This window comes from Podarcis muralis, chromosome 7 (assembly GCF_964188315.1).
Source record: "Podarcis muralis chromosome 7, rPodMur119.hap1.1, whole genome shotgun sequence".
NCBI lineage: Eukaryota > Metazoa > Chordata > Lepidosauria > Squamata > Lacertidae > Podarcis > Podarcis muralis.
The window spans coordinates 82783385-82924871 of NC_135661.1; the positions used below are offsets into that span (position 1 = coordinate 82783385).

The window sequence follows — 141487 nt, forward strand, 5'->3', positions numbered from 1 at the left end:
TGAATAATTATTAATATTTTTCTAATTATAGCTTAAATATCCACAAAGTCCCCTGCAGACATTAATCGAAACAAGTCCAGGTTTTAGGGCACTGTTTTGTGAAGTATTATCTGCTCTTGTACAGCTACAGTTAGAACTGGATATGGAACAACTGATTGGTTCAAAATTGGGAAAGGAGTACGACAAGGCTGTATTTTGTCTCCCTGCTTATTTAATTTATATGCAGAATACATCATGCGAAAGGCTGGGCTGGATGAATCCCAAGCTGGAATTAAGATTGCCGGAAGAAATATCAACAACCTCAGATATGCAGATGACACAACCTTGATGGCAGAAAGTGAGGAGGAATTAAAGAACCTTTTAATGAGGGTGAAAGAGGAGAGCGCAAAATATGGTCTGAGGCTCAACATCAAAAAAACGAAGATCATGGCCACTGGTCCCATCACCTCCTGGCAAATAGATGGGGAAGAAATGGAGGCAGTGAGAGATTTTACTTTCTTGGGCGCCATGATCACTGGAGATGGTGACAGCAGCCATGAAATTAAAAGACGCCTGCTTCTTGGGAGAAGGGCAATGACAGGCCTAGACAGCATCTTGAGAAGTAGAGATGTCACCTTGCCAACAAAGGTCCGTATAGTTAAAGCCATGGTCTTCCCAGTAGTGATGTATGGAAGTGAGAGCTGGACCATAAAGAAGGCTGATCGCCGAAGAATTGATGCTTTTGAATTATGGTGCTGGAGAAGACTCTTGAGAGTCCCATGGACGGCAAGAAGATCAAATGCATCCATTCTTAAGGAAATCAGACCTGAGTGCTCACTGGAAGGACAGATCGTGAAGCTGAGGCTCCAGTACTTTGGCCACCTCATGAGAAGAGAAGACTCCCTGGAGAAGACACTGAAGCTGGGAAAGATGGAGGGCACAAGGAGAAGGGGGCGACAGAGGACGAGATGGTTGGATAGCGTTTTTGAGGTTACCAGTATGAGTTTGACCAAACTGCGGGAGGTAGTGGAGGACAGAGGTGCCTGGCGTGCTCTGGTCCATGGGGTCACGAAGAGTCGGACACGACTAAACGACTAAACAACAACAACAACATCTGCTCTTGTCTAGTGTGATCTCTAATTGCCTCTGTTAATCTAACCAGTTCAATAAACTCTAACAGTTTGTTTTGCCATTCCTTTTTTGTTGGCACAATTTCTTTTTTCCAGTTTTTAGCAGTTAGGATCCTTGCCGCTCCTGTGGCATAGAGGAATATTTTCTGATCTTCTCTAGCTATACCTGTGTCCGTTATCCCTAGTAGAAAAGCTTCTGTATTTTTCATAAACACAAACAGTTGTGATACAAAAAGAAAATGGAACGTGGCGGGAAGAAAAGCACTGCAGCAGCTGCATCTACACTGGCTGATGGATGGGGCCAGGTTGGTCTCCCCATTGTCATTATGCTCTTCCTGGGAGGCAGGGGATGCAACCCCTCAGTGGTACCCAACCAGTACAGTACCAGAACAGTAGGCTATGATTTCAATAAATAGTTTTGCAAGCATTTAACAAATGTGCAGTTAGAAGGATCCCCCTGAAGAGATGGTGCGCTCACAATTCCTAGCAATTTACTATCCACAGCCCCCTCTGCAAGGCTGGGTGGTGATAGGAGGGGAAACCAAAAAGGTCCCAAAGGATAACTCAGGAATGTAGAACATCGGACTGTTTTTTTGCCGAGAGGAGGGAGCAAAGATGCTTGTCTTTTTCCGACTTAAACAGAATTAGGCCTCTCTTGCAACTTCTGCCACCACCCAGCACACAAATTAAATTAATTAAAAACCAATGAATTGGAAATCCAGCAACAACACCTAAAATCAAACAGTTACAGCAGCAGGAGGTCCCTATTTTCCAGGGACGTCCCTGATTTAGAGAAGACATCCCGGTTTCTGATTTGATCCCAGAATGTCCCGCTTTTCCTCAGGACGTCCCTATTTTCATTGGAGAAATGTTGGAGGGTATGGAGTTTTCCGACCTCTGAGCCGTCTGAAGGCAATCCTGTACAGGGAAGGTTTTTTTTAACGTTAAATGTTTTATTTTGTTATTATATATGTTGGAAGCTGCCCAGTGCCTGGGGCAACACAGTAAGATGTGTGGGGTATAAGGAGTAAAATTATCATTCTTCTTCTTTATGGAATGGGATGTCCCTGTTTTCATCAGGGAAACGTTGGAGGGTATGCCGATGTTATTGATCAGATCACAACCATCATTATGGGATGCCTGGAATGATAAGTATGGGGTGGGCCACGACCTTTGAATGGCTGTTATCTAATGGGAATAAAGGGAAGGATTGTGGAAAATGGCCAGGTGAAGGAAATCAGATGCAACAGTGGCAATTGTTATTGCTGGGAAAGTTAAATTGCCTGTCCAAATACCACCCCACTAATTCTGATAAGAAAAGCCTGCCTTCCCCAATAACTGAGCAGAAGGTCTTTTCCTGCAAGAAGAATGCAAACTGCATTGGCAGTGGCTCTAGGGCAGCCTGATCATGGCTGACCAGCGGAATTTTATTTATTAATCTCGTTTTATGCTGTCCTGGTCAATGTAATCTGAAGCACCAGCATTTTAATTTTTATTTTTTGTTCTTAAGCGAAGTGTTGCATCCTTATCTGCTCCTGAAATAACCTTGGCAAGATAAGCTTTGCCAGAGGTCAGCTGCCAAGCAGAAATACTTTCTGTAAAGAAAGCTTGCAGGACTCAAAACCTGGCAGAGGCCTCTGCTGTGAAATGGGCTGGTTGTCTGAATTGAGGAGAAAGTCCATTACAGAGAGAGGAGGGGGAGAGGGGGGGATTATGTAGGACCTTCACATGTTTCAGGGCTTGAACTTTGACTTTCAAAACAAGTATTGAGAATAAGCTCAGTTTTATCTCTGGCTCCTTTTCAGCTGAGATTAGACTTATGAAATACCTATGCTGTGCAGTTTAGAAGCCAGGTCCCCAAATGAGCATATTGAAATATTGGCTGGAATCAGTGATTTCAATTTCAGCATGGTTGTAAATGATTATTGTTGTGTTTCGTTTATTTTATTTCTATTAAACAGCCTAGAACCTTCACCTTGCTGTTGTTCCCATTGTGCAGATAAGGCAACTGAGGCAGGCATGCCACGGCTCGCCAAAGCCCTTGTTCGTTTTGTGATTGACAGGTAAGGCCTTTGAATCCCAGGCCTTTCTGAAATTGTCTGGTGAAGAGTGCAAAGAAACGCCATGGACATCTGCAGCAGCGCAACCGGACGCCTTCCTCTGCCCCAGCTTTAACAAAACATGTCTCTCCTGCATTAGTCTCTATAGCCACAGCAGGCGCTGTAACTCTCCAATGGTTTGACTTCACCCCTGAAAGCGCACTCCTCCATTGTCTCCCAAGGCGGACGGAGGCCACCAAGTATCTACCGTACTACAAAATTATTGCAATTGACTAATATGGCTGCTACTCTGGAAATTAATGTTGATATTAACTGCTGCCTCAGACCCTCACCTCAGACAAGTGGATGGCACCACTACAAGGCCGGATTTAGATTTGATGAGGCCCTCAGCTACTGAAGGCAATGGGGCCCTTTATATGTCCAGCTGTCCTTTGTCAATAACAAATTGTCACTGTTTTTCGTGTTGAATATATGCTATATGGTAATTTATGGACCCAATAGGTATCCAAAGCCATTTGCACATGCAGAATGTAAGCACCCTATATATAGAAATGAGCAAACCAGTGATATTTTAGGGAGCAGGCTAGCAGGCTTACATCATAGGAGCCCACACAACACAAAACATTGTTGCTGTATGTAGGTTTAATTTTATTTTATTTTTTATCTTATATTTTGGAAATGTACATCCAGGTTTTTTTTCCTTTAATTTTTTTTGGGGGGCCCCCAAGAGAGTGGGGCCCTAAGCTGTAGCTTGTTCAGTTTATAGGTAAATCCGCAATGCCTCAGTAGCAAAAATTGTCTAGTGTGGGGCTAGGGAACACTTTTCACACTCAGGGCCACATTTTCTTGTGGGCAATCCCTTGGGGGCCGTGTTGTAAACAAAATCTGCCTTTTTCCCCTTATGGGGTATCCAAGAGCCCGTATAGAGTCCTTAAGTGGGTTCCCTATCAGCAGGAGAAAATAACAGAGGCCAACCAGAGAATATTGAGAAGCAAAGCAGCTAGTAAGCCTGATCTTTATTAAAGCTGTTGCAACAGGGTGCTCCCCTCTCACACAGGAGGATGGAGGAGGACCCAGAACAAAGGTGTGCCCACCCTTATGTTTTAAATTGCCCACCCTGGAGTCCAAGACCACCCCCAGGAACATCATACCTACATCATAAAAAAGGCGGTTTACAACAGAAATCTGAGTGTGTTGTTTATCTCCTGTCTGGCAGATTACCTGTTAATGGTCACTTGATTGGATTACCTGGGGAGCCTGCCCAGTCTTTTGTAATGATAAATACTTAAGTTCCTGAGCCAGGTCACAGGCTCACCCTATTCGTACACAGACATACCCTTAAGACAGGAAGGAAAAGACAATGGGGAGGCTTTTCCATTTTCCTTCGACCTTGCAGAGAAACATTTGAGGTCAATTTGGGAGGGACAAAATGGTTTCAGGACTTTTTCTGTGGGGTTTCAAACATGTGGTTTACATATGCAGTTATGAACATTTATCTTTTATATATATGTGACCTTAAAATTCTTATTAACACCCGCATGCAAGAGGTGGGCAGGCCCAGAGGCAACTGAGCCATTGCCAGGTGTGTGTGGGGTTGTGTTTTTTTTGAACCCTGGTCTCCCAATTTCAAGTCCAGCCCTCTAACCACTGCACCATATTGAGGTTGTGTGTGTGTGTGTTTGTGTGTGTGTTCTGATCTGGTTTTTCACCTCAGCCATCGAAATGTCTTAGGGCTGGCATTGTTTTAGGGGGACGGCTGGAAAAGTCTAATAACTTTTGTGGAATTCTTACTTGCGAGGCTACGTGAAGGACTCAACCTTCGCACAGAAACTAAACAATCGGGCGCATGACGTCTTTGGGAACAGCTTGAGAAGACACAGCAGTCGGCCTGACATGCACAGAGCAAGTAAAAATTAACTAGCTACATCTTTCTGCAGATTGTGGGGCCTGTGGATAAGGTCGCCGCTTTCCCCCCAAAATCAGGCCAACAGCAGAAATTCACCCGGTGACGCTTCTCCTTGCATGGAAATAGTGACTGCATTTCTAGGTGTCTCGGCTTCTCTGAAAAACCCAAGAGTATTTTAAGAACAGCCTGTCAGGCAGCTATGAGGCAGGTGAAGTTTCTCCAGTTTCATCACCGCCCCAGGGAAAATATTTACCTGCCTGATTTCTGCCCATCAGACTGCAGGTCAAAGGCACAGCTCTCTTTGCTAGGGAGAGTGTATAAATTTTGCAAGGGGATGTGGGGATTTGGCCAGAGAATTCCTCCCCCCCCCCCCCACACACTTTCCCCAATTCAAGCCTGACAGAGAGTTTCGGAGAGTTGCAGAAATATTGCCCTAATATGGCTTTTGGAACGGGCAATCTTTACATTCTGCATAATAGCCGTGACTCTTTTTCCTTAGCCTGGAGGTCTGAACACAGCCGCTTATCAGATCTCCCACCAGCCCAGCTCCCCAGAGCTGTGGGTAATGGTTAACTCTGCAATCTCGCACTGGGACCGCCCCCCACATCCCCCAAAGAAACAAACAATGGGGCTGAAATACACTCGGAGTCCTAACAGGAGCGTTTTAAAGTGGCTTATCTTGCATCTTTAGTTTATTAGCCAAACACACCTGGGGGGGGGTGTGGCTTGCACAGCAGCTAGAGAAAGTTTGGGGGGGACCTGCAGGGCTGACCTGAAGTCTCCAGGTTTTCCTGGCCCCTTCCAGGTGACTTATTAGGGGGGGGAATTGAATCTCCAGGAAGGCGAGAGCGACTATATAAAAAAATGTTTCATGCCACCCCAAGTGGTGAGAGAATCCAGGGGTATGAGGCGTTTACGCAGGTTCAGTCTCCTTGGAAGGAAGGTCAATGGAGACTGTGGTGTTTTGGTGTGTTTTTTTACACATACACAACTTGATGCCACCAAGTATCTACGGTACTACAAAATTCTTGCATGTCACTAATACGGCTGCTACTCTGGAAATTAATATTGATATTCACTGCTGCATCAGACCCTCACCTCAGACGAGTGGATGGCACCAGTACAAGGCCGGATTTAGATTTGATGAGGCCCTCAGCTACTGAAGGCAATGGGCCCTTTATATGTCCAGCTTTCCTTTGTCAACAACAAATTGTCGCTGTTTTTTGTGTTGAATATATGCTATGTGGTAATTTATGGATCTAATAGGTATCTAACCAGTGATATTTTAGGGAGCAGGCTAGCAGGCGGGGCCCATGACTTACATCCTAGGAGCCTAAGGTAAAGGTAAAGGTACCCCTGCCCGTACGGGCCAGTCTTGACAGACTCTAGGGTTGTGCGCCCATCTCACTCTAGAGGCGGGGGGCCAGCGCTGTCCGGAGACACTTCTGGGTCACGTGGCCAGCGTGACAAGCTGCATCTGGCGAGCCAGCGCAGCACACGGAACGCCGTTTACCTTCCCGCTGGTAAGCGGTCCCTATTTATCTACTTGCACCCAGGGGTGCTTTCGAACTGCTAGGTTGGCAGGCGCTGGGACCGAGCGACGGGAGCGCACCCCGCCGTGGGGATTCGAACCGCTGACCTTTCGATCGGCAAGTCCTAGGGGCTGAGGCTTTGACCCACAGTGCCACCCGTGTCCCATGGGTGGGGCCCATGACTTACATCCTAGGAGCCTACACAACACAAAACACTGTTGCTGTATGTAGGTTTAATTTTATTTGTTTTTTATCTTATAGTTTGGAAATGTACATCCGGGTTTTATTCCCTTTCATTTTTTGCCGGCCCCCAAGAGAGTGGGGCCCTAAGCTATAGCTTGCTTAGCTTATACTGTACGTAAATCCGGCACTGGGCTCACGGCATTAACACCCCCAGATCTCGGTTCTCCATTAGTCGCCACTTTGGAATCCAGCACAGAGCCCGCAGCTCTCTGTGTCTCCAGCTTCCAGGACCCACCGGGTTGAAAACTGACAACCTGGTTACAGGAATTCGCAATCTGGGATTCAGAGTCTCATGCTCTACCGACCGCGCATAAGGCCGAGCAATAAGGTAGGGACAGTGAAGCTCTGGCGCTCAAGATGTGGTTGGACTACAACTCCCATCATCCCCAGCCGTTGGCCATGTTGGCTGGGGCAATTGGGACTTGGCACCCAGCAATGCCTGGGTTCCTCATCCCTGGGATAAAGTGTGCTCAAATCAGGGAAGACATACTCAGAGCAGGAACTCCTACAGAGACACAGCAGATGCATCCCTCTGAGGGTGGATGTTCTTAGCCAGGATAGTTCTGTTGGTTAGGGTGTGGTGCTGATCATGCCAAGGTTGCAGGTTCGATCCCTGTAAGAAGTGGGTCCTAAGACCCTTAATCTCGCGCCTTAAAATACAACCTAGGCTCTGTGGTTTAGATCACAGTATCCTGAAGCACAAGGGACGTGGGTAGTGCTGTGGGTTAAACCACAAAGCCCCGCGACGGGGTGAGCTCCCATTGCTCGGTCCCTGCTCCTGCCAACCTGCAGTTCGAAAGCACGTCAAAGTGCAAGTAGATAAATAGGTACCACTCTGGCGGGAAGGTAAACGGTGTTTCCGTGCGCTGTTCTGGTTCACCAGAAGCGGCTTAGTCATGCTGGCCACATGACCCGGAAGCCGTACGCCGGCTCCCTCTGCCAATAAAGCGAGATGAGCGCCGCAACCCCAGAGTCGGCCACGACTGGACCTAATGGTCAGGAGTCCCTTTAGCTTTTTATCCTGAAGCACAGGTTCCCTCCCTTGCCTCCCCATTGGCTCGGTACTACAAGGTTTACAGCCTATCACGACTACCTACTAACATTCCCCTTATTTGGTCTACTTTCCTATGCTGTTACTTGCTAAGCCAAGCAAAAATACGACATCTTGACCACACGTTCTAAACATCCCCAGTTATGAGCAGTGGGTTGACCTAGACTGCAGGTGTCTGTCTGGCATCCTGTCCACATGCTCCATACTTCTCTAGTTATCAGGTGTGAATTGATCTGAACTGTAAACATCTGCCTGACTTGTTGCATTTGTGGCTGGGAGAAAGCAACATCCTCATTCTTCGCAATCTCCAAATGGGACAGCTGCATCGCAGGGGGTTGGACTAGATGACCCTCGGGTCCCCTTCCAATGCCACAATTCTATGATTCTATCCACTCTGTGGAAAGTGCCGCAGGTGTTGGAGTAAGGTCTTTAGTTTCCATTGAGACCCATGCATAACTTAGCTGTCCAAAAGCACAGCACACCAGCCTTTAAGGTGCCCCAGGACTTGAACTTGGAAAAAGGGGTAAAAGAATATTGGGAAATGATAGATAATGAATTGGGGAAAAAATGTTTCAAAAACAAACAAACAACCGAAGTCCTTTTTGTTGGGAATAATTCAGAGGGAAATTCCCAGGTGTCAAAAACAACTATTTATGTATGCTGCTACTGAGGCCCATGTTTTGTTAGCCCAAAAATGGAAAACGAGCGAGGTCCCAACCAAAGAAGAATGGCAACTTAAACTGATGGAATACGTGCAGCTTGCAGATTTAACATATAGAATAAGAGAACAAGAAGAATGTACGTTTAAAGAAGACTGGAAAATGTTTACCGAATATATGGGGGGGAATTGTGTTTATTTAAAAACACTGGTAGCATTAAGATAAATTCAACAGTATCAATAAGTTTTGGTGGATGTAGCAATGGATTACTGAATGGTTGTAAAATGTGCAGGGGTGTACGCGGGTGGCGCTGTGGTCTAAACCACAGAGCCTAGGACTTGCCGATCAGAAGGTCGGCAGTTGGAATCCCCGCGATGGGGTGAGCTCCGATTGCTCAGCCCCTGCTCCTGCCAACCTAGCAGTTCGAAAGCTCATCAAAGTGCAAGTAGATAAATAGGTACCACTCCGGTGGGAAGGTAAACGGTGTTTCCGTGCGCTGCTCTGGTTCACCAGAAGCGGCTTAGTCATGCTGGCCACATGACCTGGAAGCTGTACGCCAGCTCCCTCAGCCAATAAAGCGAGATGAGCGCCGCAACCCGAGTTGGCCATGACTGGACCTAATGGTCAGGGGTCCCTTTACCTTTACCTTACGGTATGTAAAATGAACCATGGGAAGAGGAGAAGGGAAGTCATTGATTTAAGGTTGTTGAAATGAATGTTTTGAAATGTAATTTAGCAAATTTTATAAAAATTATACATATGTATAGTTTTCATTGAGACCCATGCATATCTTAGCTGTCCAAAAGTACAGCACATCAGCCTTTAAGGTGCCCCAGGACTCTTCCTCCCTCCTTAACCATTAGGAACAACAGCTATGCTTCTGGGATGAGTTCTCACAAGTTTGGAAAACTTACTCTGCAGTCAAGCCTTGGGATGGCTTTGTCTAGGGTCAGCACTGTCCAGTTCCACCTTGCCAATCTCTGTGCAGACTGCACCCATATTTTCTCGCTTCCTCTTTATTTATTTTTAAATTTTTGGAATGTGGGTGCTTGTAACTTTAAGAAAAGTCTTTTTCTCTCCCTCCCTCTCTCTCTCTCTCTTCTGTTCCTCTCCTCCCATTAACCCTGCTTGGGCTGGAAGGAATGTTCACACACCCTTCCCTATTTCTCTCTTACCCCCCTCCTTCCCTTTCAACTTGCTAATCTATCAAGCCTCTCTTCTTCTCCCAAACAATTTTTCAGCAGTGTGTAGGAGTGGGTGAGTCAGGAACAGAGCAAAAGAGAGAGAAAAAGGGGAAGGGACTTTTCCCCACATCTTCCACTGCCTTAGCTTTTCTGTTATATACTTTTTTTTGGAGAAGTCAGCTTTTTTGGAAAGCGGGAAGCGCTTTGGAGAAGTTAAGCGGGCAAGTTTTGTTATGATAGCCCTTGCTTATAGATGTAGGCATCATCAGTTTTGCTTAGAAGCCAGAGCAGAAAGAGCTTGGCAAAGCATGGAAAGGGGGGAAGATCAGGTGCAAGTTTTGAAAAGCTGCTGAGACGCAAGAGAGTAGGAAATCAGCGCTCGGAGTGGCAAGTGAAGCCAAACTTAAGCTTGGAAATTCGAAGGAAAGAACATTTTATTGGCACTCTCTTATTTTTGTGATACGGACAAATGTTTTGAACTGGGAAATTATTCTGAATTTCCACAAGGAGTTTTTGTTTTTTTTAATAGAAAAGTTTGGATCCAGTCGTTCTCCTGGGTACTGACTTCACCGAAGATTTCGTCACTTGTTTTTGGGATTCGGCTCCAGCGACAACCTTCTCCTTCGCCTCTTTTGAAACTTCTCAGTGAACTTGGGAGATACTTGAGAGAGAAGCTGCCCCTGCCTCTTCCTGGGCTCCTCTGCCTCTGCCAATGATCCCCTAGAGTGTTTTGGGGAGCTGGGATTTGTTGTGGGGACTTCAGTTTTGGAAAATGGGTCAACTTGGCCGATCGTTCTTCTCCTGCCTGCTGGCTTTGTGGATGAGTATCGGCAACGCACAGGAAGGTAAGTGAATATTTGTGTGTTTCAGGGTGAAACTAGCAACACAACATGGGCATCTGGTCAGGGGCGAGCGACAGATTTAGAGTACCAAGAGTGATGTGATGGGTAAATGGTTCGGACCAGGGAGAGACTGGTCCGAATGCCCACTGGGCAGCAAAGCTGACTGAGAGCCAAGTGGACATAACTCAGCCTCGACTTACACCGCAGGGTTGTTGTCAGGGTGAAAAAAAGGCCGGATCCCTCTATAGCAGCGGTTCTCAACTTGTGGGTCCCCAGATGTTGTCGGACTACAACTCCCATCATCCCTGAGCTCTGGCCTTGCTAGCTAGGGGTGATGGGAGTTGTAGTTCAACAACATCTGGGGACCCACAGGTTGAGAAAGGCTGCTCTATAGACATGATGCTCACGAAATGTTTCTTGGGCCAAGTGGCTGACTCTCAACTTGACCTGAACTCTCCTTCCTCGGAGGTCCTTAAAGAGAGGTTGGATGGCCATCTGTCATAGATGCTTCAGTTGAGATTCCTGCACTGTAGTGGGTTGGACTAGATGACCCATGGGGTCCCTTCCAACGCTACGATTTTACGATTCCTAGGGTGGCTGTGAGCATCAAACGCTATATCCGCGCGGTGCGACCACCTGAAATCATGGGAGGAAAGACGAGATGATAAATATTTACTATTAAGCCGGTTTGTGTAAATGAGAAGCCCCCCCCCCCCCCAATTTTCCCCACAACAGCCCTGTGAGGTAAATTGGGCCCAGGGCCACCCTTGTGGGCATTTGTGGCCAACTGAGAACAGGATTTGAACCCGCTGTCTCCGCAACAGCCGGCTGCCCCTCAGAACAGAGAGAGACAGAGGCACAATGGGATTTCTTCAAAACAGGCGGTCTCCCTTTCATCCCCGAGTCTGGTGACTGTGTGGGCTGGTGATTCAGTCATCCATCCTGCGCCAACTTTCTGAAGGGCCTCAGCCTCCAGGAATGTCTCCCTTCTCCAGGTGTCCCCAGCTGGGCCACATCAGTCACCGCTTCTCCCTGGAGTCGCCTCTTGAGTTTAGAGAGGAAAGCTGATTCTTTTTGGACTCTAACGCAAGCAAAAACAGCTATTGTAACTAGAGCTGGGGTAGGACTTTGATGCTGTCAGGTGGGTCCCTGGAGAAGGCCTCTCTGATTGTGTGGATGGATCCGTGGTTTTAGGGTCAGCACTAAGCTCCAGCCCCGACCCCACAAATCGCTTGCTGTTATTACACTGATTTTCATATTCCAGAGCGGTAGTTGTCTTACTCTCTCTTGCGGCAAAAACATCAGAGAGCCCCGTGGCACCCACAAATTTATGATGGCATAAGCTTTCGCGGACTATGGTCTGCTTCATCAGTTGCAACTCAGAATAACGCTCCGTGCGTCTCGTGAAGTGGACTGTGGTTTATCGGAGCTTATGCTACCCTAAATTTGTCAGGCTTTAAGGTGCTTCAAAGACTTATTGTTATATTGATGTTGGTAGCATTTGCAGAGTCCATAAGCAAAATCAATAGGTCTCTGCCCCAAGGGGTCCTCCTCAAGAGTGGCGTAGCGTGGGTTGTCAGCACCAGGGGCAAGGCAAGTAATTTGCGCCCCCTAACCCATGGATTTGCGCCCCCTAACCCGTGGATTTGCGCCCCCTAACCTGTGGATTTGCCCTAACCCCAGATGTTGCTCCCGGTGCGGCCGGCCCCCCCTGCACCCCCCACGCTACGCCACTGCTCCTCAAGTTACATTTTGACCAGGTTTGGTGAGGGGGTGTATGGTGGGGGGGTGGAATGGGCAATAAGAAATGAAATGAGCAAACGCAGGTCCCTATACCTAGAATGAATTTCCATTGGGAATGAGAATGGAATGCTTAATCTAAAGACTTCATGGGGAAAGGTAACATTCTGATGAAGGATTTGAAGGGAAATCATGAGAAGTGGGACTGCTTGGGTCTTCGGAGAGGCTGTATTGAAAGTGACTCGGAAACTACAGCTACTCCAGAATGTGGCAGCTAGACTGGTGACTGGGAACGGCAGCCGGGACCATATAATACCAGTCCTAAAAGACAGGAGTGCTTGGCGTGCTCTGGTCCATGGGGTCACGAAGAGTCGGACATGACTAAACGACTAAACAACAACAACAAAAGAGCTACATTGGCTCCCAGTACATTTTTGAGCACAATTCACAGTGTTGGTGCTGACTTTTGAAGCACTAAACGGCCTCAAAGGCCCAGTATACATGAAGGAGCATCTCCACCCCCATTGTCCAGCCCGGACACTGAGGTCCAGCACTGAGGACCTTCTGGTGGTTCCCTCACTGCGAGAAGCCAAGTTACAGGGAACCAGGCAGAGGGCCTTATTGGCAGTGGCACCCACTCTTCCATCAGATGTCAAGGAGATAAATGACTTTATGGCTTTTAGAAGACATATGAAGGCAGCCCTGTACAGGGAGGTTTTTTTAATGCCTGAGGGGTTTTTTAATGTTAGTACAGTGGTACCTCAGGTTAAGTACTTAATTCATTCCGGAGGTCCGTTCTTAACCTGAAACTGCTCTTAACCTGAAGCACCACTTTAGCTAATGGGGCCTCCTGCTGCTGCCACGGCGCCGGAGCACGATTTCTGTTCTCATCCTGAAGCAAAGTTCTTAACCCGAGGTACTATTTCTGGGTTAGCGGAGTCTGTAACCTGAAGTGTATGTAACCTGAGGTACCACTGTATTTTGATGGAAGTTGCCCAAAGTGGTTGAGGTAACCCAGTCAGATGGGCGGCATGTAAATAATCAGTGGTGATATATAAATATCCGTGATAATATATTGAGAGAATATGCTCAAGATACCTGAAGGAGCGTCTCCACCCCCATCGTTCTGCCCGGACACTGAGGTCCAGCACCGAGGGCCTTCTGGCGGTTCCCTCACTGCGAGAAGCCAAGTTACAGGGAACCAGGCAGAGGGCCTTCTCGGTAGTGGCGCCTTCCCTGTGGAACACCCTCCCACCAGATGTCAAAGAGAACAACAACTACCAGGCTTTTAGAAGACATCTGAAGGCAGCCCTGTTTCAGGAAGCTTTTAATGTCTGATGTATTATAGTATTTTAATATTCTTTTGGAAGCCGCCCAGAGTGGCTGGGGAAGCCCAGCCAGATGGGCGGGGTATAAATAATAAATAATAATTATTATTATTATTACTATTATTATTATCATCATCATCATCATCATCTCTTAACACAGACAGACAGTTGGATCAGTCCAAGGGGGTCCAGTCTAGTCCAGCATCCTGTTCTCTCAGTGGCCAATGAGAACCCCAAAAAGCAGGGCCTGAACACAACATCCCTCTCCCAATTTGTGATTCCCTGCGTTCTGCCTCTGACAGTTGAGGGAGAACATAGCCTTTGTGGTTTCTATCAATTGGTTGTACCTGTAACCCACATTCCTTTTTAAGAGAGGGTTGTCAACGGGCTTAAAGGGGATTTCCTTCCCCTCGCTGGATGATGCATATTTTCCAATTTATGTCTGAGATTGGGATTCGTACCAGAAAGAATGCTCATGACTCGCGTTATTACTCAGAACCAAATGGGCGTGGTCTTGTTTTCTCCGTTAAAGGAGCATTAGATTCCGAATGGTGAAATGGAAGTGTCAGACTGGAGGGGTCAAGGCTGCTGTCGTTGCACCCCACTTCTCTGCAAAACAGCTGTATCAAACAAACCACCTAGAATCTTTTGTCGGGCAAAACAACACAACGATTTGCTACACAGGGTGGGCTGCCTGCAGCCTTTCTCTGCCGCCACCCATGTCTTTGTACTCCCTGCTGAATAAAATCTGGGGAAACTACACCTTCTTGGGCCTATATAAATAATTGCTAGCATAGCTTATGTTCTTCACTCCACCCATGAGACTTCGCCAAAAGAGCGGGAGGAATTTCACTGTTCTTTTGCAACCCTAGTTTTGTACCTTAGGTTGGTCAAAGCGGAACGAATTGGTGCCTTTGAGTTCGTGCCTCTGGGAGGAGGGTGCAAAACTGGATCACCTGAAATATTTGCTGGGAAATGGGTGCGTTTGGCAGAACATATCAGGTTCCAGGAGAATGAGGAGCCAAGTCGCTTTCATTGTGTTTAGCCAAAGGGTATAGCAAGATGAAACTGTTGGCCGGCCTCACCTAGAAGTGACAGGGGTTGTGATTAACTGAACCGTACCCTGCCCAGCTTTGGACCAAGGAGCCACCTGTACAATTAACGGCCAACATTTCGCCTGTTTTCCTCTACCGCTGTCTCAGAAAGCACCGCTCTGTGGGTGGTATATTAATCTCAGCGAGTTAATCTCCCAACATATATAAGTTCTTTCAAACAATATAGCAGGCAGCGCTATTGTTCTAGAAAAAGAGGTTGCTGGAACTCACAATGAACACACCTCTCTTGTTCTCTTATAAGGCAGGAACTGAGTTCTTGTGAGCTCTGGCTGGAAAAAAGCCCTGGCCTCGGGTCACCCTCTCTGCTGCTGTTATTTCTTACCTATGTCATTTTAAACTGTGATATTATTGCTTTATTCTTAGTTTTAGATTTTGATTTATGTGGGAATTGTTTCCCATTTGGTTGTGTGTTTTTTTGATGTGGTTTGTTTATTGTTTATGACTTTTGTAATTTTGTAAATCTTGTTATGCTGTAAGCCGCCTTGAGCATTGTTTTCTTAACTGTGGAAAGGAGGCATACAAATAAAAAATGATGATGATGATGATGATGATGATGTAAGCACAAAGGGTAGGGTGAAAATGTCCCTGTGTGGTAGTCCATCATTCAAAGGGTGCTGAAGCTCATAGCTCTGTGCACTACAGTTCACAACAGTACTTCAGCAGCTTGGCTGATGCCACAGATTCTGAATAATTTGATGATAGTCTTGGTTTCCCCCAAATAATTCTGGGAGCTGTAGCTTGCGAAGGGTGCTGAGAGTTATTCGGGAAACTGCTATTCCCCTCCCAGAGCTACAACTTGTCTGGGATGAATATGTATGGGGTGAATATGGCCCCAGTCTTCCTTACCCAGGTTTGTGGAGGGGACGGATTTGAAACTTGAAAAGTTCCCGGAAATACTGGGGGCAAGCCTTCCTGAACTTCTTGCCCTCTCGGTGTTCTGGATTACAAACCCCTGACCATTGGCCGCAGGAGTAGCAGTCTACCAAATTCAAAGTGTTGGTGCTGACCTTTAAAGCCCTAACCGGCCTCGGCCCAGTATACCTGAAGGAGCGTCTCCACCCCCATCGTTCTGCCCGGACACTGAGGTCCAGCGCCGAGGGCCTTCTGGCGGTTCCCTCCCTGCGAGAAGCCACGTTACAGGGAACCAGGCAGAGGGCCTTCTCGGTAGTGGCGCCCACCCTGTGGAACGCCCTCCCACCAGATGTCAAAGAGAAAAATAACTACCAAACTTTTAGAAGACATCTGAAGGCAGCCCTGTTTAGGGAAGCTTTTAATGTTTAATAGGTTATTGTATTTTAGTGTTTTGTTGGAAGCCGCCCAGAGTGGCTGGGGAAACCAAGCCAGATGGGTGGGGTATAAATAATAAATTATTATTATACCAGCAATTGAAGGGGGGCAACCAGGTTGGGGAAGACTGATCATGACAAGCGTGCAGCTGCAATCGAATCTGGATCCGTGTTCACATCTGTCAGCCAGCTTGCAAACGTTAAGCTTAAAAACTAGCTCCTTTGGGGACGAGGAATGTGTCGGCATCACAGAGGAGTGCCAGGCTCTCCGTAAGCCGGAGTGTTTCAGGAATAGATTTTGAGGAGGCGCCAAAATGCTCTGGAAATCGGAAACAATTGTGTGTCGGATTTGTTGCAACCCAGTCAAGTGGGGCAGTGATTGCGAAGGCCTGCCTCTTTCCTCCTATGTGGGGAGGATACCTGAGTTTACCCCAGCCACTCCCCTTATGCACATTCCTTCGGTGGAATGAAATCCTGTAGACTGGAATTTTAATGTGCAGGGCAAGGGAAGGGAAGACAACTGGCTGTATCATACGTAGCCTGCAATAGTACTAGCTTAAAGGTAAAGGGACCCCTGACCGTTAGGTCCAGTCGCGGACGACTCTGGGGTTGCGGCGCTCATCTCGCTTTATTGGCTGAGGGAGCCGGCGTACAGCTTCCGGGTCATGTGGCCAGCATGACTAAGCCGCTTCTGGCGAACTAGAGCAGCGCACGGAAACGCCATTTACCTTCCTGCTGGAGCGGTATCTATTTATCTACTTGCACTTTGATGTGCTTTCGAACTGCTAGGTTGGCAGGAGCAGGGACCGAGCAACGGGAGCTCACCCTGTCGCGGGGATTCGAACCGCTGACCTTCTGATCGGCAAGCCCTAGACTCTGTGGCTTAGACCACAGTGCCACCCGTGTTCCATCTAGCTTAGATGGCTTAAAAAAAAAAAAAAAACCACCACAATTAGATGTTCAAGGAGGAATACCAGCAGCAATTAGCCGTGAGATCTCAGTGGAACCTCCATGAACGCAAGCAGGCTATCTCTGAACAGCAGGAGCTGGGAGCCAGCAGCAAGGGGAGGCCGTGGCAACTTGGTTCTGCCTACCAAGTTGCCAGGAGCAACATTCTGGCAGAAATGCGGGGCTAGGTGGCCTTTTGGAGTGATGTGGCAGGGCCAGTTGCATGCCTGCAATTTAACAGGCCCAACCTGTGGCCTGATTTGGGAGGAGTTACAGGGTGCTGCCCTCATACAAGAGGGGAAGAAAGCCACATGTTTGAGCCTACTAATCTCAGATGCATCTACGGAGGCTAATACTGTACGGGCTGCTGAGAACAACGCAGTGGTTCCTTTGCACATGCCCAGAGACACTCTGCTGTTCACTGTGGCCTTATATGTTCAAGGACTGAGAAGGATTAGGCCCTGGGAAAGAGGTTTTATCTCCCTCCTTAGGCTGCCACCTTTTTCTGGATAAAGCCGCTGTCCTTTAACTATTTGGCTGCCTGTTCATTGAAATATATGTGAGCCTCATTTGCTCTGTTGCCTCACTGAGGCTGGGTTTAGGGTTGCCAACTAACCTGGACAAAACTAGCAGCCTGTAGACCAGGCTGTTGTTGAAGGCGCAGGAGCCAGGCCTGCAAAGGGACTTTGGCAACCCTATCCATGATAGAGGCCAGTAGGGGCAGGGAAGATTTGAGCTAACTGGGAGGACCTGCCTTCCTCTGCTCCACTCTCCCAATTAACTTCCATCTCCAGGGGCTGCCCTGTGACACCATCAGGGCCCCACTCCTAGGTCTCAGGTTTGGGGCTTGAAATTTCAAGATCTGGGCTGCTCTTGACCTGGCAAGCCTAGCTATGACTGTTAGCGCTGCCTGATGGGAGTTGTAGTCCAAAACCTCCAGTGGGTACCACTGGGGCAATCTTTGGGGCTTGGAACCAGATTTGGGGGGGGGGGGCAGGACAGGGGCTGCTGCTGGTGCCAGAGGGAGCAGTGATAGAGCGAGCCCGCGTCTCCACAACCACAACAGAGGTTTCAGTTCTCGCTGCCGTACTTGGCTCAAAAGGGAGGTGGATGGTCTCCAACCCAGGCGTCGTGTGCCAACTTTTCCCCCCCTGGGGCTGGGAGAGGCGGGCTTGTTTACATCATTCACTCAGTGAGGTCATAGAGTTGAAAGGGCCATGCAGTCCGCCCTTGTGTGGCTCCACTAGGGCTCTCTTCCCTGTTCCGACAAGTCGGAGCAGGGCTTTTTAGTGTGAACACCCCCGTTCTGTGGAACAGCTTCCCTGTTGAAATGCAGCGGGCGCCCACAATTTCCACTTTCCGGAAACAATTGCAGCCGTTCTTGTTTGGACAAGCTTTTCCAGCTAAACAAAAAGGTCTCTGCCTAAACTGTTTATTTTGTATTATTAAAAAAACGTATACTGCACACTGGTACCTCGGGTTACAGACGCTTCAGGTTACATTCAGGTTAAGAATGGACCTCCAGAACGAATTAAGTTCTTAACCTGAGGTACCACTGTATTTACTTTATCGTACACTTTTGAAGGGACGCGGGTGGCGCTGTGGTTAAAAGCCTCAGCGCCTAGGGCTTGCCGATCGAAAGGTCGGCGGTTCGAATCCCCGCGGCGGGGTGCGCTACCGTTGCTCAGTCCCAGCGCCAGCCAACCTAGCAGTTCGAAAGCACTCCCGGGTGCAAGTAGATAAATAGGGACCGCTTACCAGCGGGAAGGTGAACGGCGTTCCGTGTGCTGCGCTGGCTCGTATTTCAATAAGGGGCAGTATTTCAATAAGAGTAGGAAAATGAGATTACCCCTAAACTTTTTTTAGAAAAAAAAGCACTAATGTTGATGATGATGATATGCTTCGTCCAAATGCCTCCAGTAAGGGCTGTCAGATGCCAACCCCAATATAGTGCCATTGACACAGTCGGCGCTTTTGAGAATAATCCGAAAAGACAGGTCTCTGCCCCAACATACTTACAATCAATCTTGGAAAAAAGAAAGAAAACCCGACCAGGATGAGGGACATGGGCGTAGCCAGAATTTCACTGCATGCTTCTCTGTTGGACCAGGAGCCAATTTGGGTCTCTTGGCATAGAAGAAGATTCCCCCCCACTCCCTTCCCCATCCTTCCTAGAGAAAGCAGCCTGAGACTCAAGAGTGAGGCCTGGGTTTCTTCCAAGTACGCAACTTTTGTTTCTCAGGCCCTGGAATGTGTCCCTCATTCCTCAAGGGTTAACGGCGGCTGCAGGGCAGGATATTCTCAGACTGGATTTATGCGCCGGCTGCTCCACCTCCTCTGTTCCGCACACATTATGCATCATCTAGTGGCGTATATTTTATGTCCCATGTGCCGCTCTCGCTCTTTGACCTCGAAGCGCCACAGAGATTCTACACCCTTGCTTTGCAGCCGAGGGAGATCGGCCCTTCTGAAATTAGAATATGTTCTCGCTTGGTTAGCGTGGAAGTTTGACCCAATCGGTTTATGGAGGAACATTTTATCCAGTGCTTTTTTTCTGGGGGGACACAGGTGTATGCATACCCCTAAACATTTTGTGAATCTAAGTTTGACATCATTGAGGGGGCAGTATTTCAATATGAGTAGGAAAATGAGAGTACCCCTAAACATTTTTTTAGGGAAAAGAGCACTTGTTTTATCTATGAAGTTTATGGTGGTCTGTGGACGACATTTGGGGATCCCTGCTCTATTGTGCTGTCTCACATTTAGCAGAGTTTATGTCTGATACTCTTGTCTTCATCCCTGGAATTGGGGTGTGTGATGCTGCTTTGGGGGGGTTGTTTATATGGCTGGAGGAAGGGTGAAGCAGGACCCCCCCCTCTTCTCCACGGACCATTCTTCATCCCAGTTTGGCATCCACCAGCAAAACAGGCTTGCAGGTGTTGCAGGAATTTATGTATAGGTTTTTTGGGGGGTTGCCCCTCCAGCAGATATCATGCACATGCAGCCCACTACCAAAATCAGCACAATCGCTTTTGCAACTTTTGTGATTTGTCCCCACAAAACACTTCATCACAGTTTCTTCCCATCTATTCAAAGGGCCTTTGCTGCACGACACCAAATGTAAGAATTCACTGATAAATGTATCTATGTACTGGCTCACTGGGAAAACTTCACAGGAAAATCCTGGAAGGAAGAAAACCAAAAGAGTCTTGGACAAAGGGGTCAGCCTCTTTTCTTTGGCCTTAGCCCCACCCCTGGCTGGCCAGCCATTGTCCTTCCTGGCCAAGGGTGGGTCAAAGGCTGGCCCAAGCAGGTGGGAGACACCCGCCCAGGTGAGCCCCCTGGTGCTGGAAACCCCGCCCACCTGTGGGGAAGGGAGAGCGGAAACTCATATAGACATGTGAGCTCAGCTACTCAGCAGCCCCTCTGCCTGAGTGATAATCCCTGGCATCCTGATACCTGAGTGCCAGACAGGTAGCCATTCCAGAAATAACAAACCCAGATGAAGACAAAAGGGTGTGATTAACTTGGCTGGGAAACAGGGAAATGTAAATATCTCTTTTGCTTCACTTGATGGGTGTTTGGTGGAGGGCAAGGGGAACCATGGGGCAGGGTCCAGGATGCTCAGATTACTGCCACTAGACCTCCCCTTTCATGATGTAACCATGATGTATTAGTGATGTAGTTTGGGGGGGTGTAACATGGGGATTAGCAGCTAATAAAAGTTTGGGTTCTCTCTTGTTCAGGGCTTCCATCTTGTTTCACCTGGTGGCAGGTTGGAGTCCTGTCGCGACAGTCTTCAACAAAGACCAAGCCTACTGGGTGCTGTTTTGCTCTGGTATTCCTGGCTGGTGTCCTTGTTTTTTGGCCAAGGGAGCCCACAGATTTCTCCGTTAACAGGGGAAAACCTGTTTTTGCCATGGTAACATCCGGTTTAGGCCTTGCTGAAGCAAATCCCTCTTTGCCTAACCTGACACTGCAAAAATTGGTGTGGGTTGGCCCCATGTATTCATACCCCGCAAATGTCTCAGAAAAAAACACACAGGACATGCCGCTTTGTCCTCCACAACAACCATTTGGGGCGCTGTGATCTCACACGATTGCATTTTGGGGCACCGTGGAAGCATGTTTTTTGGGGGTTCCGTGATCTCACATGGGGAGCATGCTTGGGAAAACGTGCATCCTGGTTTTGGGACTCAGAGGATATATATATATGCCGGTATCCTCAGAGGGGGACGTGGGTGGCGCTGTGGGTTAAACCACAGAGCCTACGACTTGCCGATCAGAAGGTCGGCGGTTCGAATCCCCGCGACGGGGTGAGCTCCCGCTGCTCGGTCCCTGCTCCTGCCAACCTAGCAGTTCGAAAGCATGTCAAAGTGCAAGTAGATAAATAGGTACTGCTCCGGCGGGAAGGTAAACGGGGTTTCTGTGCGCTGCTCTAGTTTGCCAGAAGCGGCTTAGTCATGCTGGCCACATGACCCGGAAGCTGTACGCCGGCTCCCTCGGCCAATAAAGCGAGATGAGCGCCGCAACCCCAGAGTCGGCCGCGACTAGACCTAATGGTCTGGAGTCCCTTTATCCTCAGGAATGGTGGGAGAAATGGAATAGAAACAAGAGATTAAAGATGGTGTCCTTGCTGCCCAGAAACTCCAAAGGGCTCTTGACCTGGAGATTGCAACTGTCATTGAAATGGCTGGCAGAGTGATTTCCCCTCCTTTCACTTCCCAGACAGTGAGGGAAAAGGAGGCAGTGAAACTGGAATTGGATGAGGGAGTCCTGCCCCCCACCATTCAAGGCTCCCACAATGTTAGTTGTTGCTTCACGATAGAGAAAAATATAAGAGTTTTTCCTGGCATCGACAGGATTGCTGCCCCATAAATCTGTTTATTTGCAGCATTCCTCTCGGTGCATAGTATTGGTTCAGTTCGGCTGCATGTGGGTGGCTTAGCTCTCCCCGCGCCAGTTTAATCAAACTGTGGGCAGAGTGAATTCGTTTTATTCCGGCAAATCTTTGATTTTTTTGTGTGCTTGGTTTCAACTGCTGACCCTTAGCCAATGTGCTTTATTGTCGCTGTGTCTCTGAAATCGCCATTTGAAATGCTGCACGCTCCCCTGGGAGGGGTTTTTTTTTGCGCTAGAAGGGTGGGGTAGAAATGTTTTAATTTAAAAAAAAACCCATGTATTTCTGCCAACAAGAAACGTATCTGGTTTACTTTATGGGTTTGGGGGGATAATAAAGGCCTAAAAAATATATAACCACAACAAATAGATAACTGGGGTGGTCCTAGGCAAGGGAAGGGTAAGTTTTCTACAACTTTAATATTTATGGAGGGGATTTCAACAGGTATAGCTTGTCAGGCAAGTTATAGCACACCTGCTGAAATCGCCTACACAAATATTAAAGGTGTAGGAGCGCTATTCTTCCCCCGCCCTTTCCTTTTTTTCCATGCAGCTGCCTTTGTATATCCAGGAGATTTGAAAGTAATCAGGGAGTTTAAATCTGTTCTGTTGAATTGACTGGAGATTTGGGAAGAGAAGCTTCACCTGTTGAATTTCTGCCGCTATGGCAGAAGTCCAACCGGTGAAGCTTTACTGTAAAAAGCTAATAAGGGGTTTTAGCAGACTGCTACTAAGACCAGAAGAACTCCTACCCTCCAGGCCTCTAAGCTTGCAGAGTGTTTGCGGCTCTACCCTGGCCCACACTAGGGCTTGGGTGGGTATTTTTCGATGGACCGGGGAATTATAAGAACCGTCATTAAGCGGGTGGGGCTGGTGCAGCTGCTATCCCTTGGCAGCTGGTGACGGAGAGGCGAGGAGAGTCATCGTCCGCAGCCGGCCTGGCCAGCCAGATCTGAACGTCACCGTTCCCTCCCGCTGCCCCAAATTGGCACATTACAGAAGACAAGATTTGCAAAAAGGAAAAAAAGAAGAAGGAAAGTGATGCTAAAGGGTTGCCAACTTTTAAAACCAGCTGCTCCTGCTCCTTGAAGCAGTCAAATGATCTGCCACAGACAATAGCGGGTGGCAAATTGATAAGAGTTTAAAAATATTTAGCGAGATATGTATGTGTGTTAGTTAATCAATCAATCAATCAATCTTTGTCTCCAGGCTTAACAACCTTTCTTGTTGATTCCTGCAACCCAGACTCATGCTACTGGCAGTAGAGCTGGCTTGAGTTCTCAATTTTTTCCTGGTCAGTGGCCATCCCTTTAAATAATATTCATAGCCTAATTTGACCCAGAGCTCGGACCCCACTGAACCGTTCTGCGATGCCAAAGCACAGCCATTGGAATATACAGTGGTACCTCGGGTTAAGTACTTAATTCGTTCCAGAGGTCCGTTCGTAACCTGAAACTGTTCTTAACCTGAAGCACCACTTTAGCTAATGGGGCCTCCTTCTGCCGCCGCGCCGCCGGAGCACGATTTCTGTTCTTCTCCTGAAGCAAAGTTCTTAACCTGAAGCACTATTTCTGGATTAGCGGAGTCTGTAACCTGAAGCGTATGTAACCCGAGGTACCACTGTATTGTAATAAGAGAGTGAGGCATCTTGTGGGTCTCTGAGCATGCGCAGTGCATTTTTCCCTTCACGCAACCGGACTCCTGGAATGTGACGATGAGAGCCATGCTTTCCAAGTCGGAAGTTGTTCATTCTCAGGCCTACCGCAGCCCGAGCGCCCTTCCCTTGTAGCAGGACTCATTTTTATTTATGTAAAATTGCAGACGCCCCCAGGAGAGGTGGGCAGACAACGGCAAGGTTAAACGAGTTTAAAACCTGGTTTCAGTGAATAGAGGTTCTGGATATGGGCTAATACCTGGGAATTGGAAAAGGGGACAATCATCATCATCATCATCATCATCACAGTCAAAGAATTGAAGAGTTGGAAGGGACCCTAGGGATCATCTAGCCCAGTGTTTCCCAACCGGTGTTCCGCGGCACACTAGTGTGCCGCGAGACGTTGCCTGGTGTGCCGCGGGAAAAATTAAAAAAATCGAAAGATATCCGGAGAGGCGGCCTTCAGGCGAGTTTTAATTTTAATTTTCCTTCTCCCACTTAATGCCCCACGCTCGCCCGAGCAGCTTGCAGTCCTCGGTAACCACGGCGACCCGAGGGAGGGGAGGGAACAGGGAAGTCGAGGGCAGCGGCGAGCCGCGATGACGTCAGTGGGCCGCGCCGCCTCACCCTGGCACGGTGTGAGAGCCCCGGCTAGTGGCGCGAGCTTCAGAATAAGTGGGATCCGCGTGCGCGAGACCGAGATCGCGGGTAAGGAGCTCAGCCCTGGGCAGGAGGAAGCGGGGCCGCGCGTGCGGGCCACATCCCCACAGAGAGCGAGCCTCCCCCGGCCCACCACTCCGGGCAGGTCCACTCGCATGAGGGGGCGGCGATGGCGACGGCCGGCAGCTTGCCTGCAATGCCATCCCTCGAGCAGGCGAGGAGCCCGGAGGCTACCAGATGCGAGTCCTCTTTCCCACCCTGCTCGGGAGTCCAGAGCACTTGGTCGCATTCAGGATCTAGAGTGGGGAAGCGGGGCTTGTGTCTGGGCTGGACACAGTGGGCTGCCTGTGCCGCTCGACCTGCGGGGAGAAATCAGGGTGGGAGTCATGACCGTGAGGCAGGGCTGCCAAGTGTGGCAGAAGAGGACACGGCCGTCGCACCTGTCCTTAGGTAGGAGCTTCTTCCGTGTCGACCTGCTGCCCTAAAGTCTTGGCTTTTTTCTTGGCTTTTTGGCGGTTGGCACAGAAGGAAGGCAAGGGGGAGGGAAAAAAATTGAAACTTACACTTTCGTGCGTCCCTCCCGGCGTGACGCTGCGCACTGACATCACAGGGCTGTAATGGTGGTGTGCCTCGAGATTTTTTTCATGAAACAAGTGTGCTTTTGCCCAAAAAAGGTTGGGAAACACTGATTTAGCCCACCCCCTGTAAGGCAGCTGTTCCATACGGGGTTCGCACCTGCAACCGTGGTGTTATATCAGCACCACTCTGTATCCAATATTATTCTTATTTTAATTTCTTACTTGCCCTTCACCACATGGTCTGGGGGCAATTTTAAAACATTCAGAGGAGCCAGTGTCACATAGTGGTTAGAGTGTTGGACTCAGACCTGGAGACCAGGGTTCAAATCCCCACTTGGCCATGGAACTTACTGGGTGGCCTTGGGCCAGCCATCGCCTCTCAGCTTAGCCTACTTCACAGGCTTGTTGTGAGGATGAAATGGGGTGCAGGAAAGCTTTGGGGCGCCATAAATGCCTCTTCGATCTCCTTAGGGCAGGCATGGCCTAACTTGGCCCTCCAGCTGTTTGGGGACTACAACTCCCATCATCCCTAGCTAACAGGAACCAATGGTCAGGGATGATGGGGATTGTAGTCCCAAAACAGCTGGAGGGCCAAGTTTGGCCATGCCTGCCTTAGGGGAAAGCTGGGCTATCAATGTGAAAGGCCGGCAGATGGTAGATAAATAGCTATGAAAATCAGGTTGAAACAGTGCTGAAGGGTGGGTCTTAAAATATATATACAGTGGTACCTCAGGTTAAGTACTTAATTCATTCCGGAGGTCTGTACTTAACCTGAAACTGTTCTTAACCTGAAGCACCACTTTAGCTAATGGGGCCTCCTGCTGCTGCCACGCCGCCAGAGCCCGATTTCTGTTCTCAACCTGAAGCAAAGTTCTTAACCTGAAGCACTATTTCTGGGTTAGTGGGGTCTGTAACCTGAAGCGTATGAAACCTGAAGCGTATGTAACCTGAGGTACCACTGTACATCTCAGGTGTCAGGTACAGTGGATGCTCGAATTGCGGACGTGATCCATGCGGGATGCATGTTCGCAACCTGCAGTGGCACGTCTGCGCACGCACGGATTCTGATTCGGCATTTATGCGCATGTGCAAAGCGCGATTTAGCGTTCCTGCGCATGCGTGACCGCCGAAACTCGGAAGTAACCCATTCTGGTACTTCCAGTTTTCAGCGCATCCGTAACCTGAAAAAACACAACCTGAAGCGTCTGTAACCCAAGGTACAGTGGTGCCCCGCAAGACGAATGCCTCGCAAGACGGAAAACCCGCTAGACGAAAGGGTTTTCTGTTTTGGAGGTGCTTCGCAAAACGAATTTCCTATGGGCTTGCTTCGCAAGACGAAAATGTCTTGCGAGTTCCTGCAGGTTTTTTTTCCATTTCCCCCCCTTTTCCCAAGCCACTAAGCCGCTAAACAGCCGATCTGCTAAGCCGCTTAACAGCTGATCCGCTAAGCCGCTTAACAGCTGATCCGCCAAGCCGCTTAACAGCTGATTCGCTAAGCCGCTTATCAGCTAAGCCGCTAAGCCGCTTATCAGCTGATCCGCTAAGCCCACTAAGCCGCTAATAGCACTAATCTGCTAAGCCGCTAATGGGCTTACTTCGCAAGACGAAAAGACTCGCGGAACGTATGACTGTATATACTTAATAAAGAGGCATGTATTCAGTGTGCAGCAGTAACTGCACAACGCAGGTAGACTCCCTTCGCTGTTTCTATCCTAGACCCATCCCTATGTCTCATTTTCTTTCTGCACGATGCTATTCAGGTGCTCCAACACAATCTCTTTCTCTCCTCCAGCCGTGTTCTTCCAAGAGAGCCCTTCGAACCTGACATCTTCCTTGGGCAAGGACATCAAGCTTTCCTGCTCCGCCCTTTCCCTTGGCGAGCCGCCTGAGATCACTTGGCTGCGGGACGGAGCCGCCCTGGACTTGGCCGACAGTAACCAGATGCAGTTTCCCTTGGATGATGAAGAATGGATGACCACCAGTGAATTGAGGTGAGCACCTTACATGTCCAAAGCCACAGTTGGTGGGCTGGCGGGCTCAGCGTTGGAAAGATCTAGCGGTCTTAGTGGACGGCAAGCTCAGCACGAGTCATCATCATCATCATCATCATTTTTAACTTGTATACCGTCTTTCTATCTTACGATACTCAAGGCGGTTTACAAGCTGAAGAAACAAAAAATGTACATCTTATAACAATCTAATGCAATACAAAAATGTTGTAAACATATGTTGTAAAACATAACTTTGAAATAGGCAACCTACATCAAAAAAGTAACATTCAACAATCATTAAGGTAAAGGTACCCCTGCCTGTTCGGGCCAGTCTTGCCAGACTCTAGGGTTGTGCGCTCATCTCACTCTATAGGCCGGGAGCCAGCGCTGTCTGCAGACACTTCCAGGTCACGTGGCCAGCGTGACAAGCTGCATCTGGCGAGCCAGCGCAGCACACGGAACGCCGTTTACCTTCCCGCTGGTAAGCGGTCCCTATTTATCTACTTGCACCCGGAGGTGCTTTCAAACTGCTAGGTTGGCAGGTGCTGGTACCGAACGACGGGAGCGAACCCTGCCGCGGGGATTCAAACTGCCGACCATGCGATCGGCAAGTCCTAGGCACTGAGGTTTTACCCACAGCGCCACCCGCGTCCCTTGCAACAATCATTAGAACAGTATAAAATAATAATATCAACATATAAAAGTTAAACAGAAATCCACTCAACAGTTACAATAAATAATATCCAAAGTATAATCAATAAAACAGCGGCAAACCACAGTACATAAAACAATACAGTGATACCTCGGGTTAAGTACTTAATTCGTTCCGGAGGTCTGTTCTTAACCTGAAACTGTTCTTAACCTGAAGCACCACTTTAGCTAATGGGGCCTCCCGCTGCCGAACGACGGGACCGAACGATGGGAGGTCACCCCATCGCGGGGATTCGAACCACCGACCTTCTGATCGGCAAACCCTAGGCTCTGTGGTTTAACTCACTATACAATACACATTGAGAAGCTGTTGACACATTGAGTCAACAGTGTGATGCAGCAGCAAAAAAAGAGAAGCCAGTGCTGTTCTAGGCTGCATCAACAGAAGTCTAGTGATCAAGAGAAGTCATAGTCCCGCTCTGTTCTTCCTTGGTCAGGCCACGCTTGGAGTCCTGTGTCCAGTCCTGGGCACCACAATTTAAGAAGGATGCTGACAAGCTAGAAGGTGGGCAGAGGAGGGTGACCAAGATGGCCAAGGGTCTGGAAACCAAGCCTTATGAGGAACGGTTGAGGGAGTTGGGTGTGTTTAGCCTGGAGAAGAGGAGACTGAAAGGAGATATGAGAGCCATCTTCAAATGTCTAAACTAAGGGGCTGTCACATGGAAGATGGAAACTACAGTGGTACCTCTGGATGCGAACAGGATCCGTTCCCGAGCCCGTTTGCATCCAGAAGCGAACACAACCCACGTCCGCGCATCTGCAGGTCATGATTTGCTGCTTCCGCGCATGCGTGTGATGTCATTTTGACCATCTGAGCATGCGCAAGCGGTGGAACCCGGAAGTAATGCACTCTGTTACTTCCGGGTCGCCGCAGCGCGCAGCAACTTCAACCAGAGGTATGACTGTAGCTTGTTTGCTCCTGCTCTGGAGGGTAGGACTCGAACCGATGGATTCAAGTTACAAGCCGACTAAACATCAGGAAAAACTTTCTGACAGTAAGAGCGGTTTGGCAGGGGGACGGACTCTCTCGGGAGGTTTTTAAGCAGAGGTTGGATGGCCACCTTTCACGGATGCCAGGCATAATTGCTTGAACTTCCACCCTGTCGCCTCTCCCTCGCCTTTTCTCTAAAATGTCCCAAACCTTTCCCCACATGTAAGTTGCCTTGACCGTTTGGCTAGCCCTTTTCTGACCGTATTCCGATATCCTTTCTGACGTGAGGCAACCAAAACTGCGCTCTACAGCCAGTCAGCCAGTTGCGCAACAGGAGGAAACCGTGCCACGGGGGAGCGGAGGAAAGTTGAAGCGGTATGGGTGCTGCCTGTTTGACTTAAACCACCATCCCTGCTTTCCTCCATGTGAACAGCCGAGCCATCTTCCTTCTGGAGAGATGGGGAGCTGGCTGGCTCTCTCTGAGGGGTGTGTGTGTGAGAGAGAGACACATTGGGAAATATTTCCAGTTGCTCAACCCCAAAGCAGCATAACTTGGTGAGGAGGAGAGGGGCTGGCAGCTTTCCTCTCCTGCCCTCGCATGACGCTTTTCTCCTCTGCTTCTTTCATTGCCCTTTCCGCTGGCAGGCCAGGCAAAGTAGGAACTGAATGGGGATGAAAGGAGCAGGGGCAGTTTCCAGGACCGTGGCCCAAACTGTATGTCTGAAGTCCTGGATTATCCAAGAGGCAGGCTAAGGGCTTATTCACCCTCCTGCTGCTTCTCTGCTCCGCCTCCGTCCCCCCCCAATAGCCCGGGGAAAAGGGCTCTTTAGCCCACAATTCCGGTTTTCGCCGGATTAGCATTTGCTCCAATTTATTATTATTTTTTATAATAATATTTATTAGTTTTCCAACAAATTGAACACAACAGTACAAAAAACCAAAAAAGAAAAAACATACAATAATAGCATACATTACAAAAAAAACAACACTGCAAAACACTGACATACAACTAACAAAACAAAACAAAAACCATTTAAAACACAGTCCAATTTCAATATTTTATCCTTCTTTCACTAATTTCCACTACCTCCTCACACCTCCCTTTTTGTATTCCACTTCTATTAATTATTTCAGCAATTCCTTTCCATCTTCCTAGCATTTGCTCCAATTTAGCACTAAAGAGTGGGTTTTCCCTGGGAAAGGAGCACAACCGGAGGAAACAGCTTGCACCCGTGTCTTCTAAGCACATGAAGGATAGCTCAGTCAGTAGAGCATGAGACTGACCTTGGAGTCAGTCACCATCTCTTAGCCCATGGGTAGGCAAACTGAGGCCTGGGGTCCGGATCCGGCCCAGTCGCCTTCTAAATCCGGCCCATAGATGGTCCGGGAATCAGCGTGTTTTTACATGAGTAGAATGTGTGCTTTTATTTAAAACGCATCTCTGGGTTATTTGTGGGGCATAGGAATTCGTTCATTTCCCCCCCCCCAAAAAAAATATAGTCTGGCCCCCCACAAGGTCTGAGGGACAGTGGACTGGCCCCCTGCTGAAAAGGTTTGCTGACCCCTGTCTTAGCCTAACCTACCTCACAGGGTTGTCGTGAGGGCGAAAATGGGGGGGGGGGAGGAGAACCACCTGCACCACCTGGATCCTTGGAAGATAAAGGGGGTATATCAATGTAATAAATAGTCGTAGTAATAATGGTTCCTTTTCTGGTGGTCCACTCCCCAACCCAACGCTCCATCTCACAAAATGGTAATGATAATCCATTACTGGATTATACTGAATAAAGTCCCTATTTTTTCCCTGGGGGAAGCAGGCCTCTTGTGCAACAGCGCCAAATTCGCTGTTATTGTGCGAATTGAATTTGCCCATACGCGATGGAATTCCACCCGCAAAATAGCAACAGTCTGGAATCTCCAAGGGTTCCCACGGTTTTTATATATTTTTTACTCTGCCTTTGTTTCGTTAGCTGCGTGGGCTCTTTAAACTTGTTTCTTTCCTTTCCTAAAAAGCTTATACATTCATCTCGAGTTTGATAAACAGCAAAAGACACAATGCTCAGCTGGAACAAACAGAAGGGTTTAAAGAACTCTGTAGAATAAACACACACACACACACACACAACTAGCACAAGAGTAAGATGCTTTGTTTTGTCTGCTGCTGCTGCTTGTGATGTCCAGGAGGAAACTGGCAGCTGGTCTTCTGGATTCAGGAGTCTGAGGGTGGAAGGGGGAAGAATCATGACCCATAAACAAACAGAGAGGTTGTCGGCCTTTCTGCAGTGACACAAACAACTCCTAACCAGCGATAAACACTAACCCGGAGGGGTAGGGGCCCCAATATTTAAAATCAGAAATATTGGGCCCCTGTACAATTTGCCACAGCATACCCTCCAACATTTCTCCAATGGAAATAGGGACATCCTAAGGGAAAGCAGGGCATTCTGAAATCAAATCAGAAACCGAGGCGGCTTTTGTAAACCCTGGAAAATGGGGACATTTGAAAGGTCTGCCTGAGTTGAAAATGTTGGTTGTGTATGCCCAAATTCTCTTATAACAAATATCTCAAACGTCGTAAGAGGTTTTTGGTGCATATGGGACTCAAGTTTACAGTGGTGCCCCGCAAGACGAATGCCTCGCAAGACGAAAAACTCGCTAGACGAAAGGGTTTTCCGTTTTTTGAGTCGTTCCGCAAGACAAATTTCCCTATGGGCTTGCTTCGCAAGACGAAACGTCTTGCGAGTTCTTGCGAGTTTGTTTCCTTTTTCTTAAAGCCGCTAAGCCGTTAATAGCCGCTAAGCCGCTAATAGCCATGCTTCGCAAGACGAAAAAACTGCAAGACGAAGAGACTCACAGAACGGATTAATTTCGTCTTGTGAGGCACCACTGTATATCCGTGGATTTTAATGGTATTACTCATAGTGTGTTTTGTATCCTGATGTTTAATGGAAATGGGGGGGTTTGGACACACACCCTGTGCTTAGCCTCCTGGAGTGAGGCACCCTAGAAGAGAAGGGGTGTCTCAGGAGTGAGTGGTCTAGATTAAGGTTACCAGATTTTTTTCAAAGAAAAGGACACTTTAAAAAAAAGAGAGAGAGAGAGAGAAAAGTTATTAAAGAAAAAGCTATTTTAAAAAATAATAATGAAGAAGTAATATATTCTCTTCTGTGGTCTCCTCGGCCTTCCTCTGGACCCTGGCCTGCTCTCTTGGAGAGCTAGCCGCCATGGAGTAGGCTCAGGTCAGGCCTGGGCTTGGCCTTGTGTCCTTGCCCTCCTGGTGCTCTCCTACTTCTCCTTTTCAGCGGCGTGGCAAGGTTGAAGCTCCCCTCTTTTTTTCTTCTTCCTCTTTCTCTCTCTTCCTTCTCCTTCTCCTCTCCCCCTTCTCTCTGTGTCAGCTCTGGGGTTTTCCTGGCCCCGGAGTGCCATTGGGCAGTCGGCCGGGTGGCCAGGCGCTCTCGCTCCTGGCTCAATTTGGGTTGCGGGGGTGGGGTGTCATTGGTTCCCCCAGTTGACACGCTGGGCGTCCCCAGTTCCCCCTTGGTAGTGGCAGTGGCAGTCTCAGCAGCCGGGAGCCAGCCTGATAGCGTTGTTGGCTCTGGATGGCTTCAGGAACTACTCACTGCCCGCCATTTTGCCTCGCCAGAAGTCCCCATATGATGTGTCTTGTGCTGTTGAATCAATCGCGCAACATTTATTCCCTACTGATAAATCTACAACACTTAAAATAAAAATCCGGGGATGGATTTTGTCCAGGGACAGATTTGTGAATCCGGGGACTGTCCCCGGGAAACGGGGACGTCTGGTAACCTTAGTCTAGGTGAACTTTCAGACTGATCCTGAGGGGAAGGCAGAACATTTTTTGCATGCAGATGGTCCCAGGTTCAATCCTGATGTCTCCAGGTCGGGTTGAAACCCTGGAGAGCCACTCCCAGTCCATCCAGACAAGGCAGATGGACCAATGGTCAGACCTGGTATAAGGCAACTTCCTGTGTTCTTACCCAGCAGGGCTCTTTTCATGTTCTCATGAACAAGCCTGGAGCCTAGCCTGGTAGTATTCACCTGAGCAAGTGGTCCAGATCAGGAGTAGAGGTTGTTGGCATCTGACTGGCGTGAGCCTTTGGGGGTGAAGTCAAACTGTGGGACCTGCTGTGGGTGTAGAGACCGATACGAGTGAGACATGTTTTGTTGCAGCCGGTGCAGATGAAGGCGTCCGATTGATGCACCAACACGTTTCTTCTCTCTGAGCTCCTCCCGGCGGTCATTCCTCCTCTGGTCACTGCTAGAGATACTCTTGTTTAAGGAGGGATCCCACAACCCTGCTCTCTCTCCTCAGATCAGGAGTGAATTTTAAGGCACTGAGAAGCCAAGTTAACTCCCTGTGTTGCTGTTCTCCTCTTCCCTGACAGCATCCCTTCTGTTCAGCTCTCGGACATGGGGAACTACCAGTGCGCGGCTTCGGTGAACGGATCTGAAGTCCTCTCTGATGAAGCCTACCTGAAGCTGGAAGGTAAACGCTGTTTGTCTGCGCGTGAGGTGCACACACCAGATCACACCGAGAGGATCTTACACAAGTGTTCATCACAGAGTCGAAGAAGGAGGGTGGTGACAGAGAAAAGAGGCGCTGGAGCCCAAACTGGCTTTGCAGCCAGCTTCTCTTTCTTTCAGAACTTTCCCAACGTGAAAGCTTTGAAGAACGCAGATGCAACAAGTACTGTAAATATAAATGGAAGATGTTTTGTCTAGGGTGAGACCTTGGTTCCTTAGCCATAGATGATGACCTTGTGCGAGTGTTTGGGTGACCTGTGTGGGGTTTCTACTGCGGTTGGAGGAGCCCTAGATAAGACTGGGTTTGAGCGTCACAGCGGAAGCCTGCCAGTGCTGTAGTTTGTGGATTGTTGGGATCTGTGATTGCTGAGAGGGAGGGAGCCTGTGGCTGTGCCTGATTGTAGACTGAATATGTCCCAAGCCGCCAATTAGTTTCTGGGCCCAATTCAAAATGCTGGTGGTGCCCCGCAAGACGAATGCCTCGCAAGATGGAAAACCCGCTAGACGAAAGGGTTTTCCGTTTTGGAGGTGCTTCGCAAAACGAATTTCCTATGGGCTTGCTTCGCAAGACGAAAATGTCTTGCGAGTTCCTGCAGGGTTTTTTTCCTCCCCCCCCCCTTCCCAAACCACTAAGCCGCTTATCAGCTGATCAGCTAAGCCGCTTAACAGCTGATCCGCTAAGCCTCTAAGCCGCTTATCAGCTGATCGCTAAGCCTCTAAGCCGCTTAACAGCTGATCGCTAAGCCGCTTATCAGCTGATCCGCTAAGCCGCTTAACAGCTGATACGCTAAGCCACTTATCAGCTGATCCGCTAAGCCCGCTAAGCCGCTAATAGCGCTAATCCGCTAAGCCGCTAATGGGCTCGCTTCGCAAGACGAAAAAACCGCAAGACGAAGAGACTCGCGGAACGGATTCTTTTCGTCTTGCGAGGCACCACTGTAAAGCCTTAAATGGCTCAGGACCACAATACCTCAATATACACCAACCCGGACAATGCACTCATCAACTGAGGCCCTTCTTTGTGTGCCTCCTCCACGAGAGGTCCAGAGGGCAGCAACACAAGAACGGGGCCTTTTCCGGGGTGGCTCCCTGTCTGTAGATTGCTCTCCCCAGGGAGGCTCACCTGGCACTTTCATTATATGCCTGTAGGCACCCGGCAAAAGCATTCCTTTTCAACCAGGCCTTTGGCTGATTAATATTCCACAGCCTTTTATATGTGTTTGTGGGAGGGGGGGGTATTGTTTTGTTGTTTTGGTTTCAGCTATTTACTTGTGTTTTTTTTAACCTTGTGTTTTTACCCTGTGAATCCTCTTCATATCTTTGGATGAAGAGCAGTATATAAAACTAATAAATCAAAATAAATAACACAGGTGTGTTAGCAGACATGGAATCTTGAGCGAATGATATTGAGTGAGCAGAATCCTGTTTAATAGATTTTGATGTACCTGTATTACTTTATAGACAGTATTTAATTTTGTTCGATTTCCTTTCTGAAACACTTTGAAACATAAGTATATATAAAAAACCCACTTGAGATAATGGTAATAACTTGTACGTAAAATAACAAAAATAAAAATTACAGCTCCATCAGGGACGAAAACCCACTCTTCAAAGCTGAATTGGCACAAACAGCAATCTGGGGGAAACCCAAACTGACGTTTGCTTCGATTCCACTTTGAAGAACCTCGCATTTACGCATCACAAGGGAGCCTTCTGTGTCCGCTTGCTGAGTCTATTCCTTATTGCCCCCCTTTTGTGTCCAGGTCTCCCCTTTTTCACTGAAGAGCCCCAGGATCTGGAGGTCACAGTCAACACCCCCTTCAACCTCAGCTGCAGGGCTCAGGGCCCTCCAGAACCAGTGCGGGTGATCTGGCTGCAAGACAGCGCCCCCCTCAACTCCTTGAACGACCCGCAGGCCCGGACGCCTTCCACACTGGCCTTGAGAGGTGAGTCGCACAGTGGATCACGTCTGGTTCCTCTGCTCAGAAAACTACCATTACAAAAAGAAGTCACGTGATCACATCCGTCCCATACGTCCAAAGCAAAATAAATCCTGGGAACTGTAGTTTGTTGAGGATGCTGGGTGTGGTAGTTCCATGGGGCAAACTACAGTTCGCAGAACTTTTCAGGGGAAGCCCTGTGCTGTCTGGGAGGTCAACTGTCCAGAGAAATACACATTGGGTGTTTGGGACTGGTCCCCTCTCAATCTCCTCCATGGGACCAGAGCTTTCAAAACCCATCTGTGGCTTTCTTCCTTCTCGACCCATGGCTTTGTTTTGTGGCTTTGCCTTTCCAAGGTGCTGGAATCTTCTTGGTGCTGGAAGCCCTAATTCCCGACATCTGTGTCGCTCTCTATGTGAAGAAGCATACTCTGCACAGGCTCCATAGCTCCTTCCTCGCCTTCCCTGGCTCTGGACCAAGGTGTTGAAAACAGTTTCAGGGCCTAGCTGATGAGGCTCCGATCGAGCTTTTGTTTGCTTCTCCTTTTTCTGCATCTGGGTGGCTGAGCCAAAAAATCCCCCGTCCTTTATTTTTCTCTCCGTTCCGCTGGCTGCAAAGAGAGAGCCCTGGTCCCCCTGCAAGCCAGTCCCTCTCTGGCGTTATTGAAGAGCAGGGGGCAGGAGGGAAGGGCAGTGAATGCAGGAGGGGGACCCCTATTCTCGCCCTCCATTCAGCCTTGCCTTCGTGAGCGTGCCCCTTTCCCCCCTTCCCTCACGTCCTTGTTCATTGTCTCGGGTGTCCCCCTCTCTCAAAGCCCCTCTTGTCCCCAGCCTCCAGCTTCTTTTGTTCCCTTTTCTATGCGAGTGGCTGGTTCCCGATGGCTCGGCTGGGGAGGGGGTTTTCCTCCAAGCGTGGGAACGGGCCCTGCAAGCCTTGCCAAATGCCAATTGGGCAGTGTGCGTGCGTGCATGTGCAAGTGTGTCTGCGTCGCTTGCCGCTCACGAAAACAACGCCGACCTGTTTCAAGGGTCCAGAGTGCTTCACCTTCATTCTCTCGGTAACCCTTACAACACCCCTGTAAGGTAGGCCAAGCGGTAGGGTGGCCAGACGCATCTCAGCAGGTGTCGCTTGTGCGAGAAGCTATAGCACTTGGTGAAATGCCCTCCTCTGCAAAGAGGCAAGAGCGCTTGTCCTGCTTTTAATACAGTGGTACCTCGGGTACAGTGGTACCTAGAGACGCGGGTGGCGCTGTGAGTTAAACCACAGAGCCTAGGACTTGCTGATCAGAAGGTCGGCAGTTCGAATCCCCTCGATGGGGTGAGCTCCCGTTGCTCAGTCCCTGCTCCTGCCAACCTAGCAGTTCGAAAGCACAAAGTGCAAGTACAGTGGTGCCCCGCAAGACGAATGCCTCGCAAGACGAAAAACTCGCTAGACGAAAGGGTTTTCCGTTTTTTGAGTCGTTCCGCAAGACGAATTTCCCTATGGGCTTGCTTCGCAAGACGAAACGTCTTGCGAGTTCTTGCGAGTTTGTTTCCTTTTTCTTAAAGCCGCTAAGCCGTTAATAGCCGCTAAGCCGCTAATAGCCGCTAAGCCGCTAATAGCCGCTAAGCCGCTAATAGCCGTGCTTCGCAAGATGAAAAAACCGCAAGACGAAGAGACTCGCGGAACGGATTAATTTCGTCTTGCGAGGCACCACTGTAGATAAATAGGTACCACTCTGGCAGGAAGGTAAACGGCGTTTCTGTTCGCTGCTCTGGTTTGCCAGAAGCGGCTTAGTCATGCTGGCCACATGACCCAGAAGCTGTATGCTGGCTCCCTCGGCCAATAAAGCGAGATGAGCGCCACAACCCCAGAGTCGGTCACAACTGGACCTAATGGTCATGGGTCCCTTTACCTTTACCTTGGGTTACATATGCTTCAGGTTACAGCCTCCGCTAATCCAGAAATAGTACCTCAGGTTAAGAACTTTGCTTCAGGATGAGAACAGAAATCGTGCTCCGGCAGCGCAGCAGCAGCAGCAGCAGCAGCGGGAGGCCCCATTAGCTAAAGTGGTGCTTCAGGTTAAGAACCGTTTCAGGTTAAGAACGGACCTCCGGAACGAATTAAGTACTTAACCCAGGTACCACTGTAATAGTATTAATAATTTTATTATTTCCACCCTGCCCATCTGACTGGGTTTGCCCCAGGCACTCTGGGCGGCTTTCAACGAGTATAAAAACATAATAAACATCAAACATTACAAACATTCCTATACAAGGCTGCCTTCAGATGTCTTCTATAAGTCGTATAGTTATTTATCTCCTTGACATCTGACGGGAGGGCGTTCCACAGGGCGGGCGCCACTACCAAGAAGGCCCTCTGCCTGCTTCCCTGTAGCTTCACTTTTTGCAGTGGAAATGGGTGGGCCATGTGGAGATCGGTTAAGCATTTCGGGAGAGGGGATGTTTGGAAGGTCCCTTTGTTCTTTGGCACCACAGATGACGGCCAGTACTGCAAGCCACTCAGAGCCGTGGAGGGTGAACTAAGAAAGGACCACAGCTCAGCCCTTTGAGCATTTGCCTTGCAGGTCACAGGTTCAATCGCCCAATGACATCTTTGTCGGTCTATTTAGCATAATATTGTGAACACTGGACTCCTCCAGGCTATCTATTTATTAAGCATTTGTTCTGATTTGCGTGGGACATGGGTCGCACTGTGGGTTAAACCACAGAGCCTAGAGCTTGCCGATCAGAAGGTCAGCGGTTCGAATCCCCGCGATGGGGTGAGCGTCCATTGTTCAGTCCCAGCTCCTGCCAACCTAGCATTTCAAAAGCACGTCAAAGTGCAAGTACAGTGGTGCCCCGCAAGACGAACGCCTCGCAAGACGGAAAACCCGCTAGACGAAAGGGTTTTCCGTTTTGGAGGCGCTTCGCAAAACGAATTTCCCTATGGGGTTGCTTCGCAAGACGAAAAAATCTTGCGCGTCCCCGCGGGTTTTTTCCGCTCCCCCCCCCCTTTTCCTAAGCCGCTAAGCTGCCTATCAGCTGTTCCGCTGATAACCCGCTTAACAGCTGATCGCGAAAAGCCGCTAGACCGCTGTAGCGCTAATCCGCTAAGCTGTCAATGGGCTTGCTTCGCAAGACGAAAAAACCGCTAGACGAAGAGAATCGCGGAAAGGATTCTTTTCGTCTAGCGAGGCACCACTGTAGATAAATAGGTACCCCTCTGGTGGGAAGGTAAACGGCGTTTCCGTGCGCTGCTCTGGTTCGCCAGAAGCGGCTTAGTCATGCTGGCCACATGACCCAGAAGCTGTACACCAGCTCCCTCGGCCAATAAAGCGAGATGAGCGCCGCAACCCCAGAGTCGGTCACACTGGACCTAACGGTCAGGGGTCCCTTTACCTGATTTGCTTGCACAAATCTTATGTGGAGATTGTATGACATCCTGTCTTTAGGGAGCATTCATTCTTTAAAAAAAATGGCAATAAACATTTGTCCCCTGTTTGCTCTGGTTTGCTTGTTGGGCGTTTATACAGTTTCCTGTTTCTCATTTGTTCACCCCACACTTCTCACTGCATTTTCCTAGCCTCAGGAAGTCTCAGGAAGTGGATTTGTAGTGTTGAGGTAACAAGAGTGTTTTAACCCTGGCGGGCCTAAATTTCCCAGCATGCATTTGAATCCCTCCTGAAAATGCTGACGGGAGCCTCTGCTGAGAGTCTTTCCTATCCTCTCTGGGCCACCTGGAGCTCCTGCCCTGCCCTGCTGGCCGATGGCCTACTCTGTTTGCCCCAGCACAGTTTGGAGGGCTTCCCAGAATCCTTGCCACTGGGCTTTTCTGCCGAAGGCCACCGGCTGATTAGCTGAATCCAGCCACAGCTATTTTCCTTTTCTTGCTTTTTTCTTTTGCTGATTTGGCAGTTGCGTGGGGTTGCGAGCCTCAAACCAGACGCCTGGGTAAGAGGAAGTGGGTGTGAAGGGCTTCTTTGGCCAAAGGGCATCTCTTGCTGCTCCTCGAATAGAAACCAAAATCTTGGCAGCAAGAATCTCCTTGTGGCCATAGCCCTAAGCACAGGGGATGCTGGAGGCAACCCCCCTTGAGCCCAGTGGGACTTCCATGCGTAGGACGGAGATTTCCGCCAGAATCTGTTCTTGCCTGGGAGTGTAGTCTGTGCCATGCAGCTTATTCAGACGCAGGGTGGGTTGGAGGCAAAGGAGTGGTGCAAACGGCAAGATGCAGCTCCCACATGTCTTTGCCGTATTATTGCGTGGAAGAGCTTGGGGAAAATACCCGCAAGACAGGAAGGGTTTGGGAACCTGAGGCTGGTGCAATAGACCCTCCTTGCGGGGGCCTCTGATGGTCGTTTTAGAGAGAAGGACACATGCTTTGAATGCAGAAGGTCCTAGGTGGAAGGCAGCCCTGTTTAGGGAAGCTTTTAATGTTTGATGCATTACTGTACAGTGGTACCTTGGGTTAAGCACTTAATTCGTTCCAGAGGTCTGTACTTAACCTGAAACTGTTCTTAACCTGAAGCACCACTTTAGCCAATAGGGCCTCCTGCTGCTGCCGCGCCGCTGGAGCACGATTTCTGTTCTCATCCTGAAGCAAAGTTCTTAACCTGAAGCACTGTTTCTGGGTTAGCGGAGTCTGTAACCTGAAGCATATGTAACCCGAGGTACCACTGTATTTTAATATTTGGTTGGAAGCCGGCCAGAGTGGCTGAGGAAGCCCAGCCAGATGGCTGGGGTATTAATAATAATAATAATAATAATAATAATAATAATAATAATAATATGCCTGGCTTCTGCAACACCCAAGCTGTAACTCACTGCCCTGAAAATCCACCTACCGTCGTCTTGCTTCTGGCTGCAGGCTTTCCCCTCTTTTTCGCATTAGCTTGGACCTGACTCTTGAAAGGATGTCAGCCAAACGCCTCCTGTAATAAAAGGGGGGGAAAAGGGAGGGGGATTGTTGTGCTCCCTTTGGGGTTCAAATAACAAAACAAAACCCTGATCTGCAGCTCGTGTTTCTTGTTTCTCTTCTCATCCCGGTTTTTAAAATGGTGTTGCTCCACGATCCATATCTATCCTGTGGCTGCCCGTTCATAGAATCATAGACTTGTACATTTGGAAGGGACCCCGAGGGTCATCTAGTCCAACCCCCTGCAATGCAGGAATCTCAGCTAAAGCATCCATGACAGATGGCCATCCAAACTCTGCTTAGAAACCACCAAGGAAGGAGAGTCCACAACCTCCTGAGGGAGAACCGTTCCACTGTCAAACATCTCTTGCTGCCAGGAAGTCCTTCCTGATGTTTGGTCGGAATCGCCTTCCTTTTAACTTGAAGCCATGGATTCGAGTCCTACCCCCTAAAGCTTGAAATGCTTCATTTGGACGTCTCTCCCCCCCCTTATGGACGCTCCACCAGCTTCAATCCATATTTAGAAAAGGAGTGGTCGAGTGGTCATTTTAAGGAGGTTGTGTGGACAAGGCCCAAGCCAGCAGCAGGCGAAGCGTTTCCCCTGAAACATCTGGAGGGTATTAGTGGCCGTGCAAAACATTTGGGGGGGGGGAGGTGACAGATTAGCAGCAGCTATGCACACATTTCTTTTGCCCTGTTGTGGTTACCTGGGGTCAAAATTGTTCTGCTGGGTTTTGAAAAGAGAACAAGAGGAGGGGGTTTGCCCCTCTGGCCTGTTTGACCAGAGGCAACAATGGCACGAAAACCCCCTGTTTCCGCTCCCTGTGGGAAGATAGATGCATTGTGTCTCCCCAAGCACTTTCAGTTCTCTTAAAAACAGTTGCCCTCCGATGTTCACACACCACCCTTTGTCGTGCTCTTCCCTTCTTCCTCTCTCCTCAGAGCTGAGGTAAAAACCAGCCATTCCAGTGTCTTGAATAGTGTTCCTATATCCCGCGCGTGTTTTGCCTCGCCCCACATACCTGCCGTGCCTCTTATTTCTCTTATTGCTCATTTGGCCTAGCCGTGGCACGCAGTGAGTCAGGGGAGGGGAATTCTGGGCAGGAGGTGACATGCATCTGAGTCACGAGCCAGGATCCGGATGCCGCTGCAGGAAGCCGGCCAGGGGAGCATTTGGACGAGGGGCCTTGAATGGGCAGAAGTGGGGCCCAGGCAGTGACTGAAAGATAGCTGGAAAAGGATGAAGGCTTCGATACCTCTGATTTAGCCCACTGGTATTCAAGAGCCTGGCAAATGGCCCTTTCTGAGGAGATTTCTCATGGATAAAAAATATCCAGTGGGCCTAGTGACCGATTTTTTGCAATGGTGCGATTGTCTTTCGCTTACCGGTGAAGAAGCACGTGGCCGGATTGGTCCCTGTCGGCTTACAGCACCGTTTGGGTCATGTCAGAAACACAACCACTGCCATCTGCAATTAATTTTTTTAGAGGGACAAATGGGAGATGAAAGCTCAGGGAGACACCGTTTTATTTATTTGGCGAGCCTGCGCACTTGTACCTGTCTTTCCTTTTGAGCTTAATTATTTTGATGAGGAAATATTGCAGCTCTTTTCTTCCCCCGCTTGTGATAACGCTGCATAGATTATTTCTTTCTTCCCAGAAGTCCTGTCCTCACCAAAGGGACATGCGTCCACCAGACTGTGCATCCTTCCCAAATCTGGGTGGTTGGGTGACCTTTCATGTGGCAATGAGGGATGTTCCTGGAGAGGAGGTTTGCCATAAGTTGTTGCGTGCAAAAGAGAGGGGAGTGATGCAAAAGGTTGAGAAATGTGCAGGCAAAGGAAGTGTGACCCGGGGAATGGAGGAAGTTGGGTGAGGCAGGGGTGGTTGTCCGTGTCAGAGGTGAGTGCCTGTCCGTGAAACGAAAGATGCATTTGCGGGGTAGCCCAGGGTAGAGGAGCATTTAAGCAGATGCTGCTTTTATCTCTTCGGTGTGGAATGAAAGTGATGTTAAAGGCACAAGGCCAGGGTTATTTCTGAGCATGTGGTAGGCCCACCTGAATACACAGCTTCGAAAATGTGCTCTTTGATTGTGCAGAATGGCTCACTTGAGGGTTCTTGTACTGCCCAGCACTTGGTGGTATTTGGGTCATACCCTGCCAGGACAGACAGACAGACGGACGTTATTGCCGTTTGAAATGTGGGCAGATGAGAGGGAGGAAAAGAGTCTCAGTGCAGACCTCTCTGGGAGGTGAAATGGCGTGAGAGTCATCGAATTTTAGAGTCGGAAGGGATTCCGAGGGTCATCTAGCCCAACCCCTGCATTGCAGGAATCTTAACTAAGCAGAGATATAGACTCTGTGGCCCTCCCGATGCAACCACTACTGCTCCAATCATCCCTAACCATTGGTCATGCTGGCTGGGAATGATGGGAGTTGGAGTCCACCAGAATCTGGAAGGTGCCACGTTGGCTACCTCTGTGCATTCTTCCCCAAGCCTTTGGGGAAATGCTAGTGAACCGCACATTTCCCAACTATAGGCTGTTCCCCATTGTTGCAGTTGGTGATAAATTGCATTCTTGATAGGCATGGGACCATCTTTCTCTGATTCCAGAGAGGAAGGGAGGGTTTCTCAAATGTAGGAAGGCCGCACATTATCACATTTGTTCAAGAAATGTTGGTCAGAAATAGAAGCGGCCTGCATAATCTCAGGGTTAAAGAAGTAGTTGTGCACCAGCTTCTCACGAGAGTTTGGGTTTTGTGGTGTTGCTTTTGCTGTTTGGACAGAGGAAAAGGGGAAACAGGCCATTAAAAGCTGCAGATTCGCTCTGTTACTTGCTGAAGGAGAATGTGGATTCCATCTGTGGGAATCCCGTGACAAATCTAGTGATTAGCTGTAGGAAAAAGAGATACAGTGCAACCGAAACACATCTTTTATGTAGGTAAAGTAAAGGTAAAGGTAAAGAACCCCTGGACGGTTAAGTCTAGTCAAAGGCGTCTATGGGGTTGTGGCGCTCATCTCGCTTTCAGGCTGAGAGAGCCGGCGTTTGTCCACAGACAGCTTTCCTGGTCATGTTTTGAAACCAGAGCATCTTTTATGTAAACCAGTCTGGCTGGCCTAGCGAAGAGCAAATCTGTTAACACGACAAAAGGTGCTGCTGATGATGGTGATGAAGAAGATTTTGGATTTGATATCCCTCTTTATCACTACCCTAAGGAGTCTCAAAGCGGCTAACATTCTCCTTTCCCTTCCTCCCTCACAACGAACACTCTGTGAGGTGACTGAGGCTGAGAGATTTCAAAGAGTGTGACTAGCCCAAGATCACCCAGCAGCTGCATGTGGAGGAGCAGAGATGCGAACCCGGTTCAACAGATTACAAGTCTACCGCTCTTAACCACTACACCACACTGGCTCTCTGATGGGCCATCTGAGAGGAATCCTTGGGCCTGGGAAGATGGATGTTGCCAAGGTGATGGGGTGTGTATTTGAAGTGACAGGAGAAGAGAGATTTTGAGCAAGGTGTTCTGAAAAGAAGAAGGAAGACTGGGGTCCATCTTGGGCAGGCTGGCTGCAGGCTGGCTGGGAGAGATGCCTTGGACTGCATGGCTGCAGTCCTGTGAGGGACAAGCCCCTCTTGAAAGGATCATCCTGTAAGTTTTGGACTCCCTCCATGCAGACTGAAGGTGTGAATAAACCATATTTCTCAAACAGTCTCCGCCATGTCTCAATTCTCCAAAGGAACACAGGCTGGGGGTGAATGCCTGGAGCCCCTGGGCTCTTGCCACCGTTCGGCAGAGAGAGGAACCCAGCTTTTGTAACAGTACACATCCAAACATATTGGGCAGTTGCGCTAATGTTGTCTGGGGAGTAGCCTTTCCTGCTCGCTTCCTTGCTCAGCCTGCAATTTGTCAATAGTCTCTCCAGAATGATGTCTGTGGTCTCTCTGCAGAAGGAAGCTACTGCAATAAAAGGATGCCCAAGAACTATAAAAGTGGAGGTCACAAGGCAAGAGGGAGGCACATGGCATGTGCAAGAACAAAACCGCACAATGCACTTCTCCAAAAGAGTGCGGTCCTCTTGCTTCAGCGCTGCCACATCAATCCTAGGAGTCCACCTGCAAAGAACTATGAGAGAGAGAGAAGAGGAAGCGTCTCTCTCCACCCACGTTTGCAATTACAGTATGCATGCTGTTTCATGTCCTTGTCTGGCATTCAAGGAGGACCTTGGAGGCAGGTGGGCTGTGGACAGGCCGGGAAGAGCCTGGCTGGAAACCAGAAAATCCGAAAGCTCAGAGGAAGTAATTGCCACAATGGCTAGATCTGTTGTCCCATGCACAGGGATGGCATCCCTCTGTATAACAGGTGCTGGGGACAGACAGTAAACAACCCTCCTACATGCTTTTCTTGAAAAATTCCTGGGCTATGGATTCATTAGTGGCTTAAAACACCACAAGGTTGCCTCGGCCCCAAGTAAAAGGTAAAGGGACCCCTAACCATTAGGTCCAGTCGTGGCCGACTCCGGGGTTGCGGCGCTCATCTCGCTTTACTGGCCGAGGGAGCCGGCGTACAGCTTCCGGCCAGCATGACTAAGCCGCTTCTGGCGAACCAGAGCAGCGCACGGAAATGCTGTTTACCTTCCTGCTGGAGCGGTACCTATTTATCTACTTGCACTTTGATGTGCTTTCGAACTGCTAGGTTGGCAGGAGCAGGGACCGAGCAATGGGAGCTCACCCAGTCGCGGGGATTCGAACCACCAACCTTCTGATCGGCAAGTCCTAGGCTCTGTGGTTTAATCCACAGCACCACCCGCGTCCCTCGGCCCCAAGTACCAGGGTTCAAATCCTTGCTCAGCCATGGGATGCCTGATTATCCTCTTCCAAAGCAACTACTCTATTCCGAACTTTAAAATGGTAAGCGTAATGCTGGTGGTCAACAAAAGAGGTTTAAAGACTCTTTCAAGGCAAATCTTTTAAAAAAGTAGTATAAACACAGACAACAGGGAAACACTGGCCTGCGAGCGCTCCAGTTGGAGAACAGCCTTCACCAAAGGAGTCATAGATTTTGAAATATATTTTAAAAAATAAAAAAAATGTCCAGTAGCACCTTAGAGACCAACTAAGTTTGTTCTTGGTATAAGCTTTCGTGTGCATGCACACTTTTTCAGATAGATTTTGAAGACGCTCGAACTCAGGACGACAGGGAGAAACGTGCGAAGAGGAAGGCACGCTTGGCAAACCCTCACTGTAATCACTTCCCCCCCAAAACCTATGTCCCAGCTGGAAGGATGTGTGGATCCAGAATTGGCCTCCACAGTCACATGGACTCACTGTTAAAACTATGTTCATGGAAGACAATCTTACTTGGCCACGAAGGATCGCCAAAGAAGAAGAAGAGAGAGAGCCATGAAACTCACTTTGGGTCAGTCGCCGCCTCTCAGCCCAACACACCTCGCAGGGTTGTTGTAACAATTAAAGAAGGAGAGCAGGGAGACGACCACGTACACTGTGGTTGAGCTCCTTGGAGGAGGAAAAAGTAGGATATAAATGCAATAAATAAAGCAATAACCAACTGCAGAGGGCACCAAGCTGGAGGGAAGGATTTCCTCACCAGACCCTTCTCACGGCAGCGAAGGGACAGAAATAGTTAAATCATTTAGTCAAATCATCTTGAAAAGAAACTGCTGGGTGGAAATAAAACAAGGCCAAATGTGACGTCCTAGAAAGGGAGTGAGCGAGCTACGTTGCAGATAAGAAAGCGTTTGGAGACATCCGGAGATGGAGGATGCAGCAAATCTTGCTGTAGGAGTTTCAGAGACAATTGCAGATTAAGCACTTGGGCGGGAGACCATGGAAGAGAGAATTTTGGGGGGTGAAGTCGAACTGTTGGAAGGCTGTAGCACCTGCTGCGGCCGTAGAGACCGATGCAGGAGGGATGTGTTTGGTTGCAGCCGGGGCAGATGAAGGCGTCCGGTTATGCTGCTGCAGATTCACCGTGGCGTTTCTTCTCTCTGCGCTCCTCCTAGGAGATGGGAGGATGCGGCAAATTATGCTGCAGAAGCTTCGGAGAGAATGATGGATTAAGCACTTGTGCCTTATGATGTAAAATGGGATAGCGACAAAAGGGACTGATTGCACGCTAATTGTCCAAAGCTGTGAACCGCTACCGTATTTTTTGCTCTATAAGACTCACTTTTTCCCTCCTAAAAAGTAAGGGGAAATGTGTGCGTGTCTTATGGAGCGAATGCAGGCTGAGCAGCTATCACAGAAGCCAGAACAGCAAGAGGGATTGCTGCTTTCACTGCGCAGCGATCCCTCTTGCTGTTCTGGCTTCTGAGATTCAGAATATTTTTTTCCTTGTTTTCCTCCTCCAAAAACTAGGTGCGTCTTGTGGTCTGGTGCGTCTTATAGAGCAAAAAATACAGTAATTTAAGAAGGATATTGATAAACTAGAATATGTACAGAGGAGGGCAACCAAGGTGATCGAGGGTCTGGAAACCAAGCCTTATGAGGAACAGTCGAGGGAGTTGGGTGTGTTTAGCCTGGAGAAGAGGAGACTGAGAGGAGCTAGAATAGCCGTCTTCCACTAGCTAAAGGGTTTTCACACGGACGATGGAGCAAGCTTGTTTTCTCTTTCTCCAGAGGGTAGTCCCCAAACAACAGCTTCATGTTACAAGAAAGTAGATTCCAACTAAACATCGGAAAAAGCTTCCTGACGGGAAGAGCTGTTCAATAGTGGAAGTTTGTGGTCTCTCCTTCCTTGGAGGATTTTAAGCAGAGGTTGGGTGGCTATCTGTCAGGGATGCTTTAGCTGAGATTCCTGCCTTGCAGGGGGTTGGACTAGATGACCCTCGGGGTCCCTTCCAACACTACAACTCTATGATTCTGTATTTGAATCCTCCGTAGTGACTTCCACATCGGGGTTGCTACCTTGTGCGTACGAATAAATGCATTTGATTCGTTACCTGGTTATTACTGGCCTCCGGTAAGGGAACCTAGGTACAGTCGTACAAGCTTGGAAGTCAAACAGAATCCGTTCCGGAAGTCCTTTCGACTTCCAAAACGTTCGAAAACCAAATTGCACCTCCTGATTGGCTGCAGGAAGCTCCTGCAGCCAATCGGAAGCCCCGTTGGAGGTTCAGGTTCCGAAAGAACATTCACAAACCGGAACAATCACTTCTGGGTTTGCGGCGTTCGGAAGCCAAAATGTCCGAGTTCCAAGGCGTTCAGGATCCAAAGCGCTTGGGATCCCCTCCAACAGCGGCAAAGGGGCAAGCTTGTTCTCTGATTCCTGGTTGTCTCTGTGAACTCCACAGAGTTTCTCGCCTGTGTGCCTTTGCGTTAATGTGGAACGGAGTGGGTGCTTCCGTGCAGATCTTGCTGGCTGCTCCTTTCCTGCCAACGCCATCTGTTTATGCAGTTGCCCACTGGCTGACTCAGCCCTTGCAGGAATGATGTGGTCGGAGAGCAGCAGCAACCACCGTGAGGGGGCTGGCCGTTGTTCACCCGCGCTCTCTTTGCCTCTTGTCTGCGGTACTTGGCCCTTAGCCTTCGCCTCTCCACAGGGATGTCAGGACCGCCAAGCAGGTGGTCTGCCTGCATTGGATTATTACATCTTCCCTCCCCCCTCTAAATGCCATCAGTTGGCCCAGGTGACAGCTTCCGGGTGCCCACCGGCTGACTCAGTCCTTACAGGAATGGTGCGGTCAGAAAATAGCACCTGTTGTTGCGTGGGAGAGAGGGTTAAATCTGGGCCCTTCGCCAAATCTCAGTAACAATGGTGTGTTCAAAGTGCAGTGACTCTTGGTTGCCGTCGGGGATACGAAAGCTTTCATTCAGCCAGTGAATTTCATCCTCCGTGGGGTTTGTGTGCGCGCGTCATGTTCGCTCGCCATAATACTTCACAAAAATGCAATGGGACGCACACACATCACTGCTTTGATGGAGCTTGCGGCATGGAATGCTGTTGCAAAAGAGGCAGAGGCACCTATTGGCTAGTGACTGTGTCATCGCTAGTGACAAACTCCTCCTCTTTGCATCATGCTTGTACCTTTATGTGCTTTGAAAGAAACACACACATACAGTGGTGCCCCGCAAGACGAATGCCTCGCAAGACGAAAAACCCGCTAGACGAAAGGGTTTTCCATTTTTCGATGCGCTTTGCAAGACGATTTTCCCTATTGACTTGCTTCGCAAGACGGAAACGTCTTGCGAGTCTTGCAATTTTTTTCGCTTCCCCCCCTTTTTTCTAAGCCGCTAAGCCGCTAATAGCCTTTTAGCCGCTAAGCTGCTAAGCCTTTAATAGCCGCTAAGCCGCTAATAGCCTTTTAGCCGCTAAGCCGCTAAGCCTTTAATAGCCGCTAAGCCGCTAATAGCCTTTTAGCTGCTAAGCCGCTAAGCCTTTAATAGCCGCTAAGCCGCTAAACCGCTAATAGCACTAATTCGCTAAGCCGCTAATAGGGTTGCTTCGCAAGACGGAAAAACCGCTAGACGAAGAGACTCACGGAACGGATTATTTTCATCTTGCGAGGCACCACTGTATTTTTAAAACAATCTTTAGAACCGGGGTCCCCAATGTGGTTCCCATGGAAACTATGTCACCCTCAGGCAATGCCCTTAGCACTTACCAAGGCCTCCCACTCCTTCCATTTTTTTTAAAAAAATAGCTTGGAATTTGTTTTGGATTTTTTCTTATTTAGTTGTGGGTTGCCTGCTTATTATGCCTGTGTTTTATTTATTTGTGGGGGGTGGGGAGAGAGGGAGAGAGAGATAGGTGCCAACTCCCTGCGGCCCTGGGTGCCCAAGCACCCACAAAATTATCCATGAAGGGGCTGGACACACTGCATGGCACCCACAGCCCTGAGCACCCACAGTTGCGAGGCCAAGCTGGCACTCTGCTGTGTGTGTGTGTGTGTTGCCTGCTTTCTTTACAGAGGGAGCGTTGCCAGTTTTTCTTCTGTGAATTTGTTGTTTTGTGGTTTCTTGCCAAAGTTACTTAGATTCCCAAATGGGATCCCAGGCCCAAAAAGGGTGGTGAGAGATCCTTGCTTTAAAGACTGAGCATTTCCCCAACTCCTCTGAAAATGACAGTGTTGGACTAGGACCCAAGAGACCAGGATTCAAATCCCCGATCTCGCTGGGTGACCTTGGGCCAGTCACGGCCTCTCAGCCTGGCCTACCTCTCAGGGTTGTTGTGAGGAGAAAATGGGGAGGAAGAGAACCAATGTGTGCCGCCATGAGATCCTTGGAGGAGAAGGTGGGAGATAAATGTGATTTTTTAAAAAATAAATCTTTCCTTAATGAATGTATGAATGACTATAGCCCTTTAAACACAACCAAAAACTGCAGCAGCATCACCATAATTTCACTTTTGGACAAAATATTACTTTAGACCTGTGCACTCTTTGGTTTTGATTGCTTCTTTACATTTTTTTAAAAAAAATATATATGCCTTTTACTGTTACAAATCTCTAAGGGATTTACAAGTGGAATTATTGAGAAAAGCAGTTGAAAACAAGCGATTTAAAATGTCTAAAAAGGAACGAAACCAGCGATAAACTAACAAGAGGAGCTTAGTTGTAAAGGAGCTTACAGGGAGTTTGATAGTAAGGCAAATCGAAGCTGTGAAGGCCAATTAAACACAGTTAGCATGTGCATAGATACTGGCCTCATTCGCATATTTGTTTTGGCATCTGTCTGTCTCGAGAGACAGGTGGGTGTGAAGCCAAACCACTGCGTTAGCAGTACCAAAGCAGCCTCCCAGGGGCGCAATCCTGGGCAATGCGCGTGGAGGTCCTGGGCTGCCCCAACGACAAGACCCCCTTTCTCGGCCTCACTGATGTGGTCCAAAGGAAAACAGAACAAGATGTTTGGCACCAGCTGGGCTGCAGGAGCTGCCCAAAGGAGGCATACAAGACACCATCCAACCGCCTTAGGGACTCCACTCCACATTTGTGTAGGGTTTACTCCATAGACTTTTTCTTCTCCCAAAGATTTCCCGCAAGGCAGCGGATGTTTAGGACCCGGAGTTTTGCTCCTAGATGGGCCACCTTTCCAAGTAGCTCACCTTACCCTCACTTCCCTCTACGACACGTGCGGAGGAGGAAACCATTCCATTGCAGGGAGAGAAAACCTTTCTCCAATGGAAGGTTTTCCTCAGCCCAACTGTTATGTAGTGAGTTGAATAGGACCCACAAGGCAGCAGTCTGATTGGTCCTAGAACAATAGGATTCAGAATGCAGCAGTCTGATTGGTCCTAGAACAATAGGATTCAGAATGCAGCAGTCTGATTGGTCCTAGAACAATAGGATTCAGAATGCAGCAGTCTGATTGGTCCTAGAACAATAGGATTCAGAATGCAGCAGTCTGATTGGTCCACTGGAGCCACCCAATCCAACTCCAGGTGGAAGGGAATCCGCAACCGGATTGGCCTACAGGAGAATCCCGGAATTAGCCAATCACATGGGGCCCATTGTGTAAATAATGTATATAAGGCAGACATTCTGAGGGAACTTCCATTTCTCCTCACCACTATGAGCTGAATAAAGAGCATGAAATCCACACTTGACTCCGAGTATATTTCACCAACCCACAGTGACCTGTGTGTGCCAGCTTAATCTGCTGCCCCTGGGCTGTTGGAGGGAAGCTCCTCTCAGTTCTTATCCCTGCTGCCTCTCAGTTCTTATCCTTTTTTAATCTTTAAACCAGAACTGGATCAAGCAGACCTTTATCCGGAGGGCTCCCTGTGGCCGTCCTGATGGCAACTGAAGCCAGCCCCTGTTTCTTGCAGTAGCGCCTACTCCAGCCACCCTTTTCCCTAATCAGGATAAACGAACCCAGGAGTCCTGGCTCGAGAGACCATCCGAAGCACAGAAACGGGGCCAAGGCTTGGAGCTTGGGACCAGACATGAGGAAACCCAAACCACAGACGGGTGGGCGGAAGGAACAGGACATACCAGCTGGGACAGAGGACTGGTCCCCAGATGTTGTTTCTCAGGGGCAGAGGGGAGGGTGGCAGGAAGGGACCTGGTTGGCTGGAGGAGGACAAAAGTCTGGCTTTTGTTTTCTTACGTCCGTTTGTTTGCTAACGTTTATGCCCTGCCTTTTCTTCCATCACGGAACTGGAGGCCGTTCAGTTCCCAGGAAGCCAGACACCAGTCCATCTAGCCCAGCCTTGTCTAGCTCTCTGCTCCTCAACCTTGGGTCACCAGATGTTGAGGAACAACTCACCCCTTGGTCCCAAGGTTGAAGAATATCTGGACTATCAGCGCCCCAGGATTTTAGATGAGGATCTCTCTCTCTCTCCTAGCCCTCCCTGGCTGAACCTGGGACCTCCTGAACGTTGTTATTTAATATTGTTTACTCTTTAAAAAGCACACCCTGCTTTCCCCTTCCGTAAAGGAGATGCTCAGAGCACCTTACAAATGAAGGTAAAGGTAAAGGGACCCCTGACCATTAGGTCCAGTCGTGGCCGACTCTGGGGTTCTGGTGCTCATCTCGCTTTATTGGCCAAGGGAGCCGGTGTACAGCTTCCGGGTCATGTGGCCAGCATGACTAAGCCACTTCTGGCAAACCAGAGCAGCGCATGGAAACGCTGTTTGCCTTCCCGCCAGAGTGGTACCTATTTATCTACTTGCACTTTGACGTGCTTTCGAACTGCTACGTTGGCAGGAGCTGGGACCAGGCAACAGGAGCTCACCCCGTCGCGGGGATTCGAACCGCCAACCTTCTGATCGGCAAGCCCTAGGCTCTGTGGTTTAACCCACAGCGCCACCTGCGTCCCTTACAAATGAAACACACGTGTAAAAGCCACATAAACCCAAGCACCATATGAAAGTCAGTTTAATTAGCAGAGGTGCTAATTTTAATGTAAGTAAGGTGACATTTTATTCACACGGGATTAAATAATTATTCTGAATAAAAATGTTTGCCTTGTGCGCGGGGACTTTGGGCAAAGGAGTATTTTGTTCTTTCGATAAAATATTATTAATAATAAAAGCATTGCAGGGTTTTTTGGGGGGGGTGTTCTGGCATGATGGAAATCTGTAACAACAGCCCAGAATAGCCCCCAATCTTATTTCCCTGATTTTTCTTTGCCTGTAATTTGAAACTGGAGAGAGTGGGGAGAGGGTGAGTTTGAGGTGGGGTTGTACATTACTCTCGAGAAGTCCACAGTGTGCTCTTCTTAAGAAGTACCCAGAATGTCATGCTAGGTGTGGAAGATATGAATTTATTCTGGAGCTCAAATAACAGGAGAGGAGGTCCTGCCTTGGTGTATTTTATTAAGGGACCTCAACACACAAATGGTACTACCACCTCTCACTCCCTCCATAGTTTGAGCATGGGCTTACTCTTCCTGTTCCCCTATAATTTATCTGGTTAAGGACTCAGTCTCCTTTCCAGATCTGTAAAATGGGAAGATTAGCTACTTTACAGGGATGCTGGATTTGCAAGGCAAAAACTGAGAGGTCCTGAGTACTGCCTTGTGGAGTAGAGGGTGAGACTTGGGCCTGGGAGAGAGAGATTTAAGTCTCCGCTCAGTCTTAAATTCACCTGGCAACCTAGGTTATAAATAATGAACATGCAGCGCTCTGTAAGCTGGGAGCGCAAATGGCTTCACAAGAACACTGCGAAGATTCATGAGCTTAGGAGCGTAAAATCGCCTTAGACCTAAAACCGGAACAAATATGCTAATAATCATTGCGTTTTAAAACAAGGCTGCTGTGGATAATGACTAAATATATCTACTTTTGTGCTTTCTTTCATCTCTCAGGTCTGAATCACAGCGCATCGTTCTCATGCGAGGCCCACAACGATAAGGGGGTGGGCACATCTCGGACTGCAAAGGTGACAGGTGAGAGGATAAGTTGTGGGGTGCATTCCTAGAGCAAACAGAGACCTTTGCCAAGGCCGCAGCACAACTGCTTTAGGTACACTGTGAGGGTGAAGCTAAATGCATATTTGGATTTAACCCAGAAGTTTTTAATGGTGCAAACGCTGTCAGCTGGTGTGTGTGATAATTAATGGGATCTGTGCAGGCACAGAGGGGAAATTCCTCCCCTGCTGCAATTCTGGAGGAAAGCCCCATTTACGAAGTTAGGGTTTTTTGCTTAGGGAGAAAATCTTATCAATTGCTCCGAGGCAGCGAGGGTGTTTGGGAGAATTTCTCCCAGTGAATACACTCGCTTCAGAGGAGGAATTTTCATCAGGACCACAGGAAAGGAGGAAAGGGAAGGTGTCCACACACACACACACACACACAGCCCTACACCTTCTCTGATCCTGTTAAGTAGCATCCCCCTTCCGCAGCTGATGCAATTTGCATTTTTAAAAACCCGGGCTTCAAATACAAAGATACAACACAAAGATCCTTTTTTAACTTGGCAAGTTGCCCTGAGTTTACAGGAGGAGCACATGCTACTTTCAGATCGCAGATTTGGATCATTACTGACACACACACACACACCCACACCCCGAAATTCCCTGCAAGTAGAAAATGAGCATGTTGAGCATAAGACTTGAGACAAAACCTTTATCCTTGAAATGCTAGCTTTCCGTCGGCAGGGATTCCTTGGCATGCATTTAGAAAGGTAGCTGGCGCAATAAGTGTGCTTCGTGTAATTGCCCGAGTACAGTGCTGCCTCGCAAGACGGAATTAATTCGTTCCACGAGTTTTGTTGTCTTGCGATTTTTTTCGTCTTGCGAAGCACGGTGTCGGGAAAGTTTTGGAAAAGCTTCAAAAATCACCAAAGTCTTTAAAAACCTCAAAAAAGGCTACCACACCGCGTTCTATGAGTTGCTCCTCGAAGTCAAGTCGCAACTGTATTAACGGTGTTAAGAAAAAGGAAACAAACTTGCAAGACGTTTCCGTCTTGCGAAGCAAGCCCATAAGGAAAATCGTCTTGCGAAGCAGCTCAAAAAACAAAAAACCCTTTTGTCTAGCGAGTTTTTTGTCTTGCGAGGCATTCGTCTTGCGAGGTACCACTGTATTCTTTTTAAAATAAAGTTTTATTGATCTGCAATATATAACAATTACCAAAAAGAGAGAGAGAGAGAAAAGATGCAAAAACAAAACCCCAACTCGTCCCCCTCGTCCCTCAAGGAACAGATAAATTCAGTTAAGTTTGCCAAAGTCCAATCTGTGGTTTTGTAGTTGCTGTTGTTCAGGGTTATCAGTAAAGTATTTTATAAACGGAATCCTTGTATTCTTGACAACTTCTGGATCACAGCAATGATGAGCAAGCCCTTGAGAAGGAGCCTGTATCCTAATCACAAGTGCGTAGGCCCTACTGACCACAGTGGGACTTACGTCTGAGTAAACATTCATAGGGCCACGCTGTAAAAATCCTCTTTTTGACTTTCCTCCGCAGTAAGGTCTTGTGGTATATCATACACCTGCTCTCTTACATCTTCCCTCTAGTGGTACCTGGGCGGCCAAGTGCCTTATCCCTTCTGCATCGTAGTGACCACCACCTGGAAGTGACGTGGGAACCAGGACCGAGTGGGGCCTACGCCCTTGAGTTCTGCACCATCCAAGTAAGAAGGGAAGCCTTGAAGCCAGCCCAAGTTCCCTCGCCCAGCTATTTTGAGGAAGGATGTCCCACTCGGCCACTTTCGCCCCTGCCCTTCGAGGGAACGCTTTTATTTTTAGGAGCCATTTCCTGGCCAGCTTCTGCTTCTCTCAAATGTCCAACCGGATGGCCTCATGACGTGTGACAAGCTCCCAGGAACAGGGAACTGAAAGAGCTTCGAAAAGGGATTGCAGAGGCCAGGAAACAAAACTGATAGCAAGGGGGCGGGGTGTTCAAATATGGGGCCATCTGTCCGTCCCCTTCTAGGGCCTGAGGTGGCAGAGTGATCTGTACCAGTTTGGGGTTTGGGTGGGCGCAGGTTTTGAATGTTTTCCCCACATCAAACAAAGCAAACTGCTCAAGAGCAGAAGGCAGGTGCCTCTGAGACAAAAATCCTCCTCCGCATTTTTTTTATTTAATTACATGTATTTATTCAAGTAAGGGACACAGGTGGCGCTGTGGGTTAAACCACAGAACCTAGGACTTGCCGATCAGAAGGTTGGCAGTTCGAATCCCTGTGATGGGGTGAGCTCCCGTTGCTCGGTCTCTGCTCCTGCCAACCTAACAGTTGAAAGTACGTCAAAGTGCAAGTAGATAAATAGGTACCGGCGGGAAGGTAAACAGCGTTTCTGTGCGCTGCTCTGGTTCGCCAGAAGTGGCTTAGTCATGCTGGCCACATGACCCGGAAGCTGTACGCCGGCTCCCTCGGCCTATAGAGCAAGATGAGCGCCACAACCCCAGAGTTGGCCACGACTGGACCTAATGGTCAGGGGTCCCTTTACCTTTACTTTACCTTTATTCAATTTGCTCAAGGTGGTGGCTCTTCTTCCTCACAGCAGCCCTGTGAGGTTGAGATGCAGTGATTGGCCAAAGGACACCCAGCAAGCGTCATGGCCATGTGGGGATTCGAACCCTGGTCTCTCACAGGTCCTAATGTAGGGTTGCCATACGTTCGGCTCTTCCCAGACATGTCCGGGATTCTAAAAATAATAAAAAAATTATTTATATCCCACCCTCCCCAGCCAAAGCCGGGCTCAGGGCGGCTAACAACAATAAAATAGTGCAACATTCTAAAAACATTTCATTATAAAACTTAATTAAAATCAAATTGATGGCAACCATTAAGCTAAAGTTCTGTGAAGGTTGCCAAAGGAGGGAGTCACCAAAGGCCTGGTGGAACAGCTCTGTCTTGCAGGCCCTGCGGAAAGATGTCAAATCCCGCAGGGCCCTAGTCTCTTGTGACTGAATTAGCATTGGGGGGGGGGGGATTTTGGGAAATCAGCAAAATGTCTGGATCTTTGAAATTTCCCCAATTGAGGAGAGCTTCAACATAGAGAGCGCTTTGAAAAAGTGTGACGTGCCACCTGCACCGCAAAGTGGTACAGTCTGGAATTCTGCCGCAGAGATCGAGCCTTTGAGCCAATCCACACGTTACGCAATCGGCAAAAACCCTGGACTGTTCCACTGCAGAGGGGAAGGGGAGTTTTCTTTTTATTTTCTTTATTTCATTCTTCAATGTTGTTACACGGTCCAGTGAGGCTTCATATAGAATCATAGAATTGTATAGTTGGAAGGTGTCCCAGAGGCAGGGGTACCAACTTGAATAAAACATTGAGGAGGGGGGTGCTAAGCCCTGCCCTGCAAAATCAGTCACATTGTGCAGTGCCCATCAGCTTTTTTTGGGGGGGGGTAGCCCCCTTAAAAAAAAATAGGTGGGGGGCCCTAGGAGTCTGCTTCTATGCTTAGAGGGGCATCTCATGCAAGGCAGGAATCTCAGCTAGATTATTGTAGAGCATAATATGTTCCTAGGTCCTGCCCCGTCGACCCATCCCCAGCACACGCTGCCTTTCCGTCCTCAAATCCTTACCCCTGCCCCTTTTCCCCAGGCTGTGCGCTCGGACGAGGACCTCAGCACCGTGTCGGACCGGGAACTCTATAACCAGAACCTCCACGTCCCCCCGTTCAGCCACACCCTAGATGGCTTGAGCCCCTTCACCACCTACCACGTGCGGGTGTCCTGTCGCTCCCGAGAGGGCAACTCCCCGTGGACCCACTGGGTTGCTATGGAAACCTTGGAAGGAGGTGAGCTTGAAATGGGAGTGGGTGGGAGAGAGTAGGTGGTCGATCCTTCTGGGTTCTGCCTTGATCTCTCAGAGGAGAAAGGAAATCACAGAGGGGTGCAGCTTGGAGCAAGAATGAGGAACCAGTTGTTGCTAGACTACAACACCCATCAGCCTCCGGGCCGTTGGCCATGCTAGCTGGGCCTTATGGGAGTTGGGGCCCAAGCAACATCCGAAAGGCCACAGGCTGTCTCTGAACTTAGAGAGGGGCCAGTTTGGAAGCCAGGAAGATGGAGGGGGCCTAACGTATGGCTTAGACAGTGGCGTAGCGTGGGGGGTGCAGGGGGGGCCAGCCGCACCGGGCGCAACATCTGGGGTTAGGGCAAATCCATGGGTTAGGGGGCGCAAATCCATGGGTTAGGGGGCGCAAATCCACGGGTTAGGGGGCGCAAATTACTTGCCTTGCCCCGGGTGCTGACAACCCACGCTACGCCACTGGGCTTAGAGCAGGGTTTTCCCAACCTCGGGTCTTCAAATGTTTTCGACTACAACTGCCATCATCCCTAGCTGGCAGGACCAGGGGTCAGGGATGATGGGAGTTGTAGTCCAACAACCCAAGGTTGAGAAAGGCTGGTTTAGAGTCAGAGTTTCCCAGCTGTTTTTGGACTACAACTCCCATCATCCCTAGCTAGCAAGGCCAGTGGTCAGGGATTATGGGAACTTTAGTCCGAAAACAACTGGAGACCCACGGTTGGGAAACATTGGTTTAGAGAGTAACAGTGGTTCTCAAAGAGTGTGGCCTGCCACTCTGGGATGGCAGGAGAGGAAAGCAGTTATAGCTGGAATATTCAAGGGCAATCAAAGAAACATTTAAACATTAGGATAGGATAGTACCGAAATGATTTCTCCATGACCTATTGTTGTGAACAGGGATTTTCAACTCTGACAAATGTGAAAGATCAGAAAAGAGGACTGCTTTTTTGTGTTCATGAGAGTTTGTCTCGAATTAGAACTAATAAAAATGAGATTACCTGGCAAAAGCAAGCTCACCTCTCTCATTGAATTGCTATACGTACTTAAAGTCCATGCATAAGAGGTTCATTTATTATTGTATTTTGGGAGTGATTTGCCTTCTTATGTAGCTGCTTTGTTTTATACTTTCCGGACGTCCCACAATCAAATCATAAAGTAGTTGCGTTATATGTTATAAATCAAGCTAGGAGTGTTTCTTTTTTGTTTTCCAATGCATTTCTTATCAATAAAAACATTCGGTGTGGCCCGAGCAAACGGTTATTCTGAAAGTGTGGCTCAGAGGAAAAAAAGTTTGAGAACCAGTGGTTTAGAAGCTTAGACCGTGGCTGTTACCAGTTGAGTGGCTAAGACTGGGCTATAGCCGCTTGCCTGACGCCTCTTTGTGGCTAATGAGAAAGGGTCACGGCCGCAGTGTTTCCATTGTAACGTACACTTTTCCGCGGCAGTGCCCACCGCTGCGCCAGAGAACATCATGGCCACGCAGAATGGCACCTGCACCATCGTGCAGTGGCGAGAGCCGCGTGGCGTCATCAACGGGATCATACGCGGATACAAGCTGGTCTGTCAAAGCGGCGACTCGCCCGAGGTGAGGACCTCCTTTCTCAGGACTGGAGAGGGCACCCTCCCCATTGACCCTCTGTAATTAGCCTGAGCCATCGCCCGCCATCTTCCTAATCCCCTGCCTGGCGTTTTTGCCGCCCTCTCCCTCTCCACCAGGTGGTTGTGGACGTGGGGCTGACCAATGAGACCGTCTTGAACCTGAACAAAACAGTACACAATCTGACCGTCCGTGTCGCGGCCTACACGCAAGCGGGAGACGGCCCCTGGAGCAAAGCCATCATGGTTTCAACTGGGGGTGTCGGTAAGGAATACGAGATAATGTGTAATTTTTTTTGGGCAGGAGGGTGGGTTTCCCTCACAAGCTTTAGTGTTGAGGCAAATAACAGAAGCACAGGGAAAGGAGAGGGTGGGGGAAGTTACATAACAGCATAATTTGTTTCCTTGGATGCTGCCCAAGGGGTCTACTCTGACTAATGTAGGATACAGTCCAAAGAGTTCAGACCCAGAATGATGAAACCGGTTAAGGACTACTTGAAATAAATAAAGTTCCGTTTTCATAGCCAATTATTCCTGCACATCTTTCTAAGTGTATCATATGTGATATGGGGGAATCATTTGGCTGCCAAAAAAAATAAGCTTTTAAAAAAATATTCCTTAACTGTTCCCAACTGTTTCCCAACTCCTTGGTGGTTCTTCCGAAACGATCATTTGATCTCTTTTTTTGTTTTGTTTCGTTTTGTTTTTCTGGCCCAGCCTTCGACTTCCTGCTTTCTAAGAATGGTTCTGCGTTGGGCAATTCCTGATCTCAGTCCTGGTTCTGATCTAGCCGGATCTCCTGCTTCTAATTTGTATCCCACTTCTTGTTATGATGGCTTCTGGCGCCTTGCGGAGTCACAGAAACTGAAGCTGGTTATAAAACAGGACCCGTGCTTTCTGCTTTAGGAGTTTTGATTCTCTTTGATGTCCCCAGAAAAACGGCCTGAGGCCCTGTTGGCGGAAGCTTGACGCTGACATTTGGCTTGGAGGGAGACCATATTCAAATCATTTATATATATATATTTTCTTTTACAGATGAACTGCCGCAGCCCCAGCCAGGTAAGAACAGTGCATAACACTCTACCCGCGACCTACAGAAATGATTTGGGATTTTGGGATGGGCAGCATCGGGGAATGAGAGGCGGTGCCGTTTCCTTCTAGAACATTCCAGAGAACACTTTGTTCTGGAAATCTGCTTTCCTTCTTTCTTTCTTTTGGTGTTGGCTATTTGATTATATCTTGTTTTGTTTTGGCTTCTCTCTCGCGATAATAAGAATAAATTAAAACTTTGTTTTCCAAAAGTTCCCCAGTGTAGGCAATACCTCGTGACCAGGCGAGAGGGCGACATTGCTCTCCTTTTTCAAAATGGCTCCTCTAGGAGGAGAAGGAGCTGCAAGGGTTTTTGTGTTTTGTGACTATTGGCAGGGAGGAAGATGGGGACGTGGGGAAGGCTGCATATTTGCCTTCCACCCGCCTTCCCATTTTGATTAGGATATTTTCAATTTTTGTGACAGAGACACACCTGCTTTGGCTGCATGAAACATATGAACAAAAGGATTGGAAAGGACCAAGCAGATAGTGCAGGGGATTCCTAAACACACTAAAAGTTCAGATCCAACTGGGATTTTTATTGAACTTGGTTACAATTTGTTTTCATGGAAATTTTATATTGAACTTTCGCCGGAAGATTCTCAAGGCCAAGTTTGACTGACAGAATCGCACACTCCTCCAAGACTGTGAACTGGATTAAGATTTTGGGATGTGGGGCAGTTGTTTTCAAACGTCACAGCCTGAAGTGGTGTAGGAAGCGTTGGTTTCTAACAGGGTGGATTTTATTTAAATCACTAGTCAGTAAGACTTGATTTAAATCATTATTATTTTTTTACAGAAAGACTCATTCTTGCTGGTATAATCTTAATATTTACAACCAGATGAAGGTTTCGTTTTTGGAATAATAAATTTTCAGAGTAGTTTTTATAGTTATATCAAAAATTCCTGATTTGGTTATACTTTTAGAAATACATTGACAGATAATTATGAAATTATTGTGAGGTTTAATAAGTTAGTTGTTTATATTTGGACAACCTTTCTGCTGTACTTTATTGGAAGGAGAAAAATCATTTCCTTAATAACAATTTAAACAATTTTCTTAACTAAAATAATAACATTATACAGTGGTGCCTCGCAAGACAAAATTAATCCGTTCCGCGAGTCTCTTCGTCTTGCGGTTTTTTCGTCTTGCGAAGCACAGCTATTAACGGCTTAGCGGCTATTAACGGCTTAGCGGCTTTAAGAAAAAGGAAACAAACTCGCAAGAACTCGCAAGACCTTTCGTCTTGCGAAGCAAGCCCATAGGGAAATTCGTCTTGCGGAACGACTCAAAAAACGGAAAACCCTTTTGTCTAGCGAGTTTTTCGTCTTGCGAGGCATTCGTCTTGCGGGGCACCACTGTAGCATATGAATCCATGTTTGTTAACTGATGTTTGTTAACTGACGATTTAAAAACACAAAACAAAAAAAAACCTTAGACTGAGTTTTAGCACACATGAAAAACTTAAATCCTGATGAATAGCCTTTGGACTATAATGTAACAAATAGGAAACTATCTTTAGAAAGATTTTTCCTCCAAAAGCATTTTATTTTAAAAATCCAATTTAAATTTAAAAAAAGATTTTTCCTCCAAAAGCATTTTATTTTAAAAATCCAATTTAAATTTTAAAAAATCCAATTCAAATTTTTTAAATATCTGATTTTTTTAAAAAAAAATCATTGATTTTTATCCACCCTGGTTTCTAAGGAGAACTTGTCTGGCTGCCAAAAAACTAGAAGATCCCCTCATCTTCCCCTCAGCATTGTACTTAGTCCCAGATTCGGTCGATGGATTCTCTCCTCTCTTCTTCCAGTTTAAACAGTAACAGGGGCTGCCTGCTCACCGCACACTTAAAGCACATTGCCCTCCACTCCAAAGAATCCTGGGAAATGTAGTTTGTTTCGGGTGCTTGCAGTAAACTACAATTCCCAGGATTCTCTGGGGAAAACGTAGGTGCTTTAAATGTATGTCGTGTGCACAGCCAAGGCAGGGAAAGGTGTGTGGGAATGTTCAGGGAGGCAGGAGAGGATATGTTGTTGTTGTTTAGTCGTTTAGTCGTGTCCGACTCTTCGTGACCCCATGGACCAGAGCACGCCAGGCACTTCTGTCTTCCACTGCCTCCTGCAGTTTGGTCAGACTCATGTTTGTAGCTTCGAGAACACTATCCAACCATCTCGTCCTCTGTCGTCCCCTTCTCCTTGTGCCCTCCATCTTTCCCAACATCAGGGTCTTTTCCAGGGAGTCTTCTCTTCTCATGAGGTGGCCAAAGTCTTGGAGCCTCAGCTTCACGATCTGTCCTTCCAGTGAGCACTCAGGGCTGATTTCCTTCAGAATGGAGAGGTTTGATCTTCTTGCAGTCCGTGGGACTCTCAAGAGTCTCCTCCAGCACCATAATTCAAAAGCATCAATTCTTTGGCGATCAGCCTTCTTTATGGTCCAGCTTTCACTTCCATACATCACTAAGGAGAGGATATATTGTTTATTAATATCCTTCCTAACTTGCGCTAGCCAGTTCCTTTACTTAGCAGAGTTTTACATTCCCCTTTTAACGCACAGCGGGTAGCTGGTTGCGGCTTGTGTAAGCCTCTCAATACCATACAATTCAGTATTGAATTGTATGTTTCTGGTAAGTTCCCTTTTTATCCCTCTTAAAAGAATAAACACACGACAATCTTATTGAGAGTCAGTAAAAGAGGTTTACTCACAGCGCCATCAGTTCACAGTTGGATCCCTGAAGGCAGACTTAGTTACAAAGTATGTGGAGCGATCCCATATGGGGATAATCCCAGTGTCTTCTGTTGGCTGGAAGCCACCAGAGCATGTCTAGTTAAAAACTGCTCCAATGATGGAAGAAGTCAAAGAGAGAAGAGAGAGTGCTGTGTGCCTTGTCCTTTTGTTACCTGGACAGGTAAGGTCACACCCACCTGTAGTCACATGCAAAGGAAGTGTGCTCATCCAGGAGGAAACAGGAAGTTTTCGACTGGCTGGACCAAACATTCCCCCGCATGTCCACTCTAGGAAAACAAGGAAAGTTGAACTTGACTGCTACTTATGTATCACATTCCACAAGGTGATGCGCTGGATGGGCAACCAGAATGGCTCCTCCCATTGACCCTTACTCCTTTTCCTTTCTCCGTAGTAGAAACCACCGCCCCTGCCTTCTCCTGGCACTGGTGGTACGTGGTAATTGCCATAGCCACGGCCGCTGCCGCCGCCGCCTTCATAATCATCTTCTTGGCACGGATGAGGAGGAAGGAAACCCGCTATGGGTAAGTGGAGAACGGACACCTGCCATGGATGCTTTCATTGGGATTCCTGCATTGCAGAGGGTTGGACTAGATGACCACTGAGGGCCCCATCTCACCTTTCTGTGATTCTGTGACACTGGTTCTGGTAGCTTCTCCTCTTTCACTGTCTGTTTCTTTCCTCCTGCCCATTCTGCAGGGAAGCATTTGAACCCAGCATGGAGCAGGGAGAGCTGGTGGTCCACTACCGAGTCCGCAAATCCTATAGCCGCCGGACCACTGAAGCCACTTGTGAGTGTCATGGAAGGAGTGAGTCCGCCTTTCCCAACTACCCAGCATGCATTGCGCCCAAGCCTTGTTGTCCAGGATCCAACAAGGAATGCTCCCACCTCCACCACAGTTGTAGGTTATTCCCAATATACAGATATCGTCCAATGCTTTTTTATCGGCAGACATCAGCTATTGTCTCCTTAATTTGGTGGTCCCACCTGCCTTCTTCTCGTCTTTTGCCTCAGTCATGGCCGCTGCTCCTTCCAGGCTCCTTAACACGGGGCGCTTTGGCCCTGCAACAGTTTGATCTTCAAACCTGCTCTCGACAATATTTGGAGAAGCAGGACAGAGACATTATTGGCCATTATTATTTCTGGGTTGAGCCCAATATTCCTGCCTCCCTGGTCCCACTGTCGCTCCCAGGGCCTGCCCAAGTCCTTTTGCTGCGTCCTGATGACACCCATGCCACTACTGTGACTGCTACAAATCCCGCCTCTCCTGCCCGTACCGTAACCCCTGCGCTGCCACAGTGTCATGGGTGAAAATCCAGCAGGGCTGGCGATGGAGAGGATGATGAGGCGGTCAGATTTGCTGCCTGAGGCAAATGGCTTCACCTCGCCTCACTGAAGGGCCGCTCTAAAAGTGAGCTCAGGTAGGGAGTGTCGGTGGGTTTGAATGAAAAACAGGTCTGCTGAGAAAGAAGAGGAAGGTATCTGCATACTCGGGAGAATGCCAAGGTTTACAAAATACGAAAGATTTAACGGGCCCAAAACAGCCCAGTGAAGATGCTTTGTGTGTTCGGTAACCACAGAATGGAACGTCTCCACTGGAAAAGAAAACTTAGACACCTGGCCAAGGGGAAGGGGAGAGCAAGAAGGGATGGCCTTTCTGGTTTGGAAAACTCTTGTTTTGCTGGCTCGGAAGTGAGAGGAATGACCTGAGCTGAAAGAGCTTAAATAGGGCTCCTGGAGAATCAGAAAATTAGGCTGGAAGCCACACAGGACCTGGTGAAATGCTCTCAGCAACAGCAGGAGATGAAAAGGGCTGGTTTATCTTGGCTGGCCTACCTTGGCTGGCCTACTGGTTGAGGTTTCTTTGAAAGCTTGAAGGACCCTGGCTCTTGTTCTTCGAGGGGCCAAACAACTAACCACCCCAGCCCTTCTCCAACTACATTTAGAAATCAGGCCGCCTTCCCTATCCTCCCCCTGTTTAAACCCCACATCTTGGTCTGTGACAGAGACCTGGAGGTGTGGGCCCCGTGATGGCCGTGTGCATAATGTGCTGTGACCTTCTCTCTCTTTTTTCCTTTTCTTGTGACAGTGAACAGCCTGGGCATTAGTGAGGAGCTGAAAGAGAAGCTGCGAGACGTCATGATAGATCGCCACAAGGTGGCCCTGGGGAAAACCCTCGGTGAAGGTACATTAACCTGGTCAACTGGCACTTTTCCCAAGATGGAGGCTTCTCCTGAGTGAGGCGTGGGTGGGGAGAGACACCAGGCCAAGTGGGATCCGATTGGAATGGTTAACAACAAGCCAAGGGCCATAGGCAGCCAACCAGAGCCAACAATCACCTGAGTGATGACTATGTGGCTGCCATTTTGAACACTACTTGCCCTTAGGCCAGGGGTTGGCAAAGTTTACCTTGCCTGAGCCGGTTCACTCCAGCGGAGATCGCCCTGTGGGCCAGATCGTGTCTGCGCAGGCGTGATTTCTGGCGTCTGCGCCGATGTGATTTCCGGTGTTTGCACATGCGCAGACGCGATTTCCGGCCCGGAGGAAGCGAGTCCCTGCTCCGCGCTGTGCCGGTTCAGCACAGTGCGCGGGGACTCACTAAGTGGGTGGCTGTGCTGGTCCCGTGGGTTAACCGTGAGGCGAGGTCCGAGTCCAGTCCGAGGTCGAGGGTGCAGTATGGAGGCAGTCCGTCAAAGCTGAAGCTGGGTCCAAGGCAAGGAGTCGGGTGAGGTCAGGAGCTCCGGCAGGACGGGGTGCAGGCAGGAACTGGCTTCCAACAATGTTGCTCCTGCAACCTGGGACTGGGCTGGCTGGCTTTTATCTGCCCCAAGGCATCGGGCGGCCCCAGTCCACAGGTGACTCGCCTCTCCTGGCCTGGAGGCGAGCACTCCTCCTGCGGGAACTTAGTTCCCTCCGCCTCTCTGCCCTGAGCCTCTGCAGCTCAGGAGAGGCTGGAGGGTTACCGGACCCAGAGGCAACCTCAGCTTCCCCTGACGGGGCTGAGTGTGGAGCACCTGCAGGCAATGGGTCCTCCATCCCCTCAGGAGCCAGAGCAGACTCAGCTGGTGCCTGCACCTGAGGATCCAGCACAGGTGAGGACCCTTCAGGCTCAAGCCCCAGCCCCGGCTCAGCTGGTTCTGGAGGCGGGGAATCCTGTGCAGGCTGGGATTCCTCAGGTTCAGCCTCCAAGTCCGAATCACAGTGGCTCAGTTCGGGGGTGACTCATGGGCCATTTAAATGACACCTGTGGGCCGCTTGTGGCTCATGGGCCTCAGGTTGCTGACCCCTGCCTTAGGCCTTTCTTTTCTCAGCAGCTTAGTTTCCAGGCCAAGGCAGGCCTGAGATGACCACTTTCTCCTTCACAAATGCACACAGATGTGTCTGGAGACTACAGCATTAGGGACTTTCTGATTTAGAGAAAGAGCCAGGGAGGGGCAACAGGATTTATTTTTCTCTGGCTGCCTCCATTGAACAGCTCTTGGACCTTTTGGACATTAATTGGTAGACAGGTACGGGACTTACACATGGCACAAATAACAAAGCTGCAGATCAAACTTTTTCCAAAACGAAGTATGCTTTCACTTACAAGTTTTAGTAAGGCAGCACATTAAATAATTCTTGGGAAATTAATTTTAGAAAGCAAGCTAATTTTACAGTTTGTGTAGTTACCGATAAAAGCAAATAGAAAACAGAGATAAATGCAAACAGCTATGCTAATTCTAATCTGTCTCCCTAACCAGACCGTTAATTATCCATTTGCACCCTTCACCTCAGCTTCTAGGTCCCTTTTGGAGTCTTTTCCTTTCAGCTGCAATGCCCACTGTGCTCTCCTAACATTTCCTGCATTCCTAAAGTGTTTCATCTCTTTTTCTTTCTTTCCGCGCTCCAGCTCCAAACTCCACAACTCCACAACTTCTACTTCTCCAATAAACTATGCTGTTTTCTAGCTTGTGTACAGTATTTTCATTTCCCTTTCCAACCTTTAAGCCAGTCTGAAGGAAAAGAGAATTCCGATTAATTTTCTATTTCCCTTTGAGTGCCAGATTCCTAGGCTGAACTTTTGACCCTTCTGTGCAAAACATTGCCTTGTACTTTTGACCCTCAAACATTTCACTATTCTGTGCAAGAGAGCTTCTAAAACGAAAAACAATTTTATATCAACCAGCTGAATACAAAATAGCAGGACGCTTTCAGGGGAGGAGAGGGTCAAAAGTATCCTGTTCCCATCCTGTTGGTGTTAGCACTCCAATTTAGAGGGAAAGGATGTGTGTTATGGCCCTAGACTAGGACTTAGGGGCTTATAAACCACTGAACTTCTTGGACTTGCTGATTAGAAGATCGGCGGTTCAAATCCACGCAACGGGGTGAGCTCCCATTGCTCTGTCCCAGCTTCTGCCAACCTAGCAGTTTGAAAACACACCAGTGCAAGTAGATAAATAGGTACCACTGTGGCGGGAAGGTAAACAGCGTTTCCATGCGCCCTGGCACTCATCACAGTGTCCCATTGCGCCAGAAGCGGTTTAGTCATGCTGGCCACATGACCCGGAAAGCTGTCTGTGGACAAACGCCAGCTCCCTCGACCTGAAAAGTGAGATGAACACCACAGCCCATAGTTGCCTTTGACTGGACTTAATTGTTCAAGGGTACTCTACCTTTACAGTTAACTTTCCTCTGCTCTTTTCAAGTATGGTCCGTCCTTTAAAGCTCAGTTTCCAAGCACCTTCCTTTTTGCTCCAGATACTTCCCTGCAAAAACCCGCTCTTTAAAGCTCAATTGGAGCAAACGTCAATCTGCAGAAAACCCAAACTGAGGTTTGCTCCAATTCAGCTTTATGGAGCAGGTTTTCACAGGGAAATTTCCGGGCCAAAAAAATAAACAACGCTCAGATGCAGAGTGTTAAAGCATGGACCTCTACCTGGAAAGAGCGAGGGATAAAGTAAATGTGGATAAGTCCTTATTGGTGGCACAGAGCTCTGGCAACTGGAGCTTAGAGCTTAGGCGGTGAAGGTCCTGTGTGAGTGCCTGGAGGCGGTTGGAGGATGGATGGCGGCTAACAGACTGAGGTTGAATCCTGACAAGACAGAAGTACTGTTTTTGGGGGACAGGGAGCGGGTTGGTGTGGGGGATTCCCTGGTCTTGAATGGGGTAACTGTGCCCCTAAAGGACCAGGTGCGTAGCCTGGGAGTCATTTTGGACTCACAGCTGTCCATGGAGGCGCAGGTTAACTCTGTGTCCAGGGCAGCTGTCTACCAGCTCCACCTGGTACGCAGGCTAAGACCCTACCTACCCGCGAACTGTCTCGCCAGAGTGGTGCATGCTCTAGTTATCTCACGCTTGGACTACTGCAATGCGCTCTACGTGGGGCTACCTTTGAAGGTGACCCGGAAACTGCAATTAATCCAGAATGCGGCAGCTAGACTGGTGACTGGGAGTGGCCGCCGGGACCATATAACACCGGTTCTGAGAGACCTGCATTGGCTCCCAGTACGTTTCCGAGCACGATTCAAAGTGTTGGTGCTGACCTTTAAAGCCCTAAACGGCCTCGGTCCTGTATATCTGAAGGAGCGTCTCCACCCCCATCATTCTGCCCGGACACTGAGATCCAGCGCCGAGGGCCTTCTGGCGGTTCCCTCACTGCGAGAAGTGAGGCTACAGGGAACCAGACAGAGGGCCTTCTCAGTAGTGGCGCCCGCCCTGTGGAACGCCCTCCCATTAGATGTCAAAGAGATAAATAATTACCTGATATTCAGAAGACATCTTAAGGCAGCCCTGTTCAGGGAAGTTTTTAATATGTAACGCTGTACTGTTTTTAACACTGATTGGGAGCCGCCCAGAGTGGCTGGGGAAACTCAGCCAGATGGGCGGGGTATAAATAATAAATTATTATTATTATTATTATTATTAGAGGAGATGGATCCATGTCCCAGTCTGTCCCATGTGGATCTGCAGGCACCAGATCCTGCCTCTTCTCCCTTCAGCCTCAAGGAGATACTTCTGCTGCTCTACTAGGGTTTCTGAAACTTGGGTCTCCAGCTGTTGTTGGACTCCAATCACCCCTAGCTAGCAGGGCCAGTGGTGATGATGGGAATTGTAGTCCTAAAACAGCTAGAGACCCAAGTTTGGGAAACCCTGTGCCAGACTCTGGTAGCCAATCAAAGGCTACTCAGGGGATCAAGAGAGCTTTCAGGGCAGATCCTTTCAACTGGAAATCCTGTTACCTTGAAGGAGCCAGCCAGAGGTACTAGCTGGTCAAGTGGCTGCTTTCATGGGGTCAGGGACTACTTAACTATGTAACAAAACCCAGCCGGTTGCCCCAGGACTTTGTGGCTTAAGAGTGCTCTCTGTGGTCCTGAAACCTTTTGAAGTGCTGGCTTTTGCCTTGCCTTACCCCTGCCATCCTGTCTTGTCTGCCTGCCTGGGGAATCAGGAACGACTGAGGTGTCCTTGCTCTTTTTGGGGGGTGCATCTCCACAGATCGTGACACTATGCACAGTTGCACACATGTCCACCTGAGGAACAAATCACTGGTGTGTGGGCTGGGAGGTGGAACTTCAGACGAGGAGGGGAAAGTTGGGAAAGTTTGAGAAAAGCTGGGAAAGGCCCCAGATTTCATGGAAAAGGTAAGGCCTGAACAAAATAAGAATTGAGAGATGACACATCCCACAAACCTAAGAGAAGCAAAGAATTGGAACCGCCTCAGAAATGGACTTCCTGTTTCTGATGTCTCTTTCTTCGGAAGTCTGAGAACCCAGCTCAGGAGACATGTTCTGTATATATAAGAATATGTTAACCCATAAGGCACAACCTTAAAAAAAAAATGAAAGTAACACAAATTTTGAAAAAGCCTTTACCAGGCAAAATAAAGGTCCATATCCCAGTGACTTATCTAGTAATAATTTGAAATTCTATGCGTTTACTGGGAACGTTCAATGATTCTATGCCCACCACTGGAATTTCTCATAGAATACAAGGACGCTTTGAATTCGTTGCTTCCTAAACTCGTTTCTTTAGAGCAGGAAATAAAAGCTTTGGGTCTCAAACAGGAATTGGAAGGCAGGGCGATGTAGGGGAAGCGAAGCAGAAATTCATCTGAGCTCCGGAACCTGTTTCCCAATTCCAAATCACATGATATGAAAACAGTTACCAGGACTATCGTTAGGAGTTGTTGTCGTTTTTTATCACTGGATAACCCTGGAAGATTCTCACTCAGCTAGGACAATGGGGGGGGGGATTCTTCTTGGTCGAAGGACAAAGGAAATCAACTGCCGCATGAGGGACAAGGACAAACTCCCTTGTTTCCTTTCCTGATTAAACATCAAGGCCTTGTTTTCTAACGCAGTCAGGATAATCAGTAACATATAACATCAAGTGCAGGACGAACAGCCCAGAAGCGCTTCGGCCCAGTTTTCTTGCTGCAGAAACGCCGAAGGACGGAGGGCTGTTTTGCTCATTTGGGTCGGAGGACTGGCAAAGTTTCTGCCTCCGCTCCGCAAAAAAGTTTCCTCGAAGCGCAGCTGGGATTAGTTTGGAAGCATATGGAAAGCAGAGATGGAAAGGCCCCTGGCTATGGCACATATGTTCCCCCTTGAACATTTCCACCCTGTGCCTCTCTCTTTTTTGTGGCTGCCCTTTTTCTGGAAACGGGGAGGGCGGGGACTTGACTTGCACAGCCTCAGAGGAAGCAGGCTTAACACAGAGCCAGGCCGCTGGTCCATCTCACTCAGCATTGTCTGCTCAGACCGGCAGCAGCTCATCGGCATTTCAAGCGGGATTTAACCTGGGACCTTCTGCTTGAAAAGCAGATGCTTAATAATAATAATAATAATAATAATATATTATTTATACCCCGCCTATCTGGCTCCTGAAGGAGCGTCTCCACCCCCATCGTTCAGCCCAGACACTGAGATCCAGCGCTGAGGGCCTTCTGGAGGTTCCCTCATTGCGAGAAGTGAGGCTACAGGGAACCAGACAGAGGGCCTTCTCGGTAGTGGCGCCCGCCCTGTGGAACGCCCTCCCATCAGATGTCAAAGAAATTAACAACTACCTGACATTCAGAAGACATCTTAAGGCAGCCCTGTTCAGGGAAGTTTTTAATATGTAACACTGTACTGTTTTTAACACTTGATTGGGAGCCTCCCAGAGTGGCTGGGGAAACTCAGCCAGATGGGCGGGGTATAAATAATAAATTATTATTATTATTATTATTATTATTATTATTATTATTATTATTATTATTATTGGTTTCCCCAGCCACTCTGGGCGGCTTCCAGCACATGGTAGCTGTCAACTTTCAGATTTGAAAATGAAGGATCAGCAGCCTCGAAAATAAGGGATCAGCAGCCTCACCTGTCCCGGGGACAGTCTACGGGATATCTAACAATCTGGGATAGCAGCGGGAAACGGCGCTGGAATAAGGGAATTTCCCACCCAAAAAAGAGAAGGTTGACAGCTATGTTCCAGCAAAATATTAAAATACAATAATTCATCAAATATTAAAAGCTTCCTTAAACAGGGCTGCCTTCAGATGTCTTCTAAAAGTCAGATAGTTGTTTATTTCTTTGACATCTGGTGGGGGGCATTCCACAGGGCAGGCGCCACTACCGAGAAGGCCCTCTGCCTGGTTCCCTGTAACTTGGCTTCTCGCAGCGAGGGAACCGCCAGAAGGCCCTCAGCACTGGACCTCAGTATCCGGGCTGAACAATGGGGATGGAGACGCTCCTTCAGGTATACAGGACCGAGGCCGTTTAGGGCTTTAAAGGTCAGCACCAACACTTTGAATTGTGCCCGGAAACGTACTGGGAGCCAATGTAGGTCTTTGAAGACCGGTGTTATGTGTTCTCAGCGGCCACTCCCAGTCACAAGTCTAGCTGCCACATTCTGGATTAGTTGAAGTTTCTGGGTCACCTCCAAAGGTAGCCCCACGTAGAGGCTCTACCCTTGGGCTGCAGCCCTTCCCCATAGCATCCCCCCAGAGAGTCCGAACATAAGAGCCCTGTTGGAACAGGACAAAGGCCCATCTGGTCCCACCACCTCATCTCACAGTGGCCCAACGGGAAGCCAATCGCATTCTCCCTACAAGCGGTTCTCAGCCGCAGCAGGCATCCAGAGGGCATTTTGCCTCCCAACACAAGTAGCAGATCACAGCCATAGCGGTTAGTTGCCGTCAATAGCCTTGTCCTCTTATGAGTCTGCCCAATCCACTTCTGAAGCCATCATATGTGCCAGGAAGCCCCTGAGATCCCAGCTCAGCAACTAATTTTCCTGGAGACACTTGGGGCTCCATCCAGACTTACAAAACACAGGTTTCCCACTTGTCCAACGCGTTCTAGGCATGAGTCCGAGCGGTTTTGCCCTTGCCCTGCAGCTTTCCCTAGGAAAACTCAATCTTTAGCAATAAATTGAAGCAAACGACAATCCGGGGGGGGGGGGGGGGAGGGAATGGTGCTTGCTCTGATCGGGTTTCTGCAGGGGAAAGCGACAGAGCAGGGGCAAGTCTGAATTAGCCTTCTGGCTAATTCTTAAAAACAGTTTACTGGCAAATTCTTACTTTTTCTAACTCCAGAAAATCCCTTTCTTATTTTTTATCCCTGAGTGTTGGATGCAGCCTGATGGCTGCCAGTTGCTAACCCTTACTTTAGATGTCTAGGTTATCCTATCTGAGGATGGGAGGTTCTAATGATCTTTCACCATCACAAGAACCTGTATTTTCTTCAGCTGTCCCTTATGCAAAGAAAAGAGAGGACATAACAGGATGCCGATTTGCATATGCCGATTTATACGTATAGATTAAGTTTCTGCCCTCTCTGGTTCATGGTTCTCTGCCTTTAAACCAGACACGGATAGGACACCCTTTCAAAAGAGAGCAGGAGTTCCCAAAGCAATGTTAATGTTATTTGTACATAAAATAAAATCAACCAGGGGGCTATGGGCAACATCAAGACAGGATCCTAAGCACAGAGATGACAAGAAGCAAATATTATTAGGAGCTAATAACTGAGAAAAGGCAGGGAGGGGAGGACAGGGGAGAGAAAGAGTTTGGCAGCCAGTTTTGGGGGGAATTAAGTAAAACAGTACATCCAGTTCTAGCATTCTGTGTTTCCCTTGGCAGCTGGGAATATAACTTTTCTCTAGCACAAAAATTTGCAGAGATCCATTCTTACAGGAAGACTTCCTGAGGCTCACAGCTTGACTTGATCTGCCCACAAAGCCCTAATCTCAAACCCTGCAAATGGGGGAGTGGGCTGGTATGGTCTTTCCCCAATGGAAGCAGGAAAGGCACTCTGCGCATGCTCAGAAGCGTTCTGCTGTTTGTTCTTGCTCCCCTTTTGCCTAGAAATGGATTACTAGCCCCCTAGTTCAAAGGCTGTTCTCCTCGCTTCCTTACCAATCATTGCATTCCCTCCTAATTCTGTTGCTAAATTTGGAGAACTGGGAGAGAGAGAGAGGGGATCACTGAGCGAATGTTTGCAGGCTACGAACCCTTTTAAAAACAACAACCCACAAATCTCATGTCTTACGCCTGTCCCTAGAACACCCCAGATATTTCATAAGGCAGCAGCCTGAGTGAGTCAGACACGGAAAGTCTGATCTGCTCCCGAAATGTCAGCCGTCGGCTCCTCCAAGAGTTCACGTGGCTTGCTGAAGCCCTTACATAGCTCATGTTCTTCTGCCTCGGGAGAAACAGGGGAAATGTATTTCCCACCTGCCTGCGTTTCCTATTCAGACAGAGGCCTCTGCTCCTGCCAGGGCAAAGCCCACACGACCCTTCTATAGAGCTGCATACCGTATTTTTCGCCCTATAGGACACACTTTCCCCCCTCCAAAAATGAAGGGGAAATGTGTGTGCGTCCTATGGGGCGAATGCAGGCTTTCGCTGAAGCCTGGAGAGCGAGGGGGGTCAGTGCGCACCGACCCCTCTTGCTCTCCAGGCTTCAGGAAGCTATCCGCAAGCCTGGGGAGCCCGTCGGAAGTTCCCGTCGGGGTCCCCAGGCTTGCGGATAGCAGCCTGTTCTGGGGGCTGGGGTCGGGGGAAGCTCAGGCTTCCCCCGCCCCAGCCCCGTGCCTGGGTGGGAAATATTTTTTTTTCTTTATTCCCCCCCCAAAAAAAAAACTAGGTGCGCCCTATGGGGTGAAAAATACGGTATTTTAGATCAAGCACCTCTTTTGCCATCTTGCAGCTTTTTGTTGGGGGGGGGGTGAAAGGTAGACTTTGCCTTCCCCCTGCCCATCCTCTGGCTTGCACCCTATACAAAAGAACTTGCTGGATCAAGAGCTCTCCCTGCTCTTCCTACTAGAAGTCTGGTACACTGCACCTGAACATGCAGGCTTCATTTTTTTTGCTGCTGGAGCTCTCTCCTCCACAAACCTTATCTGGCTTTCTAATTTAAAGCCATTTGCCACCACCAGCACATCTGGCAGCATCGCATCCCACATGTCAGTGATGTGCCGCGCTAATTATAACCCGAACCATGTAAACGCTGCCCGGTTTGAAAGGGGAGGCATGGTTACCAACGCTGTGTTTTCACTTATCTATAAATATTTGCGGTTTTGCTCCTATGGGTATTGGCTGCCGACTTCCCAACGGCGCGCAAATGGTTTTGGTGTTATCGGAACGTTCCCACCCACCCCCTGGATCTCCTTGTTCTTGGACACGAGAGCTACTCAGTACCTAATGTTTGGTCCACATCGTCTCTGGGTGTTTATATTTCCTACACGAAATCAGGACAGTGCAAAGTTGCTCGGCAGTTAAAAAGGAGCCTCCAGGGAAAAAAATCCAGGCCAACAAAAATGGTATACTAGCTGGCCTGACTAGATTAATCACAGGCAGCCTAAAAAGAAAAGAAGATTCACTGGGGAGAAATATATATATATATATGGGTATTTAAGTTTTGCTCAAAGTTCTGCTGAAATGAAACAACATGACTCAGTTAGGTCCATTCATTTCAATAGGTCTACTCTGAGTAAAATTTAATGGCACCCCCCCCCCTTCTCTGCCTGGTTACCTAGAAGCAGTTTTCTGTTCGCCGCAGGTGACCAGGTTGTTTCAAGCCTGGGTTAAAATCACAGGCATTTTCTCACATGAACGCCATTTGGGCTGATCTACTCCCAATTTCTACCTGGCATGATTTGGCATTTTCCTCTTCTTCTTTGTCTCTGCAGGGGAATTTGGCTCTGTCATGGAGGGGCAACTCAGCCAAGACGGAGCGGTCCTTAAGGTTGCCGTTAAGACCATGAAAAGTAAGTAGCAGTGGAGGTGGAGGGGGTGGTTTCATCCTGGTCACGCTGGGGCAGGTTGGGATTATACCAGCAATGGAGAAACATCACTCTGCACGTGCCCAGAGGCCTTCTCTCCTTTTCTTCTGCATTGAAAAAACAACAACGTAAATTGGGCCTGTTAAGTTGTGGGCGAACATATCAGACGACACAGCGATTCTTTAAACAGCTCTTCTTTATTCTGAGGCCAGAACTGAACTGAGCTGAAGGGCTCAGTCAGCCTGCTTATATAGAGCTCCAGTACCTTGTTACTGTAACAACTTTCTAAAACTATCCAATCACTGAACGTCACTTTCGATCCTTCATTTGCATAACTATCTACAGTATCCCCCTGCGGGCCAAGGGTGAGAACTTCAGTACATAACAGGGCCTGCTCACCCATGATAGAAACCTCTCCATACTCTCTGCCTTTTGCCTTTGAAAATTCTCACTATAAGGCAATTTCCTATGTTCCCTTGACCTGAATACCACCGCCAGACATGGCTGAGCACCCTTCATACGCTCAGAGGTGCTCTCATTCTTCGTTTCTGCTTCCAACGTTCTGCATAGACACCCAGGCGTGGAAAACAGTTTTCACTGCCTGACCCCCTGGCATGTTCTCAAAGCCCATCTCATGCCACCAACCTTACTTTTCCTCCTCACAGTTGCCATCTGCACCCGCAGCGAGATGGAGGATTTCCTCAGCGAAGCTGTCTGCATGAAGGACTTTGACCACCCTAATGTCATGAAACTGATTGGTGAGCTATGTGTGCGCATGTGCCACTTCTTAGCCACGGCACGTGAAGAGTTAATACTTTCAGCGGTGGGGGGGGGGAGAACTTATGAGTTACCCCCACTCACCCTCTCCGCTATCATTACCCCTAAGTTCCTCCAGGTTGTGTGTGGTACTTGTTAAGTTGTGGGTGAACATATCAGACGACACAGCGATTCTTCAAACAGCTCTTGTTTATTCACAGGCCAGGACAGAACTGAACTGAAGGGTTCAGTCAGCCTGCTTATATAGAGCTCCAGTACAATGTAACTGTAACAATTTTCTAAAACTGTCCAATCACTGAACGTCACTTTCAATCCCTTATTTGCATAACTATCTACAGTATCCCCCTGCTGGCCCAGGGTGAGAACTTCAGTACATAACACCACTGCCCCAGAGCATTCTGGGACATTAAGCCATTGATTCTTCTGCCCGACATATGATGCCTGGGCTAGGTTTATTGGTGTGTAGCCTGAAGAACCAGATCCACATAAGAACATGAGAATTGTCCTTCTGGATCAGGCCAGTGACCCATCATCCTGCACTCACAGCAGCCACCCAGATGCCTCTCGGAAACCCACAAGTGGGACTCAAACACAAGAGCTCTTTTCCCCTCCTGTGACTTCCAGCAGAATATATTTGGAAGCATCACGGCCTCTGTGGAGGCAAAGCATAGCTGTCGCGGCTGGTAGCCATTGCTAGCCAGGGCTTATATGCTGAGGCCCAGCGCCGAGGGTCTTCTGCCGGTTCCCTCCCTGCAAGAAGTGAGGTTACAGGGAACCAGGCAGAGGGCCTTCTTGGTAGTGGCGCCCTCCCTGTGGAACGCCCTTCCGTCAGATGTCAAGGAGATAAACAATTATATGACTTTCCGTAGATATCTGAAGACAGCCCTGGGCTGGGAAGTTTTTAATGTCTGGTGTTTCGCTATGTTTTTCTTTAATACAGTGGTACCTCGGGTTAAGAACTTAATTCGTTCCGGAGGTCCGTTCTTAACCTGAAACTCTTCTTAACCTGAAGCACCACTTTAGCTAATGGGGGCTTGCGCTGCCGCTGCACAATTTCTGTTCTCATCCTGAAGCAAAGTTCTTAACCCAAGGTACTATTTCTGGGTTAGCGGAGTCTGTAACCTGAAGCGTGTGTAACCCAAGGTACCACTGTACTTTGTTGGACGCTGCCCGGAGTGGCTGGGGCAAACTAGTCAGATGGGCAGGATATATTATTATTATTATTATTATTATTATTATTATTATTATTATTATTATTATAGCCGTCCCGAGAAATAGCACACTCGGCCATTCCATTTAGGTCAGATTCCACAGGCTGTAGCCTGGGAAAAACCAGAAGAGAGGAAACGGGCTTTGGATGGTGGTTGCGGGGGGAGGCAGGCAGGCAGAATGGACGCATCATCTCCAGGGAACAGGACTCCAAGTGCGGGGGCGGAGGGGAAAAAGACTTCTTGGGAAAACAGATGTTGGCAAGGATGCTGGGAGCTCTGACAGTCCACAGAGGGGGTGGGTGGAAGCTCAGCTGATGCTGGTTTGCGACTCGCCCAACAGCCCCTTCTCCCTCTCTGGTTCACATTAAGGAGGAACACAGTAAAAATAACTTTCAGGCACAAGGCGCACCAAGAGAGCGTCCTGTCGGGTAAGAGGACCCCCAAAGAGGATGTTCTCATGGGCAAAGACCTTTGGGGGTTGGGGGCAGGTGTGGGACATGGGGAGGGGGCTTCCAGATGGTGTGCAAGTTTGAGAGGGGAGGCTCTCTCCCCCTCCGTGTCTTCCTTTTTTCACCTCTCTCACTCTTTGGAATTATAAAATCGGAGAGTCGGAAGGTCCATCTGGTCCAAGCCCCTGAAATGCAGGAAACAGTAAGAATTCAGGAAGAGTAAGAGCCGTTCAGCAGTGGAACAGTCTCCCTCGGGAGGTGGTGGACTGTCCTTCCTTGGAGGTCTTTAAGCAGAGGTTGGGTGGCCATCTGTCACGGATGCTTTAGCTGAGATTCCTGCATTGCAGGGGGTTGGACTTCGAAGACCTTTGGTGTCACTTCCAAGTCTATGGTTAATAATAATAATTTATTATTTATACCCCGCCCATCTGGCTGAGTTTCCCCAGCCACTCTGGGCAGAGTGTTAAAAACAATACGGCATTAAATATCAAAAACTTCCCTAAACAGGGCTGCCTTCAGATGTCTTTTAAAGATAGGATAGCTGCTTATTTCCTTCACATCTGAAGGGAGGGCGTTCCACAGGGCGGGAGCCACTACCGAGAAGGCCCTCTGCCTGGTTCCCTGTAACCTCACTTCTCGCAATGAGGGAACCGCCAGAAGGCCCTCGCCGCTGGATCTCAGTGTCCGGGCTGAACGATGGGGGTGGAGGCGCTCCTTCAGGTATACAGGACCGTGAGAATCACAGGTTCTGTGGTTCTCTCAAGTTGTACACATGTGGCACGGCCTGGCCTGCACAACTTGCCACAAGCTGAGGGAGAAAGAGTTAAGAAGGTAAGAACATCAGGAGATGTGGGCCAACAGCCCACCTGGTCCAGCACCCACTCCTCACAACGGCCATCCCAGCGCCTGTGAGAAACCCACAGGCAAGACCCGAGCACACAAGCACCCTCTCCTCCTGTGGTCCTTTTTGGCCATTGATCCTCGTGTCTTCTCTGTTGCCCACTGAGAAACTCACACTCTTTCTCTTCTCTCAGGAGTTTGCCTGCAGAACACAGAGAGCGAAGGATACCCCTCCCCGGTTGTCATCCTGCCCTTTATGAAACACGGAGACCTGCACAGCTTCCTGTTGTACTCCCGGCTTGGCGAGAGCCCGGTGGTACGTAGCATCACCCTGTGAGATATCCATTGCAGGGAATCCATACCGCACAGGTGTCCCCCCAAAAATGGGACATCCTGGTTTTTTTTCTCGTGAGAGAACGGCGGCCATTTTGGACGCCGTGATGATCTTGCAGGATTTTGCACCTCAATCCCCCCCCTCAGAAAAGTGCTTTTTCAGGGTTGCAGTGTTGCGCGGCACCCCAAAACATGTGTTATTGGGTGCCGTTCCTGAAAAAAGCACTGGAGGGGAAGAAGAAGAAGAGTTTGGATTTGATATCCCGCCTTTCACTCCCTTTAAGGAGTCTCAAAGCGGCTAACATTCTCCTTTCCCTTCCACCCCCACAACAAACACACTGTGAGGTGAGTGGGGCTGAGAGCCTTCAGAGAAGTGTGACTGGCCCAAGGTCACCTAGCAGCTGCATGTGGAGGAGCAGAGACGCAAACCCGGTTCCCCAGATTATGAGAGTACCGCTTTTAACCACTACACCACACTGGCTCTCTGGATTGCGATGCAAACTCACACAAGATCATGGCATCCAAGCAGTGGCGTAGCGTGGGTTGTCAGCACCCGGGGCAAGGCAAGTAATTTGCGCCCCCTAACCCGTGGATTTGCGCCCCCTAACCCGTGGATTTGTGCCCCCTAACCTGTGGATTTGCCCTAACCCCAGATGCTGCGCCCGGTGCGGCCGGCCCCCCCTGCACCCCCCACGCTACGCCACTGCATCCAAGATGTCTGCCGTTCTCTCGCAAGAAAAAAAGGGAAGATAGCATCCTGGAAGATTGTGTCCCAGATTTTGCCATTGAGTTGTTGGAGAGTATGGGAATCAAATGTCAGGCCTCTTGGCCTGAAATCGGGAGGGCTGGTTTCCTTTTATTTGAACTAGGGTTTTTAACTGGGGAATTTTAATCCTTGTTTTATTTTCAGTATGCATATAAAGTGCTTTTTATACATTTTATTGCTAGGCTTGTTTTGGTTTTCTGTTTCAATACGAGCCTCTCCAAGAGCTTTGCTATGGAGCAATATGGCGGTTTAATGAACGAATGAATGAACTGTAATACAGAGAATGACCACTAGAGGGGGACAAAGGGAAGGTGCAGAGGGAGCCCGCTGGATCCTGGGACCTCCAAACAGGAGTCCAGTGCGCCTCTCCTCTTGCAGGGGAAAGAGAGCTAAACTTTGAGGTGCCTGCAGTGCACCCACTGCGTGTGTCTGATCGTTGTGCTTTCCTCATCTTCCAGTACCTGCCCACACAGACGCTGGTCAAATTCATGACGGACATTGCTAGCGGGATGGAGTATCTCAGTAGCAAGAACTTCATACACCGCGATCTCGCCGCCCGCAATTGCATGTGAGTTTGTGTGACGCAAGAGATGACGGAAGAGGGGATTTCAAGGATGCACAGATTAGTGGCTTTTGACAATCTCTTTTTTAAAAAATATATATTTTTATTGATTTTAACATATAAGTTATAAAATGTACCACAAAACTTATCACTTATACAATCTTTTTAGACTTCCATCAGCACCTCTGATGATCCACCGTTTTAACCACTTCTTATGCATTTCTTAACTTTATATTGCCTTTACATCTCTTAACAAATCATCCTTCCCCTTCTCCATTTTTGCAATACTTCCAATAATACTCCTCACAAAACTTCTTGCAAACCTACAAACGTCGTCTGATCTTCACAAATACTTTTCAAATAGTCCGTAAATTTACTCCAGTCTTCCGTGAATTTCTGGTCCCGCCGGTTTCGAATCCTTCCTGTTAGTTTATCTAGTTCTGCATAGTCCATTAACTTCATTCTCCATTCTTCAATCGTCGGTAATTCTTCTTGCTTCCATTTTTGGGCCAGTAATATTCTTGCTGCTGTTACTGCATATAAGAAGAGCTTACATTCCTTTCTATTTATATCACTCCCCACAATGCCCAGTAAAAATGCTTCTGGTTTCTTTATGAATGTATATTTCAACATTTTTTTCATCTCATTATATATCATCTCCCAGAAGCATTTCACCTTTTTACATTCCCACCACATGTGATAGGCCGGCCGGCCGCTGCCGCCCTCAAGAAAGCTGGCGCCCGAGGTAACCGCCGAGCGGCGCAGCGGCTGCTTCGGATGACGCGAAAGAGGCGCGCCGCTCGATGAAGCGAGCGAAGGGGCACAGCTCGGCTCGGGAGAACTTCTGGAGCGACTTATGATCCTCCTCTTAGACACTTGGAAGCTGAAGTCCTTTCAAATATGTCAAGACAGGCTGCATACCTTGTTGGGATGCTTTAGGAAGTGACTCTCAAGGCAGATGGTGTGAAACTGCTTTTCTGGACGGGGTTTCTGTAAATACTTGTCACTTGACTGGAGACCGGACTGCTGCCATGGATCAAAACAACAGTTTACCACCCTATGCCCAGGGTTTAGCATCCCCTCAGGGTGCGATGACTCCTGGTATCCCTATATTTAGTCCTATGATGCCCTATGGCACGGGGCTCACACCCCAACCTGTTCAGAGCACCAACAGTTTATCTATTCTGGAAGAGCAACAGAGGCAACAGCAGCAAGCAGCAGCACAGCAGTCCACATCACAATCCACACAGGGTGCATCCGGTCAAACGCCGCAGCTCTTCCACTCACAGACACTTACTACAGCCCCTTTACCAGGAACCACACCTCTCTACCCCTCTCCGATGACCCCCATGACCCCAATAACTCCCGCAACACCTGCCTCTGAAAGCTCTGGGATTGTACCACAGCTACAGAATATTGTGTCTACAGTGAATCTTGGTTGCAAACTGGACCTCAAAACCATTGCCCTTCGTGCTCGAAATGCTGAATACAACCCTAAGCGTTTTGCTGCTGTAATCATGAGAATAAGAGAGCCACGTACCACCGCCCTCATATTCAGTTCTGGGAAAATGGTGTGTACAGGGGCGAAGAGTGAGGAGCAGTCCAGGTTAGCTGCCAGGAAGTATGCCAGAGTTGTGCAGAAATTAGGCTTTCCAGCCAAATTCTTGGATTTTAAGATTCAGAATATGGTGGGCAGCTGTGATGTGAAATTCCCCATCAGGCTCGAAGGATTGGTACTTACGCATCAACAGTTTAGCAGTTATGAGCCAGAATTGTTTCCTGGTTTAATTTACAGAATGATCAAGCCAAGAATTGTGCTGCTTATATTTGTTTCTGGGAAGGTAGTTTTAACAGGTGCAAAAGTCAGAGCTGAAATCTACGAAGCATTTGAAAATATATATCCTATTTTAAAAGGATTCAGAAAGACAACGTAACAGTTCCTCATGCTCATCCAAGACGTTGGGGAACATTTTTAAAGTTACTGATTATGGCACAGCAGTAAAAGGAGACTTACAGACTGCAGCATCAGGCCTTGGAACATTTTCCCAGTTAGTGCCTAATTACCAGATCTCCACGGGGAGGGTGTTTGTGTTACATCTATACTGAGTTACCGTGAGTTGCTTCACTCGGCTCTCCTTGGAGAAACAACTCGACTTATTTATATTTCTAGCTTTTAAACAGTTTTAACATCTATTTTTTAAAAAATCGGAAAGCTTACGCTGGCAAATTGGTTAAACCGTGTTACTCAACATTTAACAATTTTCTTACAGTATTCTTTCAACCATGAATTTTATAATCAGAAACTTTGATTCTACATTTTTAGACCACCTTTCACATTCCCTGATTTCAGTATTCAGCAGGACAGAAAGTTGCTAATGAAAACTGATGGTTGTATATATATATTCCTCTATTTGGGAAGCAATTTTTTGAGTTCTAAATGTATAAATACATGCTGCTTTTGAAAATTGGGGAAAGAATTTGAAGAGTAAAAGCCTGTGATTAACCTGATTGGCTTCTGCTGCTGTTTTAATGTGCTAAATGCATGCTTGTAGCTTTCAGTGTATTGAATTGGTTTTTATAAGATTTCTTAACAATCCAGTATTAAAGCAATGTGTTTTGCCTTTGCCACATGTGATAAAATGTTCCCTCTTTTTCTTTACATTTCCAACATTTATTACTGACTTTATACATTTTCGCTAACTTGACAGGTGTTATATACCATCTATACATCATTTTCATCACATCTTCTTTTAGGGCATTGCATGCAGTAAATTTTTAACCTTCTTTCCATAATTTTACCCAATCACTCAGCTGTATATTATATCCAAAATTTTAGAATCATTACTTAATATCTCTAATTCAAACTTTGATCCACGGCTTTTGACAATCTCACATCCGTCTCTCCCATGAACAACCCACACATTCACACGCGGCTTCTGTACCCAACAGGCTGAACGAGAGCATGACGGCTTGTGTGGCCGACTTTGGCCTGTCTAAGAAAATCTACAACGGCGATTACTACCGGCAAGGCCGCATCTCCAAGATGCCTGTCAAGTGGATCGCCATTGAGAGTCTGGCCGACCGTGTTTACACCATCAAGAGCGACGTGGTGAGCAGCCAATGGGGGACACCTTTGATCCCACCCTCCTCCTGAACAGGCCAATGAGAAGACCAGCTTCTGGGTCCTCCTAAATTGGCTTCTGTTCCTGTCTACCAATGGACAGAGCTGGCCTGCCCGTGAGGCAGACTGAGTCACCCCTCATGCTCACCCCTACTGCCAGACAGTGGCGTAGCGTGGGTTGTCAGCACCCGGGGCAAGGCAAGTAATTTGCGTCCCCTAACCCGTGGATTTTAGCACTCGAGTCTCTTCTGCGCCCCCCCCCAGATGTTGCGCCCGGTGCAGCCGGCACCCCCTGCACCCCCCACGCTACGCCACTGCTGCCAGAGAAGTGAGGGGAAGCAGCAGCAGCGGTCTCTGGTGAGATCTCACAATATCTCGCCGGAAGCCACCGCTGCACAACCCTAGCAAGCAAGGCGGGAGGGCGGCCATTTTGCCTCAGGCGGTGAAACAGGACAGGCCGTCCCTGCCAATGGGAGAAGTTGAATTCTGTTCTTGGCCAGCAGCAGGACATCTAATTCCCTCTTTCTGACTCCTTTCCTGCAGTGGTCGTTCGGCGTTACTATGTGGGAGATCGCGACGCGAGGCCAGACGCCGTACCCAGGTGTGGAAAACAGTGAGATCTACGACTACCTGCGTCAGGGCAACCGACTCAAGCAGCCAATCGACTGCCTGGATGGCCTGTAAGCATCACCACTGCTTCTTCAAATTGGCGCCTCCTTCCTCCATCTTCCCATGATGCTGTGCAGGATGGCCGATTAGGTTTTCTGCCTTATGATTAGTAAGCCTGGACTGTAGAGGGGGCTGTATCGTTGCAAAAAATAATTTCATGACGCCCCACCACTGGCTCTCTCAGCCTTAGGAATGTGGCTATGCTAACTCAGCGGGCAAGCAAATTCAGTTTTTTCGCCCTACAACCCTAGCAACTGAAAACGGGTTCTAGGGTTGACCCACTGCCACCCCCCCCCAGCTCAAATTAAGGCCTCCGTTACAAAACTTCAAGGTCCCTGAGCAGCTCTGATATTAATCTTGAACTCATCCACAATCAGGAGCCGCTATGACATAGCAGAGAATTATTATTATTATTATTATTATTATTATTATTATTACTACTACTACTATTACTATTACTACTACTACAACCCCCATCATCCCTAGTTAGCAGGACCAGTGGTCAAGGATGATGGGAGTTGTAGTAGTAATAGTAGTAGTAGTAGTAGTAATAATAATAATAATAATAATAATAATAATAATAATAATAATAATAAATAATTTATTATTTATACCCCACCCATCTGGCTGGGTTTCCCCAGCCACTCTGGGCGGCTTCCAACAAAATACTAAAAATACAATAAAACATTGGACATTTAAAACTTCCCTAAACAGGGCTGCCTTCAGATGTCTTCTAAAAGTCAGATAGTTGTTTATTTCCTTGACATCTGATGGCAGGGCGTTCCACAGGGCAGAGGCCACCACCGAGAAGGCCTTCTCCCTGGTTCCCTGTAACTCGCAGTGAGTTAGAAACAGCTGGAGAAGCCTAAGTTTGGGCTACAGTGTTGTTCTAGGATTTCAAAGACCAGGATTTGAATCCCTGCTGAGTCAATTATCATCATCATCATCATCATTATTAAATTTGTAAATAGCCATTCACCCGTAGATCTCAGGACGGTTCCCAACAGGAAAATACAATATAAAAAACCACCAAATGCGTAATAAAAACAAAAACAAACCCATAACCCTCCTTCCCATGTCATGGTTCGGAATGGGTGACCTTGCTTCAGTCACTGTGTTTCAACCTCACGTACCTCACAGGGATAAATTAAGGAGGGGAAGTAAAAAAGGTGGGATGTAAACAAGAGAGAGAACGGGTTCTCCTTCCCCTTCTGAAGCACGGCAAAATCCCCAGCAGATTAAGTACCCACTTATAAGTAACTGCATCCCAGGTTCCCTTGAAATAACACCTCTTTTGAACCCGCGCAGGTACGAGCTGATGATGAGCTGCTGGGCCCTCAACCCTCGCGACCGCCCCAGCTTTGAGATCCTGCACCAAGAGCTGGAGAAGATCCTCAAGTCCCTCCCTCCGGCCAAGGACCCGGAAGAGATCCTCTACGTCAACATGGACGACGGCGTGGCCCCCGGAGAGGCAGAGCTGGGTGCCGTCGGGGGTCTGGGACCCGAGGAAGCGCCGGCCAAGGAGAACCAGTCGCTCAAGCCCACGGTGACGGCGGCCGAAGTCCACCAGCCCCAGGGCATGGGCCGCTATGTCATGTGCCCCACCCCTCACGAGAGCAGCCGGCTACTGACGGACGCCCCCAGCTGCGCCGCCACCGAGGAAGGGGCCTGAACGGGACGAGGCGACTTATTCGTTGTGGCCGGGGGGGGAGGGGGGAGGTTGCAAGCGGCCCAACTGGTGCAGTCCCTGCAAGCTTTGGAAGACGACCCACCCGTCTCTGAGGAGAGGGGATTCATGGAGGACTCCACAAGCTGAGGCGCACCCGCCTCCTCTCCCAAAATGAGCCACTGCCCTGCTTTTGCCACAAGGGTCTTCCCTCCCCATCAACCCCCTCCAGGGGGGAGTTTGGACTGACCCATCTCTGAGTATGTCTCACGGCTGTACATGCATTGACAGTCATGCTCCACACCCCCAGCCTGAGGCCAGATATGTACTCTAGACTATGATGTTGGCAGAAGGGGGGAGTCCATCTCAGGTTACAGGGGCCAGGGGAGGAGGGGGGACACAGTGGGGAACCCGACAGGACCGGCAGCTGCGCCCTTTTCCCCTCCTCACGTTGGAGGTACCTTAGCAATTTGACCTCCTGCCCCCCGTTCGCAACTCCGTGGTCCAAATTTATCTCGCTAACACCGAGGTCTCGCCCACGCTCCTGCAGGCCTAGAAGGCACAAATCTGAGCGGTTTTAACTTGCTTTCCCCCCGGGAAACCTGCTCTTCGGCCAAATCGGAGTGAATGTCAGTGCGGAGAAAACCTAGTCGACATTCCCTCCGATTTGGCGGGGCAGGTGGGGATGAGCCATTGCCAATGGTACTAAGGTTATTCTGTGTGTGTGTGTGCGCGCTTGTGTGGCCCAGCTCCTGCCTTTTTCGTGTTGGGCCTGGCACACAGCTGCTGAGCCGGCAGAGCATAGATTTGCTATGAAGGAGAGAAAAGCCCGGCTGCTCAGTTTGTGTGCTGTTAAAGGGGAGCAGGGCGCATTAACCAAAACGGGGGGGAGGGGGAGGTGTCGGTCCTAATTGCAGCCATCTGAAAGCGGTACGTACTTAGTCCTCCCCCCCTCCTTATTTTACTACCAGCTGTTTCACTGCCATGTCTCCGAGGTTGCATTTAGGCCGGTGGAGATGAATTAAACAGAGGTTCCGGAGGGCTCCCTTCTGAAGGAGCTGCAACAAGGGAAATGTACTCAGTTTGTGCACAGATGCACACTTCTTTTAAAAAAAAGTCGCTATTGCTTCTTGGGAGCCAGCCCTAGTTTTTAAATCTGATCCCGGAGGTTAATTTTGGTGCAGGTTTCACCCCGACAGACCAATTCACCCTGTCCACACAGCACCAAATTCTCCTCAACAGGTTATCGGGGGACGTCTGATCAGCCATAGCTGAGTCGCGCAGCCCAATCCTCTGGGAACCCGTTTGCCCTGGGGGCAAAGATCCCACAGGGCACTGAAGCCATACCCAGAGTGGGCGTCTCAGAGCGGGGGTCCGAAGGTATATTTTTATAGCACATTTGAGATGGGCGAAGGGAACAAATTGGCCTTCAAGTCTTCACATCCAGCTAGGCCAGAGCTTCCCTGGCAGTAGTGAGTAGGAGCCAGTGTGGTGTAGTGGTTAAGAGTGGTAGACTCATAATCTGGTGAACTGGGTTCTCGTCTCCGCTCCTCCACATGCAGCTGCTGGGTGACCTTGGGCCAGTCACACTTCTCTGAAGTCTCTCAGCCCCACTCACCTCACAGAGTGTTTGTTGTGGGGGAGGAAAAGAAAGGAGAATGTTAGCCGCTTTGAGACTCCTTCGGGTAGTGATAAAGCGGGATATCAAATCCAAACTCTTCTTTATCTAACTTTGCTAGAAATGTGAAGGTTGCCATCTTCTCCCCATCCCTCAAAGACTCTTTGCCTTTCACCAATGCAGGCAGAAACTCAACAGGTATACCCTTTCCCCCATTCCCACATCTCTCTGCTGGGGAAAACCCTACCTGCTGGATGCCTGCCAATCGTGCAGATGTTACAAACCCTGTCTGATCACAACCAACCATTTCTGCCACTTGGAGCAAACATCTGGACAAGAATTTCCCGAGTTATTCAGACGTCTAAAGCAGCAACATCAGCAGGCTATGATCACCAATGGCCTCTGGATATGAAATAGACAATATTAGTGGGTGCGATCGGAGTAGGATTCCTTGTCTCCAACCTTCTGTCATTTCACTGGGGCTTGTATGAGAATCCTGTGGGGGAAAACCCAGGGAAATGAGTGGAGATTGTCCAAACAGAATTAGCTACTCGTATGCTCCTTTGTGCTAGTGCCTCTTTGCACCAGTGCACATGCCCACAATTGCCAGTAATCGCTTTCCCCCCGAAACATCACAGCTCCACTGAAGGAGAAGACAACTCCATATTTCAGAGGGCAAGTCCCAGCTCTCCATCAGTTCAATGACACTCCATAAATCAGACCTGCCAGCTGCCGAGTGCCTTGATTAATGATATTTTCATCTGGGAACACAGTCTCTGAAGCTCCCACCAGTCACATGCAATTTAGAGGGAATTCACGAATTCTGTTTTGGACATAATGGTAGCTTTCTCTATCTAACATGGATGGGGTGCAACTGCTCACAACAGTAATCACACCATAATGGTTCATTTTTTTTCTGGCTACCTCCCAGCAATGAAAGCCAGACTAGGGAGGTGGTATTCTGAATGCATGTTTTGGCAATTTCTTATTGCATGTTCACGCTCACTTGGGCTGGAAACATTTCCCAGCTTTTCCTGAGAGCTGAAGATGGGTGACAAAAAGAAAAAGACAAATGTTCATGCTATGCACGCTCATCCGACTTGCACTTTTGCTTAAACAGGTTTTGCAGGCTTTCCTGTTTCAAAACCTGCCGTACCTGTTCGGTCAGAAGAACCGGTGTCACAAAAGAACTGTCCTTTGAACCACTTTCAGCTCTCTTGAAACCTGTTGTCTGGCTCCAGCCTTAAACTGAAGGCCTTTCCGCACAGTGATTTTTATTTTATTTTATTTGCACAATAAATGCACATTTCGTTACTGATTTTGTTCTGCACAGTCCATGCGTCGTCCCCTGCAGTTTGCAACAGCAGCAGCGCTTTGCAGAAAGGCCAGCTTACCCCACAAGCATGTTCACCATGTATTCACACTTAACAATATTCTCCCCAGGATTTAGGTGCAATTTTGTGTGAAATGCACTGGCTTGGTAGTCTTGTGTTATCACAAAAACATCTCCTTGGGGGAGCAGTTTTTTATTCTTCAGTTCTTCCGTTGGATTTCTTTTTCTCTTTTTTTTGAAGCTACCAAGCCTATGCTAAACTGAATAAGCTTGCAAGCAGCTCTTAATCCCTGCCTCTATCTGTAGCCTCAAGGCATAAGGAGGACTAACCAGGAAGTGGTGTCTTACACTGGAATGGCGCCATTTTGTCCGTAGGCCTCATAGCAGTGGGGCCTGTATCTTACAACAGCCTTCCATGAAGGGGGCTAGCTTAGGGAACCAACAGCCCTCCAGATGTTGTGGACTGCAACTCCCGTCACCCCTCACCACTGGCTATGTAGACTGCGGCTGATGGGCGTTGGAGTCCAGCAAGTTCTGGAGGCCGCCATTTTGGCTGCCCCTGGGGTTACGACAGGGTAAAGCAGGTGGGAGAGGGGAGCTGAGCCTTTCCCTTTCCTGCCACTGCCCTTGAGATGGACCACCCTCACCCAGCCATGTTGTCTGGGGCGGCTGATTTCACTTCCGGCTATCGATCCAGGGGGGAGGTTTGGGGTGGGGTAGGGAGGAGCAACTGGCAGAGGAAGGGCCCCACACTCCTCTCAGACCCTCCAAAGGTCCCTGTTTTCCAGGGACGTCCCAGATGTACAGAAGCCGTCCCGGTTTCTGATCTGATCCCGGAATGTCCTGCTTTTCCTTAGGACGTCCCTATTTTCATCGGAGAAATGTTGGAGGCTTTGACCTCTCCTGTCTCCTGCTTTTTTAAAGCTGCATGGCAGACTCTCCTTCTAACGGGGTCCCCTGCCTTTCCATCTGGGGGACACACGGCCACCCTATAGAAACATTTCTCCTCTTTTTGAAGAAACCGCTCATCACCTTCTGACTCAATTCGGTGCCCACCTTTCAGGCGTGGTGAAACCATGTTTTCCGTTCTGCTTGCTGAAACACATTGATAGCCATCTGTCACCTCTTTGGATTGGGACAGAAAATGCTGGGCTTTCTGCAAAAAAAAGAGGCTTTTCTGCAAAAGGCTCTGTAGGGTTTTGATTCCCTCGACCCCCACAATTTTTCTTGGCCACCAAGTGTGACTTATGTTCAGATCAAAGGCTTCAATCACTCCCCGCCTCCTGCACTGAAGTGTATGCAGAACAGTCAGCTATTCCCCCTGCCCTAGAGATTCTTATTAATGAAATGTTTATATATATATATATTAATGTATATAATTTTTTTAAAAAAGAAAATGCTATATATGAAATGTTATTTTTTCCTACGCCCTGTCTTTTCTACAAACACATTTCCTCTCAGGGCAAGGTCTGTTTTAGTAAAAGAGAGAGCGAAAGAGAGAGATTGAGAGAATGCTCTGTGGTATATTTTGCTTATGAATAAAACATTCCTGTAAAAAAAAAAAAGGATAAATTTGCAAGTAGATTTTGTTTCCAAGGAGTGGGTTGGGGGAGATACAGGGGAGGAGGGGGTCAAAACTCAAATGGTGCCGTATATTTGGTGCCCAGTTCAATGCCTGACATCTCCAGTTAAAAGAATTAGTAGCTGCAATAATTTTCTGCAGCTGTTACGCAGATGTTGCACGGGATCAGTACAGCTCTTTTCCTTCCTAGAAGAAACTAAGCAATGCTTATTTTCTCAGGAAACACAGCAAAGTTTATCTTTGGGGGAGATGCAACCTTCCTTTCCTGGGTTCCAGCTAAGACGCTGTAAGGAGTGGATGTACTGCCCAGGTACTTTCAATGCAATGACCTCCAGATGTGCTTGCCCGCCAGATGTGGAGATACTGAAGTAAGACTCCGCTGCCAACCCAGTCAGGTCAGCTTCTGTACCTGGAATGAAGGCATTCTGGATCATGCCCTTTGCTTCAGGCAGCAGAAATTTCTCTGTTTGGGCCTGGACAAAACTTTTAGAGCCAAATACGGTACATTTAAACCGCTATGATACCGCTTTAAATAGTCACGATTTCCCCCAAAGAAACCTGGGAAGTGTAGTTTTTTAAGGGTGCTGAGAGCAGTGTTAGGAACTTAGATATATAAGCTAGGTGCCAAATGGCTCCTTAAACCAGGGCTGCAGTCGCCAAAATGGAATGCCTAGTTGCCATTTTGGGGCCAGGCGGTTCAAAAGTTGTATTTTTCAATGTGACTTTTTGGTTCCTGAAATTCAATCTGATTGTGCAGACAGAATTCTACAGGATGTGTTGCTGAAAACAGTCAAGATCCAAGGATCCCCAGGCAGGCATCTCCAGATGGTGGAGACGTCAGGCACGCACCATCCTGGTGCCTGGGCATCTTCGCTTGGTCGCAAGTGGCTGATAGCCGGGTGCAAAATGCGCCTAGTGCCTGGCGAATTTCGAACTCCCGGCTGAGAGTTGTTAGGAGGCCCCCTATTCCCCTGACAGAACTACAATTCCCAGAGTTCCCTGTGAAGAGGGATTGATTGTTAAACCACTCTGAGCTCTGTGAGGGGAATACGAGTCTCCTAACAACAGGTGGTGCTGTGGTCTAAACCACTGAGCCTCTTGGGCTTGCTGATCAGAAAGGTTGGCGGTTCTAATCCACGTGACGAGGTGAGCTCCTGTTGCTCTGTCCCAGCTCCTGCCAACCTAGCAGTTTGAAAGCATACCAGTACAAGTAGATAAATAGGTACCGCTGCGGTGGGAAGGTAAACGGTGTTTCCGTGCGCTGCTCTGGTTTGGTGTTCCATTGCGCCAGAAGCAGCTTAGTCATGCTGGCCACATGACCCCAAAAACTCTCTGCGGACAAATGCCAGCTCCCTCAGCCTTTAAAGCGAGATGAGCGCTGTTAAGTTGTGGGTGAACATATCAGACAACACAGCGATTTTTCAAACAGCTCTTGTTTATTCACAGGCCAGAACAGAACTGAACTGAAGGGCTCAGCCAGCCTGCTTATATAGAGCTCCACTAGAATGCAACAGTAACCATTTTCTGTAACTATCCAATCACTGAATGTCACTTTCAATCCCTTATTTGCATATGTGGACCTGAGTGAAAACTATCTACAGTCTCCCCCTGCTGGCCCAGGGTGAGAACTTCAGTACATAACAAGCGCCGCAACCCCAGAGTCGTCTGCGACTGGATTTAACTGTCAGGGGTCCTTTACCTTTAGCTTTTTAACAGCTCTCAGCACCCTTAACAAACTGCAGTTCCCAGGAGCCTCTGAGAGAATGCATGGCTGTCAAAGTGGCCCATTAATGCTTCTTTAAATGCATGGTGCAGATGTGGCTCCATTTTGGGTCTGAACCGGTTGCCATGTAAACTGTTCTGCATTGTGGCGCTCAGAAAGCCCTCCCGAAAGCCAATGTTGGAGCGGCGCCAGCGGGGTGTACAAGCTTCGCGCTTTGCCCCCACCTCATTAGGCAGAGGGCGAGCGAACCCCATCAATGGGCACATTCATTGTAACCGTTTCGACTCGAGTGAGTAATGGAGAACAAGGCAGGCCATTGAGAGGGGAAGCTTCACCACAAGCCTCTGCTCCCATCTGGGGCAAAAAGATTAAGCTGTTTTGCAATTGTCCCCACAGCTTGTTGGACAGCGTGTAAACCCCTTCCCCAATAGGAAGCAGACAAATGCCTCTCTGTCTCCCAGAAGTCTTGAAAAGGAGAGCGGGAGATGGGCTGGGAAAGAGGGCATCCAAAATTAAAGGAAAGGGGTGGTGGCGGCGAGTGAGAAAGGTTGTGTGAAAATGCAGACATTCCCATGCAATGTGTGAGCCTGGGTCTTAGGATTATCATTGTTGTAAACAAAAATTGCCCTTTTCCTTTATGGGGTATCCAAGAGCCCATACAGAGTCCTTACATAGGTTCCCTATTGGTAGGAGAGAATAACAGGCCAACCAGAGAATATTGAGAAGCAAAGCAGCTAGTAAGCTCGATCTTTATTGATCTGTTGCAAAGGGGTGCTCCCCTCAACCGCAGGAGAGGAGGAGGAACCCAGAAAAATGGCATGCAAGGCCTTATAAAGACTTTTGAAATTGCCACCCTGTAGATCAAGACCACCCCCAGAAACATCATACATACATCACAGAAGGGGTGTAACCTAAGACCACCCCTCAGATACATCACACCTACATCACAGAAAAGGCGGTCTTAAAACAGAAATTTGAATGTTGTTTTTCTCCTGTCCTGTTTATCTCCTGTCTGGCAGGTTACTTGATTGGATTGCCTGGGTAGCCTGGCCATTCTTTTGTAATGATAAATACTCAGTTCTTGGGCCAGGTCACAGGCTCACACCCTATTCATAGCTTAAATGTGTCCTTAAGACAGGATTTGTGAGGAAAGAGACAATGGGGAGGTTTCCCACTTTGACCTTCCAGAGAAAACATTTGGTCAGTTTAGGAATCAAAATGGTTCCAGGTCGGCCTTTCTGTGCTGATCTATGTACGTGCGGTTATGAACATTACCATATATCTAAGACCATAAAATTCCTATCACATCATATAATTGTAGAGTTGGAAGGGACCATGAGGTCTTCTAGTCCAACCCGCTGCAGCACGGGATTCGAACCCACAACCTTTCATATTCTACAGTGCCAAGGGATCAGGAGAGTCGATGGCTTGATTTGGTTCAAAGCCTTAGGCCAGGCATGTCCAAAGTCCATTTCGGGGGCCTAATCCGACCCACCGGTCAGTTCAGTCCAGCCCCTGTGGCAGTTTACTTCCTGGGGTAAAAAACTCAACAACTTCAATCCTAAAAACAAGCTCAGCAACTTTGGCTGGCCCCCACAGCCCTTCACTTTATCAAATCTGGCCCTCTTTGAAAAAAGTTAGGCAGATCCGCACCGTGCATTCAAATCACACGACTCCCCCCAAAGAATCCTGGGAATTGTAGTCCCCCCCCAGAACTACAATTCCCAGCACCTATAAGAAATTACAGCAGCCAGGATTCGGGTGGGGTGTGTATTAAGCAATGTGCTTTAAACATATAGTGTGGATCTGCCCCAAATCATGGCTACTTTAGGGGCTTGAGGTGTGCGCATTTCATCTGTTTTGCATACACGGATTACAGCTTCCTTGAATTGGTTTGGGAAGGGTGGGTTTCAGGAGTGGGGAAACCAAACAGGTAACACAGGTTGGGTGAAATATATCCTTGCCCATCCCATCTCTGGTGCAAGCAGCAGCACTGTAAATATGCAACTTGAAACACAGCAGAGGAAATAAGGATCTCAAGCTGCGAATGTGTTACATAGCCTTGATGCTGCCTGGAATTGATTTGGAACCTGAGATGATCTGTGTATGACACAGCTGCCCTCTGCTGGTCGACAGTTTGTGCTGTTTGTTGTTGTTTAGTCGTTAAGTTGTGTCCGACTCTTTGTGACCCCCTGGACCAGAGCACGCCAGGCACTCCTGTCTTCCACTGCCTCCCGCAGTTTGGTCAAACTCATGCTGGTAGCTTTGAGAACACTGTCCAACCATCTCGTCCTCTGTCATCCCCTTCTCCTTGTGCCCTCCATCTTTCCCAACATCAGGGTCTTTTCCAGGGAGTCTTCTCTTCTCATGAGGTGGCCAAAGTATTGGAGCCTCAGCTTCAGGATCTGTCCTTCCAGTGAGCACTCGGGGCTGAATTCCTTCAGAATGGAGAGGTTTGATCTTCTTGCAGTCCATGGGTGAAATATACTCAGAGTCGCAAAGTGATTTCATGCTCTTTATTCAGCTCATAGTGGTGAGGAGGAATGAATGAATGTCCCCTCAGTATCTGCTTTATATACATTATTTACACAATGGGCTGCACATGATTGGCTAATTCCGGAATTCTACTGTAAGCCAATCAGGTTGTGGATTCACTTCTATCTGGAGCATGATTGGGTAGTTCCTGCCAACCAATCATACTGCTGCATTGTTCTAGGACCAATCAGACTGCTGCATTCTGAAGCCTATTGTTCTAGGACCAATCAGACTGCTGCCTTTTGGATCCTATTGTTCTAGGACCAATCAGACTGCTGCAGTTTGGATCCTATTCAACTCAGTACATAACACCCCTCCCCTCTAAGTTCCAGTCCTGCCCGGGAGGTCGCATTCATAGTCCTTGAGGTACGCCGGCGGCCTACGTGTGCGTTGCGGCCTAGGGTGTTCCCTGGTCCGGGGTTCAGGTTCTGGCCCGTGTTCCAAGGATGCTGGCTGTGATGGGGCTGTTTGGTCTGGCGCAACCGGCTCGCTCAGTTGTGGTTCTGGTTCCGGTGTCCTTTCGGCCTCGCAGGTCCTCTCTGTATTTACTGATTCTGCCTCTCCTGCTGGCCCCTCGTGCTCTATGGGCCTCACTGCCCCTCTGTTCCCTTGGGACTCCTCTGCCCTTTCCTCCTCCTGGTTTTCTCCCGGGAATCGTTGCCGTATCTGGTCGCAGTGGCGGCGCCAGCATTGCCCCCCATCCGTTAGCACCTCATACGACACGGGGCCAGTGACCCTGGTGACTGTGGCGGGTACCCATGCTGGGCCTGCCCCAAAATTCTTTGCGTACACTGGGTCCTGAGCCGCGAAGGTCCGGGGGTTCTTGCCTTCCCCCACCACTACCTCATCCTGAACTCTATCGGGGTGAAGGCGGTCCAATCTGATTGCAAGGCGCCGACCCATTAGTAGTTCAGCGGGGCTCCGGCCAGTCGTTGAGCTGGGGGTGCTGTGCTGTGCTAGAAGGAATGTGGCAAGGCGGTACTCCCAATCCCCTTGCATCATGCGGCGAAGGGTGTCCTTGGTGGTCCGCACCATGCGTTCTGCTTGGCCATTGGTGGCAGGGTGGAATGGCGCTGAACGGATGTGGCGGATGGCGTTCTGCGCTGTGAAGGTTTGGAATTCTCCTGACGTGAATGCAGGCCCGTTGTCTGAGACGAGAGTGTCAGGGAGCCCGTGGGTTGCAAACAGCCTGCGTAGTACCCGGATGGCTGCGGACGTAGAAGTGGACGGTACCAGTGCGACTTCCAGCCATTTGGTGTAGGAGTCCACCACTATGAAGAATGTTTTCCCCTGAAAGGGGCCAGCGAAGTCCACATGCAGGCGTGACCATGGTGCTCGGGCGGACTCCCAGGACTGGACTGGGGCCCTTGGGGGATCTGGGCGGGATTCTTGGCAGGCCTGGCAGTGTTTGACCCAGGCCTCTATCTCTCCGTCGATCCCCGGCCACCACACATAACTCCTGGCAAGGGCCTTCATTCTTACTACCCCTGGGTGTGTCTCGTGTAGGGCTGAGAGGACCCTTTTGCGGAGGGGCTGGGGAACAACGACCCTGCTTCCCCATAACAGGCACCCCTTGTGGGCCGACAGTTCATGTTTGCGGGTTGTGTAGCCGGCGAATTCTGGCCCGGGGCTGCTGCTGGGCCATCCCCTCCACACCCAGTCCAGGACCCGGGAGATGACCCTATCTTTCTTGGAATGGTGTGCAACTTCTTGTGCCTGAATGGGGCGGTCGGGAAGCAGCTCCAGGCTCATAACCTCTTGTGCAGGTGCTGGGTCGGGGCCTGTTTCCGGTAGTGGTAGCCTGCTGAGGGCGTCCGCATGGCCCATCGCCTTCCCCAGACGGTGAATCAGTGCATACTGGTAGCTGGCAAGGAAAATTGACCACCTGAGGACGCGAGGAGACAGCACTTGGGGGGTCTGCTTTTCAGGGGCAAACAAGCCAAGCAACGGCTTGTGGTCAGTCACCACGGTGAAGGGCCGCCCGTACAAGAAATCATGGAATTTTTTTACTCCCTTCACGATTGCCAGACCCTCCTTGTCGATTTGCGAGTAGTTCCGCTCGGTTGCGTTGAGTGTCTGGGAAAAGTATGCCACTGGTACCTCTCTTCCATCCGGAAGTTGGTGTCCCAGGACAGCGCCAATTCCATAGGGCGAGGCGTCGCATGCTAGCACCACCGGCAGCCTCTCGTCGAAGTGTGCCAAGACCGAGTTTGAGACAAGCAAGTCCTTGACTGCCTGGAATGCGGCCTCCTGGCGCTGGCCCCACACCCAAGGGGCCCGCTTGTCCAGGAGTCTGTGTAGGGGTTCCGCTACCGCCGCCTTGTGGGGAAGGAAGGAATGGTAAAAGTTCAATAGTCCCAAGAAGGCCTGAAGTTCAGTCTTGTTCTTGGGCGCTGGGGCATCACAAATGGCCCGTACCTTGTCCCCAGTTGGGTGGACCCCTTCTGCATCCACCATAAATCCCAGAAAGTCCACCTGAGGCACTCCTAGTAGACATTTTTCCCGCTTCACCTTGAGACCCGCCGTCTGGAAACGGTGCAGAACGGTGCGGAGGCGGTCCTCAAACTCCTCTGGTGTGGGCCCAGCAATCAACACATCATCGAAGAAGGGGGTGACGCCAGGGATCCCTTTAAGTAGAGAGTCCATCAGATTCTGAAATATGCCTGGTGCCACGCTGACACCGAATTGCAGCCGCTTTACCCTGAATGCTCCTCTGTGCGTCACAATCGTCTGTGCCTCTGCTGTGGCCTCATCTACTGGCAGCTGTTGGTATGCTTGGGCCAAGTCCAGCTTGCCAAAAATTTTCGACCCAGCCAGGGTGGCAAGGACATGGCTGACCACTGGCACTGGGTATGCATGGGCCGTGAGGGCCTTGTTTATGGTACATTTGTAGTCTGCGCAGATGCGGACCGAACCATTAGGCTTGACGGGTGTGACGATTGGGGTTTCCCAGGGGGCATTAGGCACCGGCTCCAGCACTCCTTGCTCCACGAGTCGGTCCAATTCCTCATCTATACGGGGTTTCAGGGCGAACGGTACCCGGCGGGCCTTGAGCCTGACCGGTCGTACTGCGGGGTCAAGCTGTAGAGCAATGGGGGGCCCCGTATACTGTCCCAATTTGCCATCGAAAACCCCCGGAAATTCCTTGCATATGGCGTCCACGTCCACTTGTAAGCTCATGTGGTTCACCCCGGTGATGGCTAGCCCCAGTGGTCCGAACCATGCCAATCCCAGTAAGCTAATGTAGGGGCCCTTGACCACAAGCAAGTCCAGTTGCCGCGTCCGCCCTCGGTATTGCACCCTGAAGGTCCCCACCCCCATTGTGGGGACCTTACGTTTCTGGAAGTCCCGGAGGGTGAATGGGGCTGGCCTGAGTTTGGGACCCCCAGTAGGACACAGTTTCCTTAAGGTCCTTGCCGAGATTATGGATAGAGTTGAACCCGTGTCAAGCTCCATGCGGCATGGGGCCCCCTCTATCTGTACCTCTACATAAATTTTCTCTACGTTGGGGTGGGGCAACTGGTATACCTGGAAGTCCGTGAGCTCCGTCGAGTTGCCTTGGTGCGTTGGGCCCCGGGACCTGGGGCTCTTGGATTCGTCATCTGATGCCTGGCGCCGGGTAGGCCGAGCCCGACACACCCGGGCGATGTGTCCCAATTTTCTGCACTGCCTGCACTCTGCGTTGCGGAAACGGCAGGTCCTCCTCTCGTGACTTTCTCCACAGCTTGCGCAGTTCCCTCCTTCTCGTCGAGGCAGCTGTGGTATGTGGGCTGCTTGAGTGCGCTGCTGTACTCGGTGCACCTCCTCCCTGTCGGATCCTGAGTCGTCGGTGAGGTCTTTGTGGTGGACCCTCGGTTGGGACGGCTGGCTCGGCCGTGCCTCTTGCGTTGACCTCTCGGCAGCTTCCGTTGCCAGGGCCTCCTCCAGAGTGACCTGGAACGTTAGGTTCTTCTTAGCGTAGAGGCGTCGTTGCAGCTTCTCATCCTTCAGGCCACCGACGAGGCGGTCACGAAGCATGTTCTCCAGCTCTGAGAAGTTGCAGAACCGGGCAGCTTGGCGGAGAGAGGTCACAAACCCAGTTATGGTTTCCCCAGGGGCTTGCCGCTTTGCGTAGAAGGCATTTCGACGAGCCACCACTGAGGGCTGTGGCGAAAAGTGCCCCTTCAGCTGTTCCATTATTGTTTTGTATGGAACAGTAGCGACGTCTTCAGGCGCAAGGAGAGCCCAGGCAATTTCAAACGTCTCTTCTCCGCAGACGCTGAAGAATATCGCCCTCTTCTTGGTGTCTTCTTCGTCGGTGACCCCTTTGGCTTCTAGGAGGAAGGTGAAACGCGAGGCGTACGCTTCCCAGTCTCCAGATGCTGGGTTGAATGGCGAGAAGCTGTTGTCGGTTGCCATTCTGAGTTCCTTGTGTCCCGGAGCTGAAGCCTGGATACACGGTGCGAGGCAGCGGTGTGGCAGGTGGCGGTGCTGCGGTGCTGTGTGTGGCAGTCAGCTCAGCGGGATCCCACCTTCGTCGCCAGTGAAATATACTCAGAGTCGCAAAGTGATTTCATGCTCTTTATTCAGCTCATAGTGGTGAGGAGGAATGAATGAATGTCCCCTCAGTATCTGCTTTATATACATTATTTACACAATGGGCTGCACATGATTGGCTAATTCCGGAATTCTACTGTAAGCCAATCAGGTTGTGGATTCACTTCTATCTGGAGCATGATTGGGTAGTTCCTGCCAACCAATCATACTGCTGCATTGTTCTAGGACCAATCAGACTGCTGCCTTTTGGATCCTATTGTTCTAGGACCAATCAGACTGCTGCAGTTTGGATCCTATTCAACTCAGTACATAACAATGGGACTCTCAAGAGTCTCAGTCACCAAAAATTGTACAGTGTCTGCCTGAGCTCAATAGGCAGGGGGTTCCAAAGTGTAGATGCTGCCTGATGAAAAGCTCACTTTCTTCCAGGGTGTTTTGTGGCACTGGTAAGGCGATCCCTCAAGTAAACTGATCCCAAGCTGTTAAGGTAGGGTTGCCATATTTCAAACCGTTAAAATCCAGACAGAAAAGTTGCTGAGCTTTTTCTTCTTTTTTGCAATTTTTGAGCTATTTTGGAGGAAATCAGCAAAAATGGCACTGCTGACGTTGTTGTTGTTTAGTTGTTTAGTCGTGTCCGACTCTTCGTGACCCCCTGGACCAGAGCACGCCAGGCACTCCTGTCTTCCACTGCCTCCCGCAGTTTGGTCAAACTCATGCTGGTAGCTTCGGGAACACTGTCCAACCATCTTGCCTCTGTTGTCCCCTTCTTCTTGTGCCCTCAATCTTTCCCAACATCAGCATCTTTTCCGGGCTGCCATACGTCCAGATTTTCCCAGACTTTTTAAAAAAAACAACTATTTCCACCCTGTCAGGGACAGCGGTGTTCTGGATATGTCCAGGGCATTAATAACTAATTGTAACAGCATTATATTTAGGGCAGTGCTAACTGTTTCCTTGCAGGGGGCACTGAGTGCAAAATTGAGAAGATCCATCATTGAGAAGATATATTTTGGGGTGCCAAATTTTGGGCTCGCTCAGGGGGCCATGTTACCAAAGATTACCTGAGTCTGCCCCTGAACTTGAATTTGGTCCAGTAATCATCCTGTTGGAGAATGGTAGAGACAGTTTAGGTACCACCCCAATGACTGTGGGCACCTGCACAGGTGTGATAACCCTTAAAACCGCCTTTAGAAAGATCTTCAGGAGATCTTCCTGGATGAGTCCTCTCTCTGCATTTGGCTTCACAGCTTACAAATTGAACAATTTCTATTGCTCCAGCCCCAGTTCATCAACCTAATTATTGAATCGTCCCATTTAACAGTGCTGAAGACACAGCAAGGATCAATGTTGATCCAGAGTAGATTCCAATGTACAGTGGTACCTCTGGTTATGTACTTAATTCGTTCCAGAGGTCCGTTCTTAACCTGAAACTGTTCTTAACCTGAGGCACCACTTTAGCTAATGGGCCCTCCCGCTGCTGCTGCGCCGCCGGAGCATGATTTCTGTTCTCATCCTGAAGCAAAGTTCTTTTTTTTTTTTTTAATAGATTTCTTATTAGGGTTTTTACAATATTACAAAATAGAAAAAGAAAAAAGAAAAAATAGAAATAAAAAAATAGTTAAAAACAATCAATCTTTTCATCGCTTATTTTTCATTTACTTGTTTCCCGGACCTCCTCATACCTCCCTTTTTTGTATTCCAGTTCTATTTATTAGCTCAGCAGTTTCTTTCCCTCTTTACTTTACCCTGATCTTTAATCTTAAATTATTATAACATTAAATTTTACTTATAAAAAAACCATTTTTTCATATTCTTTTGTACCATTACAGCTAGAAACCACTTAATTTCAATCCAACATCACTCTAGCATTCATTAATTTTGCAATGTTTCTGTAAATAGTCTTTAAATTTATTCCAGTCTTCTTCCACCGACTCTTCTCCCTGGTCTCGGATTCTACCAGTCATTTCCGCCAATTCCATGTAGTCCATCACCTTCATCTGCCATTCTTCCAGAGTGGGTATGTCTTGTGTCTTCCAATACTTTGCAATATGTATTCTTGCTGCTGTAGTAGCATACATAAAGAAAGTTCTGTCCTTCTTTGGCACCAATTGGCCGACCATGCCCAGGAGAAAGGCCTCTGGTTTCTTCAGGAAGGTATATTTAAATACCTTTTTCATTTCGTTATAGATCATCTCCCAGAAAGCCTTAATCTTTGGGCATGTCCACCAAAGGTGAAAGAATGTACCTTCAGTCTCTTTACATTTCCAACATTTATTATCGGGCAAATGATAGATTTTTGCAAGCTTGACTGGAGTCTTGTACCACCTGTATATCATGTTCATAATATTCTCTCTTAAGGCATTACATGCCGTAAATTTAATACCAGTGGTCCATAACTGTTCCCAGTCAGCCATCATAATATTATGTCCAACATCTTGTGCCCATTTAATCATAACAGATTTCACCGTTTCATCCTGGGTATTCCATTTCAACAGCAAGTTATACATCATTGACAAAATCTTGGTTTTGGAATCTAACAGTTCTGTTTCCAATTTTGATTTTTCCACCTGGAAACCAATTTTCTTGTCCAAATTATATGCCTCCATTATCTGATAGTAATGAAGCCAATCTCGCACTTTATTTTTTAGTTTTTCAAAACTGCAATTTCAATTTGTCTCCCTCTTGTTCCAAAATTTCCCAATATTTTGGCCATTTGGCCTCCATATTGAGCTTTTTCTGTGCCTTTGCTTCCATCGGTGACAACCACCTTGGGGTTTTATTTTCAAGTAGATCCTTATATCTTATCCAGACATTAAACAATGCTTTCCTGACTATATGGTTTTTAAATGCTTTATGTGCTTTGACCTTATCATACCACAGATATGCATGCCATCCAAATACAGTGGTGCCCCGCAAGACGAATGCCTCGCAAGACGGAAAACCCGCTAGACGAAAGGGTTTTCCGTTTTGGAGGTGCTTTGCAAGACGGATTTCCCTATGGGCTTGCTTCGCAAGACGAAAATGTCTTGCGAGTCTTGCCATTTTTTCTCTCGCTTCCCCCCCTTTTTCTAAGCCGCTAAGCCGCTAATAGCCTTTTAGCAGCTTAGCCGCTAAGCCTTTAATAGCCGCTAAACCGCTAATAGAGCTAATCCGCTTAGCCGCTAATGGGGTTGCTTCGCAAGACAAAAAAACCGCAAGAGGAAGAGAATCGCGGAACGGATTCTTTTCGTCTTGCGAGGCACCACTGTACATTATTAAAACCTTCTAGATCCAAAATGTCTGTGTTTTCAAGAAGCAGCCATTCTTTCAGCCAGCAAAAAGCTGCTGATTCATAATAAAGTTTTAAGAAGGAATAATCCAAACATCAGGAACCTTCTGCTTGTTTCTTTCACACAGAGAAGCTTCCAGAACCCTCTTGAATTAATTAGAATAGGAAATATCTGTACACATCAGATCAATGTTTTCTGCACTAAGAAATGCAAACTGACAAAATGATCCCCTGTACTTTGAAACAGCTACAAGCATGAGACTGTGGTGATTACATAATCTGAAGAGTTATTAAGGATTAATGAGGAACAAGATCTGCTAACTGCAGTTCTTACATACTGCAGATCTAAGTGTAGTCATGTCTGAAGAAGGAGTTGGGTCTTTCGTATCTCATAATCGTCCAAATACACAGGAGAGAAGTCCAGCTTAAATGTAGTCCTCCCCATCTCTCTCATCTATTGGAGTCTGAGAACAATAAAACGATATTCTGTATTGCTTCCAAGAAAATGTGCTGGAAAAACAGGCAAAACTTTTTGTCATGGAGCAGCTTCTGTGTGGCTATTTTATTGGAAAAAGGGTCACACATGCCAGTTTTGCTCAACGTCTGTACGATGTGCCATTCTAATCAAAATACCCATGTTATGTTGCCCATTTAAAATGGATAAGAAAAGAACCAATGCAGAAACAGTAAATCTGAATTAAATGGGAGAGGGGGGAATATTGGAATTTTTATGGCACATAAAATTGAAGGCACAGAAGCAGAAAATATATAGTGATTTTCCTGGTGCTATTTGGGAGGGGAAGCATTCGTGCTTCTACAATCTGATGTTAATTATTCCACATCATGTTATGGTGATGTCATAGGATGACATTACGATCACGTCACCCATGTTGTGGTGGTGTGAGGTGCTTATATAACTTTATTTGTTTTCACTGAAATGTTACATAACACGCCTTCCCCCGTCTAAAGAGGAAAGCGGGTCACGGTGGGAGCACGAATTAAATTCAGACGTGAAATAACAATCTGCAAGAAGACGCTTCCCAAGCCTCAGGCAATAAGAAAGACACACCCAGAGAAATGCCTCAGCCAATGGGAACTCGAGACACAAATGCAACCCGCAAGGAATATCTTGATGGCGGCCATTCGTCGGCAAGCATAAAGCCCCTCGAGGGCTCAGCCAATAGGAAAAGTAAGAAAAATCCCTCCACACACAAACAAATCCGTACTCCAACCAATGAGAACTCAGAAGGGAAGAGGACTCTTGATTGGTTCTTGAAAAGTTGGTCCAACCTCCCTCATTCGTCAATCAATCCTTTCCCCTCCTCCGACTACAGCAGGGGATGTGAGGGGACGAGCCACCGTTAGCCAATAAAGAAGCTCTTTGTAGACGGGCTCGCTCCCGTGTCCAATGGGCGGGCTTCTTCCACAAGCGGCGGAACGAGCGGGAGACGGAGGGAAAAGGGAGGAGGCGGCAGAGGTAGGGAAGGCGCGGCCCAATCAGCGGGCGCCTCTCATCCCTCCCTTCGGCAGCCGGCCAACCGGAGAGGCCGGCGCATGGCTGGCGGGGCGCTGAGAGGGGGAGGAGGGCGGCGGCGGCCATTTTGAGCCGAGCCCGGAACGGAGCGCCGATGGCCGGGCAACCGCGACCCCGCGGCGGGGCTTGAGCGGGGGGGGGGGGGGGGATATGGATGTGCGGAAGCTGCGCGTCAACGAGCTGAAGGAGGAGCTGGGCCGGAGGGGCCTCGACACCCGCGGGCTGAAGGCGGAGCTGGCCGAGCGGCTGCAGGCGGCGCTGGAAGCGGAGGAGGCCCGCGGAGGAGCGCCGGGAGCGGGCGCCGACCAGCAGGAGCAGCTGCCGGACGGACATTGTAAGCGGCGGGGAAGGAGCGGGAGCCTCAACGCCGGGGAGCGGCAGACTGGGGGATCGGCGCCTCCGCTCCCGGGGAGAAGCATGGGGCCTCCCCGTGCAGTTCCGCGCTGGGGACCCGGTCCATCTGTTTCTCGCCTTCCCCGGGAGAGGTACGGGGGTCTCCCGGTGCAGCTCCGCGCTGGGGACGGCAGGCCTCCTGTTGCAGATCCGCGCTGGGGAGCCGCTGCACCCCTTTCTCTCCTTCCCCGGGAGAGGCACGGGGGTCTCCCGGTTCAGATCCGCGCTGGGGATCCGCTGCATCCGTTTCTCTCCTTCTGCGGGAGAGGCATGTGGTCTTCCTGGTGCAGCTCGGTGCACCCGCTGCCTAGGAAATGCACGTGGGCCTCTCCGTACAGCACCCGTTTCTCTCCTTCCCCGGGAGAGGTATGGGGGTCTCCCGGTGCAGCTCCGCGCTGGGGACCCGGTCCATCTGTTTCCCGCCTTGTCCGGGAGAGGCATGGGGGTCTCTCGATGCAGCTCCGCGCTGGGGATGACAGGCCTCCTGTTGCAGCTCCGCGCTGGGGATCCACTGCACCCGTTTCTCTCCTTAACCGGGAGAGGCATGGGGGTCTCTCGATGCAGCTCCGCGCTGGGGATGACAGGCCTCCTGTTGCAGATCCGCGCTGGGGATCTGCTGCACCCGTTTCTCTCCTTCCCCGGGAGAGGCATGTGGTCTTCCTGGTGCAGCTCGGTGCATCCGCTGCCTAGGAAATGCACGTGGGCCTCCCGGTGCAGCGTCGATCTGGGGTCCCGCTTCGATCTCGGAGTTCAGCCTAAGGACTGGCGACTTGGTGAAGCTCTGCTGCGGGGCTTTTCGTGTCTCGCAGCACAGACATGCACGGTGCCACTCTGCTTTCTGGTTCCCTCTGCTCTCCTTCCGGCGCAGCTGCAGTTCTGTTCCTTTTTGGCATAGTTCATCATGAGAGAGTGTCTGGCAGGCGGGAGCCTCCCTGGTGCAGCTGCTCCATGCTTGAAGGGACTTCGGGGTCTCCTGGAGCAGCTCCAGGCTGGGAGACATAGAATCATAGAATTGTAGAGGTGGAAGTGACCCTGAGAATCATCTTGCCCAGGAATGTCCAACCAGTAGATCGTGATCTACCGGTAGATTCCTGGCTGATCCTGGTAGATCGCGAGATCCTTATCGCATACAAAAAGTTGCGGGGGGGGGGAACTAAAAAACTCCTCCCCCCCAAAAAGCTCAAGAATTCTGGGCACTTCCCTCCTAAAAAAACCCTCAACTCTGGGCAATCCACCCACCCCACACATACTCCTCCTCCCTCCAATGACAATGGGTCTCTGCACAATGGGTAGATCACTGCCAGTTTTTTTATACTGGAAGTAGATCACAGTCTCTCAAGAGTTGGACATGCCTGATTCTCGTCCAACCCCCTGCAATGCAGGAATATGCAGTTTTCCCATACGGGGATCGAACCTGCAACCTTGGCGTTATCAGTACCACAATCTAACCAACTGAGCTACTCACTTGGACATAGCAAGGTGCTTTATTCTGAGCCAGGTCCACGGTCCACCTAGCTTAGTATTGTCTGTGCTGACTGGCAGCGGCTCTCCGTGGTTCCAGACCAATGTCTCTCCAACTTCCTGCATGAAGATGCTGCTGGGGGTTGAATTTGGGACCATCTGCATTCAGGGCAGATGCTGTAACAGCTGAGCTGCGGCCGTGCTTGGTACTCCTGCGAGAGTAGCCTGGTGCAGCTCTGTGCTGTGAGCCTCTGTTGTTATTTCCCCATGAGAATTGCAGATGAGTCTTGTCTCTGGAGAGAGGTGGTACTACCTGTAATCAATTGTGAAAAAGCCAGGATGCTGGTTTGTTGACACCTGGTTCCTGTGCCACTTCTAGGTTTCACCTAAGTTGCCTAATGTCTGCTGTGTCTAAATCTGGGAACAAACGGGTGTCACGTGGCTGGAGGAAATTTGCAGGGATGGTGGCTGTGTACTCCCTTTGCTGTCAGCGGCAGCATGCCTCTGCCAATTGCAAGCAGGGAGAGCGTTGTTGCCTATGAGATGCCCACAAGCAGGACCTGAGTGCATTTGGGTGGCCACTTTGATGCTGGCGTAGGTAGACCTTGGGCCCTGATGTATCGAGGGTGCTTTGTGTTATTACAGTGGTACCTTGGTTCTCAAACTTAATCTGTTCTGGATGTTTGTTCCAAAACCAAGACGTGCTTTCCCATAGGAAGTAACACAAAATGGATTAATTTCATAGAATCATAGAGTTGGAAGAGACCACAAGGGCCATCGAGTCCAACCCCCTGCCAAGCAGGAAACACCATCAGAGCACTCCTGACATATGGTTGTCAAGCCTCTGCTTAAAGACCTCCAAAGAAGGAGACTCCACCACACTCCTTGGCAGCAAATTCCACTGTCAAACAGCTCTTACTGTCAGGAAGTTCTTCCTAATGTTTAGGTGGAATCTTCTTTCTTGTAGTTTGGATCCATTGCTCCGTGTCCGCTTCTCTGGAGCAGCAGAAAACAACCTTTCTCCCTCCTCTATGTGACATCCTTTTATATATTTGAACATGGCTATCATATCATATCAATTTGTTCCAGACTTTTAAAAACAACCCCTAAAACAGCAATATAACATGAATTTTACTATCTAACGAGACTATTGATCCATAAAATGAAAGCAATAAACAATGTAGTGTACTACAGTCACACAACCATCAATCAGTAGCAGAACTGGGTTCCACACAGTCACAAAAACAAAACAAAAAGAGCCGCATAAACAAAATGCAAAATGAATAACAAAAACAGGCAAACCTCAGCGTAACACTCAAAACGGAAGTGTGGCACTCAAAATGGAGCATGTTCAGCTTCCGAAAAAAGTTCGCAAACCAGAATACTTACTTCCGGGTTTGCAGTGTTTGGGTTCCAAGTTGTTTGAGAACCAAGGTACCACTGAAAAATTTACTACAGAAAAGCTATGTGCTGTTGATGATTCTGCTAGTAGGGCAATTCCGGTTGAGTTGAGTTACCAGGTAGTATGCTGCTTTGAGAGTGCCTGGGGATTCAGCAGTGGCCTCCTCCATCCTCTCAAATACAGTGGTACTTTGGGATGCAAACAGGATCCGTTCCGGAGCCCCGTTCGCATCCTGAAGCGAACGCAATCTGCGCATGCGCAGGTCGTGTTTCGCCGCTTCCGCGCATGCACATGGCGTCATTTTGACCATCTGCGCATTTGCGTGAAGTGAAACGCTACCCGAAAATACTTAACGTGAAGCACATTTATCCCAAGGTATGACTGTAATGCTCTTGCCTAGGATAATAGGACGGCAAGCAGTTTGCCTTGCTGTCATGTTTGCAAACATCCCAACCCAGGCATGATTAGTACCATGGCTTGTCATCTTGTAAAATCTCTGGTCTGACTTCCGCCTGGGGTTTTACGAGTATGTATGCATGTGACCAATGAGTACAGTGCACAGTGGTACCTTGGGTTAAGTACTTAGAATCATAGAATCATAGAGTTGGAAGAGACCACAAGGGCCATCGAGTCCAACCCCCTGCCAAGCAGGAAACACCATCAGAGCACTCCTGACATATGGTTGTCAAGCCTCTGCTTAAAGACCTCCAAAGAAGGAGACTCCACCACACTCCTTGGCAGCAAATTCCACTGTCAAACAGCTCTTACTGTCAGGAAGTTCTTCCTAATGTTTAGGTGGAATCTTCTTTCTTGTAGTTTGGATCCATTGCTCCGTGTCCGCTTCTCTGGAGCAGCAAAAAACAACCTTTCTCCCTCCTCTATATGACATCCTTTTATATATTTGAACATGGCTATCATATCACCCCTTAACCTCCTCTTCTCCAGGCTACACATGCCCAGCTCCCTTAGCCGTTCCTCATAAGGCATCGTTTCCAGGCCTTTGACCATTTTGGTTGCCCTCCTCTGGACACGTTCCAGTTTGTCAGTGTCCTTCTTGAACTGTGGTGCCCAGAACTGGACACAGTACTCCAGGTGAGGTCTGACCAGAGCAGAATACAGTGGCACTATTACTTCCCTTGATCTAGACGCTATGCTCCTATTGATGCAGCCCAGAATTTGTTCCGGAGGTCTGTTCTTTACCTGAAGCACCACTTTAGCTAGTGGGGCCTCCTGCAACCGCTGTGCCGCTGGAGCCCAATTTCTGTTCTTATCCTGAAGCAAAGTTCTTAACTTGAAGCATTATTTCTGGGTTAGTGGGGTGTGTAACCTGAAGCGTATGTAACCCGAGGTACCACTGTATATTGTGAAAAATGAGTTCTGGGGGCTGTGACAGGCAGAGGAAGTGCTGTGATGAGGAATTATCAATCCGGTGTAAAAGTGACTGAATATGCAGCGGGGATTTGCAACTTGGTGGCCCTGCGTTTGTGCACTTCGGACTGAAATATGGGAGCTTCTCCTGCATGAAGCACAATTGTTTTGTATGGTGTGGAGTGGAGGGTGTGTACGGCACCCACTGCTTTTCTTCCTTCCTCAGAAGCCCTCTATGCACATGGCAAAATCATGCAGTGATGCTTTTCCAGGCTAGGGGCTTCAAAGCTTCTTTTCAGAGAGAAGTAAAATTTGCCTCCTGGAGAAAAGCCGTATGTGTGGGAGAAGGGGAGACTCAAAACCTGCTTGTCCCTGACATTTACAATTAGCCATGCAGCAAACGAATTACGTAAAGTGGTTTTCTTTCCCTGGGAGGGACTTTCAGACGTGAAACCCACTTGCTGCCTGCATCCTGAAATGGTACACTCCAGATATCTTCAGCCGCTTCATTCTGCTGATGATCTGTAATTGGCGTTTCTCAAACTTCTGAGTTCATTGACCCCTTGATGAGCATATAAAGTTGTCATTGACCCCAACCCAAAATCGTAGGAATATAAATGAAAGTAAAGGAAGATGTGTAAATATGATCAACATTTATCAATCCTCAGTCACCTTTAACAATTGTAAAATGTTATATATATATATATATATATATATATATATATATATATATATATGCTTTCGTAGATTTTCACGGGTATAGGAATGCAGGTTTTGGTGTCCTCGGGTGTCTTCCCGTGTAAAAGTTGGGGTGTCTAGGCGACGTTTCGACGAGGTCTCACTCGTCATCTTCAGGCTGGTGCTTTCGGCTTCTTGTTACTGGAACAGAGCAGGATCTCAGTGTTTGAGTTCCTATAAATACTGTTGAGGAGGTGTGGTGTATAGCCTCCAATGTTCTGGGCAGAGAGGAAGTTCCCAGGCTAGTGTGCCTTTTCTTCTTTTGTTCCTTAATTGCTTGAGGGATATCTTGAGTGATTTCTTGAGTGATACCTAATGACCCACCTAAGTGGTACTCAGGATATCACTCAAGAAATCACTCAAGATATCCCTCAAGCAATTAAGGAACAAAAGAAGAAAAGGCACACTAGCCTGGGAACTTCCTCTCTGCCCAGAACATTGGAGGCTATACACCACACCTCCTCAACAGTATTTATAGGAACTCAAACACTGAGATCCTGCTCTGTTCCAGTAACAAGAAGCCGAAAGCACCAGCCTGAAGATGACGAGTGAGACCTCGTCGAAACGTCGCCTAGACACCCCAACTTTTACACGGGAAGACACCCGAGGACACCAAAACCTGCATATATATATATATATATATATCAAGGAAGTAAAACAAGTGAAACTAATATGTCTTATTAAATGCAGAGGTTCCTTGTTGACGAGGGATGTGAAATATGTACAGTGGTACCTTGGTTTACGGACTTAATCCGTTCTGGAAGTCTGTTCTTAAACCAAAGCATTCTTAAACCAAGGTGCGCTTTCCCATAGCAGCGGGAGACTCCGTTTACAAATGGAACAAACTCAACAGGAAGCGAAACGTGTTCTGCTTTCAAGGCAAAGTTGACAAACCAAAACACCTACTTCCGGGTTTGCAGTGTTCTTAATCCATGTTGTTCATAAACTAAGCTGTTCTTAAACCAAGGTACCACTGTATGTACTCATGCTCTGTATTTCTGAGACTTACAGCTCCTGATTAAACCTTTTGCATGATTGTAAACTTTTCCACCCCGTGGCCCTTTCAGCCCCATGGTCTTTATTCGCCCCTTGCCCAGTCCCACCAATCCCAGGGGGTCAATATCAACCCGTATGGAAAACCCTGCTATCCTCACCCATTTTGTATGTGTTAGTTGGCCTTGCTGAGCCTAGCAAGCCTTCATCTAGCAGTCAAGAAATGCTGGCACACATGTTTCCAACCTCCCTGTTGTTTTTTCAAAGCTGGGCGTGGAATAGTATAGCGGTCCTGACCTATGTTCTTGCCTTTCCCATTTCAAGATGGCGCCCACGACAACACTCATCAGGACAACATGCAAGGATACCACCAGCCATATGAGCACTTCAGCGTTAAACAGGAGAACGAATCTGGGTACGAGAGGGGACCTATAGACCAAGATCATTCTGGCTTACATTCAGGTACAGTCAGGTGTTTAAAAAACCAACAACCCCAGACCTTTGTCACGTGCTGATCATCGTAATTGTATAGGTAGCACCCCATCGACCTGGTGCAAAAGTTTTCAATAGCAGCAGGGATGTTCCTTTTTTATATATAACTTGAGTATTTACGTTTGGTGGTGGAGGAAGGCGCCCAGAGCGCTATTTCATATTGGCTGATGAAATGCACAGCCTTATGGTGGGCATGAATGCCCTTGAGACACTATAGGGATCACAGAACATTTCCATATATACAGCCACACATTGGTCTCTCGCGATAAGAGTGCCTGCCAGTGTAGCCCGAGACACCCAACTGTCAATTCCTGATTTTTAAAAATCCGTCTTCTCCCTCCACCTGCCCCCCAGGTAAGCAAAAGGTAGCAATTTGTTTATCTGGGGTACAGTAAATGGCTGCATTTGAAGTCCACTGCTTCTGGTGGGGCTGCGCCTGCCTCTTCTGCCACATAATGCACTGTTTTCGTGAGGGGCAGATCTCCCTTCCCCTTTCAGCTACGCCCCAGACTCCATTCTGTGGATTTTTGTCCCCAGAGAATTCACAGAGCTGAACTGCTCTCTTGTTTGCATATCCACTGCTCAGTTAACTTATTCATGTCCTGTGTTCTGCTGTGATGTCGGAGTGTAATGGAACTTCAGTGCATAACATGGGAAGTGGGTCGGTTGTTTTATCTAGGGCAGGCATGTCCTAAGTCCGTTCCGGGGGCCTAATCCGGCCCTCCGGTCAGTTTAATCCGGCCCCAGTGGCAGTTTATTCCCTGGGGTAAAATCCAAAAAACCCCAACTTCAATCATAAGAAGCTTAACAACTTTGGTTGGCCCTTTGGTCAGCCCTCACTTCACCAAATCTGGCCCTCTTTGAAGGAAGTTTGGACACCACTGATCTAGTGGATAGGTGGGTTTGGTTCTGCCTCGCAAGTCCCAATGGCAGTAATAATACTTCCTTCCATGCCCATAACTTGTGACCTCAGAATAAAGGCTTCCTTTCCCAATTGAATGTGTTACGTTTTGTTTGAGTGTAGAAATGAAGACGGAAGTGAAGCAAGAGGAGCCAGCCTCTGGCTATAACATGCCAGCTTCCGGGTACAGCGCCCCTTCCTCGGGACCTGCGTCTAACTACAACACTTCAGTTTCTGGCTACAATGCACCCCCTTCCAATTACGGCTCTTCCGACTCATCTCAGCCCTGGCAGCAGCAGCAGCAAGGCCGCAAGAGGCCAGCTGAGGAGTCCCGGGGGCGCGGATATTACGAACATCGAGATGATAAGAGGTGCGTTCAGGCAAGTCTTTACGGGTGGCAGCAGCAACAGGGTGGAAATTAACCCATGGGTGCCACTGAGATTGAAGCAGATACGTATTGCATCTCTCAATCTGGGAAGTGCATTCTTTAAACTTTGTGGATTTGAGTAACTCTCAAAGGATGCTGTGTATCTGGCAGAATTTACAACATTTTGAAAAGTAGGATTTTAAGAGTGGCTTCTTCTCGACTGATACCTCAGTCTTAAATGCTGAAGTGGAAATAATGCTGAATTAAAATTAATCTATGAAGTTGTTAAGTTGTGGGCGAACATAGCAGACGACACAGCGATTCTTCAAACAGCTCTTCTTTATTCAGATGTCAGAACAGAACTAAGCTGAGGGGCTCAGTCAGCCTGCTTATATAGAGCTCCAGAACATTGTAACTGTTGCCATTTTCTAAAACTATCCAATCACTGAATGTCACTTTTTGATCCTTCATTTGCATAAATATCTACAGTCTCCCCCTGCTGGCCCAGGGTGAGAACTTCAGTACATAACAGAAGTGTCTTGAGTTGGATTTAAATCCTGATTATATGTAAACACATTGATCGTGGGTCAGTGGTAATTGTTAAAGCAATCTGATAAAGGAGTGTAGTTTTCTCTGCCATCTGCGGAGTTGGATTTGGGGAATCCAGATTGGGAGGGTTTGTAATAGGTAGGTTAGTTTTGGCAGGGTGGTTATTTAGATCATGGCTATTTTGTCTGAGAGAGTGGAATTCGTGTTGTTCCATCTCTTTAGGTCTTTGTTTATTTGGCACCACAGTGGCTTGTAGTTGTGGAGGTATAATTTATTGAGGTTTGTTAAAGCAATCTGGTGGTCCAGAATTAGTTTTTAGCAGTGCCTTTGGTGACCCAGGGTGGGAACCAGCTGCTACGCATTTGTCAACGCGTGCTCCTTGCGAGCTTCCCTTGCAGGTTGTGTCTTGAGCCCATGAAATGGGTTTATGGGGCCTGCATCTGCTGTCACTCTTTTCCAGGGGCCGATCTCCTCAGCCGCCTGCTGAAGATGACGAAGAGGACTTTGATGAGTCGCTGGTGGCCATTGATACATGTGAGTTTCCTGGGTGGTAGCAGCGCGCCATCGCTCAAAGCCTCCCTCTTGTCTGAACTTCTCAATGTCCACTGGAAAAAGGGGGTGTTGGAGGGTGGTAGCAGCCACTGGTGTGTGCTTCTGACTTCTCCTTTGGCTTTGCCTTCCAGATAATTGCGACCTGCATTTCAAAGTTGCCCGTGACCGATACAGCGGCTACCCTCTGACCATAGAAGGGTTCGCTTTCCTGTGGTCAGGTGCCCGAGCCACCTATGGGGCAAGGCGAGGGAGGATCTGTTACGAAATGAAGGTAAGGGAGCCTGCTTTTTGGTTCTAGAGTTGCTGGGGGTGGGGTTTGCTGCATGGATGAAGACAGGTAGGCTTGTGAGTATTGATACCCACTGGTGTTGTGCTTTAAATAATACTGGGGCAACTCATAGGGGCTCAATTTCCTTGATTCTGCTGCACGTCTACTCCCCACCCCCTTGCCACCCAAAATTTTGCAAAAACGTTCATTTTATTTTTACATACAGTGGTACCTCAGGTTAAGTACTTAATTCGTTCCAGAGGTCCGTTCTTAACCTGAAACTGTTCTTAACCTGAAGCACCACTTTAGCTAATGGGGCCTCCTGCTGCCACCGCGCCACCAGAGCACGATTTCTGTTCTCATCCTGAAGCAAAGTTCTTAACCCAAGGTACTATTTCTGGGTTAGCGGAGTCTGTAACCTGAAGCGTATGTAACCCGAGGTACCACTGTACAGTGGAACCTTGGTTTTTGAGCGTCTTGGAAGCCGAACGTTTTGGAAGTCGAATGCTGAAAACCTGGAAGTAATTGCTTCCATTTTTGAACGTGCCTCGGAAGTTGAAAAGTGTTTTTCAGTTTTCTCAATGGATTTTACCAACCGCCCATTGTGCCTCGGTTTTCGAATGTTTCGGAAGTCGAACGCTCTTCTGGAACCAATTACATTAAAAAACCGAGGTTCCACTGTATTTGCAATTCTGACAGCTAAAAGTTTCCTCGGTGTCATTAATCATTCCAGCTAGAATTTGCTCTGGGTTCGTACCTTGTGCTCATTCGCAAACCTCTCATTAAAATAGCCTTGCTTTGAAGCAGCGGCAAACCCTTTGCAGTAAGTCTGCGTCCCCAGATTGCTGCCTTTGCCCCTTCTTCAAGGTGCTCTCCGTAAACACACGTTAAAGTGTGTAGAGCAAACTCTCTGTCTCTAGAAATCCATCCTTGTTCTCAAGTGGAAAGCTGTGACTTCAAGATGTCTCATGACGTGGATCCCTGTCCTTTTGTCCTCAGATTAACGAAGAGATCTCTGTCAAGCATCTTCCTCCCACTGAGCCCGATCCTCACGTGGTGCGCGTCGGGTGGTCGCTGGATTCTTGCAGCACCCAGTTAGGTAAGAGAGACCTTGCAGCTGCTGAACATGGAGCCAGAGCTCAGGACATGCACCCAACTCGTAAACATTATTCCCCAACTATAGTCAGTTGGCTACATTAATTATTATGCACAGGCACTGTGGCGTTTGCCTGTTCTTTTGGAAATGTCTGCACAGTGGTACCTCAGGTTAAGTACATAATTCGTTCCGGAGGTCCGTTCTTAACCTGAAACTGTTCTTAACCTGAAGCACCACTTTAGCTAATGGGGCCTCCTGCTGCTGCTGCACCGCCGGAGCCCGATTTCTGTTCTTATCCTGAAGCAAAGTTCTTAACCTGAAGCACTATTTATGGGTTAGCGGAGTGTGTAACCTGAAGCGTATGTAACCTGAAGCGTATGTAAGCCGAGGTACCACTGTATAGGGGGAGAGAAAGTGTTAATAGGTAGACCAATAGAAAAGCCCAGAGGCGGAGCCTACCTGTTTTTAAAAGGCTTAGCCAGAGGTTTAGACAGTTTGGAAAAAGCAGTTGAAAAAGCAGTTGGCAGACAGTTGGAAATAGAGAGACGGTTAGTGCAGTTGGTTCTTGTGTGAGGGGAGGTAGGAGGCTTAGAGACAGGATAAAATGAGACTAAGAGGGTAAAGGGTAACAGCGTTTCAAATGCATTTAAAGTTTATTTGTGTTTGCAATGAACTACAATCTTCGTTGTTAACTTGAGAACCCGACTGAGACTTAGTGTTTTACCGGGGAGAACCTGGTTGGTGGCAGCGGATTAAGTGGTGTACGGGTCAATAGTCCGTGAGACGACCGGCGACTCCGGACGAACACCACAGGCACCTTTTTAAATCAGGTAGCAAATACTTTTTATTAAGTTTTCAAAAGCAAACTCAAATAAGAACATAAGTCAAATTAGGGAAGCTTTTAATGTTTGATGTACTACAGTATTTTAATATTTTTTTGGAAGCCGCCCAGAGTGGCTGGGGAAGCCCATCCAGATGGGCGGGGTATAAATAATAAATAATAAATAATAGTAGTAGTAGTAGTAGTAATAATAATAATAATAATAATAATTCCAAAAACAAAGTCCAGTTAAACATAAACTCTTGCATCCAGCATTTTCGTGTTTTCTTATTTACACTGCGCTTTGTCGCGCTCAGACTTCCTTCCTTCCCTGCTTTGGCTTTCACAAATTAACACCTACTCCTACAGATTCTTATTTACCCTCCACCCACATCACAAGCTTTAAGTTAATCCTGCTACAGTTTTTAAACTTAAAAAAAAATAAAAAATCAGGCAGCAAAACACACACCAAAAAAACGGTTTTATTTAAACCTTAAATGAAAAGTTACTACAGTAGCCACAGGCAAGTGCCATCTTAGAAGCGTACTACTCTTCTTCAGCCCCTCTTGATGTAGTCAAAGAAATGATATGTGAAGCTCAAAAAGCAGCATGCCGCTTCTGAAGGAGGAGTCCTGGGGTGAACAGGATCATGTCTGGTCGGCAGGCTGCCATGATAAAGAATCTCCATGTCTCTTTGCAGACAACACTGCATTTATGTTTCCGCTGACTTCTTTTGTCTTGCTAGGTGAAGAGCTTCACTCCTATGGCTATGGGGGCACAGGGAAGAAATCCACCAACAGCAAGTTTGAAAATTACGGGGAAACTTTTGCGGAGAACGACATCATCACCTGCCTCGTGGTGAGTGTGGCTCGTGGTCCCTTGGAAGTTATGTTTCCGCCTCTTGCGCGGATGCATAATGTCCCACACGTAATCAAATTGTTTAAACGCTCATTTGATCAGAGTGCATGTCATGGGGGGCAATGCTGAAGCCGTCATTGTTTGCACGGGTTGACAATTCTAACACTGGGGAAAGGGAGAGCACCAAATAATTAGGTCAAGGGTGGCTAATTTATGGTCCTCCCAAGTGCTGCTGAGGTACAGGTTTTTAGTGTGGTCTAAAAATACACTTGAAGTGATCCTTGCATAGTTTTGCCCCAGCAACAAGTTTTCCCCCAATAACAAGGTTTCTTTAGCAACAGGCTTTTTTTTTAGACATGTTCTGAAGGAGAGATTGGGGTTGGGTTGCTACTCTGCCCAGATGACTGAAGAGCAGAGAGGAGGAATATTTCAATGAACACAGTTTTACTTTTCCGAGCACAATTCAAAGCATTGGAGCTGACCTTTAAAGCCCTAAACAGCCTTGGTCCAGTATACTTGAAGGAGCGTCTCCACCCCCATCGTTCTGCCCGGACGCTGAGGTCCAGCTCCGAGGGCCTTATGGCAGTTCCCTCACTGCGAGATGTGAGGTTACAGGGAACCAGGCAAAGGGCCTTCTCGGTAGTGGCACCAGCCCTGTGGAACACCCACCTGATTTCAAAGAGAAGAACTACCAGACTTTTAGAAGGCATCTGAAGGCAGCCCTGTTTAGGGAAGCTTTTAATGTTTGACGGACTATTGTATTTTAATATTTTGTTGGAAGCTGCCCAGAGTGGCTGGGGAAACCCAGCCAGATGGGTGGGGTATAAATAATAAATTGTTGTTGTTGTTGTTATCCATAGACCAGTAGTTGTATAAGTTGTAATGTTAATTATTTAAGTCAAACTAGAATCAGTGAGGTGTTTATTCCCACATGGGAATTCACCAACAGCTGAGCTGAACTGAGAAAGAAGATTCTGGAAGAGTCTTTGGGTGACTCTGCTGACTGAAAAAGAAACCCCAGATGACTGGCATAGTGCCCTGGCACCATTCCCATCAGCCCCAGTCAGCACAGCCACTGGCAAGGGATGTTGGGAGTTGTAGTTCAGCAGCACCCAGAGGGCCACAAGCTAGCCACCTGTGCTGCAATGGGCAACAGCTACCGTTTATTGCTTTGGAGGTCGTGCACTGGCTTCTAATTCCTTCCTTGTTCTTAGGACTTTGAGTGTGGCGACGATGTCGAAATGTCTTACATGAAGAACGGGAAATGGCTAGGGGTGGCCTACCGGCTGCGGAAGGAGGCATTGGGCGGCCAGGCACTCTTTCCTCACGTCCTGGTGAAGAACTGCGCCATCGAGTTCAACTTCGGCCAGAGGGAGGATGCCTTCTTCCAAGTCCCGCCTGGGTTCACCTTCATCCAGCATCTTCCCTTGTCAGAGCGGGTTCGGGGGACAATTGGACCAAAGAACAAAACAGAATGTGAGGTAGGTGGCGCCTGAAAGCCAGGCTCCCATGCACCAAAATTGTGGCCTGTTCTTTTGAACTCATTTCCCTGCTCACGCAAGTTGACGGATCACATGAACAGAGCTTTTCCTTGCAAACGGTGTTGAATGAGCCAGATGTTCAGCCTAGCACAGGGGTGGTCAACCTTTTTATACCTACCGCCCACTAATGCATCTTTCTTGATGTTAAAATTTCCTTACCACCCACCAGTGCTTGATGGAAGGAGGTTGTGCCGTAGAACCCCCTACCGCCCACCTAGAATCCTGAAACGCCCACTAGTGGACGGTAAGGACCAGGTTGACAACCCCTGGCCTAGCCTAAAGGAAGTTTGGGGGAGATTCGTCTCTTCCGTCTCAGATTTCTCAGCTTTTATTATTGGGGCATTCAGAGATGAGCAGAGTCCTAGTTACTTTAGGTTTTGTAACCTGCCCCTCTGACTGGGTTGCCCCAGCCCCTCTGGGCAGCTTCCAGCATAATAAAAACACAGCCAGACATCGAAAACTTCCCGATACAGGGCTGCCTTCGGATGTCCTTGGAAAGTTGTCTAGTTGTTTATCTGTTTGACATCTTAAAAACCTTATAGTGTTGAAAACAGCCAACACCCTTGACTGGGTGTTACTAATTGTAAAGCCATATCCTATAAAAAGAGAGACAGGAGGGACCTCTAAAAAGGCACTGGGAATAGAGATCCCAGCTTTCTACGCAGCTGTCATCCTGATAGTGTTTTTCTTAATTGGGTGCTTTTTTACAGCTGTTTGGTGCCTATCTTCCTGGGGTGCTAGATCCTGCTGTAGCCCCAGTTTTCTTCTTTTGGAATGAACTCCAGCTGGGTGAGGGAAGGTTGGGAGCCTGTGAACGTCTGTGCTGAGTGAAGCCATGACCACAAAACTACTGAGTTTTGACATCAGCTCCACCACACAATCCTTTATTTGTAAAATGGGAGTGTTGGCTCACTCTTAGGATCTGACTTGGGCACTTTCATATGCAATGTGCTAAGCTGACTGGTGCATTTGTTTCAGATTTTAATGATGGTCGGGTTACCTGCAGCTGGGAAGACCACGTGGGCCATTAAGCATGCTGCAGCCAATCCGTGCAAGAAATACAATATTCTGGGAACAAACGCCATCATGGACAAAATGAGGGTAAGGTGGAGCGTCGCTGGCAGCATTTGCTGTGATTTGCCTTACACTCCTTTCTTAGTTTGCTGGCTCCTGGTGCAAGAATCAATATCCATGTTCCCATTGTAAGTTTGCATTGCTTGGTATAGAAAGTATTGATCTGATGTGTAGAGATCTTTCCTATTCTTATTAATTCAAGAGGGTTCTGGAAGCTCCTCTGTGTGAGAGAAACAAGCAAGAAGGTTCATGATGTTTGAGTTACACCTTCAGAGAAGCTAGTACAGCTGGTTTAAAATGGTTCTCTTATCTCTTTCTGTGACTATAAAAGTAGGGCCAGAAGGAGCCTGGGCTTCACTTTCTCTATCTCTTTTCCTTCTGGTGTGGTGTTCTGTATGCTTAGTGTTAAGGTTTAGTCTTATTATAAGTTATTGTAAGTTTAATTTAAATCTGCTGCAACTGGATTTCTTATGGGCAGTGCCAATCCTGAATGTACCGGATATGTGACCATTGTACTCATTTGCCTTCAATAGCAGTAAAGCTCTGCTGGATGAAATATTAATTGCCTCTGATCTATTGTGGGGGGCGGGGAGGATCCTGCAATGTGTTTTAAGTTTTTACTCTGCTAACTATATGTTGGAGTTCTTCTCTGGATCATTATTGAATAGAATTTCATGACACCCATTGCGTCATTCATTCCTTTTCCTGCAGTGACAGTATTGCTGTCAGACCTTGGGCGCGCTAGGCGGATCAGATCTTTCTGATTTATAGTAGCTAATATATATGTATATATCTTTAGAAAAAGAAAAAAGCAGTGGAGCGCTAGCAGTATGCGATCCCAAAAATGCCCCATCTACATTCCATTTGCAGTTAGTGGCAGGGCACTTTCATTATTTCAGATACGTTATATGCGTGCCAAGTATTGCTATATCTACAGCTACTCCGTCCATTTCCAAGGTGAGATTTTGAACAGAAGCCTCCCAGGCCCATTGAATGGCTCTTTTATCCTTTCATGACTCTAAGCTTTTGTGGACAAAACATTTGAGTGTGATGCATACGTCATGCCGGTCCTGTAGTGGCTAGGGCTTATGGGAGTTGTAGTCCAAAACAGCCAGAGAGCTAAGTCCAATCATTTCAGACCGCCCTGCAGATATTAACCAGCCTGCTTTCCCTCAGGTAATGGGACTCCGACGCCAACGCAACTACGCTGGCCGCTGGGACGTGCTCATTCAACAAGCGACACAGTGCCTGAATCGCCTGATCCAAATCGCGGCACGGAAGAAGCGAAATTACATCCTGGATCAGGTACGGAGCTATTCTTCCCTTGAGCAGTTTCTCTGTCCACGTCTTTTGAAGATGCCCCACTACTCCAAGCAGGGCAGCAAACGGGTCGTCTTCCATTCACTGCTGGAGCTGTTTAACAAGCATTGTGCACATGTGTGTGTATTGCACCAGGAATTTTACAGGCATGTACCCCTGCCTCTCTTCCCCTCCAAACCTGTCACATGAAAATGAACCTATATAGTAAGCAGTAGCTGTTAACCACATTAAGCAAGACGGCAGACTGTGCTTTAAAATGGATGCAGGTAAAACAGGAGTTCAGCTGTGGGGTTTGGGGCTTCTGAATATAAGCTAAGGTAAGTGCATGAGAACCAGGTGGGTGACTTTCGGGAAGACCCCAAAGAGCCTGGTTCTGAGAAACAAATGGCTACATTGCTTTTGCACAACATGCAAACAGTTGGGCCAAATCAGGCTTAAAAGGAAGACAAACTTTGGGTTAAAGTGCTTCTGCCTCCCCACCCTAGTCTTTGTTTCGAATTCTGAGCAGCAACGTGTTCTAAGTAGCACAGCGAGGAAATCTTTAAAAAAAACAACCCACCTTTCACTAGTGGTACAGTACTAGAGTTTACACTTTATCAGTCTGCGGCAGCTTCTCGCACTTTGTCATGGTGCTTGGGTTTAAAATAGGGATGAGGATGATTTTGATAATATATTATTTATATGACGCCCATCTCACTGGGTTCTCCCAACCACTCTGGATCGCTTCCAGCAAATTAAAACAATACGACATCAAACATTAAAAGCTTCCCTGAACAGATAGCAGTTCAAAGATGCCCAAAGCCACGTATACGTAATACTCCATATAGCTACCATGTAGCTGAAATATATATAGAAAGGGAATTAAAATTGGCCTGTGCTGAGGCTGATGGTAGTTATAATCCAAAGCATCTATAGGGCACCAGGTTGGGTAAGGCTGGTTTAATCCTTTCATATGAAAATCACTAAGGCAGAAGAAGGCAGTGGGGAGGTCAGCCTCAGTTTTTAAAAATCTTATTGTGTAGGACCCTGCTTCAGTCAAGTGGCCTTTTCTCCTTTTGTAATAAAGGGCTTTGATTTCATTTCACAAGAGGCTAGGTCTGTTGACAGCCATTAGCCGCGATAGCTAAACTAAACCTCTGTGTTGGCATTCAGCCCCTCCCTAAGTGTCAGATTCTGGTACAAACAGGAGAGGGCTGCCGCCAACACCCACTGCTAGTGAACTTTTGGGAAACATCTGGCAGGGGGAGGGGTTTGCCATCATTGGAAACAGTGCTAGATAGTGGGGTAGGGGAGCTGAAAATAATGTCAACACATATCATGTCTGGCAACCAGCGCATCCCTTTGGTTTCAGATAATGCATAGGTAAGCGAGTCTAAAAAGGGACACAATTTTTCACGGCCCTCTGGCAGCTGTGGTGGCTCATTTACCAGAAATAATTATCTCTGGAAGTGTATGCTCGATTCTCGACTAAACCAAGCTTCCTGGTGCATGTTGTGATTTAGGGGGTCTTAGTTTGGTCGGAATTGAGTGCACACTTCCAGAGTTAATGCTAAATACATTGCTTGAATTTGTGTCCTGGGCTTTTTAGATTCATCTACCCAGGTAATACCTGAAACCAAAGGGGGGCATTGATTGCCAGATGTGAAATTTTGTTCAGCTCTCCCACCCCTCTAGGAATAGATGGGCCTTTTTATTTGATTCAGCAGGACAGTTAATGTGTGGCCGCCACCCCCAAAAAGGACCTAGAGGTCAGAATTGAAATGTATGTGTTTTTTTAACCAGCCTGCTAGGCTTTATTAACTCTAGCGCTTGGGTGACTGTACCTCAGAGGCTTAAATAACACATCTAAATGGATGGGTCCGAACACTCCTTTTTTGCCACTTGTGTTTAAGCTGTCCAAATCTGTGTTTTTAGCTTGTAAATTGCCTCCTTTTCCCCCTGAACAAAGCAGACTCTGTTCTGTTAGCCTGGCACCCCAGGAGATCTCATTTGAATTGCAAACGGCTGCAAATTACTGGTGTGCGTTGCTGTTTTTATCCTTTAAAACTGGGGAGGAAAGCCTTAAAGGTAGGTTAGTAGTCAGGGCATGACTCCCAATCGGGTGTCGCACACAGCCAGTGATCCACACACATCCTTCTGTATCCACAGGTGGGCGGGGGGTCGTTTAAAAACACTGACGGACATCGCAACAGACTTTGACAAGTAACGACCCAATTTTATTTTTTGCCTCTTCTTTTTTGCCGTTGCTAGACAAACGTTTATGGATCTGCCCAGAGACGAAAAATGCGCCCTTTTGAAGGTTTCCAGCGCAAGGCTATTGTAATTTGTCCCACGGACGAGGATTTAAAAGATCGAACAGTAAAACGCACGGATGAGGAGGGGAAGGATGTGCCGGATCACGCAGTGTTAGAAATGAAAGGTAGGATCCTAGAGGGGGGGAACACCCATCGCTTTCCTCCGCAGGACCCAGGTGTTAAGGGGAGATACCCAGCATGACCGTGTGCACCGTTTGAGGATTTCTTTAAAGTGATCCCTTAGATCTTCCCAGCTTTCCCTTTTGGCTCCCTTCCACCTGCTCTATCTACCCCATAGTTAGCGCCTCATCTTCTCTGCCCACCCAGAGATGCCGCAGATGCCCACGCACACGGCTGCTGTGGGAGAGGATAGATGCAGAAGGCACATCACGCCTCGAGGCAGTGTTTATCTTGGTAGGCTCACCCCCTTCAAAATCAAAACCATCGCACACAAAAACCCCAAACGAGACAGCCTGCGCCACAACTGCTGCTTTTGAATCGCTGGAACTCGAGGGTCAGGGGTTTTGCCCATTTTCTTGGAGGCAGGTCCCCGTATGTTCAGGGGGACTCGGCTCCCCAAGGAAGCGTGATTAGAAATGTAAGATTTGGCGCTTTTCCGGTGGAAATCCTTTTCCGGCTACACTGTAGCTGGGTAGCCTTTGCCAGAGTGCAGCAGGCCTTGACATAAAGGCAGCCAAAATCTCAGCGGAGCAATATTCAGTGAGAATATCGTGTGACAGATGGGTAAAGCCCCTGCTCAATGGTTGCCCCGGAACAGGAAAACCAGTCCTCGCAGCAATCCTGTGTTGCAAGATAGGGAGAAATGGGCTGTTGAGCCATGCGGGAGGTTTGATCCTGGCTCTCCAATCTCTAAGGCTGAGACACGCAGCACTGGCAGCTGGTCTCCCCAACTCCCAGCAGGTTAGATTAATGTAAGGGGGTGTTTATAAAGTAGCGTGTGGGACGGAGGGGGCATAACTTCTCGTTCTCTCATGCAATCAGACAGATATGAGGTCCTGCACCAATGCGATCCTCTGCACGGGACCAGTGGGGCACCCCCCTGACCGTAGTCGGGCAGGAAGGGAGGAGCTAATCTCTCTCATGCCATTCAGTTGAGATTCTTGCATTGCCGGGGTTTGGACTAGATATCCCTGGAGTTCCCTCCCTGCTCTACGATTCTATGCATCAATGCTTTTGGCTTATTGCTTCTGCTTCCTCAGCGTTTCCCACTTGTTCCTTTTTTCCCTCCCGTTCTTCTCTCCTGGAGCCCCGGGACGCAGCTCCCGCTCCCTCCCTTTTGCCCCCCTCTCCTCTTCCACTCGGCTTTTCTCCACCGGGGACTGACGCGCGCGTGTGTCTGTCTTCTCCCTCTGCGCCAGCCAACTTCACGCTGCCGGAAGCCGGCGACTTCCTGGACGCGGTGGTCTACATTGAGCTGCAGCGGGACGAAGCGGAGAAGCTGGTGAGGCAGTACAACGAGGAAGGCAAGAAGGCTGGCCCGCCACCCGAAAAACGCTTTGACAACCGCGGGGGAGGCTTCCGTGGCCGTGGAGGAGGCGGAGGAGGAGGTGGCTGCGGCGGAGGTGGCTTTCAGCGCTTTGAGAACCGAGGTCCGCCTATGGGCAATCGGGGTGGCTTCCAGAATCGAGGAGGAGGAGGCGGTGGCGGAGGAGGAGGGTTCAGAGGTAGTGGCGGCGGCGGAGGAGGAGGAGGAGGAGGAGGAGGTAAGCTGACACCAGTGGACCCATTGCATGTGGGAATGTTTGTAATGTGTGCTAGATACCCTGCAAGGGATTCTGAGAGTCGGGAACGCTGTTTTGGGTCTCGCCTTCATCATAAACCTGGTCCCTGTGCAGACATACAGTAGGTGTGAGGAAGTACCATAGGACGCACCGGACAATAGGACGCACCTTGTTTTAGAGGGGGGAGAACAAGAAAAAATAATTCTCCCCCTCTCTGCCCAGCGCCCCTTCAGCGAAGCGGCAGGAGGCGCTGCACACAGAGGGGGAGAATTTTCCCCCTCTAAAACAAGGTGCCGGTTAAGGTGCGTTCAGTCGCCTTAAGGCGGCTACCTTGGAAGCCTGGAGAGCGAGAGGGGTCGCTTCAGGTTCCTTTCGACCTGCTCTTTGGGGCTGGCGGGGGGAAGCAGGTCGGGGAGCAGCGGAAAGCGTCTATGGTTTCTTTAGCCCCGCACGCACTCTCCCAGCTGGAGAGGTGGCGCGCGGCTAAAGAGGCTCCTGCCATAGCCGCGTGTCACCTCTCCAGCCGGGAGAGGGTCCCAGGGCTATGGCGTCTTCGCTCCATAGGACGCACACACATTCCCCCTTCATTTTTGAAGGGGGAAAAGTGCGTCCTATAGAGCAAAAAATACGGTATTTGATCCCCTGCTAACTTTGCCCGTTTGCCCTGTGACAAAGAAATGACCAGTCCATAATTTTAATGGTAGGTTTATTGTAGCTGTGAGAGACAGCATAACAACAGGAAAAGCCCCCAGAAATCCAGAAGACAAAAGTCAGAGAAAGTTAGCAGGGGATCAAATACTTTCCCTCCTCACTGCACCTCTGAGCCATGAATGATTGATTGATTGATTGATTGATTGATTGAATAAAGAAACAAACAAACAAATTAGTACACCACCCTATACCCATAGATCTCAGGTCAGTTCACAACATAAAATCACAATATAAAAAAGACAAAAGACATCTTTTGACGAAGGTTGATATATAAATCCTGTAATGATGAAAATAGTAAACGTCGTTGCAGGACGCTAGCTCTGGCGCTTGCTCGAGAATATTCCCAATCCAGTTGGTCAACACAAGGCAGGGCTGTAAAATACTGGCTTTTGCTTGACCTTCCACCTGTGGCTTCTTCATCCAGGCTTCAACAGGGGTGGTGGTGGTGGTGGCGGTGGCGGCGGCGGCGGCTACAACCAGAACCGCTGGGGAGGCGGAAACCGAGACAGCAACAACAACAGCCGGGGCAACTACAACCGGAGCAACCAGCAGCAGAGCAGCTACAGCCCGGCGCGAAACCAGAATACGTACAAGAGCAGCAGCAACATGCCCCCCGCCCCTGCGCCCGCCCCGGCCCCAGCTGCACCTCCCAGTACTTACAACACAGGACCACAGGTGAGGCGGGGTGTGTGTGTGTGTGTGTGTGTGTGTGTGCCTTCTGTTTGGGAAACACAGAAACCTTCCTTGGGGAGGCCAAAGGAGGAGGGGAAAGTTCTTCAGTCCAAACTGTCCTATAAGATACTTCTTTATTCAGTTTATGTACAATCTTTACAACAGAAGAATTCACATCCAAGACAAAACAGTATATAACAAAACTTTGAGTTTCATATTTTCGTTTGTACTGATTCTTCTCAGATTCCCTTTTGGTTCCTTATTCTTAATCACTTAGGTCCCATATATATCTTTAACAATTTTTCAGTTAATGCCCTCACCTCCCTCCCCGTAAATTTTTCAGTTAATGCCCTCACCTCCCTCCCCGTAAACCCGTTGCTTCCCTTCACCCATGTGCGATCTTCTTTACATACTGTTGCTGTTTTTTGTTGCGTTAACAGCTGTTTATAATTGTTGTTCCATATTTGTTTTAATAACATCCTATAACTTTGCGCCCTTTAAACTATTGCATATTAATTTTAGGCTCCAACTCTTTTCATGTAATTCCCTTTACCCATTCCCACTCTCTATAATTTTTTTGATTAGAACAGCCTCTAATTGATGCTGTTAACTGTCTGCTCCTCTTTTTTCTTCTGCTTGTGCCGTCGCAAACAAGTCATTTTCTCCCACCCTTGTCTCTGGGGCAGGGGCAGCCAATGTGGTCCCCTCCACAGACCGTGGACTACAACTCCCATCGCCTGCAACTGTTGGTCATGCTGGCTGGGGCTCTCCCCCCCCCCCCATTCTAGTGCAAGGGATGGCCAAGCTTCAAGGCTCCTTAGTCCACAAAAGCTTCTGCTGTCATTATGTTAGCAGCTCCTCCTCTGATTGGGATTCCTGGAGGAGCTGCACAGCAGGCAACAGGCATGTCCTTTGGTCTGAGGCAGAGTGGGCTGCACAAGAAAAGGCATAGGAACAGCGGCTGAGACCAGCGTAGGTAGGACCCATCTACCAGCCTAGTTTAACAGCACAGTCCTGTGCATGTTTACTTTGAAGTAAGTGCCATTGGTTTTCAATGGGGCTTGCTCCCATGTAAGTACACCTAAGACCAGGGGTCAGCAACGTTTTTCAGCAGGGGGCCGGTCCACTGTCCTTCAGACCTGGTGGAGGGGCCAGACTATATTTTGAAGGGAAAAAAAATAATTAACGAATTCCTATGCCCCACAAATAACCCAGAGATGCATTTTAAATAAAAGCACACATTCTATTCATGTAAAAACATGCTGATTCCTGGACCGTCCACGAGCCGGATTTAGAAGGCGATTGGGCCGGATCCAGGCCCCAGGCCTTAGACAGTAGCCTTAAATAGGCTTGTGTTCCCTCCCTGAGAACCATAGTTCTGGGCGTGCAAACTCTGGGTCCTTTGGCAGGGAGTTTACTGGCTGCATTTCCCAAGAACTGCATTTTGGTGGAAGGCACAGTAGCGAAACTGAGAAAACAACAGAGAGTTTTAGAATCTCTTTCCGTGGTGAGGAGGGAGTCCCTCCTCAGGTGGGTTTGGACATTGTCAAGGAAGAAGTTTGTAGATGTGTCGTGGTGACCTGTGGAGGAAAGGGGCAGACAGGGTGTGCCAGTGTCAAGAGTATTGTGTGGGACTTTTTAAAGCGAGGTGCCTGCCATGGTGGTGGATTTTGCAGGTGCAAAAAAGAGCGTCGGAGCCCTTGAAACGAAAACAACCTTTTCCCCTTAATGCAAGCTCCGGGACAGGAGGGTGTCATTTATCCCAGGGTATTCTGCGTTCGCCAGGTCTTCGCTTGCTTCTCTCTGTGGTTTTTTTGGTTCGTTTGCATGGGTTAGAGCACAATGCGTAAACCGATTCCTTTGTACCCTCCGCAGCAGAGCTACAGCCAGCCCTACAACCCCCCATCCAGCTACAGCCAAGGGGGATATGCCCCGAGCTACAACTATGGGAGCTACAGTGGTTACAGCCAAAGCTACAGCCAGCCCCCGCCTGCACCAGCTCCGGCCCCAGCTCCGGCCCCAGCCCCCACCCCACCAGCCTACAATCAGCCCAACTACAACCAGTACCAACAGGTGAGTGAGAAGGAAAATCTGGGAATAAGTTCCATTCAGCTCAGCAGGCCATACCTCTGTGATGCTATCTATAGGATTGCACTGTTACCTGTCTCAGCCTCACAGCCTCACTTCCATAAGCTCCTCTAGGAGCCTTTTAGGCTTAAAGAGCAGGATGAAAACGCTGTTAGATCATAATAAAAATGAGGCAGGTTAGGCGCCGGAGTTTCAGACTTTATAGCTCCTACCCCCATTGTGGAGAAGGGATGAATTTGTTGCTTTCATGTTTCTGGGGAACTGTTCAGGGCATTGTGGCATCAGGTGTATTGGACTGGGAAGAACTGGGGCTCCAATTTCTCGCTCAGCTAGGAAGTATTTCATTTATTGAAGCTTCACAGAATCGCCAGGTTGGAATGTTGCTCCATACCCTTGGCTGGGAGGTGGGAAAGAAGAGAGGGACCCAGAGGGCGAAAATGAAAAACGTGGGTGCAAGGGTGCAGTGGTGAAAGTCCTCCACACTTAAACCAAGTGGCCTGTATATTTTAGATGAAGCTGCTCAATTCTGCTTTTGTATAGTTCTGGTGATGCAGGTCTGAATAAGTTCCCTGGTGGGTTAGTGAGACACATTTGGTGCTGTGGTCTAAACCACTGAGTTTGAATCCCCCCAACAGAGTGAGCTCCCGTTGCTCTGTCCCAGCTCCTGCCAACCTAGCAGTTCAAAAGCACACCAGTGCAAGATAAATAGGTACCGCTGCGGTGGGAAGGTAAACAGCATTTCTGTGCGCTCTGGCTTCCATCACTCTGTTCTGTTGCACCAGAAGCAGTTTAGTCCTGCTGGCCACATGACCTGGAAAGCTGTCTGTGGACAAACGCCAGCTCCCTCGGCCTGAAAGCAAAATGAGCACCACAACCCCGTAGTCACCTTTGACTGGGCTTAACCGTCCAGTGGTCCTTTACCTTTTTTTTTTTTTTAACCTAGTGGGCAGTATCTGGTATACCCCCCTTCCCCTCCCAGAACTTTCAGAACCAGATTAAATTGTGCTTCATCTGCCTTACTTTGGACAGGTTGCACAGCTCAGAACCTTGGCTCCCGAAAATGCGGAAGTCTTCCCTCTCGCTCCTCACCCCATAGCGATGGAGTACACATAGGAGCAAGCATACCCTTTTGGTTCTGCTTTAAGCAGAGAAGGGTTCGTTTAGCAGCCCTCCTCAAAAGAGAGCTTGCAAGGGAAAGGTGGAAGAAAGATCAACCTTGTGTAATTTGAGATGCATTGACAAGGATACAGAAGGCTGTATTCCAGCCATGCAGAAGCCAGAGGTTTCTGCACACCCACCACTGCATTTTTACGGTTCCAGGCCCTATTCCAGCCTGGCACAGCACCCCGGCAGGATTCACACCAGGGGGTGGGGGGCAGTCTGGGGACAGAGGGCTGGCTATAGAGGCTTGGCAGGCTGCATTCACCCCGGGGTTCTCCGCCTCTGTTTTAAGTCATGCGTAAGAAATACCGGTTGGCGCATTGGATTGGAATCTTTCAGTTCTCCAGTGTCTGGATATCCGTATTGACAAGCCTTTTCCCTTCTCCCTGCAGTACGCCCAGCAGTGGAACCAGTACTATCAGAACCAGAACCAGAACCAGTGGCCCCCGTACTATGGCAGCTACGACTACGGGAGCTACACGGGCACCTCGCAGGGAGGCTCCAGCACTCAGTGATGGCAGCGCGCCATCCTCCGGGAGGGGGGGGCGAGCAGCTTGGCTGTGCCGCTTTTGGCAAGTTTTTAAACTTGGCAGTGGGCATTTCTGTCTCGGGAAACCCAGAGGGGAAGGAGCCTCTTCCCATGCTTCCTCTCTGTAGTTTAGCCTTCCTCAACTTGCTGTGGGAGGAAGGGGGGCTCCAGGGGTTTGAGACTACAACTCCCATCAGCCCCAGCCCATTAGCTGGGGCTGATGGGACTTGTAGTCCAAAACCCCTGGAGGGTTTCCCCCAGTTGGGAAAGACTGCTGTCGTTTCGGAAGGTGGCCGCGTTTTTACCTGTACAGCTAGAGGCATGCTTCCTTTCCTTTGTACCATCCCTCACGAGGAAGTTGCATTTATCCCTTTTCTCTCCTTGTTGAAGACAATTCTTTTTTTCTCCTTTTTAAAAAAACGATTCTGGACAAAGAAAAAGCTAGAGTGTTCAGCCTTACATCCTTGTATTTTTGTAGGCCCAGATCCACCTTAGCACTAGCCTTTCTACAGTAGTTGGGTGGGTGGGTGGAGTTGTGCAAGGGGCCCCTCTTAGGATTTTACCACCACACTCTCTCTTCACCCCCACCTCGCACAAGTCTGCTAGTGATCATAAATTCCAAGCATTTTGGAAACTCTTCCTGCAGTTCAGTGTCACCCGTCTTTGAGGTGTTTTTATCTTGTCTTTTTCTGCAAATAACTATTAAAACTGGAGGGAGAAGAGATGGCTGTCTTATGGTAATTATGAACTTTTTTTTTTAGACTTTTATGTAACTTTTTACCGTGGGTCAGCAGCTGTTAATATTTTCATCAAGGTAACAATTCCTTTTTGCTCAATACAGGAGAGAAGAAAACAAAAAGAGGGGGAAATCATCTTCAATGTGTAACTTTTTATACAATGTCTCAGTTTCTGTAACTTTGCACATGCTTTGTGTTGAGTTGAATTGTAACAGCTTTTTGTATTTGGAAGAAAAAAAGAGTGAATATTGAACTTTAAATCTTTGTTTGGTGTCTTGTGTTACCTACACACACACACACACCCTTCTCACTGAAACATTTAAAAGCTATAACCTGCACACGGAATTCCTCTTTTTAAATTTAAAAACTTTTAAACTGAAGTCACCCATTGATGCAGCACTTTCTCGTTTGGGATCCCTCATTGATGTCATCCTCCATCTCAATATCACCTTGGATATTTTGGTCAGAGGACAATATTAGGGCCCCAGTCCTAGATTGCTCTTAGTGATCCCCCAAATACTATAGTTCTCCAGCTTTAATATTGTCCTTGTCAGGAGCAGGTCAGCAATAAATCACACGGGCCAAGTGACGTTAACTCTTTATTAGACGACATGTTGTAATGTGAAAGCAGGGTGAATCTTGGATTTGGCTGGCTTCCCTAGGACCCAGGGGAGCGAGCTTAGATCTCGGAGGATCCAAACTATACGGTCACCAAACAGTGAAATATACCTCACAACATTGCTTTTCTATGGAAATCCACAACTGGAATGCTGACTTGGAACATGAATTTGGAACATTATGGAACAGGTGCCTAAACATCACGAAGGTCGACAGCTGCCTGATTTTGTTGGTAACTGAATCTAGAGAGCTGGAGCTGCAGCACTAAAAACTTGGTTTCTAGTACAGTGGTACCTCGGGTTACATACGCTTCAGGTTACAGACTCCGCTAACCCAGAAATAGTGCTTCAGGTTAAGAACTTTGCTTCAGGATGAGAACAGAAATTGGGCTCCGGCAGTGCAGCAGCAGCAGCGGGAGGCCCCATTAGCTAAAATGGTGCTTCAGGTTAAGAACAGTTTCAGGTTAAGTACGTACCTCTGGCACGAAAAAGTTCTTAATCCGAGGTACCACTGTACAGGCTCAGTGCACCCCTGGGGCGTATGGTTCTCCCAGCGCTGCCCCATCTGAGTAGTGCAACGGCAGGGCAGGGAAATAATTTCCCAGCCAGCGGCCAAACCTGGGACCTGCTGCATGCAATCACATGTCCTACCTCCAAGCTAAGACCGTTCACAGCTTCCTGCCATAGAAATTGTCTTGCTGACGGGGGGGGGGGGTGCATTGGGTATTGAAGCCCAATATTTCCTCAATTTCGTTGCAGCTCCCCTTCCCTTATTTAATTTATTAAATTTGTTAGCTGCTTTATCTTGGAACCCAAAAGCATCTGGCGGTTCCCTCACTGCGAGAAGTAAGGTTACAGGGAACCAGGCAGAGGGCCTTCTCGGTGGTGGCGCCCGCCCTGTGGAACACCCTCCCATCAGATGTCAAGGAAATAAGCAGCTATCTTATCTTTAAAAGACATCTGGAGGCAGCCCTGTTTAGGGAAGTTTTTAATGTCTGATGTTTTATCGCTTTTTAAAAATTATTAATTTTGTTGGGAGCTGCCCAGAGTGGTTGGCTGGGGAAACCCAGCCAGATGGACGAGGTGGTATTATTATTATTATTATTATTATTATTATTATTATTATTATTATTTACAGTCAAAGCTGACCAGAGTGGCTGGGACAACCCAGTCTGATGGGCAGGGCAAAACAACACAACACAACACAACACAACACAACACAACACAACACAACACAACACAACACAACACAACACAACACAACACAACACAACACAACAACACACACAGCCCACTTTTGCGAGGGTTCTTTTTCTCCCCTTAAAAGAAATGCGCTTCCAACCCTCGCCCTGTGGGATGGAATTCTCCCCGGAACCAAAGCCTCTCGGCGCCGCGGAGGAGGATCCCATTCTCCGGCGCACCGCCGGAACCGGAAGTTTCCGTTAGCTGGTGTTTAGGCATCGGTTCGCCTTCCCCCGCGAGCGGAGACGGGTGTCGCGGCATGGAGGCAGGAGGGGCCGAGCCCCCAGAGCCGCCTTCCCCAGGTGAGCGCCCCCGTTCCGGCGCGCTGAGGACGGGGCGGAGGCGGTGTTGCACCCAAATGGGCCCCCACGCCCCTTGCCTCCCTCTTCTTGCTCCCTGATCCCCCCCCCCAGTTCTTTCTCCCCACTTTTCTGTCTTCTCTTCTTCCCTGAGTGGGTGGGGAGAGTCCTAGTCTCTGGAGAGAGGGAGGAGAAAGTGTGGGAAGGCGGTGATTTGGACATGAAACGACAGTATGCACGAGCCCTTGGTCTGCCATCCTTTTTATTGTGCAATCCTTATGAGAGAGAGAAGGGTCTTTATTTGCATCATCCACTAGCCATAGCTGTAAGACGCCGCTCACCCCACTTCAGTGATCTTGCATGCCCTCCAACATTTCTCTGATTAAAATACGGACATCCTATTCCAGAGGTCAGCAAACTTTTTCAGCAGGGGGCCGGTCCACTGTCCCTCAGACCTTGTAGGGGGCCAGGCTATATTTTTTTGGGGGGGAATGAGCGAATTCCTATGCCCCACAAAAACCCAGAGATACATTTTAAATAAAAGCATGCATTCTAGTCATGTAAAAACACCAGGCAGGCCCCACAAATAACCCAGAGATGCATTTTAAATAAAAGGGCACATTCTACTCATATAAAAACACGCTGATTCCCGGACCGTCCGCAGGCCGGATTGAGAAGGCGATTGGGCCGAATCCGGCCCCCGGGCCTTAGTTTGCCTACCCCTGTGGACCTATTCTATCATAACGACAATAATGATGGTAGTAATTTTATTATTTGTACCTCTGCCCATCTGACTTGGTTGCCCCAGCCACTCTGGGCAGCTTCCAACATATAGATTAAAAACAAAAAACAAAACATTAAAAAACTTCCCCAGATAAGGCTGCTTTCAGATGTCTTCTAAAGGTTGTATAGTGACCTATCTCCTTGGCTCAGGGGTCGTGTAACTCCACACCCTCTAACATTTCTCCGCTGAAAATAGGGACATCCTAAGGGTTAAACCACAGAGCCTAGGACGTGCCGATCAGAAGGTCGGCGGTTCGAATCCCTGCGACGGGGTGAGCTCCTGTTGCTCAGTCCCTGTTCCTGCCAACCTAGCAGTTCGAAAGCATGTCAAAGTGCAAGTAGATAAATAGGTACCGCTCCGTCGGGAAGGTAAACGGCGTTTCTGTGCACTGCTCTGGTTCGCCAGAAGCGGCTTAGTCATGTTGGCCACATGACCCAGATGCTGTACGCTGGCTCCCTTGGCCAATAAAGCGAGATGAGCGCCGCAACCCCAGAGTCGGCCACGACTGGGCCTAATGGTCAGGGGTCCCTTTACCTTTAAGGAAAAGTGGGACATTCTGTGGTCAAATCAGAAACCAGGACGGCTTCAGTAAATCCGGGACTGTCCCTGGAAAATAGAGACACTTGGAGGGTCTGAATGATGTGTGGTAGCAGTTTCACTGGCACTAATTGGAGTTTCTCTGTCTTTACAGCCATCAGCTCCCGAGCTGATGTAGAGGAAGGCAATGCAGACAGAGGGATGCTTGAAAGCAGTCTTCCGGACAACATTGAGGCTGCAAAGCCACTGGACACTGCAGAAGAGATGGTGGGAATCCTAGCGCCCACAGACTGTCTTCCGAAGGACAGCGGTGCCCCCAGTGAGACTTTACAAATGGTCCACAGGGGGGAACAGAAGCCGGATGCTTCCGGTGCCAGTGGCTGTAGGGCAACTAAGAGCTCTCCGCTGCGCCGGCCTCTCTGGGGAGAAGAGATGTCAGGGGTCCCAAACCCACAGAGCTCCCCCTTGAACTGGAATGGGGCATCTAAAGCACCAGGAAGCCGTCGGGAAGAGCACTCATGGAACCCTGGCTCCAGCCTTCCTAGTGGGACGCACGAGGCCATCAGTGCCTTTCTTTCCTCCTGCTGGAGTGAGTTGAAGACTGAGCCCCCATCTGCAAATAACCCGAGCAAGCCATCTCAGCAGGGCAGCGGAGAATCAGAGGTTATGGCTACTGAAGACATGCCCCCTAATGGCGGGGAGGCCTCTGACACCAAACAGCCCCACTGGGGCGGCGGAAAGCCGGAGTCTGTTGGCTCCAATTCGTCGCCTGCAGGACCCACAGAGGATGACGAGCCTGCTGTCCTAGCCATGTTCCACGCCGTGGCCAACAGCCGCTTGCCTGTGCGGAGCCAGCAGAAGGACGAGCCGGATTTCACGCCCGCGCAGAAGCTGGCTATCTTGCGGGATTTGTATCACAGCAAGCCGCTGGTGTTCCTGGAGCGGTTCCGGACGGTCCTGCGAGAGGAACACCTGCCTTGCTTCCGCCACCTCTCCGGCAGCTACGAGGCAGACTTCTACTGTGCCGAAGTGCGCAGGGCCGGCCTGGTCAAGACGCGCCACACCCGGGTGCGGAACAAGCGCTATGCAGCCCTGCAGCAGCTCATCCAAGGTACTGGGCCTTCAGATCCTAGTACCGTTCTGGAAGGGATTAGATTACAGGGGTCAGCAAACTTTTTCAGCAGGGGGCTGGTCCGCTATCCCTCAGATCTTGTGGGGGCTGGACTATACAGTGGTACCAGGTTAAGGACTTAATTTGTTCTGGAGGTCTGTTAACCTGAAACTGTACTTAACTGAGGTACCACTTTAGCTAATGGGGCCTCCCACTGCGGCCGCGCTGCCGGAGCACAATTTCTGTTCTCATCCTGAAGCAAAGTTCTTAACCCAAGGTACTATATCTGGGTTGGTGGAGTCTATAACCTGAAGCGTCTGTAACCTGAAGCATATGTAACCCAAGGTATCACTGTATTTTGAAAAAATGATAATATTAATGTATTCCTGTGCCCCACAAATAACCCAGAGATGCATTTTAAATAAAAGCACACATTCTACTCATGTAAAAACACGCTGATTCCCGGACCATCCATGGGCCGGATTTAGAAGGCGATTAGGCTGGATCCAGCCCACGGGTCTTAGTTTGCCTACCCATGCATTAGAATCATAGCATTGTGGATGGGGTGCGCTCCCGTTGTTCGGTCCCAGCGCCTGCCAACCTAGCAGTTTGAAAGCACTCCCAGGTGCAAGTAGATAAATAGGGACCGCTTACTAGCGGAAAGGTAAACAGCGTTTCCGTGTGCGGCTCTGGCTCGCCAGAGCAGTGATGTCACGCTGGCCACGTGACCCGGAAGTGTCTCCGGACAGCGCTGGCCCCCGGCCTCTAGAGTGAGATGGGCGCACAGCCCTAGAGTCTGTCAAGACTGGCCCGTACGGGCAGGGGTACCTTTACCTTTTTATTGTGGATGGGAACACAGAGCTCCTCTAGTCCTGCCCACTCCAATGCAGGAATCTTTTTGCTCAAACTCACAACCCTGAAATGAAGAGGCTCATGCTGTGCTGAACAAGCTCTCCCAGTTGTGCTCATGCTTAGAGTGTCTCTTGAGTAGCATGACGTTGGCGGTGGGCAAGATGGAGCCACGATCCCTGGTTTGGCCACTGATCTTTAGAACCCTTTCATCCTCTTCTTTCTCTCCCCGCTTTGGTTGCCTGGCTGCCAAAGAGCAGAGGAGTAGGGCGGCTAGCATCTATGTTAGCCTAGTGGAGAGACAAGGGAAGTTGAGGCAGGAGCTGTGAGAGGGAGAAGAGAGGGTCTCAGAGGAGCTGCTACCTCCCTGAGGCCCAGAGTTCGGCCTTTGCTCCCGTCCCACACCCAGCCCCCCAAAATCCAGGCGAGGCCTTTCATTGAGCTTGGGACACTTTGCTCTGAGCCACGGAAGACCCCCCTTCTCATACCTTCTTAGGCAGGAGTGGGAAACCCAACTTCCAACAACCTCAGCCAGCATCAGGGAAGATGGGGGAATTGTGATCATTCTTATTATTTATTACATATCTTTGAAGATCTCACACAGAATAAAAATAATAAATAAATAAAAACACGCAGCAGAAACAAGAACAAACGGAACCCATAACCCCCTCTCCCACAAGCACTTTTTCTTAAGTTCTTAACCTGAGGTACCATTGTAATGGATAGATTAAGTACAGTGAGATTAATTGGAAGTCAGTTTTAAATTTCTTCTATATAAGTTTTATAATTGTGTTCAGTCTCAGGAGTATATATGATGATAATTATACAGTGGTACCTCTGGTTACATACTTAATTCGTTCCAGAGGTCTGCTCTTAACCTGAAACTGTTCTTAACCTGAAGCACCACTTTAGTTTAGCTAATGGGGCCTCCTGCTGCTGTCGCCCGCAGCCACGCGATTTCTGTTCTCATCCTGAAGCAAAGTTCTTAACCCAAGGTACTATCTCTGGGTTAGCGGAGCCTGTAACCTGAAGCGTATGTAACCGTGGTACCACTGTATTAATCTTGTATCTTATAGTATGGTGGTTTGTTTGATTCCTCTGTTATTTGTTTGTTTGTTTGTTTGATTGTATGTATGTTTGTTTACTTGTATGTACGTCTGTTCTTTCATAAATGTATTTAGAGTGGTACCTCTGGTTACATACTTAATTCGTTCCGGAGGTCTGTTCTTAACCTGAAACTGTACTTAACCTGAAGCACCACTTTAACTAATGGGGCCTCCTGCTGCCGCCGTGCCACTGGAGGACAATTTCTGTTCTCATCCCGAAGCAAAGTTCTTAACCCGAGGTACTATTTCTGGGTTTGCGGAGTCTGTAACCTGAAGCGTATGTAACCTGAAGCGTATGTAACCCGAGGCACCACTGTATTTTAAATTAATAAAGCTATATTATATTAAAAAAGGAAATTCCACAACACCAAGTATGGAAAGCTTCTCGAAACAAGCCCCATGCCTGCTTCTCCCTTGTTGCCCGCAGGTGGGGAGTACTTCAGCGACGAGCAAATGCGCTGCCGGGAGCCTCTTCTTTACGAGCAGTACATCGGGCAGTACCTGAGCGACGAGGAGATGCAGGCCCTGGGCAGCGGCAAGCTGGAGGCCTCCTGCTCCCTCTCGGGCGTCCTCCTGGACTCCTACCAGGAGCAGGTCATCCAGCGGCGGCTGCAGGTCCAGCAGGAGCAGGAAGAGGCCTGTGAAGAGGAGGAAGAGGAAGACAGCGATGATGAAGGTTGGTCAAGAAGCGGGGTGGGATCTAGCGGAGGGCGGGGAGACCCAAGGTCACCCAGCAGCTGCATGTGGAGGAGCGGAGATGCGAACCCGGTTCCCCAGATTGCAAGACTACCGCTCTTAACCACTACACCACACTGACTGAGCCCGCTCTCCCCTCTCTAGACAAGGCCTCTGACCTGGACATGGACGAGTGGGTCCCTGAACAGGAGGAGAAGGCCTACCTGCGGGAAGAGTTCACCAGCCGCATGTACCAGCGCTTCCTCGACGGCAAGGATAGGGACTTCAACTACAGGTGAGGAATCAGGGCGGCACATCAGCGGATAGGTCCTTTCACTCTTTGCTGTGGACGTTTCTCTCTATCACTTTGGCGATGAGCCGCTGCTGCTGAAAAACACATGAATCCAAGGTTCTATCTCCGGCACCCTTCAACTAATCTGGTGCCTTCTAGGTGTTTGAGGGACAGTTCCCATCGCTCGATGGAACAATGACTACAGCTGTAGAAATGGTTCTCATGCCCTTAGTTTATTTGAATGGGTGATCTTTTGTATGTTGCTGTTCACTGGCAGTGTACAGTAGAGTATTGGGTCAGGTTTAAGGTGCTGGGTGCTGGTTTTGACCTTTAAAGCCCTTTGTGGCTTAGGGCCCTCGTATTTACGGGACTGCCTCTCCTGGTCTGCCCCGCAGAGGACCTTAAGGTCCATGAATAATCATAGTTTAGAGGTCCCCGGCTCTAAGGAAGTCAGATTATCCTCCACCAGGGCCTTCTCAGTGATGGCTCCGACCTGGTGGAATGCTCTGTCCCATGAGACCAGGGCCCTGCAGAATTTAACTTCCTTCCGCAGGGCCTGTAAGACAGAGCTATTCCGCCTGGCTTTCAATTTGAACTTAGCCTGATCTTTTATTCCCCTTCCTCCCCTCCCCCTCCCCTTTTTATGAAGATTACCCGCTCTGGGATCCCACAGCTAATTCTCCCCTGATCTCCTCGCTGGCCCAAATAGAACTAATTTAGCCAGCTAGCCCTGGTGATCATCTAATGTTTATTGGATGGATTTCCCCCCTAAATTGATTTTTGATTTTATTGTTATTCACGTTTTATACCGTATTTTATGCTGTTTTTTTTGTAGCATCAATTAAGTGTTTTAAATTTGTTGTTAGCCGCCCTGAGCCCGGTTTTCTGAACCGGGAAGGGCGGGGTATAAATAAAATTTTATTATTAGTAGTATTATTAGTATTATTATTATTTCAGTGATTTCTGCCTGCGAAGTGGTTTATAAATGGACAAATAAAGAAACGAGACCATTCCTGGCCCAGCCAGCATCTCACGTCTCGCATTGCACAGAACTCAGAGGTGTAGAGGGCCTCTCACTTCCACGTTGGATGAGACAGACAGACCCAGGTCCCTCTTCAGTTACCCTGAACAACATTCCCGCCCCACCCCAGTCCTGTGCCCTCCAGGTGTTGCTGGACTCAAGCTCCCGTTTCGCACGACCAAGATGGCCAGAGGTCAGGTGCGATGGGAGTCGTCGTCCAAAACATCTGATGGGCTCCAGAACACGGAAGGGCGATCTAGAACATGCAGAGAGTGTGGGGCAAGGGAGAGGGGCATTCTCTTCTTGCTAGGCTTTGGAGCAGGAGCAGCCAATGTTGCGAGACTCCAAATCCCATCAGGCCCCCGTGGTCAGGGATGATGGGATCTGTAGTCCAACAGTGGGTGGAGAGCACAGATTGGCCACCCCTGTTTTGGAGGCTCCCACCGCACTGGGCTTTGGAGACTCCGAGGAGCAGTGAAGATCTTGCATTGCTTCCCCTCTGCCTTACACTCTCTGGACACGCCATGAGGCTTGTGGGGCATGCTCAGCAGCAGCCACAAATCGTGGCTGGCTCTGTGGGTCAGTCAAAACTTGCGGACCCCTCTCCCTCCCACAGAGCAAGCTGGTTCCTCGGTGCCAACTCCGCAGACCTGAAGCCGCTTCCGGGTTTGTCAGTGTAAACCTGTGCCTTTCCTCCCTCCAGCGAGGTTGACGAGAACCCCGACTTTGACAACCTGGACATCGTGTCGCGGGATGAGGAGGAGCGCTACTTTGATGGGGAGGATCCGGAAGACGCAGACGCTATGGAAGCAGAGTAGATGGGGCTGAGATCCTGACCCCCCAAGGTGCCAGGATGCAGCAGCAAGGAGCAATGTGTTGGCTGTTTCCTTCCCATCTTGTGCAACCTCTCTCCTGCCGGACTGGGCGGCTCTGCCGATAGGGATCAGAATGGCATTGGCGTGTAGGGTGAGTTGTCTTGGAGGTCTATGGCAATGGACAGTCTGTGATGCCTGCAGCATCTTCTGCACCCCACCACTCCTGAGCGCCCCACTTCCCAGTTGCTAAAGAGGGGTAAGGAAGGGAATCTCGCTCTCTGGGACTGGTCATCGGCTGTCTGGATCGGAAGCACCAGGGCAGATCATGGCTTCCCTTCCATGGTGCTGCCTTCGCTTCTGGACATCCCTGTTTTTAGAGATGTGTCTCTGTCTCTTTCCTGTAAGAAATGGGTCTTCTGTGTTGGAGATGGGGCTAGCCCGAAGCCCAGACCCTCCTGTGCAAAGGACATTGCTGGCTGGCAAGTTGGCTTTTTGCAGTATCTATGTCCGATTGATCATTATTTTTTGCAGCGTTGGACAGCTGAAAATAAACAACCTTTTAAGTAATTTGTTGGGTGGTCTCTTAAAAGTGAGAAGGACCTTCGCCCCATCTTGAATTTGTTTTGCGTTTCCTTAACTGACTTGCTCACTGTTCCCAGTGGATCAGGGCCACGTTTATTTACATCTCTGCACCATATCAAAAGTGTGTTGTTATTATTATTTGGTTTCCCCAGCCACTCTGGGCAGCTTAAAAGGGAAAGGGACCCCTGACCATTAGGTCCAGTCTGGGGTTGCGGCGCTCATCTCGCTTTACTGGCCAAGGGAGCCAGCGTACAGCTTCCGGGTCATGGGGCCAGCATAACTAAGCCAGTTCTGGTGAACCAAAGCAGCACGCAGAAACAGCATTTACCTTCCCGCCAGAGCGGTACCTATTTATCTACTAGCACTTTGACTAGCTTTTGAACTGCTAGGTTGGCAGGAGCAGGGACCGAGCAACGGGAGCTCACCCCGTCGCGGGGATTCGAACCGCTGACCTTCTGATCGGCAAGTTCTAGGCTCCGTGGTTTAACCCACAGCCTCTGCTGCCGGGCAGCTTACAGCATATGTAAAACAAGATGCCCCTAAGCCAGGGATGAGGAACCTGGGGCCCAGGCGTTGCTGGACTGCAACTCCCATCGTCATTATCCCTTTGTCCTCATCAGTTGGAGCTGATGGGAATTGGAGCCCAGCACCAATTTCCCATCAATGCCCTGAAGGGTTAGGAAAGGGGAGGTGGGAATAGGGAGCGAGTGATCCTTGGAATAAAAGCTTTCCTTCTCCTAGATGGGCTCCCTTCCCAGGTGGATGAGTCCCCTCTGCCCATCACTTCTCTCTACAGCGCGCGCAGAAGCCGCCTTCTTGACCATGGGCCCCACTATTGGTCTTGTCCGCTCCTTCAGCTGGAGTGTGTGATTCCTAGCTCACTGAGGGTTTGAGACCCATCGGCTACCCTCACCTGGTTTAGCCACAACTTGAAGCCTTTTCATGGTGCTGCTGTCACATGCTGACAGCTTTTAGGAGACACAGGTGAGTGCTGAGTGCAGGATGAGGACCAAAGATGGACAGACTATCCCTGAAGGAGCACGTCTGTCCCCCACCAGAGGTACTAGGTAAAGTGGCAGGGCGTTCCACAGGGCAGGTGCCACTACCGAGAAGGCCCTCTGTCTGGTTCCCTGTAACTTGGCCTCTCGCAGCGAGGGAACCGCCAGAAGGCCCTCGGCACTGGACCTCAGTGTCCAGATAGAACGATGAGGGTGGAGACGCTCCTTCAGGTATACTGGACCAAGGCCGTTTAAGCCTCTTAGTAATAATAATATAATAATAACTTCTTATTTATACTCTGCCCATCTGGCTGAGTTTCCCCGGCCACTCTGGGTGGCTCCCAATCAAATGTTAAAAACAATACAGCATTAATATTAAAAACTTCCCTAAACAGGGCTGCCTTCAGATGACTTTTAAAGATAGGATAGCTGCTTATTTCCTTGACATCTGAAGGGAGGGCGTTCCACAGGGCGGGCGCCACTACCAAGAAGGCCCTCTGCCTGGTTCCCTGTAACCTCACTTCTCGCAATGAGGGAACCTCCAGAAGGCCCTCGTCGTTGGATCTCAGTGTCCGGGCTGAACGATGGGGGTGGAGACACTCCTTCAGGTATACGGGACAAAAGCCATTTAGGGCTTTAAAGGTCAGCACCAACAGCCTTCAGCTGCAGCAGTGGAATAAGACCTGGTTGGAAGAGAGCAGACCAAAGGCTGGAATATAGAATCCCTGGGTGGAGTTTCTTACTGGAGTTTCTGAGGACGAGGGGTGCTAGTGATGTCTGTTGAGCTGGTCCACGGGGTCACAAAGAGTCGGACACGACTAAACGACTGAACAACAACAATAATAACTTTAGGACATGGGTGGGGGAGCCTGTCTGACCCTGTGGGCCAGATTTTTATCTCCTACCCCCCACAGTCCAACCCAAGTGCTGGGGACTTCAGTTCTGCTTTCTCCAGGCTCCACGTGTCCCAGGGAGCTCACATTTGGGAACCTTGTTCATGCACCTGAGCCAAGCAGGAACGAACTCCCATCAGCTGATGCGCAAGGAGTCCGATCCTGCTTTCTGCAAGCTTTTGGCCGCATCTCTGCATGCCCCACACCTGACATCACATATGATGCGTCAGGTGTGGGGCAGGGGGAGTTGGTTTGGAGGGGGTCAAATGTGGAAGGCTGGGAGGCCAAATTTGGCCTGTGGGCCAACTTCCTGTGTTTGGATGTTGTTCTTACCCTGTTCTTGCAGCACGCAAACAGAAGCCTGTGGGAAGTCCCAAAGGAAGATATGAGTGCATAATATCATTACATGAGGCTACTGGATGAGGCCAGTGGCCCAACGAGTCTAGCATCCTGTTCTCAGGGTGGCCAAGCATATGCCTACAGGAATCGTGCAAGCAGCAGCTTCACACAAGAGCGTCTCCACCCCAATCGTTCTGCCTGGACACTGAGGTCCAGCTCCAAGGGCCTTCTGGCGGTTCTCTCCCTGCGAGAAGTGAGGTTACAGAGAACCAGGCAGAGGGCCTTCTCGGTAGTGGCACCAGCCCTGTGGAACACCCTCCCACCAGATGTCAAGGAAATAAACAAGTACCTGACTTTAGAAGACATCTGAAGGCAGCCCTGCTAAGGGAAGTTTTTAATGTCTGGTGTTTTACTGTATTTTTAATATTTTGTTGGAAGCCGCCCAGAGTGACTGGGGAAACCCAGCCAGATGGGCAGGGTATAAATAATAAATTATTATAATATTATTATTATCTTGCAGTTTCCTG

General features: G+C 48.8%; 4 protein-coding genes across 6 annotated transcripts; all 4 read left to right on the forward strand.

The window, feature by feature from the left end:
- The first annotated feature begins 9533 nt into the window (after window positions 1-9533).
- Window positions 9534-87476, forward strand: AXL (AXL receptor tyrosine kinase). 3 transcript variants are annotated; one of them, XM_077932264.1, is made up of 20 exons: window positions 9534-10589; window positions 26587-26785; window positions 32834-32934; window positions 34736-34918; window positions 52576-52656; window positions 54223-54338; window positions 56260-56455; window positions 57912-58051; window positions 58183-58327; window positions 59098-59121; window positions 62295-62421; window positions 62597-62706; window positions 63988-64083; window positions 74058-74135; window positions 74816-74908; window positions 77622-77743; window positions 78985-79094; window positions 82038-82197; window positions 82753-82889; window positions 84187-87476. In XM_077932264.1, exons 1-20 carry the CDS (start codon window positions 10517-10519, stop codon window positions 84548-84550), a joined length of 2655 nt encoding a protein of 884 aa, XP_077788390.1. In that variant the 5' UTR covers window positions 9534-10516; the 3' UTR covers window positions 84551-87476. The 3 variants fall into 3 exon arrangements, with proteins under 3 accessions (XP_077788390.1, XP_028598025.2, XP_077788391.1); XM_028742192.2 differs by having other exon boundaries at window positions 9536-10589; window positions 62292-62421; XM_077932265.1 differs by having other exon boundaries at window positions 9539-10589; window positions 62292-62421; window positions 62597-62688.
- On the forward strand, window positions 79798-81712 carry LOC144328506 (TATA-box-binding protein). The gene has a single exon (XM_077932267.1). It carries the CDS (start codon window positions 80120-80122, stop codon window positions 81020-81022), a length of 903 nt encoding a protein of 300 aa, XP_077788393.1. The 5' UTR covers window positions 79798-80119; the 3' UTR covers window positions 81023-81712.
- Window positions 87477-102743: 15267 nt separating the features above from the next.
- Window positions 102744-129060, forward strand: HNRNPUL1 (heterogeneous nuclear ribonucleoprotein U like 1). Its single transcript, XM_028742190.2, has 15 exons — window positions 102744-103007; window positions 109353-109490; window positions 110545-110791; window positions 111798-111871; window positions 112021-112160; window positions 113157-113256; window positions 114819-114931; window positions 116146-116412; window positions 117451-117573; window positions 118723-118851; window positions 121117-121285; window positions 122540-122884; window positions 124038-124288; window positions 126161-126358; window positions 127927-129060. The coding sequence occupies exons 1-15, from the start codon at window positions 102824-102826 to the stop codon at window positions 128047-128049; spliced, it is 2601 nt and encodes an 866-aa protein (XP_028598023.2). The 5' UTR covers window positions 102744-102823; the 3' UTR covers window positions 128050-129060.
- Window positions 129061-130827: 1767 nt separating this feature from the next.
- CCDC97 (coiled-coil domain containing 97) lies at window positions 130828-138715 on the forward strand. Its single transcript, XM_028742189.2, has 5 exons — window positions 130828-130961; window positions 132434-133390; window positions 135773-136021; window positions 136186-136315; window positions 138037-138715. The coding sequence occupies exons 1-5, from the start codon at window positions 130919-130921 to the stop codon at window positions 138149-138151; spliced, it is 1494 nt and encodes a 497-aa protein (XP_028598022.2). The 5' UTR covers window positions 130828-130918; the 3' UTR covers window positions 138152-138715.
- The last annotated feature ends 2772 nt before the right edge of the window (window positions 138716-141487 follow it).

What these genes read in the sequence shown, in the direction of transcription:
- AXL (XM_028742192.2), top strand. Translation starts at nt 10,517, where the DNA reads ATGGGTCAACTTGGCCGATCGTTCTTCTCCTGCCTGCTGGCTTTGTGG. An exon ending in AGCCTACCTGAAGCTGGAAG is followed by an intron (nt 32,935 to 34,735) that starts GTAAACGCTGTT and finishes TTTTGTGTCCAG; the next exon opens with GTCTCCCCTTTTTCACTGAA. An exon ending in AAAGCGGCGACTCGCCCGAG is followed by an intron (nt 58,052 to 58,182) that starts GTGAGGACCTCC and finishes CCTCTCCACCAG; the next exon opens with GTGGTTGTGGACGTGGGGCT.
- LOC144328506 (XM_077932267.1), top strand. Translation starts at nt 80,120, where the DNA reads ATGGATCAAAACAACAGTTTACCACCCTATGCCCAGGGTTTAGCATCC.
- HNRNPUL1 (XM_028742190.2), top strand. Translation starts at nt 102,824, where the DNA reads ATGGATGTGCGGAAGCTGCGCGTCAACGAGCTGAAGGAGGAGCTGGGC. An exon ending in GCTGGTGGCCATTGATACAT is followed by an intron (nt 111,872 to 112,020) that starts GTGAGTTTCCTG and finishes TTTGCCTTCCAG; the next exon opens with ATAATTGCGACCTGCATTTC. An exon ending in GAAATTACATCCTGGATCAG is followed by an intron (nt 118,852 to 121,116) that starts GTACGGAGCTAT and finishes TGCCGTTGCTAG; the next exon opens with ACAAACGTTTATGGATCTGC.
- CCDC97 (XM_028742189.2), top strand. Translation starts at nt 130,919, where the DNA reads ATGGAGGCAGGAGGGGCCGAGCCCCCAGAGCCGCCTTCCCCAG. An exon ending in CCCAGAGCCGCCTTCCCCAG is followed by an intron (nt 130,962 to 132,433) that starts GTGAGCGCCCCC and finishes CTGTCTTTACAG; the next exon opens with CCATCAGCTCCCGAGCTGAT. An exon ending in CCTGCAGCAGCTCATCCAAG is followed by an intron (nt 133,391 to 135,772) that starts GTACTGGGCCTT and finishes TGTTGCCCGCAG; the next exon opens with GTGGGGAGTACTTCAGCGAC.